Consider the following 144,179-nt stretch of genomic DNA (forward strand, 5'->3'; position numbering starts at 1 on the left):
GACTAGATCTACAAAATGTTGACATAAAGTAGGAGAAGAATTCTACATTCCCTGAGGCAAGACTTTGCACTGGTATCTTTGAGTAGGATGGGGATTGCTGTACACAGAGAATGTAAAAGCAATTTTTTCCTGTCTTGTGATGCCAAAGAAATGGTGAAAAAAAATCCTTGAGATCCACTATCATTAACTCATAGTATTGGGGAATCAAATTGGGATTAGGCAAGACACATTGCAAAGGGCCCATAGGTTGAATGCATTTGTTAACATTCCGAAGGTCATGTAGCGAATGCCAGTTCCCAGATTTCTTTTTGATCGTGAAAATTGGAATATTCCATGGACTGGTGGAATACTCTACATGTCCTTGATCTAATTGCTCCTTAACTAAGGCCTCCACTACACTGAGCTTTTCTTTAGACAATGGCCATTGATCAACCCAGACAGGTGGCCCAGGGAGCCACATTAATGGCAAGGTTGTGTCAGATTGTGTAGAGGTGTGCATTATAAATTTGTCTGCAATTTTTCATCAACTGTTTTCAAGAGATCCATACCCCAGATGGAAAAGGGGATAGGCAAAATGTAAGGAGTAATTGTGATTTGCCTAGGAGATTCACCTAAACTTTCTAGAACAATGGTCTGAAGGCTTTTCTGGGCTTGCTCATAGCCTCTAACTCCCCAAATGTTGTGTACTGGCTGGGTGGGATAGCTTTCTGGCCAGTCTTTCTTTGCAATAACACTAACGTCAGCTCCTGTATCAATCAGTCCATTTAGGACCAGTGATCCCATTTTAAGAGGGAGTCGGGGCTATGAGTACTCAATGATAGTTAAAGCAGCAACTCATGTAGAACCAAAACCTCCAGTACGAGGGTTTGTAGAAGGACCAATATGTGTTAATGGAAGCAGCAACAATTGAGCAATTGATTCACCTGCAGGAAGGACCTATGGTATATTAGACCAGGTTTGAATAATTAGAGGTCCTTCAAAATTCCCATCAATGATGCCTGGTATAACAAATAAACCCTGTGCATAGATGCTAGAGCGGGGAATAATGGGACCTACAGAGTCCTTAGGTATTGGTCCATGGTGTGCTGTTTTGACTTTGTAGACAGCAAGAGGGAATTGATAGTCAACCTCTTCAGCTGTGATCAAATCATGACTAGTACTTTTAATAGTAGCAGGTCAGATTTCTTGAACTGGGATACTATTTACTGAGTTCTCCTCATTTGACCTGGGGATGTGGGATCACCCGACTTGGAGTTTCCCAGCATTGGAACAGACCAGCAATGTTTGGCCCAGTGATAACCTTTCTGACACCATGGGCACTTCCTAAAAGGGTGTTTGTTATTTTGGGGTGTTGATTTACATTCCCAACTGAAGTGCCCTTCCTTGCCAGAGGAAAAACATTTATGTCCTCTGGCAGGGTTCAGGGAGGCAACCATGGATGTGGTGAGAAGCTGCACTTTGTGAGTTTCTGTTCCAATGTTTTGGCGCAATCTTAGCATGGCAACAATAACAGTATTTGGCTTATTGTAAATAGCCTGAAGGGCTGTTTTACAATCCACGTTAGCATTTTCAAAGGCCAATTGCTTCATTAAAATATCAGCAGCGTCCACATTTTCCACGTGGTGTTCAATCACTCTCTGCAATTTGTTAATGAAAGACATAGTCCTCTGTAGGACCCTGACACAAATTGGCAAAGGACCCCAAAGGGGTACCTTTGTCTGGGATTTTTATCCAGGCTGCCCTAACAATTTCAGCCACTTGTGCCAATCCCCTGTTAGGGATGGTAATTTGCTGTGGTGTGGTGGCAAAAAGTCCTTCTCCAAGTAACATATCTGCAGACACAGCAATATTGCTTTGTAAATTATCCATAGCCACAATTGTAGCAGTATCTCTCCATTCCTGCCAAAAAAGTAAAAATTGCACAGAGGAGACCATAGCTTTAACCATAGCTTTAACCAAAATTTTCCAATCAGCCGGAATGAGATTCCCACTTTCTCATAAGCCATCAATTAGCCCGAGAGTGAAAGCTCTATGGAAGCCATTTTCAACAACACCTTTTTTTCAACTCTTTAAACATAGCAAGTGGGAGGCTTTTATGAACCCAATGTCCTTGGTTGTTACGAACCACAGGACAAACAGACATAAGGGGGAGGGTATCAGCAAGATCATCTGGGCTGCCTTGAACCAGAACAGTAGATAGCATTTGCTGCACTGCTGAGTGAGGAGGGGCAGGGGGGAAGAGAGAGGGGGAGGAGAGAGAGGAAGGGGAGGAGAAAGGGAAGACAGAGAAGAAGGGACTATAGCAAAAGCAGCAGAGGCTACATAGGAAGGGAGATTGCTTCTCTTTTCATGGAGATTTGGTGGCCTAGAGGGTGGCAAAATCTGAGGGGCTGTTGGAGGATGAGTTAATGATTGACTTAACAGAGAGTTTGCAATCTTTGAAATCGCATCCCAACAAAGATGCCATGTGTGAAGAATTTTTACTGATGCCACAAGGTTTTTGTGAATATTTTACCCCAATCTGAAAGCTTATAGGTCCCTTTTTCTGGATACCATGAACAATAAGTACTTATTTCTTTCAATGAATCCTCTACTGGCCAGAAATGCCAAGATTACCTTCTCTGTGAAGCAGATAGATCAAATCTTGTTTATGTTGTTTTTGAAGCAATGTAAGGGAGCTTCTCATTGTGTTTCTTTTTTAACTAAATACTCACCGAGATCCTATCTAACTGAAACAGATAACAACTAATGGCCTTGGGCAGGAGCTTCCCACAAGTTACAAGATGAGGGATACCTGGCTCAGTAATACTACAAGTGAGAAGGATTTTGGAATTGTTGTAGATCACAAGCGGAATATGAGCCAACAGTGTGATGCAGTTGCAAAAAAGCCAAATGCTATTTTAGGCTGCATTAACAGAAGTATAGTTTCCAAATCCTGAGCAAGGTGCTCGTTCCCCTCTATTCAGCACTGGTTAGGCCTCGCCTTGATTATTGTGTCCAGTTCTGGATACCACACTTCAAGAAGGATGCTGACAAATCAAAACAAGTTCAGAGGATGGCAACAAGGATGATCAGGGGACTGGAAACCAAGCCCTATGATTAAAAAAAAGAATGAAATAACTGGGCATGTTTAGCCTTGAGAAAACAAGACGGAGGGCAGATATAGCACTTTTCAAATACCTGAAAGGCTGTCATACAGAGGAGAGGCAGGATCTTTTCTTGATCATCCCAGAGTGCAGGACATGCAACAATGGCCTCAAATTAAAGGAAGCCAGATTTTGGTTGAATATCATGGGAAAACGTCCTAACTGTTAAAGCCATACAGCAATGGAATCAATTACCTCAAGAAGTAGTGAGTGTTCCAACAGTGGAAGCATTCAAGAGAAATTTAGACAACCATCTGGCAGATATCCTTTGATTTGTATTACAGTGGTGCCTCGCATAGCGAGGTTAATTGGTTCCAAAAAAAACATCGCTATGGGAAAACATCGTTAAGTGAAACGTGTTTTCCCATAGAGATGCATTGAAAACTGGATAATCCGTTCCAATAGGAACGGATTATCCGGTTTTCTCCCCCACTATCGGGCGCAGCCCTTTGGGAGAAGCCTCGGGGGAGGGGGGGAAGACGGCATCGGCTCCTGCCTTCTCCCCCACCACCTGGCTTCTCCCAAAGGGCTGCCCCGACTGTGCTTGCAGCAGCGGAAGAGGTGCCCGGTGGAGGAGAAGGCAGGAGCCGATCTGGCATTTCTCCTCCACCGGGCACCTCCTCCGCTGCTGCAAGCAACTTCGGGGCAGCCCTTTGGGAGGAGCCGGGCTGTGGAGAAGAAAGGGAGAAGCCCATCCGATCTCCCCTCCCAACCATCGGGAGCAGCGGGAGAAGCTGCCCGGTGTGGAGGGGGGCAGATCGGATGGGCTTCTGCCATTCTTCGGAGCAGCCCGGCTTCTCCCAATGGACTGCCCCGAAGTTGCTTGCAGCAGCGGAAGAGGTGCCCGGTGGAGGAGAAATGACGGATCGGCTCCTGCCTTCTCCTCCACCGGGCACCTCTTCCGCTGCTGCAAGCACAGTCGGCCATGCCTCCCACCCTTCTCAAGCCGCAGGAGGTGGGTGGTGGGTGGGAGGCATAGCCGGACTCCTTGGCAGGCACCGGATCGGTCCCCTTCCCCGCGGCCGGCTTCCCCGGCCATTGTCGGACTCTCAGGAGTCCGACCATGCATGGGGTAGCCTGCCGCGGGTCGGATCCAAGCCGCAGGGAGAGGGTGGGGGGTTCCGGATGGATCCCACCACCCTCCCCCCGCGGCCTGAGGAGGGTGGGAGCCATGGCCGGACCCCCGCAGCCTGAGGAGGGTGGGAGGCATGGCCGGACTCTTTGGCAGCCACCGCGGCTCGGATCGGATCCGAGCTGCGGTGCCTGCCGAGGAGTCCGGCCATGCCTCCCACCCTTCTCAAGCCGCAGGAGGTGGGGGGGTGGGAGGCATGGCCGGACTCCTCAGCAGGCACCGCGGCTCGGATCGGATCCGAGCCGTGGTGCCTGCCGAGGAGTCCGGCCATGCCTCCCACCCTTCTCAAGCCGCAGGAGGTGGGGGGGTGGGAGGCATGGCCGGACTCCTCGGCAGGCACCGCGGCTCAGATCCGAGCCGAGCCGCAGTGCCTGCCGAGGAGTCCGGCCATGCCTCCCACCCTTCTCAAGCCGCAGGAGGTGGGGGGTGGGAGACATGGCCGGACTCTTCGGCAGCCGCCGCGGCTCGGATCCGAGCTGTGGTGGCTGCCCAAGAGTCCGGCCATGCCTCCCACCCTCCTCAGGCCACGGGGGGAGGGTGGTGGGATCCATCCGGATCCCCCCACCCTCTCCCCGTGGCTTGGATCCGACCCGCGGCAGGCTACCCCATGCATGGTCGGACTCCTGAGAGTCCGACCATGGCCGGGGAAGCCGTCCGCGGGGAAGGGGAATCCCAGCGGTGGCCTCGGAAGGACCCTTCGGAAGGGTCCTTCTGAGGCCACCGCAGGCATTTTCCCCCAGCTGAGCTGCGGGAGCACTCCTTCGGAGGCTCCCGCTGCTCAGCTGGGGGAAAATGGTGCCTATGGGGAAAACATCGCAAAGCGATTTTTCCCCATAGGCAACATCGTTATACGATCGCAAAAGCGATGGCAAAAATGCCATCGCTATGCGAATTCATCATTAAACGGGGCACTCGTTGTACGAGGCACCACTGTACTTCACTGAGCAAGGGGTTGAACGTGATGGCCTTATAGACCCCTTCCAACTTCATTATTCTATGGTTTTCAAATGCTTCTTCTTCTTTTCTTTTCTTATGCTTTTGTGCTGGTCCTTTTGTTTAACACAAAAAGAAAGTCTCTTTCAGGTTGTTTCATTTCAGGTTTCCCATTTATGTTTTCTCACAATCTAAAAGCAGTACAGAACATTAATAAAAAGAAAGAAAAGGGAAAGAAAAAAATCATAATCAGTTCTATGCAGGCACTAGTTTATAAAGAAAGAAATCATATGGCAGTGCCTATCCCTCAGTGCTTACCACTGCCAGAGGCCATACAAATATGCTCCTCCAGCCAAGGTATCTCCCTACAGTCTTATGCATACAGCAAAAAATCCCTTACCTATCAACCAATTTTAAAAATGCAAAGCATTTGCACTCAAAACTTGGAAAGGAGAAAACAGTATGAATTCAATGGCAATGCCACCCACCTCACCCAACAGACCATCTGGCCTAGGCAGTAAAATAGGGACAAGGAAGCAGCCAGCTAACTAGTCACTGCCTATTTGTCTGGAACATACCAGAGTAAACAAGAACAACATAAAACAGTCCCAGGACCCACCGAAATATACACCATTGGTAGAATAAATATATAGTAAATTGAGAATATAATTTTTTAAAAAATCAAACAGGGAAATCACCCATCCACAAACAAGTGGGGGGGGGACAGCAAAATAGCAAACATACAGAGCCCACATTTCCAAAAACCAAGAAAAGCAGGCCAATAAAAGCAAAACATGTGAGCAAATCTCTGCCAACCAAAGCTACTAGAATATGGAGAAAGATCTCTCTCCCCAGTACTATATGCCTTCTCTTGTCTTCTGTTTCGATCCAGCAGGTAGCAGCAAGCTGGCCAGGCAGGCAGCAGCAAAAATAATCCAAAGCAATGGGGGGCGGGGAGGCGAGAACTGCCCAAAAATGAATATTTGTTTTCCAGTTTACAACTTAACACCTGTCAAATGAAATGTCTTCATGACAAGAAATTATGAAAGCAGTCATGTAGTTAACAGTTTCTCCTGAGTTCCACCCTGCACTATACATTGTAAAGGTGAAGATGTAGGTGGTGAGAAATACAGAGAGAAGAATGAGAGAGAAAGGGAGGTATAGGTAGAATTACATCACCTACTCTATTTTTAAATGAGGGTGGATGCTATTCTCTACAACATGAGTCTCTGAACATATATAGGCTAAGATCATGTGAGATTTCTACCACCCTGAGGTTAGCTATAAGTTGATTGAGCTATTCCGGAACACAGGTTTTTTTGGGACTACAGAGCTCAGATGAGGAAGATGCCTTTTTAAAAATGAAACCTAACATCATGAGAGAGACTTGTGTTCATTCTCCTGGATGTTTTAATTGGCTTTCCATCAAGTAATGTAATTCATTTTTAAAAATATATATTTCTAGAACTTGTACTGCTACCTTGAAATCATTTACAAGAACCTTTCTACTTGTCTGACCAGAGAAAAGGGATTCAGATATTATAGGAATGTAGAACAGGGCAATATCCCAAATATAGAATCCCAAGTCAGCACCAAAGAAGTGAGATTAGCACCTTTCCTAATGACATTTAGTTGTATGCCAAAAATATTCTTATTCTATATATCTAGTACTTGATTTTCAATTGACAGTTTAATTCTGCTAGTTTGGATTTTAAGAATTCAGTTTTAATTTGTGATGATAACCAGCCACACACATCATAATCCCTCCCATTAAGTAATATAATTAATAATTAATAATTAATTAATTATAAATTAATAATTATATTGAAAGTATCTTCACCCCACCTTTCTCCTTAAAAAGGATCCAAAGCAGCTTACATAATTAAAAGACAATTTTTAAGCGAAAAACAGTAAGTACACAAATATTTACAAAGAGTCAAATAACAGTGCAACACAGTAAAGAAAAACAACACCTAAAATACATTCAAAATGGTGAGGCACAACAATCTGTTTAGCAATTCCACTCAAGCAGCCCATCACTGAGGAAATTCTGTCTGAAGAGAAAGGTTTTTCCTTGCTTTCAGAAGGAGAGCAAAGATGGGGCCAGCCTGGCCTCCTGTGGGAGAGAATTCCAGAATCTGAGAGCAGTGACAGGGAAGGGTGTCTCCCATGTGCCCTCCAAACACACCTATAAAGGTAGTGGGATAAGAGAAAGGCCTCTCCTTATGGTCTTAAGACCCAAGCAGGCTCATAAAGGGAAATGTGGTCCTTGAGATAGCTTGGCCCCAAGCCATTTCTGAAGTCCATGTATAAACACTTCTGAAAGTGTTCAGAGCACTTTTATCATAAAAGATTTAAATGTTATATACAAATATATATACATATAAAATATTATAAAACATATAATATTCTGCTTTATAATATTTTATATGTATATATGCTTTATATTATATGCTTTATATACAGTGGTGCCTCGCTAGACAGTTACCCCGCATGACAGTTTTTTCGCTAGACATTGGCTTTTTGAGATCGCTATAGCGATTCGCAAAACAGTGGTTCCTATGGGGGAATTTCGCTGGACAATGTTTGGTTCCTGCTTCGCAAACTGATTTTTGCTAGACGACAACTTTGACAGCTCCCTCCACACTCACAAAACAGGTGTTTTTGGGACACAAGCTTCACAAGACAGCGATTTAAACAGCTGATCAGCAGTTCGCAAAGTGGCTTTCCTATGGCCGATTTAGACAATGACGATTCCTCCCCATTGGAACACATTAAACAGGTTTCAATGTGTATATACACACACACACACACACACACACACACACACACACACACACAGTGGTGCCTCGCATAGCGAGGTTAATCCATTCCGGATTAACCTTCGCTATGTGAAAACTTCGTTAAACGGTAAGCAAAAAGCCATTGGAATGCATTAAACTTAGTTTAATGCGTTCCAATGGCTTCCGTACTCACCGTTCAGCGAAGTTCCACCATACCGCCGCCATTTTCGCGCCCTCGGTAAGCGGGGTGCGAAACTGGCAGCCATTTTGGAACCGCCGATCAGCTGGGAGGCGGGCTCTTGCAAGGAGGGAGCCACCTCCCTCCTATGCAAGAGCCCGCTGCCCAGCTGGGTAGAAACGCCCGCCGGCTCTTGCGAAGGAGGGAGGTGGAGGTCCCTGCTCTCCTTCGCAAGAGCCTTTCTACCCAGCTGGGAGGCGGGCTCTTGCAAGGAGGGAGCCACCTCCCTCCTATGCAAGAGCCCACTGCCCAGCTGGGTAGAAATGCCCGCCGGCTCTTGCGAAGGAGGGAGGTGGAGGTCCCTGCTCTCCTTCGCAAGAGCCTTTCTACCCAGCTGGGAGGCAGGTTCTTACAAGGAGGGAGCCACCTCCCTCCTATGCAAGAGCCCGCTGCCCAGCTGGGTAGAAACGCTGGCCGGCTCTTGCGAAGGAGGGAGGTGGAGGTCCCTGCTCTCCTTCGCAAGAGCCTTTCTACCCAGCTGGGAGGCGGGCTCTTGCAAGGAGGGAGCCACCTCCCTCCTCTGCAAGAGCCCACTGCCCAGCTGAAACGCCGGCAGGCTCTTGCGAAGGAGGGAGGTGGAGGTCCCTGCTCTCCTTCGCAAGAGCCTTTCTACCCAGCTGGGAGGCGGGCTCTTGCAAGGAGGGAGCCACCTCCCTCCTATGCAAGAGCCCGCTGCCCAGCTGGGTAGAAACGCCGGCCAGCTCTTGCGACGGAGAGCAGGGACCTCCACCTCCCTCTTTCGCAAGAGCCAGCCAGCGTTTCTACCCATCCTGGGCTTGGATCCGCCCCGTGCTCGGCTGAGCGTGGGGTGGATCCAAGCAGCGGTGGCGGCGGCAGGGGGGGTGTCCGGACCCCCTACCCTGCCCCAGCCGCCGGGAGCCGACCCGCGCCGCCTATCCCAGTCATGCTAGCATGACTGGGATAGGCAGCGCGGGGCGGATCCAAGTGGCGGCGGTGGCAGCGTGGGGGGGTGTCTGGACCCCCCTACCCTGCCCCCGCCGCCACTGAGAGCCTTCCAAGCTCTCAAAGGGGTTCTCTCCAATGTCGGAGGGGGGCCCTTTGAGAGCTGGGAAGGCAAAATATCGGCAGTCGGGCGGCGGCTTCGGGGTCCTTCCGAGGCCGCCGCCCACTGCTGACATTTTCCCCCAGCTGAGTGGCGGGAGCGGTCCTTCAGAGGCTCCCGCCGGTCAGATGGGGGAAAATGGTTGCCTATGGGGAAAAATCGCAAAGCGATATTTCCCCATAGGCAACACCGTAATGCGATCGCAAAAGCGATCGCAAAATCCGCATCGGTATGCGGATTAATCGTTAAACGGTGCACTCGTTAAGTGAGGCACCACTGTATATCTGTACATATACCACTGTACATACATACATACATACTTGTGTGTGTGTGTGTGTGTGTGTGTGTGTACAGTGGTGCCTCGCTTAACGAGCGCCCCGCTGAGCGATTAAATTGCTTAACAAGGGGCTCTGAGCCATCGCTGGAGTATATTTTTCTCTCATAGTGAAACATCGCTAAACGGAATTTAAAAAGCCATAGAAACACATTGAACTTGATATATATATATGAGAGAAAGGCCTTCCTTATGGTCTTAAGACCCAAGCAGGCTCATAAAGGGAAATGTGGTTCTTGAGATAGCTTGGCCCCAAGCCATTTATATGTAGTTTCCTGTAAAAGGCAGAAGAAACAGCAAGCTACACAGGATGGATAACAATGCATCCACGGAAGAAATGCCAAGTTGCATGGGATGGTTTCAATACCTGTGCAGAATGCCATCTTTTCTGTGCAGGGTTCTTCAAAAGGGCATTAAGTTGTGTAGAATGTGGCAGAACAATGAGCATTGGAAATGGGAAAGGGCAGTGAGACAAGACTGGGGTCTTGGTTTCACAAGAAGTCAAGAAACCTTGCTGATGTAGGCAGAAGTCATGTCAGAGATTCTAGGCATGGTGAGACACAGCTGTGACAACCCCAGACCTACTGGGATATACCACAGTTTCACTAAGCTGCCACCAACCATTCCCTGTAAGGAGTCACACAGACCAGGAATGGATTTTTAACAAATAAAGGAATAAGGTTTATTTAAATCACACACAGGGAAAAATAAAATGATCAAGTGAATAAGATACAGTAACGTGGCTTAGTCTCAATCATACATACACTAGTTTGGTTCACACAGAACACCTTTAAATAAAGCACAGACCCTGAACCTATCAGTTCTGGCTAACCATACAGACACCTGAACCCATCAGGTTGGTACTGACTGACACACAGTAGTACCCTGTCTGACACACAGACTTCCACCCCAGCTTCTTCTCTCAGCTCTCCTTCAGCTCTCCCTCAGCTTCTCCTACTTCTCCACACAAGATCCCCATATATATACAGTACAGCCCCTCCTCCTGATGTCCCGCCTTCCACTTCCCATAGGATGGAACTTTCCCTCCAAACCCATGACAGACAGGTAACATCAGTGCTGTATGTAACACCTCCCCTCTTTATAAGTTGTTTTGTAGGGGGAAAGCTAAAAGTGCTTTTCTCCAAAAAACAACCTGGATCCAAAACATACAAAACCAGTTATACATTAACATACAATACCATACTTACTTATACTTACACTAGGATAACCATATCAATTAGGCATTTAAATATTTACCATTTACAATACATCAAGTTACCTTTATTCATACAAACAGGCATATTTAATAACCAGATACATTTAACATTTGGTCACCAAAATATATACATAGTCCATGTTTCTTTCGCCGTCTTCATTCTTCAGGTCTTCTTGACAAGGCGTCAGCAACACAGTTCACTGACCCTCTGACCACCTTCACTTCAAAGTCATAGTCTTGTAGGTTTAAAGCCCACCTCATAAGTTTGCTATTGTGGGATTTCATTGTCTTTAACCATTGCAGTGAATGGTCAGTGCACAGAATAAAATGTCTTCCCCAGATGTAAGGCTTGGCCTTCTGGATCGCGTAGACTATGGCCAGGCACTCCTTTTCCACGGTTGCCAAATGTCTCTCACCTTTCTGGAGTTTCCTACTCAGGTAGGACACTGGATGCTGGTCACCATTCTCATCCTCCTGGCAAAGAACTGCTCCTACCCCGCTGTTAGACGCATCGGTGTAGATGATGAACTCCCGGTCGAAGTCTGGAGCACGCAGCACTGGATAATTGATGAGCGCCTCCTTCAACCTCCGGAACGCCTCCTCACAGTCGCTGGCCCACGGGATGCGGTCATCAGTCTTCTTCCGCGTCAGATCGGTCAGCGGAGTCGCTATCTCACTAAACCTCGGGATGAACTTTCTGTAGTAGCCCACCAACCCAAGAAATGATTTGACTTTTTTCTTGGTGTTGGGCCTGGGCCAATCACGAACGGCTTCTATCTTGGCCTCTAGGGGTTTGATCACTCCTCCCCCTACTATGTGACCCAAGTATTTTATTTCTGGGCTACCCAGCTGCAGTTTGTTCTCTTTGCAGGGCCTAGGCCAAAGCACTTCCTCCCCTGGGTTAAAGTGCCTCTCCCTGGCTTCCTGGTCATCCCAAGCTTTCTTTCTGACCTTTTGAGCTTGCAGGGTCTCTGCTGCTAGCTCTAGGTTTCTCTTTAGGTCATTCCTTAAAGAGTCTATATATGTCACAACATCTTGTGGGTCATCCTGGGTGATCTGCTCCCAATTTTGTTTGATCAAATCAAGGGGCCCTTTCACCCTTCTCCCAAACAAAAGTTCAAACGGACTGAACCCGGTACTGGCTTGTGGCACTGATCGATAAGCAAACAAAAGGGATTGCAGCTTCTGGTCCCAATTGTTTGGATTCTCTGCCAAGTAAGCCCTAATCATGCGCATTAGAGTCCCATTGAACTTCTCAGTTAACCCATTACTTTCAGGGTGATAGGCAGTGGTTTCCTTGTGTTTAATTCCACAGATTTGCCATAACCGTTTCATGAGCTTTGATGTAAACGATGTGCCCAAATCTGTGATTATTTCTGAGGCAAATCCCATCCTGGACATATACCCCACCAAGGCATCTGCCACCATGTTAGTTTCAATGTTAGACAAGGGAATGGCTTCAGGGTACCTCGTGGCATGGTCCACAATGGTGAGAATGAACCTGTTCCCCCTCTTTGTGGCCTTGGGCAAAGGTCCCACAATATCCACCCCTATGCATTTGAACGGAGTGTCAATCACAGGCAAAGGGCACAACTTTGCTTTGGTCCTGTCACGGTTATTCCCCTGCCTCTGACACACATCACATTGTTTACAGAACTCCTTGATCTGCTTCCCTATTTCAGGCCAGTAAAAATTCTGTGTAATTCTCTGTTGTGTTTTGTTCACCCCTAAGTGCGCAGCAAACATGTCAGAGTGCCCCCTTTTTAAGATCATGGGGCGATACTTTTCAGGTACCACCAGCTGACTTCTCAACTCTCCCCCTTTTGAGATATTCCTCAGGGTCTCTCTATATAAAATTCCCATTTTCTCTCGAAATCTCACTGGGGTTTCAGGTGTTAGCTGGGCGTCTGTCACCTGTTCAAAACACTTTTGGAGAGTGGCGTCTGCCTTTTGCTCTTGGCCAAATCTGCTGTCTGTGGTTAAAGTTTCCACCACAGCTTCGGAACTCCCCTCTGCTTCCGTCTCGGGCTCTCCAATACCCCCCTGAACTGTCCCCGTGTTAGCTTGTGAGCGGGTAATCACTAGCACCCGTTTCACCTGTTCAGCCAGGTCATTTCCCACGAGCAGTGCTGCTGGCAGAGTCGATGAAATCGCTAGCCGCCAAACTCCCCTCCAGCCTTGAAAGTTCACCGGTACCTCAGCTACTGGCAGCGAGATCACCTGTCCCTCAATCCCTGCCACCTTCATGCTCTCATTTGGGATTATATACTCCCTAGGAATAATATCTGGATGGCACAGGGTCACCTGGGAACAAGTATCCCTCAGCCCCCTATACTGATGGTCAAGTATTCCTACGTCCACCCCTGCGGTTTCAAACAACTGTGAATCTGTTCTCACTAGTAAGCAGCGCTTGACCTCCACAAGAGGACCATTTTCCTCAGCCTGATCAGCAGATGTAACTGTTCCAGATTGAGTAGCCATGGCAACAGGCTCCCTCAGTGACAAGGAGCTTTGCTCTTTCTGTACACAGAACACAGCTTTTGGCTTGGTTCCACTCAAATCATGAGGCATATTTCCTTTCAGCTGCTTTAATTTCTCACACTCTGAGATTAGATGGCCCTTTCCTTGACAGAAATAACATTTTCTGCTGTATTTTGAGTCTTTCTCATCTTGTTTTGGTTTTCCCTCCAAAATCTGAGGTCTTGGTTTCGTGTCTGAGGGCTTCCCTTCACCATGGGCTCCTCCCACTTGCTGGTTTCTCCCTGGTCCCTGAGAGTACTTGCTGTAGGTTTCTTTGGGTTTACCTACAGATTTCCCCTCACCTAAGGGCTTTCTTATTTGGGAAATAAAATCTGCGATTTCGGCCGCCTCTGCCACAGATTTCGGTTTCCTTTCCCTCACCTGGAACTTCAGTTCCCCATGCAGGAATGAATAAAACTGTTCCAGCGCTATCAGGTCTTTGAGCTGCTGGAAGGTCTCTGTCCCCTCCTGAGACAGCCATTTCTCTAGCAGCCTCACCAGTTGGGCCCCCACTTGGGTAAAAGTCTGCTCTGGTTTCTTGGTGAGTGACCTGAATCTTTGCCTCAGCTGTTCCGCATTTATCCCATGTCTGGCAAACACCAGTTTTTTAAACTCTGCAAAATCTTTCATCAGTTCCTCTGGCATCTCTGCATAGACTTCTGCCAGGCTGCCACTGATTAAAGATCGCATGATGGTCATCTTCTCAGTTTCCCTCACTGAGAAGTCCACAAACGCTCTTTCCACTAAGGAAAAGAATACCTCAGGGCAATCTCCCTTGTGGTATACAGGGAATTTCTTCAGGTCAGTTTTAGACAATTGGCCTCCCTCAGAATCCCTATTGTTATTATTATTCTGGTTCATCAGTTCCAATTTTCTTAACTCAAACGCCATTTTCTCTCTCTCCAATTCCAATTCAAATTGTCTTTGCCTTTCCCTTTCCTCCCTTCTTTCTTCTCTTTCCAACTGCCTCATCCTCAGTTCATGCTGTTGGGCTATGAGCATTTTCCTGAGTTCTGGGTTCTGTTCTCCCGTGCTCTCATCCTGCACTGAGCCAAATTCATCCTCAGAACCTTGGTCTACCTGTGGGTCTTTCACTTCACCCATTTCTGCCATCTGGCTTCGAGTCAAGGGCATAATCCCCCCCCCAGAACAGGCTGCTTTCAAAAGTCAAGCCTCAAAATAAAGCAACCACTTTTTTTTTCTCTTTTGCCTCAGAACCAGCCTTCTATAGATTGCTGCTGTTCTTTCAGCACTAACTTGCAACTGTTGCCAGCCAGAGTCTACCCCCCTCTGCTAGGCCTCTCAGCAGACAAGCTAGATCACTGCTGCTTCCCTCAGCTTTGCCTCAGCTTTTTTCCCGCCAAAACAGGTTGCCTCAGAGCTCCCTAATCTAGTCCCACCAATCTGAGGTCACACGTTCTTCCACTAGCTTACCTCCCCGTGAGGTAAGCCTAGAAGATTACCTACGCGCTCTCAGATTGTCCCTGACTAGACCCCCCTCGCTCTGGGCACACTTGCCAAGGCTTTGCTGGACCACTGGACAACTGGACCAGTCGTATCCCACACGCTGGACACCAATCAATGTGACAACCCCAGACCTACTGAGATATACCACAGTTTCACTAAGCTGCCACCAACCATTCCCTGTAAGGAGTCACACAGACCAGGAATGGATTTTTAACAAATAAAGGAATAAGGTTTATTTAAATCACACACAGGGAAAAATAAAATGATCAAGTGAATAAGATACAGTAACGTGGCTTAGTCTCAATCATACATACACTAGTTTGGTTCACACAGAACACCTTTAAATAAAGCACAGACCCTGAACCTATCAGTTCTGGCTAACCATACAGACACCTGAACCCATCAGGTTGGTACTGACTGACACACAGTAGTACCCTGTCTGACACACAGACTTCCACCCCAGCTTCTTCTCTCAGCTCTCCTTCAGCTCTCCCTCAGCTTCTCCTACTTCTCCACACAAGATCCCCATATATATACAGTACAGCCCCTCCTCCTGATGTCCCGCCTTCCACTTCCCATAGGATGGAACTTTCCCTCCAAACCCATGACAGACAGGTAACATCAGTGCTGTATGTAACAACAGCAAGTTACCAAGAAAGAGAAATTTTGCAAGTATCTATCATATCATTATCCTCAGGTAAGCTCACATTCGTTAGGGTGAGAACAAGATGGGGAGGAAAATAATCTGAAGCACCAGAGTGGAGGAAAAGGAAAGCAATTTTTTTTTTAAAAAAAAAAGTCACATTCTTGGTGTTATTTAGCTCTACATTTTCAACCAGGGGTTGCCAGACTTTCTGCCCACAGGGCCCCTTGAAAGAGCTAGATATGACTGAGGCCTAATTGTCCCAAAATGATAATACCAAAGCAGTGCCAATCACAAATTTGTTGCAGATGGAAGCTAATGTTGGCTTCATAGGCTGGCAATTAGTCATACAATGTTACAGAATACTGATAATTTATCTCTCTTTGGAAGTCGCTAAATCATTTGCCATAGCAATTCCCTTTTACCAATTTTCCTCAAAGTATAGCAGATGCTGGTTCTGGAAGTATGACTATACAAACATTTCCTCTGTGTGTGTGTGTGTGTGTGTGTGTGTGTGTGTGTGTGTGTGTGTGTGCACGCGTGTGCGCGTGTGCGTGTGCGTGTGCGTGTGCGTGTGCATCTTCAAATACTACTATAATGGATTCTGCTTCAAAACCAACAAACTGCTGGATTTTTCTCAAAATTCAGGAACATTACTAGCTTGTTTCAATAATAGTAACAGGAATCAAAATATTCTAAAATTCTCTGGTCTGCCTCTGAGGTAAAATGCTTCCACCTCTCCATTCTCTACCATCCTCCCTGATAACCAGGCACAGCTACTCTCATCCTATAAACAGTTTATGAAGTCCATGTGATAATATGGCCCACAAAATGGCATTTTCAATAAAAATTACAAACATTTTGTTAGATTGCTAGAGTACTTCCTTTACTAGATCTTCTATCTCATCTAAAATAGCAAACTGTTTCCTGCTGCTTAAATAGAAAAACCAGCCAACAATTCCAACCCTGTTAGTCTTTGGAAAGACCTAAACAATAACAGTTAAATCACTGAAAGTCACTTTGAACTTTAAATTTCTAGCCTTTCTTCTTCCAAATGGCACAGGACATCCTCAGGCCAATCTATTCTACACTGTTAAGATTCACGTTTGTTGAGAAGTCCTGAGTGCCAGCTATAGAACTACTCCTGCCTATTTCTGCCTACAGTATTGGAACACAAATTCTTCAGAGCACCCAGAAATGCCCTGATATTGCTGCACCCTGTATCATGCCCACATTTCCAGCAGGAAAAGGATGTTAAGATTTACATAGCAAAGGGCAGCCTGAATGTTGACAACATCAACATCAGCAAGATGGTCTATAGGATACCTTCTGGTCCTCGTTCCTGCTTTGAAGACTTGAATAACTTGATAACTCTGCCCAAGCTCCCCAAATTTGGCACAAAGCAAGGGCAGATCACTTGGTACCTATGTGCCTGATTTGGTTCTGATCTGAAGTCCAGTTTTAAAGTCACATATTTTGTGGTGGTGGGGCCTGCTCCCATTGTTAGAATTGCCTCGTAGAATGTTGATTTGCTCTGGTGCAGAATAACATAGGTAGAGCAGCTACAATAAATCTACTCTCCCTCCACAAAGGGCCCTCAGTGATGCTGTAATTCAATTAGCAAGCTTTCAATCAGTGACTTCACCTATGAACTGACAGAAAATCCATATTTCCACCTATTCAAAAGGCTTCCCCCAAACTCCTGTTTGTCATGTCTGTAACTTTCTGTGTAAGATCAGAGTTAAATGTAGTAAAATATGCTATTGAATGTAAAAAAGATGCTTAGATTGTGGGGAGGTGTGGCATAATGCCAGGGCAGAATATGTTGTGGCTGCAGGTAGGAAGAGAACAATAAGACGTCTGTCACGAGTGGGTGGGATGGGTGCTCATGTTCCATTCTTGCATTGTTTGTGTGTTGCCATTTGAAAATCTTTGGCTGCTCATCATGTTAACTGCAGGATACAAAACAAATTGTAAAGGGAATGTTTAAAGTCAAGAAGCATCAAAGTATTCAATGCTATACTACTGTCCAGTCCACTGACAAGGCTCTTCAGCAGCGTGGGGCGCCATTGTCTCCTTCCCTGGATAGTGTGAGACCTTGCAATCTCACAAGTGACCTGAGAAGGGAGGGGGAAGGAGTAATATATTTAAAGAAGCTTCCCACCTACCTTGGGCCTCTTCTTTTTGGATGACCTACCTGCCCGCCCTGAATACTAGTGTGAGTTTTACTGGTTGCCTTTTGGGGCTGGATAAGAATTTTTGACCCACACCCTGATTGGTCTTGGAGGTGGGGATTTTTTGCCTATCCCACACTGGTCAGGGTGTGTTGTCATATTTAGAGGAGGTCAAATTTGGTTACACTAGTGGGTAGTGTGGATAAAAAAGGTTTTGATGAGTCCCCCTCTCAACCACAGGTAATGTATAGCTCATCTGATCTCCCAGCACTGCAGTTACAGTACTTGGGGGAGAGGATCTGCTGGGGCCATTCCTGGACCAGTAGTCAACAAGAACAAGGGGGGGGGTTGAGGTCCGGGGTGGTCAAATTTTGGCCAGCCAGGTTCTTGCTGTTTTCATGACTGCGACAGCTTGGGGCTTAGGACTCGCCCATAATTTGGTAGGGGACCATTCAGACTCCTCTGCAGAACCTGATTCTGCACTATGGAAGGACCCCCCTTTTTTCATTCAGGATAACTATGAATATTCAATAAAGTGTGACCCATGTTTATTCCATAACAGTTGTCTTTCATCTTTATTCCAGGGTAAGGGAATAATGAGGCTTTGAGAAGGAAATAGAAAAGACAATGATATTACTTTACAGTCACCTGAGAAGAGCATTCTTGGATGTAGAGCTAGTGGACCTGAGGTAGAAAGGAGAAGAATCTGGGTGAGATTGTGGTTTTAACTAGAAGAGGCTACAAATCCTGTCTCTTGTCCCCAGTTGTGAATTCCCCTTTAAGATGGTGGACAGTACAAACAACAATGGGGAAGGAAAACAGGGTGTTACACCTTATTGCTTCTAGCCTAGACTGGTCTTTGGACCTTAAAGGAAACCTGACTATTACAAAGAGAAGTTTGATGGTCTTATTTCGGCCCCTGAACTCTCTCTTGCCAAAAATCTGACACCACGAGTGTTAATGCAATCTTGTGATAAGAGTTATCTGTTGCAGGAGTTGAAGAAGCTACCCTCATTGTTGACTCCAAGAAGAGGGAAGGTAACTAAAGAAGAATCTCCAGTTCAAATACCAGGTGGAGATGTTTTAGTAATTGAAACCTGGCTTCTCTAAATAAGGGATGTACAGCATATTCAATCCTTCTTAAATGAAGCTAACAAACTTTTAATTATCCTGGTGGGCATCTGCAAAAGGCCATGGCTAAAATCTGATATAGAGGGCATGAACAGCAGAACTTGTGCAAACCTAGCTGCTACTACTTTTATGATATGTAAAAAAGCATGTGAAAGAAGGTTACTAAAAGGCGGATCATGAATAAAAAGAAGCAAAAATGTTAAAAATCCCAATACAGCTTGATATAAAAAGATGCAGTTTGAGAAACTCTTTAAATTGCTGGATAATAGCTCAGCACAGAAAAGCATTAATCATATTGAGAACCCAACTGTAAATAAGGAAGCAAACTCAGAAGAATATGTTCACCTCTATGTCAATGCAAAGGGATTTCTCACCCAAATTCCTGTACCAACATCAGTTGAGGTATGGGAATGTGTTATTTTGAACTCACAGGCTTATGTCTCAGAGAAACCTAGACGCTTACAGGACAGAATCGTGATAGATTATGGCTGGAAATTAGTCTTGAATGGACAAAAGCTAGTTTTGGTAACTTTTCATAGACCAATAAAAAAATAAATTGCACTTGCTAAATCTTTTACAAATTGCTTTTTCAAGAGCTCTTACCTTAGCTGATGATATCAGTGTTTTTTTTTCCCAACAGTCTCTGTGCTCAGGCAGTGGTCACATTCACAAAAAGGTGTTCAGCTGAATGGGTGTATGAAGTTAAAGATGCACCGACTAAGATGGCATATCTGTGGTAAGAGTTTTTGAGAACTGGGCTCCTCTACCACTTGGGAGTTTGCGTTCCAGATTATGTTAAAAGTCCTCAAGTGATAGAAAACCATTTGTTGTTGTTTAGTCATTTAGTCGTGTCCGACTCTTCATGACCCCATGGACCAGAGCACGCCAGGCCTTCCTGTCTTTAGAAAACCATAGCACTAATTTAATTTATCTGGATATTACTGACATTACTGGAGGGAAATCTCCATCAGGAAAAAAAACCAAAGTGCTATGGAGTTGGTAGAGAAGAATCCATTGCAGCCAATGGAGAGGGCAACAGAACCCATAGAACCTTTGGAACTGGAAGAGAAGAACCTCTTAGACTCTATTCTCTCCCTTATGAAGCACAACATTACATAACAAACTTGAGCTTCTAAGGGACCATTCAATAAAAATGAGGGAAGAGTTGGAGTGAGATGGCTTTGTAAGTTATTTATTAAAAGCTAATCCTAAATCTAGAGGAGCTTGCTCTAAGGGAGACCTTGGGATCCCGGTTTCTACTAAGCTTTGAGCTAGCCATGTCAGCTTAATTGCATTATTGCAATCTCTCTGGTGACCTCTTGTAACTTCTATGTAATTGCTTAACATGTTTTGTTCTCTGAATTTTCTTTGTTGATATATGTTTGCAAACACTTTGCTCCAAGATCATAACTATTAATAGTATCTGGGTTACTACTAATAACCATATAGAATATCTTGAATCTTTATATCCTAAGGCAGTATTCATTACTGCAGGAGATTTTTAGACATGCTTAGGTGCTAATTATGAAAGCTTATATAACCACTTTTGTCAGGTATTCGATTCAGATGATTATATATTGGGAGAAAGTTGCCAAACTTTCAAAGATAAAATATGTAATTATGCAGGGTATTGCTTTACATGGGAAGGAGAAATCTCTTAATATTAAAGGGTACTGTGAATGGGGATTCATTTGGAAAATACATTTAGTGGCAGTGTGATCACCTATATAGCAAACTCGCATGTTACATATGAATATGTTGCTCAGTTTGAAATTGGTAACGATAAATAAAATAATGATTTGCCCCTGACACTGATGCTAACACACCCAAATATAGCAATCCTCCATTAGAATTATAATATTACCCCAACAAAGATTTAGAAGTGACTAGCAGCAAGGAATTAAATGGTCACCAGTAGCGGATTTTGTGCTGACTCAACTCAACTACTGAGGACTGAGAAATATATGAATGCCCGAAATGCCATTCTCGCTGTCTAAAAATGAAGGCAACCAAAGTTGCCTCTGGAAAAGCTTCAGAAACATCTGGTTGGTTTGATAGTGAATGTAAGCAGGCCAAAAATCAAATGAGGGAAATGTATTATAAATACAGGGAAATTCATTTTCAGTCCTTGTTAGGTGAGTATGTTGCCAGTAGACAAGCATATAAATTATTAATTAAAGAGAAAAAGTAAATAGCGTGACCAATTTTGATAAAAGCCTCCAGTGACAGAGATACTGGTCTTTTCTGGCATGCAATAACAGGTTTAATGAATATTGGCTGACTGGTTCAAAAGTGAATTAAGGTCCCAATGAACGGATGGAGCACTATGAGGCATTATTCTCTATATTCCTCAGGATACTCAAACAACAATAGCAATGGGAAATACCCTTAACTGGTCACCAGTTTCAGCAAATGCAGTTGAAAGTCTTATTCACCAACTGAAAAGCAACAAAGCACCACAAACGGACCTTTTGCCCCCAGAACTTATAAAATCCAACATTACCTGGTGGGCCCCCTTGCTCGCAGTTTTACAGTCATGTCCCACTTAACGATTACCCCGTATAACGACTAATCCACTTCACAACAATGTTTTTGTGATCGCAAAATGATGTTTTAATGGGTTTTTTTCGCTTTGCGACGATCGGTTCCCCGCTTCGGGAACTGATTCTTCGCATTACGACAATCAAAACAGTTGATCATTGGGTTTTCAAAATGGCCACCAGCTGCTCAAAATGGCTCCCCACTGTTTTTAGGAGGCATTTTTCACACTACAGGCACCTGAAAATGGCCACCATATGGAGGATCTTCACTGGACAAGCAGGTATTCAGCCCATTGGAATGCATTGAACGGTTTTCAATGCATTTCAATGGGCTTTTTTATTTCGCTTTATGACGTTTTCACTCTACAGCGATTTAGCTGGAACGAATTAATGTTGTGAAGTGAGGCACCACTGTATTTTTATTCATTGATCAAACAGGATTACTACTCCAGAGTTGAGGCACATCTCTAAAAGTTCCCATATACTAAAAAGGAGATAAAACTGATCCTGCCAATTATCAGCCAATCAGCTTACTGTGTGTAATAAATATCTAAATATCTCTGAAATAAATACATTGATTGGATCAAGGATGAAAATATTATGGCAGTAGAGCAAGCAGGATTTCGTTAGGAGTTATCCACTCTAGATCATTGCTTTTTATTAGCCCACCTTACTGATAAATATATAAAAAAAGAAATGTAAAAAAGAAAAGAGGCATGGTGTACGTAGCATGTATGGATCTTAAGGCAGCATTTTATTCCATATGTTGGGCACAACTATTCGAAAATATCACTCAAAACTATGGATAAAAGATTTCTCTTTCTAATTAAATGTCTTTATAATAATACCTGGTTGAGGTTATATTGTACTAACGATAGGCACCTTACAGATCCCATGTCATCCACAAAAGGTTGTGTTTTAACTCCAATTCTATTCAATTTTTATGCGAATGATATTTTTGAGCATTTGTCATCCACAGTGTTTCATGCTCTTAAACTGGCAACTAAATCCATTTCAGCCCTACTATATGCAGATGATGCAGTACTGCTATCGTCATGCACATAAATTATTGTCATGCCTTCAGTGTTCCTCAAGGGTCCCTTCAAAGGAATTCCATTGCAAAATAGCATATGCATATGTGGTGATGGTGTTGAAACACTTGTCCATGTAATGCCGTTTGACACTCTCTATAGGTAAAAGGTTCCCCTTGACATTTAGTCCAGTCATGTCTGACTCTAGGGGGCGGTGCTCATCCCTGTTTCCAAGCCACAGAGCCAGCGTTTGTCCAAAGATGGTTTCTGTGATCACGTGGACAGCGCAACTAGACATGGAATGCTGTTACCTTCCCACCTATTTATCTACCTGCATTTACATGCTTTTGAACTGCTAGGTTGGCAGGAGCTAGGACGAGCGATGGGCGGTCACTCCATCATGTGGATTTTATCTTACGACTGCTAGTCTTCCAACCTTGCAGCACAGAGGCTTCTGCAGTTTAACCCGCAGTACCACCAAGTCCCTGATGGGTGTGCAAAGAGCTAATTTGCCCCTTGTCAGTTAAAAAGCCAGGTTGTTCATTTGATTTTGATGTATCTTTTAAACAGGTAATGGTACAGTCCGCTAAATGTTAACAGTAGCAATTAAAATTAGGTCAAATCTGATTTTAAAATAGTAACCTTTTATATATTTACTTGCTTAATTTGGCATAAGTATATATATCTGATGTATATGAGTTTACCATCTTTATTTTAATATTTTACATCTTTGTACATTTTATATTCATCATGCTCAGGCATACAGGTAATGCAAATGAAATGCTAACTGTTTAAAGTCTATATCTGATTATATAAGCAAGGGATTATATAGTGGATGATGTCCAGTTTGTGCAACTGCACCGTGTAAACAATGATAAAGTCATCACCAGGCAACAGAAATCTTAAATTTAATTACATTTAAAACTTCTTATCTGCCTGCTCAGGTTCCAAGCTTTCCTAAAGATCACTTTTGCTCTAGCCTTTGATTGCTTTGGAATGGGTGGGAGGAGCCTTTAAGATTGGAAAATTCCCATCAGATAGCAATCAGCAGTCCTGATCTGGTAATAAAATCACCATCAGCAATATATTTTATTTTATTTTTGCCCTGCCCCTCTAGTGGCCAGTCCACTAGATGGGCAGGGTGACTTTCAATTAAAGATGGGCACAAACCACTGATTTGGCAATCTGTGATGGTTTGTTTATTGCCCAAACAGGCTTTTTGATGTTTCTAAGCCCTGCCTCCTCTGGTGGGTGTCCACTCAGAAGCAGCTCTCCAGCTTCCCTACGGGTAACTGCTTCTGAGTGTTTTGAGTATAAACAAATCAACACAAATCATCTCTACTTACATTAAAAGCACCCACAGCACAAATAAAGGTTCAACAATTTTTTAAAAAAATTCAACAGAGGAGATAAAGCAGATTTATTAAAGTTCAATGGAAGGAATGTATACTCACATTTCAGAGAATTACATTTACTGGACTGTAGGACCTAACTGCTTGATAGGATATGATGTAGTTTCCCTATAACAACTGTGCCTTATATACCTCTTGCATCACTCACGAGGCCTACAGTTAGGCATCCTTCAGTCTCGAAAGACTATGGTACCGTGCTCTGTATGGAGGACTTGGAACAGTGTCTAGTGTGGCTGAGGAGGCCGATTCGAGAGTGACAGTCTCTTCCACACTGAAGACAAATACAATCTGTCCCCTGTCCAGCTCCCTGGTTTTGCTGCTTTTGTGACTTCCTCTTTGCCTCAGCCTGCTGGGCAAGGGTCTCTTCAAATTGGGAGAGGCCATGATGCAATGCCTGCCTCCAGGCTGAACGCTCAGATGTCATATATGATAAATTCTACATCACACGTGACAGTCTTTTTTCTGAAGCATCTAAATGACTACAAAGCAGGGAATATATATTTTGATCCACTTTGATCCACAGTTTTTCAAAGTGGGTCTGGGCTGTTTTTTTTTTGTGTGTGTGGATGAAATTGCTGCATGCTCTCTGAATGACAAGCAGGCAGTTGCAGGAGTCAGCAGGGGCAGAGTCAGAGAAAACTGTCAAATGTTTGCATGGAACTCCAACAGTGGAAGCTGCCTTTGATTTGAGGAGGGGTCAACTGGCAATGTTCACTGGGAGCATGCCTTTGCTTTGCCTTCCTGTTCCCCAACTGAGCTGACATATCACTTACCTCAGAAGAAGAAAAAACAATTGCTTGGAATCAACAGGTACTCAGTTGAGGGGAACTGACAGCCCCCCATGAGCACCTCAGGCTGTCACACAAAGCAGGAGAAAAGGAATGCCAGTGGATTGGAGCAAATGTAAATCAGCCCTGCTAGCTCAACAAAAAAAGACTATTCCCTTGTAACAAGAGATGATTCCCCACCAGGTTTACCTGCCTTGTAGTGTAGTTGCTAAATTTTGATTCAACTTCCTCTGCACCAAATCTGATGCTAACTGCAGAGTAAATGTCCAGTACACTACCCAAATTCAGAAGCAGAATAATTCCACCCATTAATGCTGACATGGATAGTGACTTTATCTGTCACTTCTTCCCATCCAGATGCAGATACCTGTGCAGCCATACCTTAATGATATGCATCTTGCATCTTCAGGCTATATTAGTATTTATTAATTTTATCTATATTATTTCTCTATTGCCTTTTTCCCAATGAGAAGACCCAAGGCTTCTCACAAATTCCTAAAAGACAAATCCATTTAAAACTTAGTAAATTATCCAATATTGTTATTTTCTGTATAAAAACCTAACACTTTATCTTTCACATATCTAGATTTTAATTGGGTTTCTGACCCCTAATCTAGAGTGATACCTTCTTCTAATAACTCATTTTTTCCTTTTAAGTTGACACCTTTGTGTAAAACATCTGCGTATCTAGAGCTTCTTCTTTTTTTTCATTAGTCTTGGATTTGAAAATGCTTCTAAGGGTGCCACCCAGATTGGTATCTTTCAATAATTTTATTTTTGACTTGATGACCAAATCCATATTAAAGCTTTCCTTATTAAATGATGGTTGAATTACTTAAACTGTTTTGCTTTTTGGTACCACAGAAATGCATGCCAACCCAAGCACAGGTCATGGGGTTATTAGATAAGAAAGAAAAATTATGCCTGTACAGTATCTTACTAGATCAAACAATGCAAGATGAGATTGTCAAAGACTGTATGATTAAATGGGCCCAAAACATTGGTCATAATATAAAATTAGATGCCTGGAGGCAAATATGGAATATTAAAATGACAAAATCAACAAGTCTTAAAGAAAATAATACAAGATGTTTTACAGGTGGTATTTAATACCAGAAAAATTATCAAAATGTATAAAAATATACCTAATAAGTGCTGGCAATGCACTTTTTAATTTTTATCATATGTGGTGGATGTGTAGGGAGGCAAAAATTATTGGAAGTTGGTACATAAGATATTACAGAAGATTCTATTAATTAAAATTCCATTGATACCAAAACTCTTTTTTTAACTAAACATTGTACTAGGCTCAGTCGATAAAGGGAAGATATATTTAATACTCCATATTGTGACAGTGGTGAACATTTGATATGCCAAATACTGGAAGACATCAAGGACGCCAATGAAGGGCGACTTTTTGGAAACAAATCCTGGAAATCACAGAGATGGATACTTTAACAGACACACTAAAAGATAGGACAAGTGAGACAAATAAGAAGAAATGGGAGCCAATCTACATCTGGATCAAAGAGAACAATTAGAGCAAATATTGTATAGTGAGAAGATAATAGTAATGAAGTACAGGTATGAAATTCCTAACACACCCTGTAATTTTTTTACCCTTCCCCAAAACCTTCTTCCCTTTCCTTAATCCTATGCCATTGTTTTTATTTGATAATAATAGTAAAAAAAAAATATCAGAAAAAATAAAATATTGTAATTATTATATTAAAAAGCAATTAAACATATATTACTATTAGTAATTAGTTAAAATGTTTTAAAACACCTTAAGGAAAGATTTAAACATGCATAAATAATATTCAGCACCTGACATTAAAACTTCTCACTGCCCAATTGACTGTTAAAAGGGGGCCTAAAAATGCAGTCTTCACCTGCTGTTAGAAGCACAAGAAGGGAAGGAGAGGGAATTCTGCAAGCTGGGAGCAGCCATGGAGGATAACCTCTCTTATGTCTACACTAAACATTCTTGAGAGGAAGTGGGACGAAGAGAAGGGCTTCTACTAGAAATCTCAACAGATTTATATGGGGAGACATGGTCCCTCAGATAGTCTGGCATGCAATGGAAGGTAAGTGGCCCAGCTGCTTTGGGGGTAGGAAAAGTGTATGCACAGCATCTGTGCTGCTGCACTGATGAATTTCATCAGGGAAGACCGAATTAATTTGGTACCATCTCTAATGATGACAATGGGCCTACTCTGTTTGCCACTTACTAGTGAATTCAGCCATTCTGTGATATAATGACATTACTAAACATTAGTAAATAAAATCATGATACCACCAGCCATGTTTCTCAACATTATGATATCACTTCAGGAAAATAGGGGGAGTCAAGTGTAAGAACAATCTTGCAAAAAAGCAAATATTTTTGTGTAGTATTTTAAAATACTCACCAATTAAGCTCATACTCCATTGCTGAAGTATGAAAAAATGATGGGTGGTTTCTGAAATTTAAGCACAACAAATAATTAAGAACGCCACTTAATTGTATACACATACCTGGTTATACGTCTCTCTAAACACAGTGCTACTTACTTCTAAAAGAAGTAAGTGTGCAATTAAACTTAAAGCAAAGGCCACTGTTTCTCATATAGTATATTCAGATATAATTTTCTCCACTGAGCTGTATTTAATTTAACCAATTTCTTCTTGTTGGAGCCATTTTTATTAGATTCTCACTTAATTGTTTTTGTCAACAATGTAGTGAGACGCTCTGTGCTAACTGCTGGGCATTCACAGAAGACTAACAATTACCATCAACAGTTTTTTTAAATTCCGTCTCCTGATGCAGACAAGATCAATGGCTGGGAATCTGCTCTGATTGTAAAAAATGAGAAAAACAAATGAGTAAAGTATGAGGGATTACATTTTTTGTTTTCCATATTTATAAAATGAACTTCCCCTCATAAAAATATAGCCATTGTACAGATCATGTCTGATGTGGAGCGGTACCAGCCACTTCAGAATGGCATTACCTAAAGGGGCAGAAAGCACATCCCTCCCCTTGTTTCCACCATGGGGGGGGGGAACTCTTTCAATTATTTCTTTCCTAGATATCCTATCTGTCTAATGCATGTGTCATCTTACATGAACTCATGGCACGAAGACAGCAAATGTAACTTAAGAAACTGTCATGCTTCTTTCTGAAGTGAACATCCTGAATTGCAAAACCAGCATCTCTCTTGCAACAGACTTAGAATTTAAGCAGATGTTAAATTACTTGAATCATAGTCCTACTCCCTGGCATATTGGACATGGAAGAATGACTACGATACATCTCTGCCCAATTTTTGCCTCCCAACCACAGGGAAAAAATGCTGTACTAAGGGCTTCCCCAGGATCACAGGGATCCTCCATACCCCCATTTTTTTTTAAAAAAAGCTTTATTAAACATTGGCCACTAGCAGATATAAGGAGGCTTTGCCAGGGGAAAAACAAAAACAAACCACCTTTTTTTAGTCACTCCTATTTTTTCTGGGCTGCTGGCAAATTTGTAAAATGGGCTTGTTCCCCACTGAGATCACCCACTATTTGAATGGACAGCACCAAGTATCCTGTAACTTGGCGGGCTACTCCACAGGGGCTTACATCCCTTTGGCACACTATTTCACTTGTAACGATTTCATTTTCTCCCTGTGCAGCACAGAGTACTTGTGAAGAGGAAGGCATGACTGGTAGCACCTGGCGGAACCTTAGACTGAAGAAGCAAATTATTAAGAAGTTTCCTAGGGTTTAAACACATACAAATAACACTCGTGTACAGGTAATGTTTTCTATCCTGAGAAAAAGGCTGGTTAGCCCCTCTCTCTCCTTTATTTATTTATTTATTTATTTATTTATTTATTTATTTATTTATTTATTTATTTATTTAATTTCTATCCCGCCTATCTGATCGTATTAGACCACTCTAGGCGGCTTACAATAAAAACAACAATGTAATTTTAAGACATTACAGCTAAAACGTAAATAAAGATAAAGAACAGAGTAAGAAAAGGATTGTCAAGGGTTTTCTGTTGGGAAGGCCTGCCTATACATCAGTGTTTTTAGTTGTTTCTTAAAAATGCCCAGCGAGGGAGCCGCACGAATCTCAGGGGGCAAGTTGTTCCAAAGGCGAGGAGCCGCCGCCGAGAAGGCCCGATTTCTGGTCTTTTCCTTTCGGGCCTCTCTCGGTGTTAGGTTCCTCAGCCTTACCTCCTGGCTCGCACGAGTGACACGGGTAGATCTTGGTGGGAGAAGGCGTTCCGCCAAGTATAGAGGTCCTAAACCGTTTAGGGCTTTATAAGTAAGCGTTAACACTTCGAAATCGATGCGGAATCGGATGGGCAGCCAATGCAATGCGGCCAGAGTGGGTGAGAGATGTTGGTATCTTCTCAACCCACTGAGTAGTCTGGCCGCCACATTCTGCACCACCTGTAGTTTCCGCAGCAGTCTCAAAGGTAGCCCCACGTAGAGCGCATTACAATGGTCTAATCTCGAGACTACAAGCGCATGCACCAGAGTGGTGAGAGACCCCACATCAAGGTAGGGCCGCAGCTGGGCTATCCGCCTGAGATGGAAGAAAGCGGAACGGACCATGGACGCCACCTGGGTCTCCATGGTGAGCGCCGGGTCCAGATGGATCCCCAAGCTGCGGACCCCATCCCTGGCGGGCAGAGTCACCCCCCCCCCAAAATGAGGGAGTTTCCCATATCCCCAGATGTGGGGGCGCCCACCCTCAGTACCTCCGTCTTATCCGGGTTCAGCCTCAGCCCGTTCTCCTGCATCCATTCCTGTACAGCCTCCAGGCAACGCCGAAGGGACAGAACGGCATCTCCTGCAGTTGGAAAAAAGGAGATGTAGAACTGTGTGTCATCCGCATATTGATGGCACTGTGCTCCACATCTCCTGATGACCCCTCCCAGCGGCCTCATATAGATGTTGAACAGCATTGGGGAGATGATCGACCCCTGTGGGACCCCGCAATTGAGGCTCCACGGGGCCAAGACATTCTCCCCAAGCTGTACTCTCTGGGGACGGTCCTCCAAGAAGGAACGGAGCCAAGCAAAAGCCCGGCCACCTATCCCCAACTCAGCGAGCCTCCCCAGGAGGATACCGTGGTCAATGGTATAAAAGGCCGCTGAGATATCGAGGAGGACCAACAGGGACACTTTGCCCCTGTCGGCCTCCCTCAATAGGTCATCACACAGGGCGACCAATGCCGTTTCTGTCCCATGGCGCGGCCTGAAGCCCAACTGGAATGGATCCAGGGCATCTGTTTCATCCAGGAACGCCTGAAGCTGATCGGCCACCACCCTCTCGACTACCTTGCTTAAGAAAGAAACATTGGCGACGGGCCTATAATTGCCAATTTCGTCCGCCGCCAAACTGGGTTTCTTTCTTATGGGCCTAATGAGTGTTTCCATCTAATTCCAAGCAAGTTGTCTTACAGCTTGGCTAGACAGCTCAATTGGAGCAAGCTAGAGCAAGGGTCACTTAAGGTCACAGAGAGATCTGGTATGCCATTTGGTGGGATCCTTGAAACTGCTTTACATACCTGGCCTGATTAAGACTAGAGATGGGAATTTGCATGGCACTACAGGTGGCACTGAGTTCCAGCTCCCTCCCCCCAGGCCTCCTGGTCCACTTACTGGGCTCCACAAGCTGCTGGGGTCCTTTTCTGGCAGTGTTGCTCCAATCCAAGCAGGAGCCCAGACAGCCTTTCCCTGCCTCCTCAGGCAGCCAGCCACTCTGGCAAGAAGGCAGAATGGGGAATCTCCCTGCACAGCCCACGAGTGCCCCCTATAAATATAACATGTGGCAGGTCCCACGGCATGAAAAAAAAATATAATGCAGACATTATATGCATGAAAATACACTTAATTGTATAGCATGTGGCAAAAAAGAAACACATATTGTATGCAAAATCATATGTACAATCAAATTACCAGCTTCCAGCCAAATCTTGTGCTTTTGTACTTTAATTAATATACACAGATGTTTCCAGAATCTGTAAACTGAAAAGCTGAAACAAGATCTGAAAATCCCTTTGAGGGCATTTTCACCAGTAGCTGTTGTTTGGCTGGCACATATAATGCAGAGGCCATATGTCTAAAAGATGAGCCATTCTTTTTATCCTTATCCACACCCTACCTCCAAAAATGCAGAAATAAAAATAAAAGGGGAAAATCCACACCTTTTGTTTCCTCCCTCTGCCCATCCAAGGAAGAGCAGAGGAAGCTGAACATGGTGGAAAGGAACCAAAATGGAGTGACCCTGCATGGACCTAAAAAGAGTACCTGCTGGCAGAGACCCAGAAAGGTGAGGGTAGGAATGTTCTGGGGACAGATTGGTGTCCGGTTGCTGGGGAAGAAGTGAACCAACCCATGTAGTCACACACACACACACACACACACACACACACACACACACACACACATATTCTAAACCAGTGCCGGGTGTCAGTAATGGGCTGGATGAGGGGGAAGAAGTGAACCAACCCATGTAGTCTCTCTCTCACACACACACACACACACACACACACACACACACACACACACACACACACACACACACACACACACACACACACACACACACACACACACACACACACACACACACACACACACACACATATATATATTCTAAACCAGTGCCGGGTGTCAGTAATGGGCTGGATGAGGGCAAACAAGCTGAAAGTTAATCCATACAAGACAGAGGCACTCCTGATCAATTGAAAGGCAAGTGAGAACGTGGGGATTCAACTCTGCTGAATGGGATTATTCTGTCCCTAAAAACCCCAGTGCACACCTTGGGTGTACTCTTGAATTAATTCTCAAGCTTGGATGCTCAAGCTTTGGTGGTGGCTAGGAATGCATTTCCACAGTTAGAACTGGTATTCTGCTGCCCCTGTTCCTTTAGGTGTATGATTTGGCTACAGTGGCATGTGCCTTAGTCACATCCTGCTTGGACTAATGTAACATGCTCTCTGTGCAGCTGCCTTTGAAGATGGTTCAGAAACTTCAGCAGGTTCAAAAATGAAACACCAGGACTATTGACTGGGGATAGTTACCAGGAAGATATGGCCCTCTCCTGTTACAATACCTGTGTTGGCTTCAGCAGGAGAAAGATGGCGTAGAAATGAAACAACACCTCTCTAAGCTCACTAATGTGTGGGGATCAAAGTACACACTTTTCTTGCACTCTGCATGCAAAGAGATCAAAGAATCCAAATGGCTGCTCTAGCCACCAGTCATTACTTAATTCCAGAAGCCCTCAGACACTTCACCAAGTATCAGTGGTGCTAAGCTTGAAAGCAGAGAAGGCCCCAAGCTGCAGCTGAAGTGGGCACCTTCTTACTGGAGGAAGAGTGAAGTGGAAACAGAAGGGTGTATCTGATGATATTGAACACTTCTAAGTAGGAGATGAGTTGTTCACCTCTTTCTTCCATGCTTGCTCTGTGTGTGTGTGTGTGCAGGCATATGTGTGTTCTTTTTTCAAGGAGAAAAGACTAGTTTTCTACAGCTATGTTTTGCAGAAATTACTGAAACCTTGTCATACTTTCAGCTGGAGTTAAAAAATTTCACAAGTCTTGTCAAAATATTTTGCATCATTGAGACAGCCTAATTAAGTAATGTGATGGCACTGTGGGCTAAACCGCAGAAGCCTGTGCTGCAGGGTCAGAAGACCAGCAGTCGTAAGATCGAATCCACGTGACGGAGTGAGCTCCCATCGCTTGTCCCAGCTCCCGCCAACCTAGCGGTTCGAAAGCATGCAAATGCAAGTAGATCAATAGGGACCACCTCGGTGGGAAGGTAACAGCGTTCTGTGTCTAAGTCGCACTGGCCATGTGACCATGGAAGATTGTCTTCGGACAAAACACTGGCTATATGGCTTAGAAACGGGGATGAGCACCGCCCCCTAGAGTCAAACATGACTGGACAAAAATTGTCAAGGGGAACCTTTACCTTTACCTTTAATTAAGTGAGAATGAAGAATTCAATGAGTATTCTTCACATTTCTGCCTCAGATACTGCTATCATGTTATGGACTGGCCATCAAATCCTTCACATGGTGAGTACCCTATGGTTATACTAAGCTTGGATCATCTACCCAGCAGAAATCTCCCTCTTGTGTAGAGAGCTACACACATTCATGAAGAATAAACATGTTATAAATTATAGCTATGATTACTATATGCTACTATGATGAATGGGCCAAACTTTCACCTTCTATTTGCAAAGTGGAATGGCCTCATATGTATGACTTCCTTATACTAACTAACTAGCTGTCATTTTTTTCCTTATTCTAACCAGATGTCTAGACCGGTATATTACCTGAAGAAGGGTCAGTAAATTACAAGCATAATATCCTCAACTAGCATGCATATTTCATAGGAAGCAGCATAGATTCCTCAGTCACACAAAGATGAAGGCTAAAATGCTTTGATCAGAATCCTATTGGGGGTTTACATGTGTGTAAGTGAAACGGTGTAAGGCACAGCAACAAAATGCCTCTAATTAACAAAGTACTGGTTATATACATGGTCACACCCCCAGCATGCTACTGGGAATATAAGTGGCATTTAAGTTACTTTACACTAGATTGTAAATTGCAAACTGTCATGCCTCACCTTGCTGAGTCAGTTTCAGAAAAGGCAAAACACTTCACATAGCTGGGGTGGCTGATGTGGAAGGGGAAATTAGTGCTCCAACTCTCAGTGTTATTCCAGAAGCTTCTAGAAGCAGCACAATTGAGAGGGAATGCTCAGAAGGGGCAGCAGGTGTGAGGCCGATTTGTCCCAAGGAGAGATGCAGCTTGAAAAGATTAGACCAACGGTACAGCCAGCATTTCAACACTTTCCTAGTGGTCTTTGGAAATAGCTGGACACCAGGGAGCGGCCATCTGGGAGTTGTAATTCTGTATGTGTTGGCAGCAGAGCTTTTGTGGAGACAACATGGACATTCACCTCTTGCCTTCTTTTTGTGCTGCCTGTCCAAACTGGCAGAATCATTGATGAATTGATCATTGATTACTTTGCTTCTGCCTACTCCCTGTCATGAAAGTGACTGATCTGTTTGGGCTGAACTACCGGCTCAACCCTTAGAGATTACTGACTTTCTGATTTGTGAATAAGGACTGGCTTAAGAGGATGCAACTGGCTGGGTAGTTCACTGCATTTGGTATCTGGCTGCAGAGTCAGAGGTTGGGAGTTCCATTCTATACTGTGCTTGAGGCCTCTTTAAATTACCACAGGATGATAAGAGCATTGCACTTATTTATTTGGATGACCCTAAAAGAATGTATTCATCTTCTTGGGTCTTTTAAAAAATGGTTTTGTGCACTTAAAAACCTGGAACACAGAAACTGACAATACTGCACAATTGCAAAATTGCATTGTCCTCCCAACCCCGAAATAAAACGCGAGACAGTGATAGGGATTAAATACGGGCCACACTTTATTAATATACACTCATATTCAAAATTTGCCATTCAGAAGGTGGGGCCTGCCGTAGTGCGGAAACAGTTAAATGACATGAGTAACTAAATACTCCTAGATCAATGAAAGGACGAGTCCCCGGCCCCAGGCTCCAGTGATCTTAAGGATAGCAGGACCCTGGACGGCTGCTAACGAACACCCCAAAACCTTTATTCAAGGGTTGTTAGTCTGGAGGTGGCCCAGCGCATCATCCCACCAACAGGCACTGTAATCGCACAATCCACAGTGCCAGGTGGTCAGATGTACTGTTGGCTTACTTGAAATTACAGTGGGACTCCCCATAAATACCTGTTTTTTCCACACTACCCTCCAGTGTGACCAAAGTTTATTCCACCAGCTTCTCACAACCCTCTTCTAGTGTGGGATAGGCAAAAACTCCCCCATCCACAGGCCAATCAGGATGAAGGCCAAAATTCCTATCCGGCCCCGTACTGGCAACCAGCATAACTCACACTAGAAATAGGGAGGGTGGGTGGGTGCCTGAAAAGAAGAGGGTGTTCCAGAGAGGAAAGCCTCTTTAAATACCCTGGCTTTCCCCTCCCACCTAGGCATCATGTGAGACTAATCCATCTTGCAATATCCCAGGTGGAAGCCAAGGCCAGCTTCTCTGTTCGAGGTCCAGGGACCCTCCAGCAGCTGGATCATTGTGCTTCTGAATGTCATGTAAGGAAACGGCATTAAAAGGTCTGCCTTGAACTTGAAAAACAGTTCACTGTCTCTAAATATGGAATCTGGTAACATGCTTGTGTCTTCCTTTTACTTTTGTGTGTGTGTTTGTATGTTTGCAAGTGTTTGCAAGCACTACCTCAAGAAGTTCATTATGTATCTAATGGAACCAAATCGAACTTGAGAAATCCTAACAATAACAAGAATGTATTCCCAACAACACATGGAGGGCCTCCAGGCCGAGAATTACCAGAGCAGAGATCCTCACAGCCTCTAAGGCGTTTTTTAGACATGCGATATCCATATTCATATCCGGGGGGGGGGGATGACAGGTCCCCCCACTCAGCTGTTGAACGGTTCGCTGTGTGGATAGGTGGGGAAGGGCCGGTCGGGCTACTACCACGATTGGTACAATGAGAACAATGTCAGCCCAATGTCAGCCGGCTACCAATTACTGGACCTGCCAATACTGGACCTGCCATTGGAGGTGGGTGGGTGCTGAACTTCCCAGGCACCTATGGTGCTGGTATACATATTCATATCCTTATGGATATGAATATGAGTATCCCATGTCTTGTGTTTTTATAAACAATGGCTACTTCCCCCTCACTTCCCTCCAGTCTTCCCTGATGTTGGATGGAGTAACCTTAAGGACAGGGACAGGCCAACCAGCTGCTCTGCCAACACCCTACTTTCCCCTGCCCATAACTATGTGGATGTAACTCATTATGCCCTTTGCTTGGGGTGGCAGGCTATCAATATTCTCCTGAATGTTAAGGTGACTAAAAAAGTGAACAACCAACCACAAAGTGCAATACAGTGGAAGAGAGAAGGAAAAAAGAAAAGGAGTTAATAAATAAGTGAACTATAAAAATGGTAAGATAGAATAATTTTTTATATATTTTGCAAAGACAAGGAATAGCAAGATTTCCCTATTTACTCCAGGAAAGGGCATTTCCACCCCCAGTGCTAATGATTCAGTCTTTTACAGGAACTGTACATTTGTGCATATTGCACAAAACTGTGATGCCTGAAGGTTTGTTTCATGGACTTCTAAAAATCTGAAGCAACAAATAGGTTCTTTTAATGGGCAGGTAGTGGTTCCATGCTTTCTGTGTATGCTTCGCTTCTTAACAGGAAAGGACACCAGTTTTACATAGACTGTGCAAGAAATATTTTGTAAAAACTGCAAAAAAAAAACCAAAAACCTTGACATGGAAACAAAACCATTTCTTGTTTCACTCATTCTGGAGGTGAGGAATTTTCTGTGGCTTGGAAATTCTGCTTCTATGTGTCTCATCATGTTGATACACCCTAAGCAGATAAGAATGAAGAATTTAGTGAGCATCGTTTCTATCCCTAAACCTGAAATACAAACTCTTACAAAATTTTCTCCCTCTTGGGAGTAAATATCAAGTAACACAACATTAAGAAAAAAAACTCTCTAAAATGTACTTTTCAACTTGATATTTGAGGTGGTGCTCACCTCACTCACACTATTGATAGATGATGCCTTGGTTTCTCACCACAAGCTACATCATCTTATAGTCTAAAATGTGTGGCTTTAAAAGCTCTGCACTTTAGATACATTTTTTTAATTTTTCCCAAAAAGGTATTACATTAGAATTCATATATAATACCTTACAATGCTATCATACCAAACATTAGAACATCCAGCTTTAATGCATTAATTCCCTTGTGTAATTTTTTACCCAATAAGATAAAGACTCAGTTAAAATCAAGACAGACTACCATACTGGTTGCTTTCAGATCTCTGACCCAGAGCTCTTAAAAGCCAACTCTGTGACAACCTTAATGCTTAAAACCCTCTGCAGTTGAGGAAAAAAAGTCAGCAACTTGAGATCATCACAAACCGCTGAACCAGAGGTTCATGCCAGTTTGTTTTTTGGCTGAACAGATGTTCCATGCTTTCCAACCTCACTACCTCTTGCAGGTGTCCACTCAGAGGCAGTATCCAGAGGAGGCACTGCAGGGAAGCTGGGGTCACTGCCTCTGAGTACAAACCACCAGTTCAGTGGTTCATGTCCATCTCTACCCACATCCCTTCATATCTTTAGACTAGGGCTTCTTCCTTGAAAGTAAGACAATGCTTCTCAAATTTGAAGTTGAGGCATTTTCTACAAAACAATGAGAAGAATACTTTTTATGTGTGTGCAAAGCAAGCAAAATCACACAGAACTACACTTTACCACACATAACACTTTAATGCAAATAATGCAACTTACTCATTATCTAAAGGGCTAATGATTAGCTTGGTTAACCTCCTGTCTGCAGATCATTGTATTCTATAAAGTTGTCTTGCTCATATATATTTTTTTCTAGTGGAATGACAATATTCTCTACAGTAACCCTGCCTTCCATTCTGCGAAGAAATTTCTGAATAATACTGTCTCGTCCACTCAGTGTCCCTTGTTCGTTCTCCCCAAACTCTCAGGTCCACCCTCTGGATGTGTTTCCTCTTTTTACGCTGCCACCAGTGGATCTAATCCACACTATACCAAATATATGTAACTCAGACGCGTGCTGCCAATACAACTGGTTTATTGATCTCTTCGTTGGTAAATCATAGATGTTCGTTTATTACTGTTTAAGATCTCTCATTAAAGTACTGGGGTCTGATTACACGTTTGCTTGCATATACTTATCTTATTCACAATAACCACTTCAACAATACTCTTTGACTATCTGTTTATTCACTATTCCTTCTAACTCTTTCCTATTCTCTTTAAACCCCATCTTTCCAAGCTGTGTCTTAACTCTCTCAATTCAATCTTCTCCCTCTCCCCATTCCTCTCTAGCTGTCTAACCATCACTCTAACTCTGCCCCTCCTGTCCTATCATAGGCTCCTGCACCTGACCTCCATATGATGGACAGGAGTGACATAGTGATGTGGGCATTCCACCATATATGCATATCTTAACTATTAGACTTGCAGATTAGGGCCATATTTACTCTCCAGTGACCAGTCACAGAACAAAACACACTAAATGCAGGATGTATTAAATGAGGAAGATCATGTCCTATGACAAACAGATACATACAAGAGAGCCGTTCTGAAAAAGTTGGGGGGGGGAAGGTGGGGGAAGAGAGCAATAACTGTCATCTTGTTATACACAGAGATATTTTCTAATATCATAAATGTCAGACTTGTGTTCCAGTCCACATGTCTTTCTACATCAGCAGGCTGCATTTATATAGTACATCTCTGTGTATGGACATTCTGTATTTCCCTGAATGACAAAGTGGGTGCTAGTGAGTTGTGGGAGAAGAATGCCTTGGAATTAGAGTACATTTAAATGGAAGTATGAGATCAATGAGTCTGTGAAAATATGAACAAACGTATCATACAGCTGAACCAATAACCCAGTTTTGCCTCTGAGTTTTCTAAATCTAGCATACTTCAAAGCTCTGTTCACTGATGCCTTTTGTACATTTTTTCATACCTCAAAAATCAGCTCTCCATTATTTTCCTTTCAGCCACAGGTGTGCCTCCTAGCCTACAGACACAGTCTGGTGAAGTGGAACCTCTTACTCTGGGGCCGCTGCAGTTTATCTCATTTATCTCTGCCCTGAGCCATACATTTATTTTCCTTTCTGGAGAATGAAGCAGCAAATCTTTGTTACCCGATGGACTCCAACTGGCATGACCTCCAGAACATTTCGCTGTTTATTTCCTTCCTGCTTCAGAAATCCTGCCAGAAATGCAACTGTGGTTGGAAGCATTGTAGACTGTGACCTCTCAGCCTGACTTTCAACATCCAGAGCACAGCAGTGTTAGAGTTATCTGATGTCAAATACCTCTTTAGTAACAATAAAAACAATCGAAGTTTTTCCAAGACTGGCAGACATTAAAGTTGTAACCTGCACTCATTTGTCAAAGTTGGTCTGGAAGTGGGGCAGCAGGATTAGCCTGTTCTATGCTGTGTGAGTTGCAACCCGTTTGAAGCTTCTGAAACCTTTTGTATTTAGAATTCAGCAGCATGGCATATCATGGGAAAGGGAAAATTCAGAGACCAGAATGTCTGAATATGCAAATAGTCACTAATCAAAGGAGGAATATATATTTTATACAGATGCTCAAAGAGGTTCACATGCCTTGTTTTAGCATTCCTTAGAGCAATGTTTTCCGAGCTGGAGGTCATAACCCCCAAGGGGGCCACAAAACATTTTCTGGGGTACATGGATCACTTTATATGTGTTGCAATTTCTTCCTTGACCTTTCTGAGAGGAATGTCAAAGTTAGTGTTTATGTGAGAAAAGCAGGCCCTTTAAGGGAGAAAGAAGCCTCTACTTTCTGGGAAGGAATGACTTTAACTCATTAAAAATTCATTTTGATGCAAATATGGTGGGGAGAGTTGCAGGTTACTTGGCTATTATAAATGAGCTTCCAATCATCTAACACATTGGTCAGGAGGCTATGTCTCTCTTGGCCTTTTGGGGCTCTAGCCTTTATCCCCCCATCAGAAACAACGAGTTACAAATTATCATTTACTTGCAATAGATTCCTTTCTCAAATAACAAAAGCATAATTGACAAACATTATGTTTACTTAATGGGTGAGTTAACTTTCAGCATCTCTGTTACTGTCACAGGTGTGTGGCTAAATGATGGAGGAGCAATATTATCCACCATTGAAGTGCTGAATCGAGTTGCGCTTCATGCTGCTTTCTCATGCTCAGTTCTGGGTGCTGTGTTGCCAGAGGAGTGGAGAGCAGAAGAAGACGTTCCCTACCACAGAACAGTGACTTCAAGCATTCAAATTTTTTTAAAAGAAACAACTAAAATTAACTAGCTATTAGAGGAATCTCTGAGCAATAGTTATGACTAACTACTTTTTAGAAATAATTTTCCAAGATAAATTATCTGCCTTTGCCTCAATCAAAATGGCTAATGGTCAAGGATGATGGAAAATGTGTTCCAACAATATATATCACAACTACACTGGCACGATGTCCTGAGGGAAGCAGCCATAATCCCTTACTGGAGAGATAAGATACTGTCCAGGAGCCAGAATTATTCTGTGGAAAGGAGATGCAACAGTCCAAGTATTAAGGACATCAAAAAATAAATCTGAATTTCATTGGTGTGTGTCTTGTGATAATTTCATAATGAAGACTTATGGCTGTACATCTCCCAAAGGAGGGCCCCACAACTAGATATTGGCATGAGTATTTGTAGATACACTGTGATTTAAACATGATTTGAAAGTCTATATGCTTGGAACGTATAAACATTCAAACATCAGCTCAGGGAGCATGTCATGTGTTGTCAAGTCAGTTCTGATTCTTGTAGACCCTCCTCAATGAGCTTCCTGAACTCCTGTTTATGGGATTCGCCTGCATTCTGTTGTTGGCTGCTCTTATGACAGCTAATGCTTGAAGTAGTATTTGTGCATGTGAATGCTACAAATGTTGCTGTCACCATCTTACAATGATTGATGCAGGATTTTATTTAATAAGGCATGTACTCCATTATAATGAAATCAGATTTCACAGGATGGTAGCCTTAAGAGTTCAGACCTAACTCTAGAAAGACAAGAACATTAAAGGAGTAACTTGGACCCTCCAAAGAGGGCAAATCAAGACTAACATATTTTTGACAGTCCTAGTGAGCACCAGTCTTGCAAGTGTTGTTTGCTTAGAGGTACTTGAGGAATTTAGTCTCCTTGAATTCCAGGACAAACTAATTTGATGCACATTTTCTGGATGAATATAGAGAGTGAAATGTTACCTTCTGTCAGATTTTGGGCCACACTGCACTTTGCAACATACGGTATTTTTTGCTCCATAACACACAGTTTTCCCCCCAAAAGGGGGGGAAGTATGTGCATCTTATGGAGCGAATATTGTAAAAAAGGGTTCAAAACCTCTTCAGCCACCACCACCCAGAAGCCTCCCACCGCCGTGCTGAGAGGCCTCTGAACTGGCACCAGAGGCTGCTCGCCATGGCAGCCGCATTGGATCTCACCACTCTGCCATCTGCGCTGCTGGCTTTCCAGGATCTGCCTCCTGGTGCCCACCTGGAAAGCCAGCAGGGCCAACAGGCCTATGGCAACAAATCTAAATGGCAGAGGGCAGTGAAAACAGCCAAGGACCAAAGGGGAAAGAGATCAAAGTGAGTCTATAAAGACCAGAGGAAAGCACAAACGCAGTCCCCCACTACCACAAATTATGCAGTTGAGTTTCCCACATTTGGGGATCACAGGGATCAGCACACCCAAAGTGCAATGGATGAGCCTCACCCTGGAAAAACCACCTTCATGATCATGGTATCTCCCCTGCCGGGTAAGTATGAGTTGGAGCAGCCCCTGCACCTCCTGCCCTCTTCTGTGCCCTGCCCCCCCAAGGCATGGTGATCTCCCTGCCTGCACCTCCTGCTCAGAATAGGGCTACACAGTCCTGGTCCCGCCAGAGGCCAAGAGAGCTCCTCTGTGTCTTGGGGTGCCCCGTGGGACCCCCATCAGGGGCCAGGTGTCCCTCCCACAATCCACATGATCAGGAGCCAGGGGACTGCTTTGAGTCCTTTTGCTCTCTTCCTTTGCTGCTTGGGAGAGAAAGAGGGGGAATGCCATCCAAGACTGAGACCCACTGCATTTCCAAAGGCAGTGCAGGCAAGGGGATCACTTTTCCCCACGCTGCTTTTGCAAAGGCGGTCTTGGTGGCTTGGATCCGGCATTCCCCCTCTTTCTCTCCCCAGCAGCATGGGAAGAGAGCTATTTGGTTCAGAATATTTTTTTCTATTTTCCTCCCCTAAAAATTATGTACATCTTATAGTCAGGTGCGTCTTATGGAGCGAAAAATACAGTACTTCACACTACCAACCTCCCCTACAAAAAACCCAATACATAACATGTGTTGATGTGCATTTTTAAAAGAGAAAGTATGCTAACAAATGTACATTTAAGAGAAGGAATGTTAATGTTATGTAATAGGCAAAGGCCTAAATCTAATGTGACACTCATAGTAATACCTTGGGGTTTGGCCACTTTCTTTTGCAGCTTTATTAAAAACATGTGCCTACAAAGAAAGTTTTTGGACTACTTGGGGCAGGGGGCTGTAGCAGACAGAAGAGACTAACTCTCCTGAATTCTGCTTTTTATAGGGGCCAATGGCCACCACTGATCAGCCCAATATTAAGCAAAGATCCCAACAATTTGCAATCACAAACATGTTTTAAACAAAGATACCACATTATTTGTTTGTTTCTTATATGCTGCCCTTCTCCCAACAAGAGGACGCAAGGCTGCTCACAGTGTTAAAAAGACAGAATTGAAAACACAATTATAAATTAAAAACAATAATACTATAATAGCAATTAAAATTCATTGAATTATTATAAAAATTAAAACTTTAAAATGTCAAGTAAAAAAGACATTCATAGACAAGACTATAATTGTTAAAAGCCTGTTTGCATTAATAGATACATGTTGACTTATGATGCCATGTATGATATTCAAAGAAAAAGAGGCAATTCTCTCATAAGTAGCGATCACCTTTTTATTCAGCCAGATAAGATGAATTTGTCCATTCAGTGAGCCTCATAATTAGAAGAACAGTGAGTCTCATAACTAGGAAGAAGCAGGAGCGTCACATTAGCAGTGAGTTGAAGAACTGAAAATGAATGATGAACTCTGAAGCAGAGGGACTGGCAAACTGCTCTGTTTCTGACTCTGCATCCATGAATTAATTCTATCTCATTTCCACAATATTATGTGACACATTTTTTAATTACACACAAATATTTGCATTTAAACATGGATTAAAAATGTGTAATGACATTTTCTCTCAATCTACATATTCTCATTTATTTCTACCCAAAGTATATATTTTAAAATGCACTTCAGTTCTGTTTTTGAACTCAGAATTATGTCAGAATCAGTGGACACTTAATTTTTGGTCCACATATTAGTCCAACAGGTGGAGATCATATTGGTTAATACTGGAATTCACAACAATGCCTCAGACATCTCTGTTTGTATTGAAATGGAAACCAATTAACATGCACTTTCATCCCTGTGTACCCCCCCCAAAAAAAACACAGAAAAGATACCAAGCAATAATTCTGTGTTCTTCTGAATGGATCCCACAGAAATGGATGGAAGTAGCTGAAAACTGCTGTTACTTGGTAAGCCCTTGTCTTCTTGTTGCTGTGCAGGACTGAAAAATATTGCATTTTCCCCAAACAGGCTGTCTCAGTACGTCAACACACCCTTTTTGGTCAAGTTTGAGAACATTTGCAAACATTTATTACATCCTTACTATGTGGTGATTTCAGAGGACATACAGGTGAATGATATGTGTGAATCAATACTTGTGAATCAACTGATGGTCTGCAGGCAATATTTCAGTCTACAAATCTACAAAGGCTAGCATTGCCTCAAGATACAAGTAAACACAATTCAAGTTTCAGTCAATTTAATTCTGAATGTTTGCTCTTAACTTCCCTCAATTGGGAAATAAGATCAGGTAAGCATGTTTGCATATTCAGAGTGGGCTACATTTAAAATCCTTCTGAATATCTAATACTATATAATGGGACTTACACCTGCGGAAGGCCAATGCTGTGACAGGTAGGGTGAAATTTTCAGCAATTAAAAAGTTTTTTTTACTTATTTCTGGTGACATTTCCAACTCCCAAGTAATTTATTTCATTGTGTGGAAGCAGTGGGAGTCACAGTACAGGAAAAAGAGGTCTTTAATTAACAAAAAAAAATCACTGCTGCTAGACAATGCTACCAACAGGAGGAATATTTCAGTAATTAGAAACTTCTTCTTTCTGTTTGTGGGTCCTGTAGCTCCTATGTGATGATTACTTAGATACTGGAAAAGCCACAAAACAGAAATAGAAAGTTTTTAATTACTGAAAATTGCCCTCTGCCTATGACATCAGACTGTCATAGGTGTAAGGCATAGAACAGGGTTTCAACCATCAGAATGTTTTCTTGGAGGAGGAAAGTACTTTGCTGAACATAAATTTTATTGACTTAAACTGAAATTTTAGCTCGTCCTTATTGATACTGTGTGGCTGCATCAACAGGTCTATCTAAATAAAAGTGCTGGAGTAAGTTTCTATTACTATTGATGCTTGGTTGGTTTGCACATGCATAGCTATCACATGAAGAAAACAAGGTCCAGCATGTGTCCAGAGGAGCTAGAATACCTTTATTATCCATGTTCCCTCACTTTTCATACTTTGAAATGCCCTATTCAGCTGCATGACACTGAATGTTGAATAATGACAGGATAAGAGGAGAGACACTGTACAAGCATGCATGAACTATCTGAAGAAATGAAGGGCGCTGGGAGCCAAACCAAATGAGATACTACTTTTGTATTTGCATTTTGCATAAAGGATGGCCAGTAAGGGACTTCAATGGAAAGAAAGAAAGAAAGAAAGAAAGAAAGAAAGAAAGAAAGAAAGAAAGAAAGAAAGAAAGAAAGAAAGAACCTATCCAGGTTCAGTTATTCATCCTCCTCACCTGTTGTGCATCTAGAAATTAACAATCCCACTTCCAATAGTTGCAAGTAGCAGCTTTTAAATGTCCATGATAAGTAGGAAGATATATTTTGACACAATGTCTATTTTTCCCCTTCAGTTAGCAATCTAGATGCCAATGGTCATGGATGCAATTGTACCCTCTCTTGTGAGATGATACAGTAGAACCTCAGTATCCATGTGGGATCAGTTTCAATCCCTTCCCTTGCAGATGCCGGAAATTGTGGATAAGTGAACCCTAGATATAGGATTGTTTCTGGTTCCCTCTAGTGTCCAGTTCTGGCAATATGTCTTGGAAACACACATTTCTAGTTCTTTATTTAATATTTTCAGGCAGTGGATAGGTGAAATTGTGAGTACTGATCCTGCAGATAGAGTGGCCCTACTGTATAGAAGAGTCTCCCAGAAGCGTGTACACAGTCTAGAGGAACTTGGCCTTCCAAAATTAATGCCTCAAAGGAATGCAATTTCTTTCTGGAAGGTCTAGGGACCATTCTTGGACCTGCCATAGAACACCTCACATATTGCTGAAAGTCCACAGAAATGGACAGCAATTCCATGTGAAGGAAGAATTTTGCTTGCCTTAACTGTGCTGTAGTGTACCAATTTTGTGGCATTGCACCAATGCCACAAAAAAACTATATCATGTTTAAAAATAGAAAAAGAACTGTATAAAATGTCCCTCACCTATCCAGGTTTCTGTCAAATCTCGGTATTTTGGAAACCACAGAAAACTGTCTTGATGGTCACATGTGGTGCTGGGTCTACAAAATTCTGATTTAGATCATTTGAAAAGAATTCAGAACAAAACCTTTGACTGTACACCTTAACCTTATTGGCTTAATGGCACAACTGGTCCTTGTGTGCAACAAGAGAGCCATTATTATAAGCCTTGATGAGGAAACTGTGTTTTGTAACCCATAATAAATATCCTTTGTCTGTATTTGGCGATCCTTGTTCAGGAGAATCTCATTCTGAGCCCTTTCTCTACCTGTTGAGGACCCTTGATTCCATGTTGCATTTTTCCTTGGTATGTCTCCTTGGTATGTCTATCCAAATGCCTAAATCTCTATGAAAGAATTAAAAATAGTAATAAAATTGAAATATGCAAGGTATAAGATGAATGGAATTTGTCTTACCATAATATTAAGATTAAGCAATTACTACATCATCTTGGCCTATCTAGGGTTTAACTTAGAGTTGTCACAGCTGCATCTTTATCCCTATATAAAAGAGACTAGAATTACAGCTTTTCCCAAGGTCAGGATAGTCTGTCTTGGCAAGCGATAGACATGAAAGTGATTTATTGTTCAGCTCCATAGATCTATGCATTTTTTATTTTTCTATAATATAAACACGTAAGAGGTGCTTGGAGGAGGGATCCAAATGAATTATAAATGGAGATAAAGCCTAATTTGATTCCAAAAAGACAGGGTTGTCTCATATAACATTTCCACTAATGCGGATTACATTTTAAACTGAGCAGGCTGTTTTCTGTTTGACTGTATGCTGCACAGAATAAGTTCCAAAGTGAGGGAGAGAAATAAAAAGGCTTCAGGAGTGGGCATACGAATTAAATTAAAACAAGTGAATACACCAAAAGACTGTAAGACTGATCTGCTATCTAGCTGAGGGTCAAAGTAGATATGGATTAAATGTGACTTTGCTTTCACATGTAGGTATTTGTTTTTTGTTTGTTTTTAAAAGTAAATGACATCTGTAGTGTGGGGGAGGAGTGAGAGAAGAGGCTGGCAGTGATTTGGTTCACACAGCTGGACCCTTTCACCTCCTGCAGTGGTCCTGAGGAATATTTCCACTTTGACACTTAGATTTACTTGATATCAAATGAGAGCCATTGGATCAGATTGGAGTCTATGATACAGGGGTGGATGATATCTGACTGCTAAGCTATCTGGTGGTCCCTGGACAGAAGCTCATGGATCCAGGATCCTCACGACAATTTTTGTTTTGTTAAAAAATGAATTGATATTCTTGTAATTTTCTTCGAAAAGAAAGGACCTGTGGGCAGACAGAGTTTTTTGTTTGTGCAGCCAGAAGACCATATTCAATCTGTTCCTGTTTTTCAACAAAATACACACACACACACACACACACCTTTATCGTGAGTTTCTTTATTTAAAGTATTTTTACTCCATCTTTTTCAGAAAAAAGGACACAAGGTAGCTTACATAATTAAAAATACAATATTTAAAAGCTGAAAGCATTAAGTATACAGATATATAAAAAGAATTAAACTAAGGGAAAGCCTGCCTCAAGATAAAGGTATTTGTCTGCTTGGGCATGAACATAAACACACAACCAGCAGCAGCACTCATCCCTCTCCACCAAGTTTCTCTCCCAAGATACTTTTTTTTTTAACACTTTCCCCAGGGCAAGCAGGCTTCCCGTTTACTTATTTATTTTACAGTTTAAGAAGCATTTGTACTGGCAGGTGCAATAGAACTGCAATTAGTAGCTGGCTGGACAGCTCAGTGGTTTAAGTATATGGCTGTGGAGTCAAAGGTTAGGCGTTCTGTTCCTCCTGAGAATATATAACCAGACTATGTAAGCCTTGGGCAAGCTGCACAGTCCCAGGATGACCCAGAGTGGGATGGTAAATATCTTGATATTGTTCCCAAAGCCCAATGACTACGGGGACCACTGCAGTGTGTTTCTTCCAGATTTGAGATCTGATTGCCAGGTCCCTGTACTTTGTCAGATTTTCCACTTCTTTATTTCCAACTCAGGCATCCTCTGAAATTGCAACATCAATGATCCAGAACTTTCTTTGTTCTGTTACTGTTATGTCTGGTGTGTTATGCTCAAGGTGTCTATCAGTTTGGATCCAGACATCCCACAAGATCTTGACTTCCTCATTTTCTGATGCCTTCTCTACTTGATGTTCCCATGGGTTTTTGAAGGCTGGCAAGTTATATTTTTTGCATAATGACCAGTGCACTGATTTTGCCATTCTATCATGTCTAACTTTGTAATCTGTTTGTGCAATCTTCGGATATTCACAGATGAGGTGTGACACAGTTTCATCTTTTTCTTGGCACAGTTGACATTTAGCATTAATTCCTTGGATCTTAGCTTTCATCATGATGGTTTGGAGTGCTTGTTCTTATGCAGCAAAAATCATGCCTTAAATTTATTTCTTAAAAGTCCCCAGTTTTAGCCATGTCCATGATGATGATGATGATGATGATGCTTTTACTCTTCCACCTGTGTGGCCAATAATATCAAAGAGAACTGAATCTCCTGGTACAACTGCACAGCAATAGAAAATGTTAATTCACATTTCCTTCATTTTGTACTCACACTCTGACTTGCCTGGAAAAATTAGAAGCTAACTGAGGATTAGACAATTACTGTATTACTAATAATGATGAGGAGCTGATACCTGCCTCTGCATTCTGCATTAGAATGTTCAAATTTCAGAAGCATCATCAACTGATTAAAATAAGCCTGATACAACTCAGGACTTCATGTTCTCCACAATGATCATGGGTCTGACTCAAATGTCTCCACTCATGCTGCAGGGCACACTTTTGTCCTGCTTTTTTGTACTAGGGTAGATGTTGGTGATCTGCTGTGGAGGACTCTCTGTAGTTCTACTGTCATGGTCAGATTATCTTATATGTTGGTTTTTAGACCCACTGGAACTCGGAGCTTCTTGAAGAGTGGAGGGGGCATGATTAAGATGGCCCACCCTCAGAAAGCTGATGGCTCCAAATAGTTTTCTGATGGCTCTTGTGGAGTCTCCTGTTGCCTTGGCAGGCTGTTAAAGCCTTGATTGACCTCTAGAAAGGGGAAATTGCAAGGACTCTTGACACAATCACTCCTAGGCATCCCCTCCAATGAAACAGACTCAAATGACACAGCCCACCCCCACCAGCTTACTGTGGAGCTGGTGGTGATGAAATGAATGGGATAGAGAGTACGATGATGGCAGAAAACTCAAGAGTGAATCTGGCTGAACATGGGTTAGAGCCCATTGGAAGGCCTATTCCATGGCAGTAGCAGTGGTGAAGAAGTCATTCTTCTCTGTTACCATTGCTTCTGCAGAGCTCTTTCAAGTGGTCAAGACTATTACAGGCTGGCCCCCAGGAAGATACTGCAGGCCAGACTGCTGTTCACTGCAGGAAAACATGCACAACACTTTGCAGGTAAAACTGTTTAGATTCTTCTGACTTAGATGTTGTATAATACAGGCCCTGTGGATGTAAATATCACCCCTGGTTGTCCCGTGCTAATGGATATCTTTTAGGTTTTGGAGTCTAACGATGTGGACAGGACCCTTGGAGATGTGAAGGCTACCACTTGTCTTCTGGACCCTTGCCCTTCCAGGCTTATAAAAGCTGCCAGAGAGGGTCTGGCCAAGTGTGTGCAAGGGATGGTTAATGCTTACTTACGGCAGGGTAGGATCCCAGCATGCCTAAAAGAGGCAGTAGTAAAACCATTATTGGAAAAAAAAACCCCTCCTTGGACACTGGATAATTACTGTTCAGTTTCTAATATCCCATTTTCGGGCAAGGCGCTGGAGTGGGCTGTAGCCTCTCAGCTCCAGGGGTTCCTGGATGAGATGGATTGTCTAGATCGATTTCAGTCTGGCTGTAGGCCTGTTTATGGGACACAGATTGCTTTGGTCACCTTGGTGAATGACCTACATTATGAACTGGATAGGTGGAGCATGTCCCTGTTGGTTCTGCTGGACTTCTCAGCAGCTTTTGATACAATCAACTATGGTATCCTTCTGGGGCATCTCTTTGGGATGGGACTTGTAGGAACTGTTTTACAGTGGTTTTAGTCCTTCCTGGAGGGAAGAACCCAGGGGGTGGTGCTGGGTGTCACGCACCCATTCCCTTGTTTGTTTCTCCACACAACCCAGGTTCACTTTCGGGTGTGACATTTATTTTTCAATCCTTTTCAGCTGCCACCAGAGGAGATATTCCTCACTATATCAAATAGGACTCTTCAAACAGGATTATTCAATTAAACAATGTTTATTAAAGTGTTCACAAGTAAATCATATAAAGTAAATCATGGATGGTCTTATTTTATTCATGCAATCAACTGTGCTTTTATAACATTTATATTTGCTTAGACAGAATCCTGTTACTTCAAGTATTTATTCATTTCACATCTTATTCTCTAGCTCTCTATTCTTCTCTAATACCAGACTGGTCCTAACTGCCAAAACTGCATCTCTCTAACTGAAGTCCCTAACTCATCCCTACTTCTTCCCTAACTGCTACCTAACTTCAAACTGTCATCCATTCTCTTAAATATCCCTAGTCCCACCTTTTCTGTACAGCCATTGGCTCCTAAATCAGTGTTCCATTGTGATGGACAGGAGTGATTACTGACCTGTCCGTCACATACCTCCCCCCTTGGAAAAGTTTGTATCATGGGGGTAAACTCTACAGTGATTTACTCTCATGTACAATGTATAAGAGAATTATTTTTTTTTCAATATACAAACCTTCTTTAAACATAGAACATTTATGCCTTTTATACTTTTACATTTTCTCTATTACCTCTTTTAAACTTATTAATCTTTTTTCCATTTTACTTTTCATTACATGTACAGTATCACCATTTTTATTACTTATATCATTACACATTTAACATTTCTTATACTATATAACTTACATTTTGAATTTTTTTTCCATTTCTTTTACATTTTCCATACAATTATAACATTTTAATTTTGACCAGTTTGCATTCTATTACATTTACATTTTCATATATTTATTACTTGTCATCAATTTTAACACTACGTTGCATGTTACATTACTACATTGCAAAACATAACCAGAACCTTTGATTACAGTTTCACTTCTAATATTTATTATTATAAGTTTTTTTTCTCTTCGGTCTTCTTGTGCAGCTTCTCATTGCTTTTTGTTATTCATTGGGTCTTCGAGACCATGCATATGCAATCTTATTTTGAGTCTCTCTTTTTCTTTGGGTCTCATCAACAAAGTTTTTTAGTTTTAGTGTCCCTTTTGCAATTTTGTTGGTTTTAGGTTTCACGGTTCGCAATGTCCCATAAAGTTTTTTTCTTTGCAATGTCCAGTCAATCAACAATCTTTCCTTCCAGTTGCCAATTAAATGTCTCTCACCTGCTTGGTCTTTCTTGTTATCTGCCTTGCTGCGCATGGCTCCTGGTTCGAATCCTGCCATAGCGATGATGTTGAAGACACTCTGGACCTCTCACGACATGAAGATGTCTCTTGACACGACCTCTCTGGATATGATGATGTCTCTGGACACGACCTCTCTGGATACGATGACCTCTCTGGATACTACATCGACCTCTCTTTACTGTAGTCTGCAGCTTTTCCAGGGCCTTTTTACATCTGCTCAACCCCTGGATCTTCTTGTCTTTTCTTATAACTTTTATAATTTTTAAAGGAGAGGCTACACATTTGGCATTTCTTTCCCCACTCTGGGTATAGCTGCTATCCTTATCATAGCTTTCTCTCTAGCTTCTTTTCTTTTTTCTATGACTAGAGTAAATTTACTTAGTACTCCTTGCATTTCCATTTTGTCTACTTGATTAATTTTAGATGCACCTTTAACTTTATCTAGTTCTATTTCTTTATTCTTAAATTTCTTAGATAGGGTTTCTTGTTGTTCAGTTTTAGCTATGGGTGCAGACACAGAATTATCAGCCTTTTCAGTTAGCTGTATCTTTTCCTTAGATACTACTTCTGCTGACTTCAATTTACTTCCCTCTAAAGTTTTCAGTTTTCAGTTTCACCGTCTCAGGGTAGCATGATGTTTCCTGATCCTCATGTAAGTTTTCCTCTTTTTCAGGAGTCATCACTAAGGAGTTTTCTTTAGTTACAAGATCTTTGTCTGCATAGATTTTCTCAGGACTTTCAGAGTATAATAGAGTGACACTGGGGAACTATTATTTCATACCCTGGTCACTGACTGTGGTGTCCCTGTTTTATCCGCTATGCTATTCAACATCTATGTGAAACTACTGGGAGAGGTTGTCCAGAGTTTTGAGGTTCAGTGTCACTAGTATGCCAATGACACCCAACTCTCTCTCTCTCCTTTCCATCTAAATCCGAAGAAGCTGTTTTGGTTCTAGATCAGAGTCTGGTGATAGTAATGGACTGGATGAGAGCATAAAACTGAAATTTAATCCTGACAACACAAGAGGTGCTCTTGTTCAGTCAAAAATCAGATCAAGGAATAGGGATGCTGCCTGTACTGGATGGGGTTACTCTCCCTCTGAAAACACAGGTCTGCAGCTTGGGGGTGCTCCTGGATTCATCTCCGAGCCTGGATGCCTAGGTTTTGGCAGTGGTCAGGACTGTACAGTTAAAACTAGTGTGGCAGCTGCACCAGTTCCTTGACAGGTCTGATCTGACCATGGTGATACATGCCCTAGTTACTTCTCGGCTGGATTACTGTAACATGTTCTGTGTTGGCCTGCCTTTGGAAAGTGTTCAGAAACGTGAGATGCAGGGCTTGTCGTGGTGCAGCCAGCAGTTCCAGGGGAAAGCTCCCGAAAAAAGCTGGAACCACCCAGTTTGGGGTCCCATTAGAAATAAGGGGATTGAAGGAGAGACCAGGAGAGGTTTCTCTGAAGCATTTGGTGAGCAACAGATGGGAGAGAGCAGGCAGCAACCTAGTATTTTTTCCATCTGTAAAATTCACTCGAGCACAGATCGGATGCGGGAGCCATCTTGGCACTGAGCTGTGAGTACCCCTCCCAGAGGAGAATTATGGCATGGAAAATATATAGAAACAAAGTAAGTTGAAGCTTTTGATTTATGAACAGCCCCATTAAGCTGAAAAAGAAAGCAGAGTGACAATATTTGGCCAAAAGAAGGAAAGGAGCGGTGAGCTTTTCCTTACCTGCCTGCTTCTTCAAAAATGAAACTGACTCTTAAACAGCAGGCTGGCTCAAGGCTGAAAGAGAGACAGTGACGGAAAAGATTTTTGGTCCTGAAAAAATCCCAGAGGGAAATACCGATGGACAGGATTTATGAGACTGAAACTCTGTGAATGCAGTTCAGCTTAGATCTCTCTACCTAGACTGTGTGGGACTCTGAAAATAGTTTATCTAGTTTTTGGAGAAGGAGGAATGAGTTTCTTTTTTTAGAAGCATGAGAACAGACTGAGAAACAAATAAAACATTGAGACGTGACCGACTGGACTGAGGAGCTAGGAAAACCAGGACTGGAGTTTTTCTTTATGGATTCTTTGGACCAATGGAAAGAGTATAAGTCAGATTATAAAGAGATCTATTGGAGAGACTGAAACCTTGTGATTGCAGTGTAGTTTGGACTTTTTTTTTTGGCTTGACTGTGTGGGACTCCAACAATAGAAATTTGTTGGCTTTTTGCAGAAAAAAAGGATATTTTTGCCACGGTTGTATTTTAAATTGCTGGGCTAAAAGTTGATTTATATATGATAACATCTGTGTATGGATGGGAGGAAGAACCTAGGGGAAGTTAATGATTGTGGGTTTGGTTTGTGAAGGGTATAGTATTATTTATATAAACCCTACTCACTGGAATGATCGAAATGGCTCAAAATTTGGGAATAATGGCACAAAAAACAGACAATGGATGGCAGATTAACATGCAGAAGATAATAACAGCAGGATTTCAGCAAATAAATGAACATTTTAATCAGATAAAAAATCAGATGAAAGAGAGGTCATCAGATGCTAAACATCAGTTAAGTGAAACTGTATTAACTCCAGAACAGCACTTATTAAGTAAGATACCAGGTAACATAGATGGGGTAAAGAGTTATCCAGTGATTTATTCAGTTACTACAGTCAGCAAATGTGATACTGAAAATTGGATTGTTGTTTTGGATTCATTCTCCTCTTTCAAAAATTGGAAGAAAGCAGAATCACTGAAACAAGAGGAGCCTATTGAGAAAGTATGGGATGAGACAGAAATGGATATTTTTTTCAGATGTGATGAATAACTGTCCAATTCAAAAGGAAATTGAACGATGGGATTTATTATACAATGGCTATGGTTCTCAGATAGTGTTGGAGTACCATAGATTTAAACTAAAATAAAGCTGTAAGTGGATAGCTGGAGGGCAACCAAATTACAAAAAAGCTGAAAGTCGATTTGTTATTGTAATGACTAGATTGGATGATTGTATATTTTGTGTTCTTCTATCCCCCTAACCCTTTCCTTTTCCTTCCACTCCCTTTTACCTTTTGTATCCCCTACCCTATTCTTAGATAAATTTTAAAAAACTGTTTAAAAAAATAGAGAAAGTGTTCAGAAACGTGAGTGTGCCCAAAATGCCACAGTGAGATTGTTAACTGCTGCTGGTCACAGGGGACACAGAACTCCCCTGATACAGCAGTTCCACTGGCTGCCAATCTGTTTCCGGGCTCAATTCAAAGTGCTGGTTTCAACCTGTAAAGCCCTAAATGGCTTGGATCCAAGCTATTTAAAGGACCACATCTCCCTCTATGAGTCTGAGAGTTAAGATCATCAAGAGAGGCCTTTCCCTTGGTCCCACCATGTTCATAGTTGCGTTGCGTGGGGTCATGAAAGATGGCCTTCTCTGTCACTGTTCCCCAACTCTAGAACCCCCTCCCATGGGAAGCTAGGTTGGCCTCATCATTGCTGTCCTTCCGTAAGTGGGCAAAGACTTTTGTTTTTAGGCAGGCTTTTCCTTAGTGACTGGCAGCCTGCAAAGCTTTGTTTTTAAATGGTTTATTGTGCTCTGTTGTTTTTAAATGTGTTTTTAGCATTGATTTTATTGACCATTTTAAATATAATATTTGTTTAATTTTTTAAAAAATATTTCTGTACTCACTGTGTTTAGCTTTTAAATATTGTCTTTTAATTGTTACAAACCATCTTGGGTCCTTTCAAAAAGAAAGGTGGGGTATAAATATTTTAAATAAACAGTGGCAGTTTTCTAATGCATTACAGTCTCTTCCGTTGAATGCAATTATTATTTCTAAAAAACAAACGTGTGCATTCCCTCACATATATGCCTTCACACACACACAAACATCAGAGGAAATGGGTTATGAAATTGACATAATACGTACATTTAACATAAGTTGGATTGTTTTCTGTACACGCAAATGTATATAAAATATTTTGGAATCTGATTACATTAGCATCATGTACTCATCTGGAGTGTTTCACCTACATTTAATTTATCAACTGTTTCTTTATATGATATTAATTTTGTACTCCTATAAGCAATAAAACTAAGTGGCAACATGAAAAGTCTCCATAAGTATTGCAGTAATTTCTCTCCTCCATCCCTTCTCTCAGCAGATCTGATTACATTATATAAACATTGCACTGATTCCCCCCTCTTCTCCCCCCTTCTAAGAGTATTTGATTATATTATAGTATTGAAAGCTAAATGTATTACTTAGCACTACATCATTTAAACACTGTGGCATCAGCATTTTGTTGGACGATAACTTGTTATAGAGCCAAGCCAAAGATCATATCTGAAAGAGGGAGGTGATTAAATATGTTAATATGGGACTAACAAAATAATCAAACTCCACCCTCCATAACATCCTGAACATACCAAATCATGATGGATTACAGAAACTAAGCAGAATTAGGTCTAGTTATTAGTCAGATCGGAAAACAGCAGGTAACACCAGGAATGTACTGGCAGGGCTAGAAAAGCATACTGGTTGAAATCCTACAGAGGCTCAGTCAATGATAGCACTGTCCAAGATGGAACTGTGAACTGAGGCTACAACTACACCGTCCCTTTTGGAGCAGAATGGTATGGTCTAAATAGGGTCACCTGAGTTTGGAGGGAGAAGCTATTGGTCATATGGTGCAATCCTCACATGCAAATGGCATAAAGACCTCAAGCAACCTTATTTAGTCAAGCTCCCTGGTAAAAGCAAAGTGTGCTGCTTATATACCGCCCCATAGTGCTACAAGCACTCTCTGGGCGGTTTACTATTTAATTATGCAGGCTACACATTGCCTTCCCAGCAAGCTGGGTACTCATTTTACCAACCTCGGAAGGATAGAAGGCTGAGTCTACCTTGAGCCAGCTACCTGGGATCGAACCCCAGGTCGTGAGCACAGTTTTGGCTGCAGTACAGCAGTTTAACCACTGCGCCACGAGGCTCAGTAGTCAATTTCCGGTATTGTGAAGGAGCTTAATAAATGAGCCACTTCCGGATATTAGCAAATTGAACACTTGTCCTGCTCCTCTGGGGAGAGGAAGGGAAAGTGAAATAACTACTACTACTACTGCTGCTGCTGCTGCTGCTGCTGCTGCTGCTGCTGCTGCTACTACTACTACTACTACTACTACTACTACTACTACTACTATTAGCCTTCTGCTAGGCCATCACTGATGCATTAAATCACTGAGATTAAATTATATATATAGCACAAATCAAGAAACTACTGGCACCTGCAGTTTTAATCAGCACTTCAACCAAATGGAAATAAATATTTTAAAAATTATTTAATCTAGTGCATTAAATATGGTTTAGCAGAGGCAACATGATGGTGATGATGATTATGAATTAGAAGAATTGTATTGAAAACCACAGAAACTAATGAATATGCATCGTGCACTACATCCAAATAGTAATATGTACAGATTATATTTACCATGAAAAATTGGAGGCTGTGGATTACTCTCAATTCAGCAGAGGGTAGAGGAGGAAAAAAGAAGCTTAAATGATTATATAAGTACAAGTAGATAAACATTACTTAAGGCAGTGAAAATGGAGAATATTTTGCAAACAAAAGAAACAAAGGCTCAATATAAGAAAAAACAATTTGAAAATAAATTAAACAGTTGGAAAAATAAACCACTACAGGGACAACACCTGAGAAATATTGATGGAAACTATGGAAACTATTGATGGAAACTAACAATTCAACATGAGCATGGCTAAAACTGGGGGCCCTTAAGAAAGAAACTGAAGACTTGATTTTTGATGCATAAGAACAAGCACTCCAAACCAATATGATGAAAGCTAAGATCCGAGGAATTAGTGCTAACAGCAAATGTCAACTGTGCCAAGAAAAAGATGAAACTGTGTCACACCTCATCTGTGAAAGTCCAAAGACTGCACAAACAGATTACAGAGTTAGACATGATAAGAGTGGCAAAATTAAGGCACTGGTCATTATGCAAAAAATATAAGTTGCCAACCTTCGAAAACCCATGGGAACAACTTATATTGTTCATGGCTTATCATTTAAAAAATGGAAGAAGAAACTCATGTTGATAACAGGTGGCTGTGTAGCTGTACCCAGTTATTCACATTAAAAACATAATGTCCCTTTCTTCTAGCAATCATAATATGTTGCTCTTCACCACTGTATTCTTTTTTTAAAAAAATAAAAACACAACACTCCTGTGAGGTAGGTCATGATGAATGTGAAGTGATCCAGCATATATCAGTGGCCACCCTAGTTGGACGATTCTTGGAGTTGTGACAAAAAATTACCTTTCTGAGATTTAATATCTGAAGCTACATTATATTGAGCTAGAACCCTGCTGCATCAGGCTGAATACTGTCTTCACTAATTACCAAGGGGTTTCTAAGGTCCCAAAAGAACATCTCTCACTATCCTGCTGCTTGAGTTTGTTTTAACTGGAAAGGTAGACGGCTGCAGCTAGATACTTATTAAAGTGAGACCTTAGCTTTGAAAAGTGGGTCCCTTCTTTTCATTCATCATCCTTCTCCCTATGCTGCTTTATAAAACCCATAAGAATAAATTGTGAAGCTAATCAGGGTCAGATCCTATTAGTACCGTATTTTTCCATGTATAAAAATACACTTTTTTCTAAAATAATTAGAGGAAAAATTGAGGGTTGTTTTATACATGGAAGTAAGGAGGGGGAGGGATTAAAGCTCTTTGGTCCCTGCTTTCCCCCTCCACTTTTTGCAAAGAATGTGGAGGGGGAAAGCAGGTTTTTGCAAAGAAAGTAGTCAGGGAAAGCACTTTCCTTGCAAGAAAGTGGAGGGGGGAAATTATTCCCTTCTTTTCCCCTCCACTTTCTTGAGAGGAAAGTGCTTTTCCCCTCCATTTTCTTTCTTTATTTAAAAAAAGCTGCTTTCCCCCTCCACTTTCTTTGCAAAAAGCTGCTTTCCCCCTCCACTTTTGGTTAGTTCTATGCTCCTATATTAATATATATATATTTATCTCACAAAGATTTTCTCATTTCAATCCCCCTAAATTCTCTTCCTGATTCCTGATTCTATTAATCTCCTGCCACTGTGTGAGATGATCAGAGAGCATATATCTTTCCTGCCCACCCCCATCATCAACATCTTTCAGCAGAATTGTTTCAGGGTGAACTTTGGGAACCCAGCCTTGACTGCTGCCCTACTTTCAAGAAAAATAAACCAGGTGATACAGCTCAGTGAACTGTGCTTCACTGGAAGACACTGGCTAGACCCATCAAATTAGATCATTACAGCCCTCCTCCCCAATGCTGCTGGAGTTCCTGAGTGGACACTGCTCGTTAGAGGACACTGTATATTCATTTATCACCAGGCTCACTGGAAAGGATCACATCCAGCCTGTGAGAGGAAACCATGTATCCACACTTTCTCTGTGAATGAAAAACCACTTGGTAGAAAACGGCTTTATTGCTGCTTTGCACTCAAGAGTTTATTTATAACAATAGCACTGCTCATTCTTTTGAAGACTAAATTAGCCCCTGCAGATGTTGATATTAAACAACAGCTATTCAGGATAATAAATCAAACATTGAGTAACAACTCTTGATTGCTAGGTAGGTGCAATGTATTTTTGTAGCTGTAAATTATATTAATTGATCTGTAGGCCAGAAGCTTAATTCAGGCAGATTTCTCCCCCCCCCCCCCTTGATTCAATGAAGACATTTTGGAGCAACTACAATCAGATGGGCTTGTGTATTCACCAGGGTGAGTGCAAACAGTGGAGAAGAGAGGGTGATAATTCCCACCAATTTAGGCTGTCACAACCCAGTGAGGTACCTCAGCGAGGCATTTTCAAGCCCTGTGAGATTTCTCCTGTACAAACAGAAGTGAGACAAGGCTTATATTCTAGACCCCTCGCAAGGACTCCATAATTCCCCATAGGGATTGGCTGGCTCAAAGAAGCTTTTAAATGGGACATTATACCTTGTTGCTTTGAATCTAGGTGTTAATTTGGTTTACCATTTTGAGTGTGTTATTTGTTTGATTTTTTAAAAAAATATTTGTATACGTGCTGTTTTAGCTTTTAAATGTTGTCTTTCAATGATATAAATTTGTACAAGCCCTCTTTGCGCAAATCCAGTGTCCTTTCCCAGTCAGAAGCAAAACATGCACATGCATGCCTGCACGCGCGCATGCACACACACACACACACATACACACACACAGAGAGAGAGAGAGAGAGAGAGAGAGAGGAGAGAGAGAGTCATTCACTTAGACACACATGGAGGAAACACAGAAAGACTGGATAATTTGTTTTGTTAAAGACACAACTCCTTCAGTGTTGCCAATTTTTAAAAGTCTATTGAATGGTACAGGAGTCATCTACATTTTGCACAATGGCTGAACTTCTGTTTACATAAATTACAGGATATAAGGCATCACCAGCAGTGGAGATTTTTATAGGCAGTACTCTTTTCCAATTTGTCTCTAGAAGATCCTATAGCTCTTTTGAAATACCCTTCATTGCCAGGAAGCCATGGGAGCCATGGAACAGGAAAGGTGTAACTTTAATTCTTCAAAAATTGGCACCATCCTGGTGGCTACAATTTTGGGTAATTAAACACTTCTCCCTTCCATTCCATAACTTCCAGGGCTTCTCAACAATGAAGGGAATTCCATGGGAGTTTTGGGCCCTCAAGAGAGAAGTTGGAAATGTTTAATTTTTGAAACATTGCCACTGATGATGATGCCATCAACTGTACATAGGATAAGTTATGCAGTAAGATTTCAGCCATTTTGTGTTAAAACATACTCTGCCTCTAGTGTTCAGGGCTCCTCATCAGTCCCGATATGCCTCGCAGAAAGATGCCTTATTATTGCATTTCACAGGACCTCAAAGAATCTTGGAGGGCTCATAAGGAACAGTGGTTTGATACTTATGGGTCTTCCAGTTAAGTAAAGGCATATTTCAGCCCCCAAAATTCCTCACCTCTGGGGCAGAGAAATAAGCATGTCTCCTGCTGTACTGCAGCCACAACTGTGCTCACAACCTGGGCTTCAATCCCAGATAACCAGCTGAAAATTCACTCAGCCTTCCATCCTTCCAAGGCTGGTAAAATGCCTATTCAGCTCACCGAGGGGTGGGGGAACAATGTGTAGCCTGCACAATTTAGGTAAAAACCAGCCAGAGAGTCCTTTCAATGCTATGGAGCAGTATATAAGTAGCACACGTTGCTTTTTTACAACAATGTGCATTGATTAGAAAGGAGAAAAAGAGAGAGAGAGTGAGTGAGGAATACTATGGTGTGATCACTCCAAGATTCTTTGAGGTCCTGTAATTTCTCAATGCACATATGTACATTCTGTTACATCAGCAACATAGAAGATGGGGAGACAGAGGGAGTCTGAAAACTACAGCAAAAGGTTGTTCTGCATTTATGTACCTCTGTGTGCACAAATGCCACAATTTAGTTTTTAAACTTTTAATCCTTAACAGTAAACTGTTTCGCAGGGTGCTTTACAGAGCAGAAAGAGAACACAGAAGTCAGTGGTGTCTCCCCCCCCCCACACACACACACACACATCTACACTTTCACTCAGCAATGGATAGAGTTTGCTGTCATTCTCTGACTTTGGTGTCTAGCTGTTCTGCCTGTTGAGCAATGATAGGCAGAGGGCATTAAAGGGAGCTAATTTTCTTTCATTTTAAATATTTGGACTGAGGGGCCAGGAATGACTAGAGAGACAGCACTAAGATGCCATGTTTATTGCCTATAGCATTTTTACAGCCAGGTGTCTCCATATCCTTAGTTAGCTAAAAGCTGCTGCTCTAATAGCTGTTACAGGCGGCTGTACATGTTAATCAGGTCTCTTAAATGATCACAGCAGGAAAGCATGAAATTCAAAAATGTGGGAGCTTGATGCATAGCAATGGTACATGTCTGTCTTTGGGGAGAAGGCAGGTGCATGATGTTCTCACAAGCTAAACAGACTTTGACAGATCTTCTGAATTGCTTCTAGGCAGCCTTTGAGCCCAGTGTGCCTTCTTTCACTGCAAAAGTCATGTTTCCATTACATTGGTGTGAATTAGCCACCTTGACTGTAAACCACCAGAGTGGCAATGACTGCAGAAAAATGAAGGCCATTGTAGTTTTTGTTTGTATCCAGACTATGCACCCTTATTTTAAAAGGTGACTGAAAGAATATGAAACAGCACAATATCAGCACTGCTATTCTAAAATGAGAATGGGGATGATGAGGATGTGAGACAAGTGAAGATATGGTGAATAAGGGAGGGGAGAAAGGTTCAGCTTGTTAAATAAAACTTTTAGAATTATTGCATGAGTCAGAGTGTACCACACAGAACTAGAGAAGTACCTTGATAATAGTCTGATTTAGTATCCTTGCCTAATAGCTATTCCCATTTGTCATCATTTCAGTTCTTTTGTGATTTATTAGATTATTGTCTGCAGTATTTGTGTACACACATAGTCTATATTTTCAGATACCATTTGTGATATATCTTATGCTTCTGTTATGTGGAGTTAGTCAGAGTAGTGTCCAGCACTAACTGGCATGGTACACAAGTGCAGTAAATAAATAAGTTATACATAATTTATGGTTATGTTTTAAATAAAATATATTTTAAATTTTATTTTAAATCCAGAAGATGGTAAGTTACTTTTAGGAAGCAATTAGTTGCCATTTCAGTTCTATGTTCTCCCTTAAAACCTCTTAGTTTTACTCATATCATTAAATGTAACTCTTTATTTTCAGTATTTAAAGATACCTAGAACAGAGCCAGCCTATGTGGCCTTGGGCAAGCTGCACAGTCCCAAGATGTCCCCAGAAGAAGGGAATGGTAAGCCACCTTTGAGTACTCTCTACCTGGGAAAAGGGTCACCATAAATCAGATGAGTCTCTCCAACCTTTCCCAGTTAGAGGTATATGTCTACTGATTGATTGAGAATAGTTTTAGTTATTGTTTTTTGAGAATTGTTTTATTTATTGCTTTTTCAAAATCAGAAATGTTGAATGTTGTTTATTGTTTCAGTATAATTGTAATGTAACTTATCTATGGCTTAGTTATTATGAAAAGAAATCCATTATAAGTAGAGATGGGCATGAACCACTGGTTGTCGGTTTGGTGTGGTTCATTCGCTGGCCAAACAGCTGATCTGCATCTGTTGTGTGAAGAAGAAAAATTGTTAGTTTCTTTTCATAGAATTTGCTAAAGTACACAAATCATATAGTCAGAATAGCAGAACTTGTTTAAAATGTTTTAATACAGGAGAAATTGAAACTGGCGGGTTTTTGCTCCTGTTTCCTCCTCATACAAAGTACATTATGAAGAGGAAGAGGAAGAGGAAGAGGAAGAGGAAGAGGAAGAAGAAGAAGAAGAAGAAGAAGAAGAAGAAGAAGAAGAAGAAGAAGAAGAAGAAGAAGAAGAAGAAGAAGAAGAAGAAGAAGAAGAAGAAGAAGAAGAAGAAGAAGAAACAGTTCAGTAAATGTTTGGTACTGCCTAGTCACTTCAGACATAGAACTACCTTCATAGGATTTTTGAGGTATGCATGAAATTCAAGGAATCATAAACTCCTTGAATTTCATGCATACCTCAAAAATCCTCCAGTGAGCTTTTACAGATGATTGCTTGATTCCAAGCAATGATTGGAACCCAGGACTCCTGAGTCCTAATCTGGCATTTTATCCACTGCAGGCTCACTGGCTCCTATTTAATGTATATTTTATATTATGTGCTGTCAGTTCAGAACCAACTTACAATGACTCTAATGGGGCTTTCAAGGTAAATAAAACATTTAAGGAATGGTTTTAAAAGTTCCACTCCTCCAGTGAGTTTCCATGGCTGAGTAAGTATATGAACCTAGGCCTCCAGAATCCCGGTTCATTGGTCTGGGTCGTGGCGCAGTGGTTAAAACGCTGTACTGCAGCTAAAACTGTGCTCACGACCTGGGGTTCAAATCCCAGGTAGCCGGCTCAAGGTTGACTCAGCCTTCCATCCTTCCGAGGTCGGTAAAATGAGTACCCAGCTTGCTGGGGGGGGGGGGCAATGTGTAGCCTGTATAATTTTAAAAAAAATTGTAAACCGCCCGGAGAGTGCTTGTAGCACTATGGGGCGGTATATAAGTCCAATAAATAAATAAATAAATAAATATGTATAGTTTATATACAGCACCCTGTATTTTCCATATATTGAAAAATTACATATCCCGAGGCTCATGGCCACAGGTCCTTTGATGAGTTTTGCTACATCTCAAGGCAAGACCATTGCATTTAGAAAATCTGAATAACTCTATAGCGATTAGTTCTAATGTTAGCATAAGTGACAGGGAATTTTTCTGCTCTTTTCTGTTGATTTAAATGGGTACTTTTTCTCAGAAACAAGTTATATTAAGCACAAATATGCTCAGGATTGCAACCAGACAGAGCAAACATATACATGGTTACTCAGAAGGAAGTCCAAATGAGTTCAGTGCAGTTTCCCACAAACAGGATTACAGGAGTCTACATCTAAACACCGATTACCATATTTCCCCATGTATAAGATGATACTTTTATCTAAAACCTTTAGACTAAAAATTGAGAGTCATCTTTTACATGGCAGTAAGCTGAGAAGAGAGAGAACTGCGCGATTGCAAAACTGCCCATACATTGCTTCTGCAAACAGGCTTCCTTCACAAGGCTTAGCTGCCTCCAATCACAAGGCTTAGTTTCCTACAGTCAGGAGACTTAGCTTCCTCCAGTCATGAGCCTTATGTAACTGACATCAGCTGATGCTGAACAAACCAATTGGAACACACCTTGTTGGAGGTGTAGCCTGTAGGCACTGCTCAGATGCAACAGGGACAATGCTGGTATGTAAATGTTACCTAATTACTAAATAAAATGTATTCTGTTTTATGTTTCAAATATTGATTTCTTAATTTGGGGTTAGAAAAGTGGGGGGAGCATCTTATACATGGGGACATTGTATACATGGAAAAATCCAGCAGCTGTAACTGAGGGCACACTAGAAAATTATGTCTATAAGGCAGTGTTTTGCTTTCCCAGACAGAACTGCATTTTCAACTTTTCCTGACTTTAAAAAATCCTTAATTAAATAATGTAGAAAGGTTGAATTTCAGGTGTTCTGCTCATCTTCGAACTGATGAAAAAGGGTGTACCAGTTGACAAGTATTTGGACTTAAAAGAGAATACATCTTTGATGTCAAGTGTGTCTAAAGGATTCACAAGGAAGACTTATATGAAAATGGCCTCACCACCACTCAATCTATTCCCAACCGTTACGTGCCGGTCTGTGCGCCTCAGTACCATTATAGAAATCTGTCAAGCATTCAAAACCAATTACACACAGGATGTCAAGAGCTGTCATACCAGATGTCCCCTCAAGTCCGCAGAGGCTATTATTGCCCATTTCCATTTTTAAAAAAGAAATTACATTCTGCTCCCTTTTTGTGTTTCTAAGGGTTGGTTTGGTGTACAGTGCTAATTTCCCATCCATTCCTAGATTCATAGGACCAATTCTTTGAAAAGGCAATCCCAGGGACAAAACTAGAAACGTATGTTTTCTGATTACCAATACTCTTCAACAGAAAGAATTCATGTTTTCCGCTGAAGCACAGTGGGTTAAATGTGGGCTGAGAACTCCACTTCTTGCTCAGTTGATAGATAACCTTGGGCCTAACCATACCTTGGAAAGCTACTTAAAAAGTAATTAATTACTGTTCTACTTCTAAGAACCAAAAATATTTAGCTGCTGCTGCAGTTCTAAGAAGAAAAATGTTTTTTTAAAAAATAAAGTGTTTTTTTAAGTAACACTTCTCCATTTCTGAAATATAGCTACAATTGTTTCTTTTTAGTTACAAAAAATTAAAATTAAAATGATGCTATGAACTCTTGGTCTATGGTGCAAAAATATACTTTCCTCCCATCTACTTCATTGTCTCCTCAGAAACAGGGATGTCATTCTTGATCAAATTCAGATCAGAGATTTCTCAAGAGGGGACTGAGAAATGCTCACAATGCAGCCTCAACATGTGGACACAAGATACGAGGAGAATATTGCGAGCATTATAATGTGAACCATATGCTGTTCTTTATATATATTTAGTAAGGCCACACTCCAGTAATTGTAAAAATAACTAGGAGGTAATTATCACACTGGGGAAAAAAGTTGTTGTTAATAGTTAAGTCATGTTAAAACTTTGTTTTTCAGGAAAAATGGAATTAATTCTAAGCTCTGTCCCTATTACAGGAGTCTGAAGACAAAATGGTACGTTTCATGTGATATATCTGTGAAAATTCTCAGTCATCCAGGTGAGGTTATCTGGAAATTGTGTCATGGGTTTCATGTGATACTTGTATACTCCTTTTCCAACAACAAAACTATGCACTGCACAAAAATAACAAGGGATCAAAAAGATAACACATAGATTTATCTCATTCAGTATGTCCACAGCACCATAATACAAAACCCAACAGCAAACCAGTAGTACAAGGAAAAAGGAAAGAAGCATTTTAAAAAACAGTGAATATGTAATACAATACTTTGGAAGGAACTTCTTAGAAAAATCCATTGTCTCAATATAAAGCTTGTCAATGAAATGTATTGCCTGTGGGCAAAAAAGTCAGCAACATAATACAAATTATCTGAATGCAAAAATATAAAATGTAAAGCACCTGCATATGCAGAAGAGCAAGCCTTTTAGTGCAAACCTGACACTGTTCACAACTCCACTAGGCTCAATGTTGCTTAATTCCAGACAAATGAGCATAGGATTGTATTCAAAGATATTCACTGAAATTAGCCTAAATTGTCCATTCCACAAGCAATCCTCCTCTAATAACTCTTCCTGAACCTCTGTTGAGGAGGTTACACAACTAATAAAGGTTCAGAAGCTCCATCTTTTTCTTTTTGTCACCAGCCAAGCCGCTGTTGTTGTAAGAGAACCACAAGCAAATGTGCAACTTCTCTCACAAAATACTGATAATACAATCAATATGTCTTATCAGTGCTGCCCTGATCTCTTGAGAGAAATGGAAAGCTGTAGTCCAAATTCAAATCAGACTACTTTGGACATTGTCAAAAGTGAGACAAGGCTTGGACAAGGCAGAGACAATTTAACCACCTCTGGCAATTAGAAGCAGAGAGAAACACGATACAACACATGGCTTCATTTTCTTGAGGCAGACAAAAGAGATGGGGAAAGTCCTGAACTCAGAAGACTTATAAGGGGAGGGTGAAGGACCCTCTTTCGGATTGATGGACTGACCAAAGGGAAATCTTCTGGAAGAGGATGCTTTAACAGTACTTATATTTGTTACAATTTGTAGTTACAGTGAACTCTCGACTTACAGAGGGCTCCACTTACAGACTTTTTGAGTTACAGACTTCTCTGGCCGCAAAATGTAGGTTTGACTTGCAGAAGGAGAATCGACCTACAGACCAGAAAAAAAACCCAAAAATGGAACAAAAATGGCCGGTTACAGATTAATTGGTTTTCAATGCATTGTAGGTCAATGGAGACTCGACCTACAGACTTTTTGACCTGCAGCCACCGTTCCAATATGGATTAATTCCATAAGTCAAGGGTCCACTGTACTTTGTTATCTGCTTTAGCAAGGTGGAGGAGCAAAAGGAATCTGGACTCTGACTCTTCTGTCTGAAGCAGTGGGCCCCTTTTGGGGTACCTCTCCCCATGGAGGCATGTACACTGTCTTAGTTCCATCCTATGGAATCCTGAGATTTTCAGTTTGGTGAGAGGGATAGGCCTGGATTGAACTGACAGTCTCAACTTGAGTGGATTCATCACATGTCTACATATGTATTGACTCACCATTGAGCAACTCATTTAATGAGTCTACTGTAGCTGGGTTTAGGTCACAGAATTCTCTACTAGAAAGCATAAGTGTACTCAACAGAAGTATCACTTCAGAGTTCTCTACGAGAGAATTCTAAGTGCTTCACCAAAACATAAAACCCAGGGTTCAGTAGGATGGGGCTTTATACCTAAAGTAGTATCAAAGGACTGTCACTGGATAGTGCAGACCAGACACATTCTGTTTCAGCAGGATTGAGAGAAATGCTGGACAAAGTAACCACCGTTAATGACACCTCAACTCCAAGGTCTTCTGAAAAGGAAGATAGCAAGCAAAGGAGAAGGAAAGTAAATGGAAATCAGCGGAGAAGATTGTACATCCGTTTGTCACCTGGTTCCATGGAGTAGTTTACATCCAATCTATTCCAGAAACAAGCAAACATCCAAATATTGTCAGTGAATGAAAACCTCATAGCTAAAAAAAAACTTTATTGCTGCATCACACTATGGATAAAGTTATATCAATAGCACCACTCATTCTTTTGAAATGTAAATTATCACCTTCAGATGTTTACATTATATATTCATGGAAAGGAAGGTGTGTAGATTCATGACTGGCAGCTCTAAATTTCCAACTAAAGTGTAACTTTGATAGGATTTTTTTTAATTTTTTACTTCCAATCCAGGACTTTTAGGAAGGATTTAGAAGGAGTTTATCAGCTGCTACCCATGGGATGGGTGGCTGAAGGTTGGGGTGAGAGAAGCCTTAAAGGTTATCTCCCCATTCATCACAGTGCCTTAAGCTCAGTGTACCCATCCTTCTGAAATGTTACCAACTACTTGTCTATGTATAAATCTAGAGAGCATACTTGTGTTCAAACTAACTGCTCCTAAAAACAATTTTGAAAGTGCTCCACTTTCCTTTAAACTTTTAAAGATTCCCCTATTACAGGTCTTTCCTGCAAAAACTATCTGTCCAAGGTTCAGAAGCTTCATCCCTTGAGAATAGGGATGTCACAGGTACTTGCAGGTATCTTGTTACAATGATGTGACAAGTACTTACAGGTACCTTGTTCTTGTTTTTCCAAGTCTTGCTGTGTCAAGACTCTTCTCCAAGACTTCCTGGAAAACAGACCTCAACCTCCTTTTCTCTTTTATTAGGTGATCTTTTTTTTTTCATCCTGCCTGTTGTCCTCCTCAGCAAATTACCACATTGCCCACCCAGCCCAGAAATAATGAGACAAGACACAGGTGTTGGGTTTATTAACTATTTAAAGTCATCCCCCAAAATGCAAGGGGGGCTACCATAGTGCGATATTCTTTAATGTCCAGATAATCATCGATCTCCAGACATTTCTTGAATCATGCAGTCCGCTGTACAGCATGCCACACAACATTCTAACCACAACAAATCCCAATCAATAACCAAATACAAAGCTTCAACTATTAAGAAAATGAAGAAGAAACTTAAGCTGAACAGCTGATGAGTGTTCCTGATGGAATGAAGTGAATGGGAACTGTGCTTGGTGAAAACGAAAGCACTCCATCTCACATCAACATGAACTCCTTGCTGGAAAGGCAGCAAAAGAGGCTGCCTTAAAGGGACCCAGCCTTATTAAAAGGCTCAGTCCCTCCACCCCCTAGAGGCTGCATCACCTGCGATGCTTGTGTCCATGCAGACCAGCAAAGCCTTCCCGAAATGGCAACCCAGCGCCATTTTGGAGAGGTCATTCTGTGTAGATTCATTCCCTTTCCAGTGAATTCTATGCAGGAAAGATGCTATTTTATACAAGAATTATAATAGCCCTGCACAGCTTCTCATTTCCCCCCTCTTCCCACCAAGCCCCCATAAAGTATCTGAGACATCCCATGAGATTTCCCTTGAGGTTTCTTCAGAAGAAAACCTTGCACAGAAAAATCTCACACCATGGAGAAAGTGTGATGCCACTCTCTACCCCAAGTTTTTCTGTGAAAGCAAGAGGCTACAAGAGTCACATCTCTACTCAAGAAGCAGCTGTGCTGGGAGATTTCATCCAAATCCACACAGAAAGTTACAGCTTTTTTTCTGTTTCCACATTTACAGCAGTGGGAAGAGATTTGGATTTGCTCTTCTTTAGATCCAATGTGAAGTAGGGCATTGTCCAATTAACCTAGTCAACCTTCCCAGTTTGGAGAGTCCAAATATGTTCTTATCATTGAAGCATATGCCTAGTAAAATGTAACAGCTAAACAACAAAGTTTATAACAAACCAAAGGTATAGTAAACAAGCCAAATTCACTTATGCATGAATACATCATATGTTCCTTCCACAAAGCTTTGCATTCTACATTTTAATCAATACAGTATCAGTTTGCTATCACCTGAAGATCCCATGTTGATGGTTTTGATGTGATGTCATCAAGAAGCACCATGAACTATTGCCCAAAATGAACTGCTTCTCAGGAGTTGTCTACATGGCTCTTTTGGAGAAGGCTGGTGCAGGCTAAATAGGGTCACTTAGTGTTGGGGAGAGGTCTGGTATGCCATTTAGTATGATCTTCAAATCCAAATGGCATACTTGATTTCAAGTGAATCACTTTGGTCCAGCTCCTTCCGCTGGAAATTTCCCATATTGTGAAGTGGATTAAGAAGACAGTCGCTTCAGGACATTGGCAAATTAAACACTTCCTCTGCTCCATGGAGGAGCAGAGAAAGTGAAGTTCTTTTTAGTCTGTATTAGGGAAGCACAGATGCACTACATCACTTGTAAAAAATAAAAAAAATAGAAAACTTCCTCCTTGAAATGGAAAGAGACAGGAGGGGGCAACAAGAAGGATTCCCCCCTTTTCTTTTGATTTGTCTTTAAGGCCAAGTCAAGAACAGCAAAATCCACCACTGAGTACCTGCTAGTGGTGTATTTGATTGTGGGCAGGTTTTTGATCGGACCTCTAAAACAAGTCAAAAGAAAAGGGTTGAAATCCTCCTTGTTCTTATCATTGTGTCTTCTCCCACTTCTAGGAGGAAGTTTTCTATTTAAAAATAATTTATAAGTGTTGTAGGGCATCTGTACTGCCTTAATAATGTAATAAGTCCACCTCTTCTGTCCCTCCATAGAGCAGAGGAAGTATTTAATTTGCCAATATCTTGAAGTGACGGTCCTCTAAACCATGTCACAATATGAGAAATTCCCAATGGAAGGAACCTTAAGAGCTTCAAGCTTGCTTTCTTTTTTCACCCAAAGATACTGGAAACCAATAAAAATTGAGTGATCCTACCCAGGCCAAAAAAGGAGAAGTGCCAGACAGGGGCCCAGAAAGGTATGGGTAGGAACACTTGGGGGACTGGTTGGTTTGCTCCAGTGATTATGTTATATGATCTCCAGAAAAAGATGTGAACTAACATGTCACTGCAGCAGACCAAACAGGGGGCTCCTTCCAGTGAGCACTCAGGGTTGATTTCCTTTAGAATGGATAGGTTTGTTCACCTTGCAGTCCAGGGGACTCTCAAGAGCCTCCTCCAGCACCACAATTCAAAGGAATCAATTCTTCGGTGGTCAGCTTTCTTTATGGTCCAGCTCTCACTTCCATACATCACGACAGGAAAAACCATAGCTTTGACTATTCGGACTTTTGTTGGCAAGGTGATGTCTCTGCTTTTTGAGATGCTGTCAAGGTTTGTCATCGCTTTCCTCCCAAGAAGCAGGAATCTTTTAATTTCGTAGCTCCTGTCTCCATCTGCAGTGATCATGGAGCCCAAGAAAGTAAAATCTGTCACTGCCTCCATATCTTCCCCTTCTATTTCCCAGGAGGTGATGGGACCAGTGGCCATGATCTTAGTTTCAGGCCATTTTTTTCACTCTCCTCTTTCACTCTCATTACAAGGTTCTTTAATTCCTCCTCACTTTCTGCCATCAGAGTGGTATCATCTGCATATCGGAGGTTGTTGATATTTTTTCTGGCAATCCTAATTCCGGTTTGGGATTCTTCCAGTCCAGCCTTCCGCATGATGTATTCTGCATATAAGTTAAATAAGCCGGGGGACAATATACAGCCTTGTCATACTCCTTTCCCAATTTTGAACCAATCAGTTGTTCCATATCCAGTTCTAACTCTTGCTTCCTGTCCCACATATAGGTTTCTCAGGAGGTAGATAAGGTGGTCAGGCACTCCCATTTCTTTAAGAACTTGCCATAGTTTGCTGTGGTCCACACAGTCAAAGGCTTTTGCATAGTCAATGAAGCAGAAGTAGATGTTTTTCTGGAACTCTCTGGCTTTCTCCATAATGTAGTGCATGTTAGCAATTTGGTCTCTAGTTCCTCTGCCCCTTCGGAATCCAGCTTGTACTTCTGGGAGTTCTCTGTCCACATACTGCTGAAGCCTACCTTGTAGGATTTTGAGCATAACCTTGCTAGCATGTGAAATGAGTGCAATTGTACAGTAGTTGGAGCATTCTTTGGCACTGCGCTTCTTTGGGACTGGGATGTAGCCTGATCTTTTCCAATTCTCTGGCCACTGCTGAGTTTTCCAAACTTGCTGGAATGTTGATTGGAACACCTTAACAGCATCATCTTTTAAGATTTTAAATCATTCCACTGGAATGCCATCACCTCCACTGGCCTTGTTGTTAGCCAGGCTTTCTAAGGCCCACTTGACTTCCCTCTCCAGGATGTCTGGCTCAAGGTTAGCAACTACATTGTCTGGGTTGTCCGGCATATCCAAATTTTCTGATTTAATTCCTCTGTGTATTCTTGCCACCTCTTCTTGATATCTTCTGCTTCTGTTAGGTCCCTCCCATTTTTGTCCTTTATCTTGTCCATCTTTGCACAAAATGTTCCTCTAATATCTCCAATTTTCCTGAACAGATCTCTGGTTTTTCCTTTTCTGTTATTTTCCTCTATTTCTTTGCATTGTTCATTTAAGAAGGCCCTCTTGTCTCTTCTTGCTATTCTTTGGAAGTCTGCATTCAATTTTCTGTAACTTTCCCTATCTCCCTTGCATTTTGTTTCCCTTCTCCTCTCTGCTATTTCTAAGGCCTCGTTGGACAGCCACTTTGCTTTCTTGCATTTCCTTTTCTTTGGGATGGTTTTTGTTGCTGCCTCCTGGACAATGTTACGAGCCTCTATCCAAAGTTCTTCAGGCACTCTGTCCACCAACTCTAGTTCCTTAAATGTGTTCTTTACTTCCACTGTGTATTCATAAGGGATTTGGTTTAGATTATACCTGAGTAGCCCAGTGGTTTTTCCTACTCTCTTCAGTTTAAGCTTGAATTTTTCTATGAGAAGCTGATGATCAGAGCCGCAGTCAGCTCCAGGTCTTGTTTTTGCTGACTGTATAGAGCTTCTCCATCTTTGGCTGCAGAGAATATAATCAATCTGATTTTGATATTGCCCATCTGGTGATTTTACACTCCTTTACAGGTCGTCTAATCACAACATGTGTCACCAAAACTACAGCTGACTTGCAGATTGGTAAATATAAGAAAAGGTCTAGCATAAGTGAAATGCTTTATACACCCATTAATTTCCCTGGGAAACCATTACACATTTAACCTTAAGGTCATAAAAGGTAAAAGTAAACATTCCCCTTGACATTTCAGTTGTTTCCGACTCTAGGGCATGGTGCTCATCCCCGTCCCCAAGCCCTAGAGCCAGCGTTTGTCCGAAGACAGTTTCCATGGTCACGAGGCCATCGGGACTAGACATGGAACGCCGTTACCTTCCCACCATGGTGGTACCTATTTATCTACTCGCATTTACATGCTTTCGAACTGCTAGATTGGCAGGAGCTGGGACAAGCAATGGGAGCTCACAGATCTTACAACAAGGTCTTTTCGCCTTGCAGCACAGAGGCTTCTGTGGTTTAACCCTCAGCGCCACCATGTCCCTCTACACATTTAACCTTAAGGTCATACTGGAGGTTATTCTAAAAGCAACCATCATGGATTCAGTTTCTTCTATCCTTCTGTAAAACTGAGTCATATAATCATGAGGCAGCAGCTCTACTCAATCATTCTGAAATGGAATAAAGGATGAACAAGCATGTGTACATGCATTTTCATCACTCTCTTCACATGTACAGACAATTTCTAAGGGGATGAGCCATCCTTATGCATGTTCTAAATGACACAGAGAGCCTCTGTTCAGACAGCTTTACACAAGGGGAATAGAAACAACAGTGACACAGTGAGAGCTAGCATGCTCCCCTTCCCTACATGTTCATTTAACCTCCATTCCATGACTGACTATGGCTTTATGTTGCATCTTTAGTTCCATAACGTGGAACACCAGTGTATTTTGGGAGCCAATATAGGGTAGTGGTGAGAGATTTTGTATGGAACCTGAAGATTCAGACTCTAGTCTGCACTGAGCTCACTGGCTGAAATCCTGTTGCTCAGCATAAAAAAAAATGCACAAGACTCAGGCTGTTCCTAGCTGGCAAATAAAAGTCCCTGCTATAAATCTTCAGGGTATGCAGACACCCCCCCCCATGTCAGCATGTATCCCCAATAATGACATTAGGGACTTTTTAATTCACTGGCTACGAATAAACTGAAAGTTACGAATTTTCTTATGTTAAGCAACAGGACTTTGATGGGCTTTTTGAATTTTTTGTACTATAAATACCATAGTTCTCCATTTAGGGAGTGCTGCCTACCTTACAGGCACCTTAGAAACATCTCAATGTGATGCCCCAAGAAAAAGGCCTAAATTAAAAGGCTTCGAGGCTTAGCTAGGTCAAGCTTCATCCACACTTTCTTCTCATAAAGAAAACTCTTCCTGTTCCTGTCCCAACCGGGTTTCCTTTTTTTGTTTGTTTAAAACTCAATATGAAATAGTATGTTGTTTAAATATTCTATTTCAATAGTTCTTCCATCAGCTGCTATTTACATATCCTATGGTGTTGGCTTTAGCTCCTTGGCTTGTGCTTTAATGGCTGATTTCATCGTCGTATACAACTTTTTGCTTTTGTTTCGGAGTGATACAAGATGTGCTTGTGCCTTTGCTGGAAGTCATAACAGTCTTTTTTTAAAATGATATGACTCCATGGAGCCATGCGGTGGAATAAAAATCCCCCCATCACAAATATATTAATTAAAGCGTGTATCATGCCTTGAATATACTGTAGTGTATTTACTTTCTGATGATAGTTTTATTACCTCAAGCTATCAGCCCTATAAAATATGGCCATCTTTATGTTTGCCTGTAGGTTTGTATTTCTTCTGGAAAATCAGGCTATGAGACTTCAGCTTAATGGACAAGAGAAGTGAATTTAACCACTCACATTTTATCATACCTGCATGGCCACTGGAGACACTATGAAAAGAATAGAATATGGTCTGTAGTCATTTCTAATCTACATGTCTGTTTTGCTATTTGTGTTCTCTGTCACCAACAATCTATGAAGGATGCAATATGAGAATTAAAGAGCCTCCAACTTTAATTTCTCAATGTGTAATATAATCTAATTGTGCACGAGCCAAGTGGATTTGTGTGCAACCCAGAACCAAAGTGAGGACTTTTTACATAGTAGCAAAAAATCCAAAAACACAAATCCACCCAACCCAGATGAAGTGCAGGAACTTCGAGAAATCAAAGCAGGACTCTTCAGTTTACTGGAATCTGCTGCTAGGGATGACATTGCTTCCCTTATATGGGTATAACTTACACAAGAGAGTTTTGATCTGTAACTACAGAACTGTAAGAAATAAAATGGTCAGAGGTAGAATTAGGAAAGAGGACATGGTTAAAAACATGGAAAATCAATAGCTTTATAAAACAAACAAATAAATCTAGACCTTGGAAGTAACAGAAACTGTTTTAGTCAAAACTGGTTTTAACATTAAGTAATGAGCTCTGTCTAAATAGAGTGTACTTGAAAAAGGGTATTTCTTTTGATCAGGGAAAGAGATATAGCTTTGAGCATTAGCCCCGGTGTGCTCTCCTATTCTGCAGAATAAAAACCTTTGAAAAAGTCCCACTTGGTTTCGGATATTCTGATCCTGATTCGCCACTCTTGGGGTGTAATTGGCTACACAAATCAGTTTTTGCAACAGTTTCAAAAATTGTGTCCCACCCAAGAAACAAACGAATAAACAAAACCCAGTAATAATTCCCAGTATATTTTGTTCCATTTCCACCCCAGGTTGCAGCTTTAAAATATGCGTGCGTGCGTGCGTGCGTGCGTGCGTGCGTGCGTGTGTGGGTGGGTGGGTGGGTGGGTGTGTGAACAGAGAGACAAACCATATTTGAATGGTATTTGAATATTAAATTAATAATTCTCCCAGATACAAATCTAGATTGTGAAGATTTCTTACTTCATATTTAAACTGGCATGCTCTTTCAAAGCAACCACAATTAAACTATGATTGCCTACAGTTTCATTGTACAGGCTAGTGAAGGAAGAATCCGGTAAGCCCCAAGGTAGAAAATCTTCAAGCTGCATAGTACTATCACAGTGCTATCATTATAACATTGTGGATTCCCTACGTTCCTCTGTAAAAGTAGTATGTGTGACCATCCATTAGAAAAGAAAGTTGAAAAGTACGGTGTCAGTATATTTGAAATTTTGATGTGTCTGTAGGAGGTTTTTATGCTTAGCCTGCCCCTTCTTAAGGGGTTCATCCTTGCAAGTTAAAAAAGGATGAGAAATGTTGTTTGCTTAAAGAGATTGTCCTTTCAGTGACCCCATCAGTGTTGGGAAATGTCACCTTCTATCAAAATCACGATTGCAACACAAAGCAGATATTCCGGTCCACAGAGAAATTAGAATTGATATAAGCATCTCTGTAAAGTGTGTAACCGTCTGCAAATCACTCCTTTAACAAAATTGGTCTTTTGACTAAAACAGTATTTCTATAGATAATGGTATAAATTGATAATTGGTTCATATACTTACTGGGCAGGAGATGAAAGGTGCAACACAGTCAGTGGTCGGGGACTGAGAGAATTGTGACCAAACATCTGGAAGGCATAGATTCATCATTCATGATCTATATATTCAGATGTTTACTGAATTGTTCCCAAGCAAACTCTTCTGTAGCTTTTGGGGTTCTGAACTAACCTCAAGTGGGAATCATCCATTAGAAACCCTCAGTTCTTTCAGTTCTGATTTCTAGACTTTATTTAGTGCAATTTCCCTAGTTTTCCAGCTTCTTCCATTAAATTTCTTATGGGTCATCAAAGCATAGCTGTGCAAACCTACACTGGCTATATCATTTGGGACGAGGTGTGAGCCATCATGTGACTGTAGCTGGGATGAGGAACCTCTGGATTTTGACACACTGCTAGACTCTGGCTGCTCAGTTCCAGTTAGATAGAGATAATGGGAACAATGGTCAAAAAACATTTGAAGAACCAAAGTTTCCCGTTTCTTTGGGAAGCCATAAAGAGGCAAAGGAGTGCCACTGTAGTTAAAGGAGGCCACAAAAAAGATCCCAAAATGATGCTGCTATAAAAATGATGCCCATTGAGTGAATTGTTTTGCCCCTTACTGGAGTCCTCATAAAGCTTATTTCTTCAGGAGTTACTGGAAACCAGTGTCCTGGAGAAGTTGGGCTATCAGTCTGAAGTGGAAGGAAGCTATTCAGCAGCATCAAAAAGAGCTGCCTATCATTCCCAGAGTGGTGATTCTCAATGAGGCAGAAAAGAATTGCCAGAGGTAAAAGGCAATGACACAGACCTTTTCAAAGCTAGCCAGAAGACTTGCAGGATACAATCTGAGCCCTTTGTGTGAATTCTCTTTCCTCAGGACCATGTATATTCATACACTTTTTTTCTTTGAAACTGGCAATGGGAATCTGAGACTCGGTAGCTGGTTGCTCCAAAGTGCTGATAACCATGGTTAAGAAGTTGATGCCTATACCTAAAAGTCATGGAACATGGAGTTGGCAACATGCTCAAATTCATCCAGGCAGAGATGACTTGAATGTGATGCCATCAAGATATCACAATGTCGACAAAACTTTGAGATTGAGCACAATGTTTTTCTATATAGTTCCTTCAGCTTTCAGTCATCAAAGAACATCAAGTAATTAAGTGCAAGAACATCAAATGATGAAAATGTAACATATAAATGAACATGACCACTAATTGCATTGAAAACCATTGTGTTTATTTACTGATTCCATTAATACTGTACCTGTCTTCCTTCAGTGAGCTCAAGGTAGCATAGATGGTTCGGTTCTTCTCCACTTTATCAGTACAATAACCTTGTGAACTATTTCATGAGAATGTAATCCTGCTGGTCCTTCTAGATCTTTCTGCAGCTTTTTATACTACCATATCAACCATGGTATCCTTCTGAGACAGCTACTGAGTTTGAGGCCCAAGGGCTCCTTTTTTAGTGGTTCTAGCTTTTCCCCAAGGGCCTATTTCTGATGGGGAAGTTTTGTCCATTTCTTGTTATGGAGCGCCATAGGGATTGGTCTTCTCCCTAATGCTTTTTAATATCTATATGAAGCTGCTGGGAGGAATCATATGGAGATCCGCAGTTTGTTGTTATAAATATGCAGATGACAAACAGCTCTATCTCTCCTTCTGTTCATCGCTAAGTGATGCCATGAGTGTCCTTTAGTGTGGCTTGGCGTCAATAATGGACTAGATGAAGGCCAATAAACTGAAATTGAATCCAGATAAGATGGAGATTCTACTTTGGGAAGATCATTGGACCGATTAAAGCAGTTTCCCCCGACCTTTTTGAAGTCATGACCCCCTTTTATAATAGCAAAGTAACCTGCAACTCCCCTGCCATATGTGCATAAAAACGTATTTATAATCTCCTGAACTGCAAAGAGAACAAACCTATCCATTTTGAAGGAAATCAGCCCTTAGTGCTCACTGGAAGGACAGATCCTGAAGCTGAGGCTCTAATACTTTGTCCATCTCATGAGAAGAGAAGACTCCCTGGAAAAGAAAGTGTGAAGGCAAGAGGAGAAGGGGATGACAGAGGACGAGATGGTTGGACAGAGTCACCAAAGCTACCAACATGAATTTGACCCAACTCCGGAAGGCAGTGGAAGACAGGAGGGCCTGGAGTGCTCTGATCCATGGGGTCACGAAGAGTCAGACATGACTTAACGACAAAACAACAACAACAACAACAACAAAGAAAACACATTAAAAATATTATTTTCAGAATGTAATTCTATCCAAACATATGAAAAATAGTGTAATAATATATAATCATGGTGGGGGTTATAAATCTGTCTTACCAGATAACATTTGAGAAGGAAAAAAATGTCAATGCACTTCGAGTTTAATTTATATTTTGAATGTGGCAACAATACCACACCTGGAAGAGCAGGAGACTCAGGTAGAGTAAAAAGCATTTCTGCCATGGTGGCAACAATTTTTCAATTTTGCTGCCATCTTTGGCATCAGAGTTCCTGGTGTGCCTGTTGCCTTTGCAAAAGAAACAAATTGATAACATGATACTTTGCAGGTCTTTGGCACAGTGTCAGGAGGAGGAAATGTGTTTTGAAAGACTTACAAAGTATTGTGAAGAGCAGGGTTTAAAAAATGTTCCTTTCTTTACAATTAAAATCAGGAAATGTATCTGCTCCAGCTCTTTCACCTGCAAAGAAGGAGGGAAGGCTGTGTCCTTTGAGCTGTCTCCTTCTGAGCAATGTACTCATGTTGTTTTTGCTAGCAGCAGCAGTTACTGGCCAATATAATTTTAAAAGAAATACAATTTTTAAAAAAGGTACACGTGCAATTGCCATGAAGTGGCCACAGAGCCAAGAAACCCAACCCCTTTTCAAAGGAAATAAATTGACAGCATTTCATCATAGGTTAAAATGATGAAATGATAAAGAATGAAGTGATTCATCATTGCTACAAAATAAAATGAGCCTCCTGGTAAGGAGGAAATAAACCGGAAATAAACCATTAGCTGAGGCAATGAGTTACTCTTGACCATGCATTGTGTGCTCGGAAATTTATGAAAGAATCTCAAAAATGGCCATATCAGTATAACTGGGGTTCTTTTGCCAGGTTTGATCAAGCCCTAATAGAAAGCTGCCTTCTACTAGTGTGAATAGTATCCTGACATGTTCAAATTGGGTTTAATTTGTACATTTTTATTTGAAGGTTGGTTTAACTAGCAGCAGGGCTTATTGTATTTTCTTGTATTTTTTTTTATTTATTACATTGTGTTTATAGTGTATGGTTTTATTGTATATTGTGAACTGCCCAGAGAGTGCTATAGAAATGAAAATGAATGAGTGACTGAATGAATGAATTCAAGTCAATGTGAACATTTTCAGTGTGTGGTGGTGCTGTGGGCATGGACAGGCATGAGTAAAGCAACTTGTATTTAAGACATAAGACATAAGACATAAGAAATTTATTTGTCATTGCGCTCACAAGTGGGTGCAACGAAATGAGGTGCTCTTCCCCAAGGTAAAACTGGACAACACTACAAAAAAAAGTTAAAATATACACAACTTGCACCATCCAAATATAGATACCCCGTTTTCTCTCAGCAATTAAAATTCCACCAAAAACCTATGGCCCCGCATTTAAACTCAATACTGCACTTGGGTAAAAACTGTTGTTGAATCTGCTTGTCCTTGCTTTCAATACCCTGAATCTCCTTCAGGGAGATTATGGCTCAGATATAACTTGACCTGTCCACAGAGGATTCCTGAATACATGTAGGGGGGTTCAACATGTTCAGGCATACATGTGAACACTCTCTTTGTGCTCTAATGAAAGTTGTGGGTCAAAAACAAAGCTTGCGAGTGATATATGCTAACATCCCATAACATACACTTGACAAAGGCTAGAGAATAAATAATAACTTCTATCTGTAACAGGAATTCAAAATTTAACAAACTTCTTTTTGGTTTGGCTCCTTAATATTTAATCTTTTCAAGAGCTCTAGTGATACATGGAGAGCCAAGCTATTAGACCAGAAATGCAAGTTTTTTCATTCTCTACTACCATCTCGAGTGGAGTGGTAGGCTGGGGACAGAATTGTGATGGTGAGAGCATTCTTCTGAGACCATTCACCATTTGTATCCGTGTTCAATAAGCTGTAATATTATTCCCTAGATAATGGGATTTAGTTGCTTAGCAACAGGTTCTACATGTGTGGCCAAGAGAATCCTCTCCTAATTTAGATATAGGTTAAAAATAATGATATTAGCAAATATGAATAGTTATCAATGCTATTATTCAAGACCAAATGGGAGAGAAGAATTTGTGTTTTTTGTCCCCCATATGAATGATTACCCATGTTGTTGTGCATAAGAAATTGGGGTGTTTAAACATTTTGAATGAGACAGCACCTGGTAGTACACCAGTTCTGAATAAGGACAATACAAACACAATGAAAAACTGCCTGGAAAAATGATGTGAAGGTTCTGCCCCTCCCTCCACCAGGATGGGAAATAAGAGTTCTGTGCTGAAAAGATATGACATATTCTATGTAAAATAGAGGAACAATATGTAAACAATTTAGATTTTAATTTTATTTTGTAGATGGTAAACCTGGGAGTAGAAACTGATGTTGTTGCTTTTAGTGGATCATATGCAAGATGCTCTGGGGGTCTTTTTGGCAGAGAAGGGATGCAAATGTTTTAAATAAATAATTTAAAAAATATTTCAAATAAATAAATTAAAATGTGCCTTAATGGTGCAGACAATGTTCGTATTGCAGCATGCAAAGTCTTCTTGTATGCTGTGTACATGAGTATCAAACCCTGAGCGGAGTAGGGGAACTGCATTAGGCTGTAAATTTAGGGTATAGCAAAAAGGTAGCAAATTGTTTGCCATTTGGTTGTTGTGGGTTTTTTGGGCTCTTTGGCCGTGTTCTGAAGGTTGTTCTTCCTAACGTTTCGCCAGTCTCTGTGGCCGGCATCTTCAGAGGACAGCACTCTGTGCTCTGATGTAGTTTGTTTGGGAGTGGAGTATTTATGGCTGTGAGATAGGCTTTTGTCCTTTTCTGGAGATTGGTGATTAGTGTGTCTTGTTGTGGGTGTATTGTTGTGATAAGGAGCCGAGATTATCTGTCACTGTGATTGATGGGTGTCATTAGCTGGTCTTTTGTGTGTAGTGATCCCCGGTCCTTGTGGCTGTTTGTGTCTTTTTGCTGCCAGATTGGAGGGAGAGGTTTTTCTGTCTTCTGTGTCAGAATCGCCTGACTGGCTTTGGGCACTATGTAATTGGACCACGGTGGTAAGAGCACCCTTTACTGTGCTGCTTCGGGCAATGGAATTATTCAGCTGGCCCTGTTGGATGTGGGACCTCAGACAAGCCCTGCCAGCTGTTGCTGGCTGCAGTCAGTGGCTTTTTCCTTTAAATATGCAAGTTTTCATGAGAAGCTTCAGGTTAAATCATGCACCCTGTGAGACATGGAAAACACTGAATTGTTTGGGATAAGGCCTTGAGGGTTGGTCAAATTCCAGCTAGGAATTTGTAGATAGATGCAGGAAAGATGAAAACTGTGTGTGAAAGAGTGAGTGAGTAAATAGACAGCGAGCAAAGAAAGAGGAAGCATAATTAGTATTGATGTGATTTTAATATAACATTCTAGTTATGGCATTTCATGAGACCATAATTATTTCTATTGATTATTATATGATGTGTTTTATCTTTGTAGGTAACTTAGTAAGGCTTTATTTTAAAAGGAAGAGCTATATTGTTATTACTATTGCAATAATAATGTCTTTCTTTCCTTTTTCTTCCTCTTCCAGGACCATGTGGAATTTGGCCAAAATCTTCAGATCTAAGTGGTGCTTTCTTCTTGACTGTAAGAATTTCACAGGCTAAAATCCTGTGTAAATCTAATGAGATTTACCATAGTAAATCTCACTAGATTGGGCCCATTGAATCCATAGGGATTTGGTGAGTCAAGGTAAAGGTAAAGGTTCCCCTTGACGATTTTTGTCCAGTCGTGTTCGACTCTAGGGGGCGGTGCTCATCCCCGTTCCCAAGCCATAGAGCCAGCGTTTTTGTCCGAAGACAATCTTCCGTGGTCACATGGCCAGTGCGACTTAGACACGGAACGCTGTTACCTTCCCACCGAGGTGGTTCCTATTTATCTACTTGCATTTGCAACCGCTAGGTTGGTGGGAGCTGGGACAAGCGACGGGAGCTCACTCCGTCACGTGGATTTGATCTTACGACTGCTTGGTCTTCTGACCCTGCAGCACAGGCTTCTGCGGTTTAGCCCGCAGCGCCACCACGTCCCTGGTGAGTCAACTCCTCTATAAATTCCACTGATTCAAATGGGCCTACTTTAACTGCAACTTATTAAAATAAGTCACTGTTAAAGTAGGCCCATCTGAATCAATGGAATTTATGGAGGCATAGATTCACCAAATCTCTATTAATTCAGTGGTTCTACTCTAGTGCAATTTACTATGGTAAGCAACTGCATTTTGGCCATTTCATCCATTTCATTGTGCCAAAGCTTTGTCTCATGTCATGTGAGGGGCAACCTCATGCCCCATAACTCTCTGACTTTGTGTGAATCTTTTTTTTTAGTTGCTTATTTTGTTTTGCACAAAAATCCTACTTCTTTTTCCCTCAGATAACCACTGCCTGTCCTTGGAGAAGTGAGTGGCATGTCAATAGAAACTTCCTAGCAGTTGCAACAATGGCAAGGGCTGACTTGGGCTGAGTTGCACTGCCCTACATCTGTCCACTCACCAGTTATTACAGTCACAATGTAATATGGCTAATACCCTTGAACCTAACGAAAAGCCTAATATGGTAGGATTAGCATATATTTAATATCTGAAATATTTAATCTTTTTACACACAACTTCTTTGCTAGTATTATTTAAAACAACCAGTTTTATGCTGACTTATTTTGGTAAAAACCTGTGAAAAGAATTAACCTCCAAAACTAGAAGGCAGATGTTATAACAGAAGATATGCATCCAGTAATAATTCCTTTTTAATGAAGGGGAAGGAAGAAAGACAGACAGACAGACAGACAGACAGACAGACAGACAGACAGACAGACAGACAGACAGACAGACAGACAGACAGGTTGCATGAGCAACCCCCCTGAAGGTTTCAAAGGAAAAAGGAGCTGCAGATGGATTATATATTTGTGTGTGTGGAGGAGAACCTGATCAGGGCAACTACTTCAAAATTACCTACTAAGACTTATTGTTGGTCCCATAGGTAAAAAACATACACATTTGGCTAGTTAAAATCCTGTTGGCACAACACCACATGCACAAGGCTGATGAAGCCATCAGACTTGTGCCTGCAGAGATGCACCAACAGGATTTCAGCCTGGATATCATAATGCTCCCTACACCTACATGTGAAAAATGAATAAGGGATCTAACTTCGGAAAAGGGAGCAAGTACAAATGATTAACTCCTCCTTCCCTCTGTTTGGTTGCCCTCATCTGATTCCAGAGGGGAGGGAAAGCAGGGTCAAGTGGGCATAACTGCAGGAGACCAGATGCACAGATCTTGGGATGTCATGTCTGACTCAGCTCAGAGTTCTGCAGTGTTGCTTCTATGGCATCCAATTATCTGAGAAGATTGAAGGAATGCAAATAACAGTAATAATATTAATCTAGGCTATATAAATTTGATATGGTAATTTAATATGGCGCATGATGAATTTAGGAAAAATGTGATTGATTTTAAACCTCTTTTCCCTCCAGTTACATATAGTTTTCTTTCCTTGTCAAGTGCAATTTTGGAGCTATTTGTTTGTAAACAGAACTGCACATGGGAAGCAAAATACTGGAAGGGAGCAGGATTGTCTTTTGCTATTGATTTTAATGCTTTCTGCAAAAATTCCTAGCAATTTTTCTATACTGTTAAATGTCAGGTTAAGTATCATATATCAAAGTACATTTTTCACATACATTTAGACTGTGATCTGCTTGTTATCTAGTGAATAGCATTCTATCTGAAAATGGTTTTTCTCTCTCCGAGGCAGTGTTCTCACATCCCTCCCCTGTAAAACTAGACAAAGAAAAGAAGCTTAGCATTGGTGAAGATAAAGCCACTTAGGCTTATTGATTTTTTTTTTCAAAACTAGGATAACTTAGTTCATTCAAGATTACATAAATGAAATTTATAGAATGGAGTATGGCAAGGAGGGAATGGAGATAGGTAAACTGGGAGGAAAGAGAGAGAGAAAAAAAAACTCTTGTACAATTAATGACCTTCAAGCCACAGCTTTTTGCTTCAAGGGTTTGAGCAAATTTTTGTTCTCGCTGCCTGCCTTGGGCTGCAAATACTATGTTGAGGGGTGGGAGATTGAACATGTGATAGGCCACAATACATGGCTGGAGGACTGAACCACACTTGAGGGTCACAAGTTGTACAGGATTATCATAGGTCCAGGTCATTAGGGGCCCAGTCGGCAATCTCCATATACAACTCTGGCAAACAGACTTAAAACGCAAGTGATTGCCATGGGCCATAGTAAACACCAGAAGCTTAGCACCAGGTTTACATCCTGAGTACATTCTGGGTCTTCTAGAGTTGCTTATTTCTGGGGGGGGGGGAACCATTGGTGTTGCAATCCCCTCTGAAGTCCCTATCACCCCAGGCCTTCACAAGGTTCTCACTATTCTTTCTTCTTCGCTGCCACCAGATATTAATGCTTTAATTTCAATTAAGTACAGCAGTGCCCCACATAGTGATGTTAATCCGTTCCAGGAAAAACGTCGCTATCCGGAAACGTCGCTATGCAGGGGGAAAACCCCATAGGAATGCATTAAACTCCATTTAATGTGTTCCTATGGGGACAAAACTCACCGCTAAGCAGGAATCCTCAATCCGGCCGCCATTTTCACTGCCTCGGTAAGAGAGGAATCAACGCAAAAACGCTGTGGGCGGCCATTTTCTTCTTCTGTTCCAAAACATCGCAATGCAATGTTTACCCTATTCAGAACATTGCAATGCGATCGGTTTTTCGATCGCAAAAAACGTGTTGCTATGTGGATTCGTTGTTAAATGGTGCGCTCGTTAAGCGAGGCACCACTGTATTGAGATGCATATACTGTCAGAACATAAGTCTTTTATTTAATCAGGGAAGTTAATAATCAATAGATACTCCTGGGGTAGATTACAGGTTGTGAATCACTCATATTTGAATCAGTTAGGATATTACCTCAAGCTCTTGTAACCCTCTGCTTCAGTCTACCCTCTTACAGTTCTATAATTCACTCTTCTCTCACTTTTAAGCCACACACAGTCTCTCTCCCTCAGACTCCATCCACCAACCTTTTTATTCTGCTCCCTTCCCCCGGATTCTGCCTTCTGTTCACTGGCTCCTGTGTCAATGTTCTGCGGTGATGGGCAGGTGAGGTCAGAGCTGTTCGTTACACATTGGCTTCAACAATTGGGAACAAAAGTGTCAGTTGTTCCTTTGAAGGCCTATGGGTTAGGTTACAATTTAGCTGGGATATACTGAACCTGTGAAGGTACTTCATACTGCATCAGGCCATTGTTCTGGTTTTCTGCTTCAGGTGGTAGCAACTCTGCAAGATGTTAGAGGGGTTTTTTATTCAAGCCACATCAATTTGTCTCATCAAACATTTAGTAGCCATAATTCTATTATTTACGTATACTGTCTTTAAGTCAAAACAGCACAAATCACAGAAGTGAACTGCTGTTAGTCAAGGTCAAGATTTGCATTCCTCATCATGCTCCAGTCACATGACTCAAATACAAGCCTCAACTCTTTAACAGCCAGCCAGGTAAGAAAGAGATTTGGAATACAGAAACTGACACTTCAACCCTTGGTAAGGTTTAACTATGTAAGAAAGGACTAAAAAAGCCTGAGGAACAAATGAATTTACAGGGGTTTAAGCAGGCCTAGTCTCTGAGTTTCCACTGGCAGGGGAAAATATACCAGCAGGGCACTAATGGCTCTTTAGGAAGTGAAAATAAAAGCAGACAACACATTTCCGGTAACATGGTTCCAGCCACTGGACGGACGTTTTAACATCCTGGAATGGCACAGCTGGTCTTTGCCTTCCTTTCCGGAGGATGAGAGACTGCCCAGGTCACATGCCTTGAGGGATGGGCGAGTGCAGCTATTAAAGGAAGTGCTCGCCCTCTCTGCGCCCTCTTTCCTGTTTGGGACTCGGGAGGAAGAGTAGCTGAGTGGACGAGTTGGAGTGCGGGCGAAAGGAGTGGTGTTTCACAGAGACTTTGGCTTGTCTGGTCTGAGGGGAGGGCAGCGTGTTGCTCCCTCCTCGGGCTGTTCTGTTTTTTGTTGTTGTAAAATTAAGTCCATAGTTTCTTTAGAGCGGACTAAATTCCCTTTTGGGTTTCTTGTTGAGTTGCAGGCTAAGCGGAGCAGGAAGTAGCGGGGCGGGCTCACCCCGCCACTGCAAGCTCACAATTTTGGCAATTTCATTGGGTCATGTTCAACTTCCTTTGGGTATTAGGGGATTTCTTTTTGTCTTGGGTTTGGTGGCTGTTCCGTGGGTGGATAGTCTGATGGACCCCATTTTGTCAGTCATCCTTTTCCCGCCCCTTTGTTTTACTCTTGCTCACCACTTTGTGTTTGCCTGTGGGAAAGACCTTAGTTCACCCTCAGCCACAGCAGCAATAATGGGGTTCATTGTCATAAATAATTAATCACAGGTTATAGTCTTTGCAATTAATAGTTTATTGGATGTAATTAAATTGTTGTGTGTGCAATTTTTAATATATTATGAATTAATACTAGTGTAAGCCGGGAATAAATCTCCATCTAATTGTCTCATTTAATTAACGGGGGAGGGGGGGCTAGGTTCGATTTATTAAAAATCTCTTTCCTGATCGGACCACATAGGAAAAGAGTGGCTGTGCCAAAGGAGCTTCTACCTGACGCGATTGGAGGCAGCAGCGTGCATCAGCTGTGGATAGGAGGGCAGCTGTCGCTCCCTCCCTGGGTTAAAATTTCTGTTTTCGTTTCAATTGATTTGTATTGTGTTTAAAGTTAATTATTGCCTAATTCAAATTGTTTACGGCTTGGGATTTAAAGATGGGAAGGGGCGGGTCAGCTTTGCCCCACCGCAGCATGGCCTAGCGTTAACCTTATTGTTTTAATTAATTTGGCTGGAGTTTTATCTTTCAAGCATCCTGATTTTCTGTTTAAAAGTTAACTAAATGATATGCCTACACTACTAGATAGCTTGCAGGTGCCATTTTGTTTTTTTGTACTTTCGCACCTTTTCCTCCCATCTGCCATTTTGTTTTTCAGTTTTCTCGTGAGCAGAGGCTTAGTCATCTTAAGTTATACCCCCCCCCAAAAAAAAAGAGAAAAGAAAAGAAAAAGAATTGGGTGCATATATTTACAAATAATTCATTATAATTAAAATCAGTAGTTGTGGGTCTTGCATAAGGTTAAGTTTAGGCTATAATCTATTGTTAAATTAATATTATTTAGAATAATTGGAATTTTGTGCTTTGGTTTTGGGAATGCTCTAGATTAAAATTAGAAGAGATTGGGAAATAAATCACAGATATTTAACTTATTAATTTGATGGTGGGGTTAGCTAAATACTACTACTACTACTACTACTACTACTACTACTACTACTACTAATAATAATAATAATAATAATAATAATAATAATAATAATAATAATAAATTTTATAAAGGGGAGATTTATATAATACTACTACTAATAATAGTGAATTTAATTCAGATGATAATTTAAATACATTATTATTTACAGAATTTTCATACAGTTCATTAAGCTTTGTTAATTGATTTTCAGCAGTTACTAAATATAAATTATCAGTGAAGACCTTAATATTAGGACAAGTTTAGGTTTGATAGGATGCCACTTCGGTGTCAAGTCATAATGGTTGGTTAAATTTGGTATGAGGGTCATTTACTGGGCAGTTTAAAGTGCTAGCTAATTTAAACAGGTGAGTTTTTTACATGCTTTAATTTGGTAATAATGGCCTCAAAGAAGGGGCATGGGGCAAGCAAAGGAAAAATCTGATTAAAAAAAGACCTGTGCCACAGGTTTCACCATAACAGTCATCCTCTGATGAGGAATCCTGGCTGATTTTGAAGGATCTGCAAGAAAAGATCTCGGCCCTTGAGACTCAGAGATTATCTAAGCAAACACCATTGCAACACGAGGCCTCTCCTCGCCGATCAGTTAGGGACACCAAGGGCTGTTGTAAGGCCAGTTCAAAAGCTTTGGCACAAGATCTTATAGACCGGTTTGTTGCTTTTAAAATCTATACAGGTGCCTTTGAGTTCAGCTCAACTGAGAGGCCTTCAGATGCAATTAGGGTGCTGAGCGGAAGGTTGGACGCAGCAGGAGCGCTGGAAGGGAAGGCTGGGGCACAGGCTGAACTCGACATCACAGAGGAGCCCAGTATTAGTACACCTCGGGGCACTGATGCCACCAACACTTCAGTGGCTTCAACAGGTAAGTCAGCTTCTTCACAGAACACCCATTCACTGTATCCCGCTTGATCGTGGGCTGGCAGTCCTTATTATTCTAATAATGCACCCATACCTTACAGTGTGCCACCCATGGGGTGGCCCAGTATGGTTATAAGACCTGGTCCAACTGGATCCCTGGCTTTACTACTTACGCTGGAGTCTTAGTTAAGGCTCAGCTTTGGAAGACCTCCTCACTGTTACAATATTTTGATATTATATATAGAGCATATACAGATTTTGCAGGGCAAGATTGGCTTCTATATGACCAAGCCTTTCTAATGAAGAGTGCCATTCAAACCAATCTGCGTTGGGATGAACCACAGCCAGGGTTATGGTTACAACATATGACGCCAGCAAGGCCTAACATAGGTGATAGGTTTGATAGTGGCTATTTGAATAAGAAAGTGGCTAGCAATCTTAATTCCCACCCAGGAGTGGGGCAGGTGGTTCAACCCCATCTGCCTTGCTATGAGTATAATTCCAAAGGTTTATGTTCAAGAATACCATGCAGGTTTAAGCGTGAATGTATCACTTATGGAGGCAAACACCTGAATTCCACCTTTTTTTTAAAAGTGGGTCCACGACGCCAAAACAAAGGAGCTGGAAGTGGTGAAAAGCCCAATGGGAACCAGTGGTGCCCCTGGTAAGGGGAATCACACCAATTAAAATTGATGTTTTACAGGCTTGGCTGCTAACTTACCCATGGGAAAGAGTTGCAGAGTATTTATACCATGGTTTTCAATATGGCTTTAGAATCCCGGCTTTATCTGTTTGCAATATATTGTGAGCCGCCCTGAGTAGACTCCTGTCTAGAAGGGCATGATAAACAAAATCCAATAATAAATGAATAAAAAATAAATAAATTTAGGAGATGGTAAATTCATGTGCAGGGTGGTAGCACCAGGTCGTGCCTTTTTAAGGTGGCTCTGTGCTGCCATGTCAGGCCTAAAACGGCCGATGCACAAGACTGGAGTAACTAGGGGCATGAAGGAGGATCTTTTGGTTTGGAAACAATTCCTAGAGAGGTTCAATTGGGTCTCTTTTTGGAAGTCAGAAATCCGCTTAAGAGCAGATTTCCAAGTGAATTCCGATGCCGCAGGGGCATTTGGATTCGGAATTTATTTTCGTGGAGGATGGTGTGCCAGTACATGGTCCACGGAATGGCATCATGAGGGCATCACGAGAGACTTAACATTTTTTGAATTTTTTCCTATCGTAGGAGCCCTCTGGCTCTGGGCTGAAGAATGGTCTTAAGCAGTGGTCTGTTTTTGGTGTGACAGCCAAGTGGTTGTCTACATCATCAACAACCTTACATCATATTCAGACAGGGTAATGGATTTGGTTAGGGCTTTTGCTTTACGGGCATTGCAATTTAATGTGATGGTGCATGCCTGATGCTTTCACACCGACAGGTCGAGCGACACAGGGAGTTAGCCCCAGAAGCCGTGGAGCTGCCAGAAGTTCTTCCAGCGGAAGTCTGGCAGATTGGCATGAAGAAGCATCAAGAGCGATAGGCCTCACACTGGCCTCAAGGACAAGGTGTTACTTAGCTGTGAGTTTCAAGAATTTAGTAGGACGGTGGAACTGGAACAGGTTTGGCCAGCCCCAGTGGAACAACTCCAATAATTTATAGTATTTCTGCATAGGAAAAGATTAGTGCCAGGCACCATACAGGGTAAACTGTTGGCTTTGGTTTTTTATGGTAAAATTAATGGATATCAAGATTTTTCCTGTGACTTTAGGATAAAGAAAATGTTAGAAGGATAGTCCAAGTAGAGGGGACTGGTGCCTGATGCCAGGACACCCATATCTCCAGCTCTTCTTGTACGCTTATGCGAGCAATGGGTAACATTATGTAGGGACCAATACGAGGTGGCATTATTTAAGGTGGCTGCCTTAGTAGCCTTTTTTGGAGCCCTTAGGATTAGTGAGTTAGTGGTGATGGGGAGGGCAGACACCTCTCGAATTGCCTTACTACAGAGAGATGTTATGGTTCAGGATAGTCAATTGAGATCAGACAGGTAAAGGTAAACAATTGGTCTTGGGGCAATGCAGCATCGGGAGCATTTGCCCTGTAAAGGTCACTCAAACCTTCATGGAATGTAGGGGGCAAGACTCAGGGTATTTTTTCCAGCATGCTGATGGGGCAACACTGACCAATTATCAGTTCTGGAAGCCTACAGACATGGCGTTGGATAGGATAGGAGTGAAGGATATGAGATTTGGCACACATTCCTTTAGAATAGGAGCAGCATTGACGGCAGCAGCCCTAGGTTGTAACACAGACCAAATTAAGCAGTGGGGGCATTGGTCGTCAACTAGCTATCAAAGGTACATTAGACCTCTACCTAATGTGTACGTAGGGTTGTTTCAGGTGTCACAAGTTCCAAAGGTCAAAGGCACGTGATTATCATCGGCCACAATTTTGTTTATTGAGCAGCACGTTATGCTGCTTCTTCCCCATGGGGGAATTATTTGGGGCTTGGTGCCCACACATATATTACCTAGAGAGACGTGTGTGGCATGCAATGGATACAGCTTGGCAGGATGATGGCTTTCGACCAAGCTACACCTGATGTTTTGGTAATTCACCTGGGAGGTAATGATCTACCTAGATCGCCTGGTAAGGCATGGATCCTGGACATCCTGAGGTTGAACTTAAGAGGTTGAATGACAGGTATCCCGCGATGCAGATTATGTGGTCCACAATTATCCTGTGGTTAGCCTAGCAAGGTGCCCTGAATGAGGACAATGTTAACAAGGACCGGCGGGTCATTAACAGAGAAGTGTGTAGAGGTGTCTGCAGTGGCGGCCTCGAATCGGTGATTAATCACCTAGGATCCAATTGAGCAATACTGCATATCTTCGTAATGATGGTGTCCAACTGTCTGATGCAAGTTTGGACATATTTCTAGAAGACATCAAAGGGGGGCTGCTTTCTGAGCTCGGAGTGCTCTGTGGCAGGCATGGGACTTAGCCAGGCTAGTCCCTATGCTGTGGTGGGTAGTGCAGAAAAACAGGTAGTCTCAGTGTAAGCCAACAGCACATCTGACCTCCCGGCTCTGCGGATCGTGCAATAACAGGGCCAGTGGTGGGAAGATGCACTGGGCCACTTCTGGACCAACAGTCATTAGTTAAAGATGTCTTGAGGTCTGGGGTGTTTATTAGCGGCTGGCCGGGTTCCTGCTGCCTTTAAGACTGCTGGAACCTGGGGTCGGGGGCTTGCCCATTGACCGATCAAGGAGTATTTAGATACCCTGCCTTTACCTGTTTCCGCACTACAGCAGGCCCCTCCTTTGACGATGTTGGCAATATACAATTTGATCTAATTTAATAAACTGTGGCCCGTATTTAATCCATATCATTGTCTCGAGTCTTTATTCCGGGACTGGGTGGGCAATGACAATTAATAAGCTGTTCATTGCTTAAAAACACATAGTGGGAATTTTAGAATCTGATACACTGAATTTTCACAACCTGTTGTGAAATAAGAATTAAACACAGACACCACTGAACCTAATTGTTTAGAAAATAAGACTTCAGTTCTATAATATGTCTCTTTATATGTCTACCCATAAAGGTGATAATTGATTAAAACAAATTGTTTAATGATTCAAGGTTATCAGCACCAGCTGGCAGTCTGGCACATTATTCCACCAGCAATGTAATTACTATTATTCATAATAAAAAATACTGAGGGTGGGTAAATTTTCATTCACATTGTGAGCTCCTCATTTTCAGTGGGAGAGCATTTCATTCCTCTCTCTGACTTTTCCCTACTCTTGCCTAGTCTCTGTTGTTGCCTTCTGTTTATGGATGCACACATTTCTTTATTATTTATTTTATTTATTTAAAATATTTTTACTCTGCCTTTCTCCAAGGATCCAAGGCAGCTTACAGTGTTTAAAAAAAAGGACCAGTATAAGAGCTAAAAACAATATTTTATAGTACTGAGAAGAATGAAACAAACACCACATTAAAAACTCACAGATAAAAGTGGTACTAAAAACACATTAACAAACAACATCTCCATTGTTACAGAGAGAATATCACAAATACATGTCGCCAACATACTCACTTCCTTGCACCCTGATCTTTTTCCTGGTTGGTGAACGGATGCTGGAAAGACCAGCCACATAGTGTTCTCTTAAACAGGGCAGAGAAATGAGGGCGAGATAAAATCTCTACATCATTTTAGTGGACTAGATGATGATCAATATAAAGTAGTATACATTTAGAAGATGTTTCCCACTGTGGATAAAGTAACGGATTAGGACTAGGGTTCGAATCCCTGCTCAGCCATGAAAACTCACTGGGGAAGTGGAACTGGTAAAACCACTCCTCATATCTAACTTACCTTGAACATCCTATTAGGGTTGTTATCAGTCAGTTCCAACTTGACAGCACGGAACACACACAAACACATTTACAAAGTGCACCTCACACAGTGATCTCAAAAGACTATATAAAGATGGTTTAATACAGGGTGACATGCACATTTTTACAGATGGTGTGCCAAAGGCAAAGAAAGTGGAGTGAAAAGTTCCGACAAACGTTTCCTAGCAGTCCTGGGTAGGAAGGAGCATTATGTTTCAGCTCCCTTCGTTTCAACTGTATCCTCTTGATAAATTTAGCAGAATCATAAAAGTTATTTAATCTGTTTTTGAGAAGGTGATTTTAGCACTTAGTGCAACCACTTCTGTGACATGGACACATGGTGCAACACCAGTTTCTAGCACCAGGTGCTCTTCATTTGCATATAATGTTAATAAGATAACGAAAGGAGCTTGAAAAGGATCTAACATGGGATAATCATGTGTACAGTATTAAATCTGCAACTCAAGTCAAAATACACTGGTAGAATACATTACTCTCTACTCCCAATGACCAGGGGTGTGTGTGAGAAGGACCTGTCAGGCAACTTCAGGCAAAATTGAAGGAAGGAAATTTCAGAAAGACTTGTTAGATGTAAGTAGAGGGCACATTTCTAAAAGCTAAGGCATTAATCAGTGTAATATCAAATCATTTTCTTAGCTTACCACTTGTTAGCTCTATGAACACAAATACCGCACTCATAAGTTTGAGAAAGTAGACAGGATTGTCTTAAAGATGTTATAAAGAAAAGTTTGTAGACTTCATTCAAGAAATATCAATCAACATATGTTGAGCCAAGAAAGGATATACTGTAAAGTCCTTTGTGTGAAATAGAACCAGACATAGCATCCTAGACAAGGAAAATTGTCTAGGATGTTCAATCAAGAGGGTAAGACAGAGCTAGGTAATTTAATGTATTTGCTCTATAGTAGCCATTTTCAACTTTTTTTTTTGTCGCGGACATAAACACAATATGAAAGAAATACAGGTCAAATAAGGATTGTATAAATCACATAATGAACCTTAAAAGGTGTTGTGTGAAGAATTATTTCCAATCTGTGGCCCTGTTCAAAAGTGCCAGGGCCCCCAGGGGGGCATATGGTTCCCTATTGATAATGGCTGCTCTACAGTGTAGCCATGTTGCACCAAAACACCTCATAAGGTAACTTTATATATCCTTTGGGCAAGTGTGGGGTATTTTTCCTAATTTATAATGTGGCTGAATCATAAAGAAAGAGAGGGAAAGAGATAGAGAGAGGTAGATGGAATACAACATTCAATACAGTATCTCTTTCTATTCATGAATTTTTTTATTTAAAAATTCCTTTCTTAGCATATTCAGCTATATTTAAGCGGCCACAAAAGATGTACAGGTAGAGAATATGTGAATTCAAGACACATTCTTTAGCTTGCCTTCATAAAGGACAGCAAAGTAAAAAATGCTTCTCTTCCCATTCCTCTCTCTGTAAGCCTTACATTTGAGTGGGATGTATTTTATTTTATGTTTTATGTTTTTATAATGCTGCTAGCACCATGGCCATTCAGTGGATAAGAAGGATAGAGGAATGGCATATTTCTCAGCACACTTCCTTCTGTTCATACACTAGCAACAACACATAGGGTGAGATCAGATGATAAAAATAGGAGATTGTTAGAAATGGATGGTGATTTCTCCATGGCTTTATACCTCAGTAATCAGACTTCAGATGAAGCTGGTGTTTTCCACCTGATGATCCATTGCAAACAAAGCAAGCTGCTTTGTAACAAAAGTCTTTTAGCACCTAAAGAATTCCCAATTCTAACTGCATTGTATTGTTTTCTTCTAGAATGGTGTGATTAGCTCAGTTGGGGCCAAGGGTGGTTTTTCAGATTTGCCAGCAGCCTGAGCACCCTAGTCTCAAGAGAGAGTGGCTAAGGAGAAGGAGCTTTTCTTTCTTTCTTTCTTCCTTTCTTCCTTTCTTCCTTCCTTTCTTTCTTTCTTTCTTTCTTTCTTTCTTTCTTTCTTTCTTCCTTTCTTTCTTCCTTCCTTCCTTCCTTCCTTCCTTCCTTCCTTCCTTCCTTCCTTCCTTCCTTCCTTCCTTCCTTGTTCATGTATCCGAATACAGAAAAGATGACTTATCTTTTTTGTTTCCATCAAGGTTGTTTTTTGAGCAGTTTGTATCTTTTGTATGCATTTTCTGGGTAAATCCTTTTTTGTGTGCATTTTTTTCAAATGCCAGATTTGTTTCCTTTTTTTAATGTACACATTTTTAAAAATAGGGTTCATTCTGCTTTGCTGTAAATTGTCTTGAATTCCATATTCAGTTCTAGGCGAGGCTAAAGAACTAGGTGATCTCAATTCATTATGGCAAATATTTCATTGGTAACCATATGAAATCAATGTGGCAAAAAGTAAGTGAAGGTTCGTATTTTCTCACTTCCTTTTTAAAAAAAAAACTAAACTTTTGCAATGAAATGTAACGTTCAGATCAGGATTGGACAGGGATTTCAGTACCTCACCATACTGAAGTATATCCAAGCCAGAATACTTTCATTCTTTTATTTAAAAGAGAGAGAAAATGAAAGAAGAGAAAAGAAGCTTAGAATAGTTATGGATAAAACCATTTCACCTCCCTCCTAGCACCCTTTGTAAAAGAGAAGTCATTCAGCCCAGCTGGGGTTTTGCATAGTGCAAATTAATAAAATGGAACAAACTAGGCCTGCATAAATCAAGCTTTCAGATTAAAGGATTTTATAGAATGAATACTCTATTTTTTTAAAAAAATGCATAAAAATAAAAGTGTGGGAAAGCTTTTGGCATCATGAACGCTACACTTGGGTTTGGAGCAACTGAAAGAAATGAAAAAAACACTTTGCTGATTAAAAGTTTGAGGATTAATCTATTTGATGTAGTTGTCATATTTTTCACAGCTCTAGTAGAGAGATTTAGTTCCTACAAAAGCCTTTGTCCTGCCCATAATAGATCAAAAGGAAGGAGGTGGGGGAGCGAACTGGGTGCTTTGTTTTTCCTCAGCTCTGCAGTACTGTTTGTTCAACGGAACTAGAAGTCAGTCAGGCCCCAAAGCGTGCAGCATTTAGCACAAAGTTTAGTTCAATTAAATGTATGAAGTTTATGCCAGTATAAACTCTTAGTCAATACATGGAAGCACACACATTTCTGCTGTGCTGCCACAGGACCCTTCAGAGTATTTGTGCAACAGTTAGAAGTTTATTGGCATGAAAAGTCACCATGTCAGATTTCGGTTGCTAAAGGAAGAACAGAGCTATAACTTGGGTGAGACGACTAGGGCTTTGACTGGGGATTCCAAAGTTTGGAGGGCACAAAAAGTTGCTACTGGAAGGGCCTGAAGAAGCCTGCCCTGATTACTCCTCTAGCCAGTTCTCCTGCAACAGAAAAGGAGAAGAAACAAGCACAGAGCCAAAAAAGCTTTTGCACATTCAGATCCAGAATTCCCCCCCCCCAAGTTTTGGAGAGATGTGGCCATATGGGTAGGGGAAAGAAAGTTCCAAAATTTCCACCAATGTAATGCTGGATTCAGCTCCTTGTTCACCTGCCAATTTATAGAGGCACAACTGAGAAACAGTGGGAAATGTTAGAATGAGGCTAATAGATTTATTAGTAAGATAAGGGTTATAGCTATGTTAAAATATGTGTTTTGAACTCTTTGTGTGATCCCTTTGTACATGTTGTAGTAATGAAGATGAGGAGGGTGAGAATAATAATAATAATAATAATAATAATAATAATAATAATAATAATAATAATAATAATAATAATAATAATAAGAAGAAGAAGAAGAAGAAGAAGAAGAAGAAGAAGAAGAAGAAGAAGAAGAAGAAGAAGAAGAAGAAGAAGAAGAAGAAGAAATTGCCAATAATTGAATACAAATGATGTGTCTGGGTCTGGATCTATCTTTTAAAACATAACCTTCTTGTGCCACAAGCAGCAGCAAGAATGATTCTCAAGATTTTTATTGTTTTTTTCCCCTCATCTTCTTTGCTCTGTTTCTCCCCCATCCCATTTGAACGAGCTTCAGTGTAGCTGTGGCATGGCACCAGGAGCCAACCTAGAGCAGTGCTGGAACACAGCATTGAGCTTTGCTGCCTTGATCGGCTGCAATGCATTGCTCAACTGACAGGCAGTGAAGCTGGGCTGCTGTGTCCCGGAGCGTGGCAAAGCTGGGTCATTGCAGCAGCCCAGCTTCACCCACCATCAGCTGGGTAGCTGAAACAAAAGGGAATTCTAACAGTGATTTATAATCACATGACTATCATGTGATTATAGATTGAACTATATAATAAGGAGGCGTACGGTATTGCGTGGTATATCATTAATAAACCCAGGCACTTTGAAACTTGCTTTGAATTCTCCTCTACCTGGAATCTTGCTGTTGCCTCTTTGGTGAAATGGAATGGCATTGCAGACTGAAATAGTGAAGGCGGCAAGTCATGAATCAGTAATAAAAGCCAGGCTTCCCTCCTTGGAAGCTTTCTGAAACCATCTCTGGCAACAGAGGATCTAGGTTGTGCTTCCCTTTACCACCAGAGGCAAGAATTTGCCTAAAGCACTGTGGGATGTTAGTCGCCTGCCTGTTAACTAACAAGAAGACATCAGTGGATTTCCAGTCCTGCATCCAGACAATATTATCTTATTAAAAGATATTACCTGGGAATTAATGAAAAATCCATTTTATCCGACTCTGATGGATTAGGATTAAAATAAATGAATTAGTCACAGTACAGATAATTACTTCCATTGCAGCCATTACTAGACATCGGGTATTTCTTAGCCAATCTCATGCAGAATATGCATTTCTCAAACGTTCCTTATCAAACAAATGGTCTTTCTCCAGATAAATAACAGTCACTAGAGAAAGAAAAAGAGGACTAAAAGACGAGAGGCCTCCTTTAAACCTGAGAACATGAATTACAAAATTGCACAGAAACTAAGCATTACAATCTAGATCAGGCAAAGTCCACCAATTTCCAGCATAGTAAAATGCTAAATACATCTTTTACAGTCCTGGCACAACATTTTCAAAATAACAGCTTTGATTCAATTTCCCCCCCCATGTTGGATAACCTTTAATATGAATGTTTGTTTTTACAAAAAGGAGAAATGCATGCATGGTTGATTGGGTGAATGTCTGTAATCCTATTTACATGACACTGCACATGTATATGGTGGAGTCAAGATTGCACTTATTCCATCTCCATCTGTCTGTTCAGTGTAAAGTGTGATTGGAGACATGCCTATGAATGTACTTATAGGCTCCAAATTACTTGAACAGGCATAGACTCAGAGGTTGAGGAACTAGTAGTGCCTACAGAGGAGGTATCAGGCTTGAGTTCCACCATTCTGTTAGAAATCCACAAAAGTCATAGATTTACAGGCCTAAAGTCCTGGAGCCTAGATTGACACCATCGGTTTCTGAACCTAGGTATGTCACTGGACTCATCTCCATGAGTTCTACAGTCTTTATTGGTCCCTGTGCCACATCCAGCATGATTTAGGAAATGATGTAGGAAAGCTACAAGACAGGTCTGTCTGTTTTGCAGGGAGCAGAGAATCAGAGAGGGAGCTTCAGAACTAAAGCATAGCAGTCCGACAAGAAACAGGAGATACTATGTTTTCTGATACATGTTTGGGGAAGAATATTTCAAAACACACAAATCTAAATTGAAAAATGTCAATCATGAAGCCATACCTGTTTTGAGTACCATAAAAAATGTTAGCTTAGGTAACAATAGTTCAGGTTTTGTAGATTAAAATTTGCATTTTGACCGAACAGTAAAATACAAACTCCTCTTTGTATTTCCTTTCTATTTAGGAATGATGATTGCTGCAAGTCTTGAAATTTTAAATATGTAGAATTCAAACTTGTATTTTTTTATCATGCCAAATAATAGCTATAGCCAGCCATCTGCATTCTTGTGGATCTCTATTGCACCTGGAAAGAACTTGCTATTCTCCAGTACTAAAACCCCTTTCTCCTCTGACACCTGCAAAGATTTGAGCCCAAATATTTCCCCCTGCAATGCCAACATTCTGACAGCCATTTTGGGCTGGATTGTTCTACTCAATTGTATATATACCCTGTTTCCCCAAAAATAAGACCTACACCTCATTTAGAGGTTCTTTAAGTCCTCCTCACTTTCTGCCATCAGAGTTGTATCATCTGCATATCTGAAGTTGTTGATATTTCTTCCGGCAATCTTAATTCCGGCTTGGGATTCATCCAGTCCAGCCTTTCGCATGATGTGTTCTGCATATAAGTTAAATAAGCAGGGAGACAATATACAGCATTGTCATGCTCCTTTCCCAGTTATTCCATATCCAGTTCTGACTCTTGCGTCCTGTCCCATGTATAGATTTCTCAGGAGATAGATAAGGTGGTCAGGCACTCCCATTTCTTTAAGGACCTGCCATAGTTTGCTGTGGTCCACACAGTCAAAAGCTATTGCATAATCAATAAAGCAGAAGTAGATGTTTTTCTGGAACACTCTGGCTTTCTCCATAATCCAGTGCATGTTAGCAATTTAGTTTTTTGTTACTCTGCCCCTTTGAAATCCAGCTTGTAATTCTGGGAGTTCTCAGTCCACATACTGCTGAAGCCCACCTTGGAGGATTTTGAGCATAATCTTGCTAGCTTGTGAAACGAGTGCAATTCTACGATAATTGGAACATTCTTTGTCACTGCCCTTCTTTGGGACTGGGATGTAGACTGATCTTTTCCAGTCTTCTGACCACTGTTGAGTTTTCCAAACTTGCTGGCATATTGAATGTAGCACCTTAACAGCATCATCTTTTAAGATTTTAAATAGTTCAACTGGAATGCCATCACCTCCACTGGCCTTGTTGTTAGCCAGGCTTTCTAAGGCCCACTTGACTTCACTCTCCAGGATGTCTAGCTCAAGCTCAGCAACCACATTTTCTGGGTTGTCCGGTACATCCAGGTCTTTCTGATATAATTCCTCTCTGTATTCCTGCCACCTCTTTTTGATGTCTTCTGTTTCTGTTAGGTCCCTCCCATTTTTGTACTTTATCATGTCCATCTTTGAACAACATGTTCCTTTAATATCTCCAATTTTCTTGAACAGATCTCTGGTTTTTCCCCTTTCTATTATTTTCCTCTATAATATCTTTGTACTGTTCATTTAAGAAGGCCCTCTTTTCTCTCCTTGCAATTCTTTGGAAGTCAGCATTCATTTTTCTGTAGCTTTTCCTATCTCCCTTGCATTTTGTTTCCCTTCTCTTCTCTGCTATTTATAAGGCCTCGTTGGACAGCCACTTTGCTTTCTCCCTTTTCTATGGGATGGTTTTTGTTGCTTCCTCCTGTACAATGTTATGAGCCTTCACCCATAGTTCTTCAGGCATGCTGCCCACCAAATCTAGTTCCTTAAATATGTTCTTCATTACCACTGTGTATTCATAAGGGATTTGATTTAGATTATACCTGACTAGCTATAAGAAGCTATAAGAAGCTGATGATCAGAGCCACAATCAGCTCCAGGTCTTGTTTTTGCTAACTGTATAAAGCTTCTCCATCTTTGGCTACAGAGAACATAATAAATCTGATTTCAATATTGCCCATCTGGTGATCTCCATGTGTAGAGTCACCCCTTGTGTTGGGAAAGAGTGTTTGTGATGATCAACTTGTTCTTTTGACAAAACCCTACTTACCTTGCTTCATTTTGAATTCCAAGGCCAAACTTACCTGTTGTTCCTTTTATCTCTTGACTCACTACTTTAGCATTCCAGTCCCCTATAATGAGAAGAACATCTTTCTCTGGTGTTAGTTCTGTAAGGTGTAAGTCTTCATAGAATTGGTCAATTTCAGCCTCTTCAGCATTGGTGGTTGGTGCATAAACTTGAATTACTGTGATGTTGAAAGGTCTGTCTTGGATTCGTATTGAAATCATTCTATCATTTTTGAGATTGTATCCCAGTACAGCTTTTCCCACTCTTTTGTTGACTATGAGGGCTACTCCATTTCTTCTATGGGATTCTTGCCCACAATAGTAGATATGGTAATCGTTTGAATTGAATTCACGCATTCTCATCTATTTTAGTTCACTGACACCCAGGATGTCAATGTTTATTCTTGCCATCTCCTGTTTGACCACATCCAGCTTAAAGAGGTTCGTAGATCTTACATTCCAGGTTCCTATGCAGTATTTTTCTTTGCAGCATCAGACTTTCCTTTCACTTCCAAACACGCCTGCAGCTGAGCATCCTTTTGGCTTTGGCCCAACCATTTCATTAGCTCTGGAGCTACTTGTACTTGTCCTCCACTCTTCCTCAGTAGCATGTTGGACGCCTTCCGACCTGAGGGGCTCATCCTCCAGCATCATATCTTTTAGCCTTTTGTTTCTGTTCATGGAGTTTTCTTGGCAAAGATACTGGAGTGGCTTGCCAGTTCCTGTTCCAGGTGGATCGTGTTTAGTTAGAACTCTCCACTATGACCTGTCTGTCTTGGGTGTCCCTGCACGGCATAGTCCATAGCTTCTCTGAATTACTCAAGCCCTTTCGCCACAACAAGGCAGCAGTCCATGAAGGGATGAACTCCAATAGTAAGCCACAACTAGAGGATACCCATTGAATCAATGGTATTTACAGAGCAGTTGATCCACCTAATCCCCACTGATTCAATGACCTTACTCCAGTTGCAACTTACTACTGGCTTTCAGTATTAGTCTTCTAATTTTTTAAAAAAAGCTCAGTATTCCCAGCCACAAGAAAGATGTCATCTCAAAACATGTTGGCTCAAGTGTAATAAACATTTAAGCAACTGAAATAAACCCAAGTAGGGTTATAATGCAGTAAAGAATAAAATGGTTTCACTCTGTTTCCTTGGGCAAGCTGTTTGTCCTGCAAATTCTGGCCCACACCATTCTTTTCTTCACTTATCCCCTCTATGTGGTGGAGCAAGAAAATCCCTCAAAGCATTTAATAAGGATGAAGCTATATCGATACATAAAAAGGAGACAGCATTAACCTTTTAAGCCCAAATGCAGTTTAATTGAACTGCATGCTGATTATAATAAAAGCCAAAAACTCCCTAAGAGTCAAGTTCCAGTTGCTTTTCACTTACGGAAAGTCAGAAGCAATATCACAGTCAAGCACCCACTGCTTTTCACACAGCTTTGGGGCTTTTAAACACTGGTTTTAGTAATTGTTTCCTTCCTCACTTGCACACCCCATGCCATCAAAACCCAGATCCTGATTGCTGTGATGGTTTGATTCTTTTCATGAACTTTTCTACATACAAGATTTCAACCTTCCTCCGGTCATAATATTGAATTCCACTGCAAGAGATATATGCATTTTTGAAAAGCACAAAAGAGAAACATAGGAAATATTTGAATGTCATTAGTAATGCCCTTTTGAATTTCACATTTATATGTATGATATAAAGAATGAATATGTAGCTAGCAAATAAGGTACGTGTGGTTGTGTGAATGCATTTTAAATCATAGTTTGTCCAAAACCTCTCTCTTTTGTAGTTTTCAACAGTGGGGGGAAAAAAACTCCAACAACAACAACAACAACAACAACAACAACAATAAAAGTATTATGATGTGCTTTGCTTTCCACTACCAGTGGACCCAACCAGTACCTGAGGCTTTCTCTGGGTGGTTGTTGAAGTTGTATTACTCCTTGCTAGGATTCCTTTTCAGCTTGTTTCTTTTATCAGAATTTACCAACATTTATGCAATTCAGGTTTGGGAGAAAGTGAAGCTAACTAGTTAACCCACTTCCACTTCTTGGGAGGATTTTCACTCATTCATTCACAATGTTTGTCATTTATCCAAATTCACAGTTGTTCTTACTCATCCTCAGTGCACTCATGACACAGTGAAATCCAATTAGCTATATGGTCCCATGGTGTAAGTTTGTTTGCTTCTATGATCCTTGATTCTACGTGACTAGGAAAAGAGCAGCAGCCAAAATATGTTCTTTGCTCCAGGAGGTGGGTGCCTCAAACAAATCTATGAAATAGATTACCTCTGAGGGCATATTAGCGCCTTCTGAAAGAATGAGGCACACCCATTTAAGAATCAGTCATAATTAGAGAAGGTCTGCCATGTTATTTATATGCACATAAATAAATATTTCCTAAACTTCATTTAAAATTTGAGACTTGTTCCCAGATTTCAAACTTTGAAAATTGCCCTTCCCACTCTGACACTTTTATTGGAATATAGAGATGTCCCTAGGACATGTCTTCTACAAACTTTGAGAAGGAGAGATAGAGGGGCTATGGAGTTATGAATGCTTCAGAACTGTATTTGTGGCTCTAACACTCTATTTGTTTTCTGCCAGGTTTGTTCAAAGGCAGGGGTCTCAAACTCAATTTACCTGGAGGCCGCTGGAGGCAGAGTCTGGGTAAGGCTGGGTGGCATCAGATTTTCCACCAAGCAGAGCAAGAGCCCCAGGAAGCCGCCCAGGAGTTTCCTTAGCTCAGCTGGGGCTCCGAGGAGGAGGAGGAGGGGCACGCGAGCCCTCGTTGCCGGCCACAACCCCCTCCGTCTCCTTCTTCATTACCACCATCACCAGCAACAGCAGGACGAAGAAACAGAGAACGGAGGGAGCACTGGCGACCACCTAGCCAGGGGGAGGAGGGCACAACATAAAATTTTTTTTAAACCCTCACAGAAAACACCTTGCCAAAGGAAAAAAGCCCCCACTGGTACCCGCAAAATTAAACAGAATAGAGTGGAGCCTCCCCACAGGTGCGTGTGGGCATGCACACAAACACACACACACAAGGAGGTCCGGCAACCTTCTTCTGAGGGCCCCCCTCAAAAAAAGGCACATTCAGTAGCTACCCCCACCATGACAGAGGAGCAAACTTCATGAGGTGAGCCCAGGCAGCCTCCAGAGCCAAGGTGTCTGAAGCAGGACGAGGAGGAGGAGAAGGAAGCACCACTGGCGCTGAGGCGGCCGCTGGCCAGTCTGGTGCTGGGGGTGCCGAGAGATAAAAAAGATAGCCAGAGAGCTGCTTCTCTGGAAGAGGTGGCGGCAGCTGTCCTTGGAGGCTTGGAGGCGCTCTTCAAGTATGGGCCGGGAGCAAGCTCCTCTCTCAGGCATTGCTCAGTGGCAGCTCAGGCATTCGGGGAAAAGGGCCAGCAGCATACCTTGCTCGCCAGCTTTCCCCTAAGACAGCACTTCTTGCACCCTCCATCCGGAACTGCAGTCTGCCAGCCAGCAGACTGGCCGGCTGGCTGGCAGGCTGCAGTTCTGGATGGAGGGTGCAAAAGGTACTGTCTTGGGGGAGAGCTGGTGAGCGAGGCTAGGCTTTTTTTTTTTACTCTTGACAGCAGAGGACGTGTGGGTGCTTCAGGGGGGGCAGGCAAGGTGGGGGCTACAAACTATCATCCAGTGGGCCACAAATATCCAGCGGGCCACAAATGGCCAGCGGGCCGCGTGTTTGAGACTCCTGTTCAAAAGCCACGGAATATGAAACTATTCAAGAGAAAAGTGGATGTGAGCATTTTACATGGAAAGGAAAGGACAACTGCAGTTATCCCTTTTAACTGATTGGAAACTAGAGCTGTCAGTCATAGAACTACATCCCCAATTACCTCTCCCCTTCCTCTCTGTTTGCCCTTTTCCATTTATGGGGATCTTTGAGGAATGTTCATAAGTTCATTGAATGATCAGAGAAAGAAGTTTAGTTTCGCTTAGTTTCAAAACCCTTAGAAGGCTCTCAGATACTTACAAATCCTTAGAGCCAGTTTGTTTCATCTCAGTAAAGGAGCCTTTGGTCTGAGTCACCTTAGATTTTTTTAAAAAGTTTTTGGCAGCTCTCTGATACTTTCAAGGCAGGGCAATCTATCTCAGTGTCATGTCTAGCCTAAGATAAATGTACACTTTTCATATTTGATATAGATGAACTATGAGTGTACACACACCTTTCTTCTGTAAGTGATTTCGGAGAAAAGGCTTCTTTCCCATTCCTTGGCACTTTCTGAAGGTTCCAGTAGTATTCGCCATATATCTAAGCAATCAATACAATGTCACTTTCTTCATTCTCATCAGTATGTATTGCAGGAGACTAATAAACCTGTACTTTGCTGTGGAACTAAGTCTGAAGTTGCCTTGGTAGTAGGGGTGGTGGCACATCAGGGAGGGAGAGTGCACACAGAAGTCATGTAAATGGATTTTCACAGTGGAGCAAATTAAACAAGGAGCTTTGAAAAGTGTCCTGCTGTAAGCCTAGGATGGAATAAAAGCCTTGTATGTTTACTTCTGGACCCCACATTTCTCTTGGAAAGTGTACCCCAGTGGGTTACTGTAGCTGAAAGGCAGCAGTAACCTTTGCAGGAAGCTTTATGTGCCTATTTAGTCTACCGTTCAATAAAAATACCCATTAGTAGTTGCATTTGCCACCTCACACAGTGTATGTGCCCTTTATGAGGCACAGAAGAGCTCCTGATAGAAGACTATACAGCTCCGCCACATGAAGCATTTTGGCTCTCCATAATTAATATTCTTGCCCATTTCTTTTGCGAAAGAGAAACGGGTGGTTTCATCAAACACATCATTATCCCCTTACCCCGGACACAAGACAACTGTTATGGAATAAACATGGCCCACACTTTATTGAATATTCATATTTATCCTCAAAGGAAAAAAAAATGGGGGGAGGGGTCCTGCTGTAGTATGGAATCAGTTAATAAAATGTTGGGGCATCGAACCAGCAAACAAATATTTTTTAAAACATTGCTGCATTTGAAGTGCAAAATCTTGTTCAGATTTACTTTAGTCGTATAATTGCTACAGCCTACTGGTTTTTTTTTTTCTACCTCCTAGCGGGCTTTGCTCCTGATGAAATGTGGCAGACTTATTTTTCAGCTGAAAATTCTGAAGCAGTATTTGTGAGACCAGAATGGCATGAGATGTCTGCATGGTTTAGATGGACATATTTCTTCACCTCTAAGGTATCCCGTATGTATTTTTCTCCCAAAACTGCATATCCACGGTGGGAAGGTTCAAATCTCTACACACTCCTCTCATAACAAGTGGGCTTGGGAAAAAAGCCTGCTGAAGCTTGCTAGGAAGGTTTTTTTTTTTTTTAAAGCTGAATTCTAACACAAGAAATCTGGGTGGGTCACCAATCAGAAACTAAGAGTCAACACTTTCTCCCTCTCTGAAACCTGTCTGAAATCACCAGCTACAATTTTAGCCAAGGAAGGGGGAGTGGTGGTTTCCAAAATTTATTCCCAGGCAAGCAGCTGAGATTACAGCAGGACAGAAGGGCTATCATCCCTCCCCATCTGCAACCCCCCATTACTTCCCCCTAAGCCACGATTAGGCTTGAAAATGCTTTCCGTTAGCTAAAATTGATGTGTTTTTAAAGTAGGCATGCTGTAATTAACGGAATATCTTTGCCATTTACAGTAGTTCAGTAGCTTGGAGTTCCTGGCTGCAAGAGCAGGAGGGGGTCAGTGTTTATATTCCCCACTGTGTGAATCTAGGAAAATAGCCAGCTTGTACAGGTGTGGGCTAGCTGCACAATCCCAGAGTGCCACCAGAAAGAGGAATGGATTATACCTTCTTGAGCACTTTCTACTTACAAAACCCTGGGACAGGTTGCCATTAGTCCAAAGAGACTAGCCGGACTAGACCGAGCCAATATACTTTTTAAATTGCTAATTAATGTTTGGAGCAAGCATGGTGTAGTAGATAGAAAGTCAGACTAAGAGTTGGGAGACTTGGATTCAAATCTTTGCTCAGCCATGCAAACTCAGTAGAGGATAGCCATGTAAACCACATTGTGAATTTTGCATGTACTGCAAAAATCTTATTAGGGTTGCCATGAGTTGGAAGCAACCGGATGAAATATAACACAAAGAGTGGTCTTAGGAATTAGGACTCAGGAGTTTGATTGTAAGCTGAAAGGAACTGGACTGGACTGTGAATTTGGGGAAGTCCTGTGGATTCAGCAAGTTTACTTTATTCGGAGGCTACCATATCCATTCTAGCCCATGATCATTCAGCTCACAAGTACTGTATGTGACTGAAGATGGCTGGTGCTTTTCATGGACTGAAAAAGAGAAAAACTCATCCTCTGGCATGAGATCCAAACATCTGTTCTGGACAATTAAATGCCAATTTTATTTCAGAGTAAAGGAAAAGTGAGCCCATACTCCTTCGCACGTCCTGCTCACTAGCTGAACCAAACAGAATAGGGACTCAACACTTCTGTGTGTATCAAAGCTCATATCACATCCTGGTTTGGGGCAGTTTTATCTTAAGAGTCATGCCCTTGAGAAGGCTTTCTTTCAAGAACTATTTCAAAGCACGCTAACCACTGAAGCTCCAATCTGCTTCTCACTCTGCTAAAAAATGTCTTCATTTAGCAAGGGAAAAGGTTCAGCACATTGTTTTATAGTGCCTTATGAAGATGCCACAACCTTCTCATTTATATAGCCCTGGTACAGAACAGCCAGTTTAAGGATTCCCAAGAGAAAAATTTCTCAGTTGCTTAATTCTTCTCTCTGGAATTGTGCTCATTGCTTGTGCTTTTCTCCTTGTCCTCCCTCTTTTTTATCCTCAAGTTTACATCAATGTTTAGACTTGAAATGAATAAATGAGCCTTGATACTTTCTCCTGATCATCACTGAGTTGTTGCTTTTTGTGGCTTTGTCCTTGGGGCCCTTGCTTATTTTGCCCCCACAAAGGCTCACGTCGTTTCCACTTCTCGCTGCCACCACTTTGTGATGTACACCCTGTGTCCTTTGTTTATTTTCCCTTAAACACAAGTCCACCCTTTGGATGCTTGTCCTCACTTCACGTTGCCACCAGGTATTATTCCCTCAATACCAATACTCAATGATGGCTTACATCATTAAAAGCACATTAAAAGCTAAAAATAGTAAAGTATTCAAATATCAGAGAAGAATTCATAACATTATACTAAAACTGTTAGGTAAGAGGATTCCAAAAACAGATGTAGAAGCAACAAAATATAATCTATTCCATTTATCGTGTTTTAGACAGTCACTAAAGAAAGCCTGGCTGAAGGGAAAGTTCTTTGTCTGCTTTGATCCTCCAAATATTTTTTGCCTGCAGTTCTCATGTCCCACCTGCCATGGCCAATGATAAGAGATGCTGGAAGATGCACCCTAAAGTGAGGGCCATAAGTCACCCATCTATGCCATGTAGCCTCATTTCCATCCTTTTTCTCTCTGTGTCCATTTGTCTTTCCCTCCCACTTGCAATTCTTCCGTTCCATGTACTAGATATGGCTGACTCACCATAATGCCTTTGCACTCCCCATGCCTTTTATTCCCATTATTCAGAAACGGTTAAATCCTTTCTCCTTATAATCTGTTGTGGCAAAAGCTAGGAGATATGAAGAGACCTGCATTGTGCATTATGACCCTGAAACATTGTTAGTGCTAAGTTAGGCTTGAATTCCAGCCAAATCTGGAACACTGGGGATTGCCCTGTTAACCTGCAGGTAATGGGATCAATAAACGAGCTTGCAAGTGAGTTGAATCATCTTTCTTGATGATTCCAAACTGTCTGTCTTTGTTGTAGGGGTAGGATGAACAAATGTGTTGTTAGTAGCTTGAAGATGTTCACTCACTATCTCAATAAATTAACCAGAACAGATCTTTTATGAGGTTTTTCATGGGTCACTCAACAAATCTTTTGAACTTAATTGTAGGACAGGGTGAAAGAGAAAGCTATATTTTGAACCTCTGACACTTTAGAACCCCAAATGGTTTCACACACACACACACACACACACACACACAGAGAGAGAGAGAGAGAGAGAGAGAGAGAGAGAGAGACTACAGTCTGTGAGAAAAAGCTTGTTTTAACAGGGTTTTGGTTTTAATGTGAAAGAAATTGCAGGATCCTGTTATGATATAGGATTGTTGGTGTTTATTTCAGGTTCTCCCTTAAATTATCCATTTCACATATCTTAAGACTGACTGAGAGGCTATAGCTCTGTTCAAGAGCTTTCCACATGGAGAAAGCAATGGAAGAGAGGAGAGATGCTAGACCCTCCTTTGCTTGCATGTTGCAGAGAAACACAGAAGTCACATTTAGATAGGCCTAAAGTGTGTCTTCCTTCAGCAATTCACATTTGTGGGATATGAGGCACATGCATAGACACAAACCTGTGCATAGGTCTCCCCTCTCTCTTTTTTTAATTAAAATGGCTTTAAAAAAGTATACAGCTGATAAAACATACAAACTCACTTTGGTCAATGGAGAAAAGTGTACAATGCTTGTACTATGAAATGTAGGTAAATATAATATAATATAATATAATATAATATAATATAATATAATATAATATAATATAATATAATATAATATAATATAATATAATTTATTGTCATTGTAAGTATATACACAGTATACCCATACAACGAAATTCACAGACACCCAGAGACGAGACACATGCACACACATAACATTCCCCAAACACTCCCCACCCACTAGAAATCCCCCACTAAAAATACAAACATCTACACCTCAGGCCAAGTAACACAGTCCAACTAATTATTCACTACTGGTGGTCTTTAAGCTCATTATTAATTGCAATTATAGCTCTAGGATAAAAACTATTTAGAAAACGTGTGGTCCGAGTCTTAATTGTTCTATATCTTCTGCCAGACGGTAACAGTTCAAAAAAGTTATAAGCAGGATGGGAAGAGTCTCTCAGGATGCTGTGTGACTTCCTCAGACAGCGGGATGTGAAGATGTCATCCAGGGTTGGTAGCTGGAGCCCGATGATATTCTGGGCAATTTTAATGGTTCTCTGTAGAGCTTTTTTGTCCGCTACAGAGCTACTCCCAAACCATGCCAGAATGCCATAGGTTAGGACACTCTCAATGGGGCTACGATAGTAGGACAGAAGTAAATGCTGTGATAAATTTAACTTCCCGAGCATTCTCCGGAAATACAGCCAAATATCCAAATGAGTACCTTACAGGAAATGTATACAAGAAATGTGTGTAGATTTCCATGTGGGAAGGAAAAACAGACACATACAAACAAAGGGCAGCAATGTAAGTGAGATTCTGAGATTCATAGCTAAACCAAGGCCACGAGCTGTGTGCATTCCTTGATAATCTTCCCTGTCCACCTACAGAGAAGGAGGTATAAAATGCATCATCGTAAGAGACCATATTATTGCTTAAACTCATAATATTTCTTGAAAAAAATCATATTCTATCCTCATATTGGCAGTAATGACTCCTAATTAACATTTAAACCCTCTTCTAGCTTTCATAAATGTCTGGAAATAACCCACAATATAGTGTTGCTATTGAAAAGATTTAGAGTTTTACACAATTAGCATGTTCTATTTTGTAGCTGATTTCCTTAAATATTTCTGAAACAATTACATTTGTATCTAAATTATTTCATATAAGCCTAATTGATGGAGATTTCTTTAAAAAAAATTGGCAAGACACTTTGATTCTGGTCCTTTTAATTCAGTTCTTTGTTCTGATGTTTGCTTGCTTGTTCTGCTGGATACACAGTAAAGACCAACAATCAGAAAGATGAGCAAAATATGAATACTTAATAACCACACAATTGAAATAATGTAAATCACTGAAATTGTAGAAATCATGAAATCTTTCAAATGCCACAGATTTGGAAAAAGAACAATTGAAACTAAATTATGCTGCCTTCCTCCTTTTTCCCCCTCTTAAGTTCATACTCACATTTTGGTTTGGATATTTTCATAGAACTGCATTTTTAGATATGCTTACTTCAGTAGTGTAGTGAAGACAGTGCTCATAGGGAACTATTTGATTACATCAACTATTTATGTTATCCACAACTTCCTCCACTTTCCATGTCTGAATTTTACTATTTCTAGGAATAGCTGGGACAGTGAGGGAGATGGATTTGCCAAGCAACTTCATGTTAGAGTGAGCTTTCTGTTTTGTAAAGTGACATATTTTGTTTTGTTTGGTCATGAATGGGCAAGGAAGACCCAACTACTTCACAAAGAGTCTCTCCAGGTGGAAGAGAGCTGGTATGAATGTACAAATCAACTGTCTGCATTATTGGATTTCCTTCCTTCCTTCCTTCCTTCCTTCCTTCCTTCCTTCCTTCCTTCCTTCCTTCCTTCCTTCCTTCCTTTTGTTTGTCTTTAAAGATTAATAATTGCTTCCAGTTCAAAGTTTATTCTGCCACGACTGTTTGGCTCTGGCAACTCTTGAACAAGAGAGAGTGATGGTTCTCATATGGGATGAAGAGCTTCCCACTGAAGGTTCAAAGTTCCAGAGCTCCACCAGTTGCTATTGTGGATCCAGAGTTTGGGAGTTCAATGCCCTACTATGCCTCCTCTGAGTAGAGCCGACCTGTGTGGCCTTGGGCAAGCTGCACTGTCCCAGGGCACCCTCCTCAGAAAGGAATGGTAAACCACTTCTCAGAACTCTCTACCTGGAAAACCCTGTAAAGGGTCTCCATAAGTCAGCATTGATTTGACAGCACATGATTATTATATTATTATGCAACAAGGCAATCATTGCTTGTGCAATTGAAGCAGTTTATATCATTTGCACAATTTATGCCATTAGCATAAAATTGTGCTCATAAATGTTAGAACTCTCTTTGAGACTTCAGGAAAGTATCTTGATGAGAGGAAAAATACAGGAAGCAAAAATAAGCTATTTCTCATTCCGGTCCACAAGACAAGGCAGGATTTACACCCGTAGTTTTAAACAAATTTCCTTGCAGGCAGAAAACCATGCGTTTGTCTAAGAGTTCCACATTGGCTTTCTACTGAAATGTAAAGCTTATATGTAGATATTTTTTGCCATTGATTAACCTATCAGCAACCATCCTCCTGCAATCTGAAGTGCCACCGTCTAGTACTATCCACTTGTAACACTACATTTGCCCTTGATGATACAATGCAGCTGAAAATCGCACTGGCTTTTTGAGCAGTCTCTTCACACAGCTGGCTCATGTTCACTTTGTGATCCTCTAAGACGGCTAGATTGTTTTCATATGTATTAGAAGAAGTTAGGGTTCCATACTCCTATAATGTTTGCACCTTTTGCTGGGGGGTGCACATTCTATCTATTTTGGTTGAATTCTGTATTGTTGATTTTATCTCAGTGCTCCAATATATCAAGGTCGGTTTAAATCCTAAAGCTATCTTCCATAGTTTAGCTCAGTGGTTCTTAACCTTTGTTACTCAGATGCTTTTGAACTGCAACTCCCAGAAACTCCAGTCAGCACAGCTGGTGGTGAAGGCTTCTGGGAGTTGCAGTCCAAAACTCCTGAGTAACCCAAGGTTAAGAACCAGTGGTTTAGCTAAACTTCTCAGCTTGCTGTAAACTGCAAATTTCATAAATGCCATTTCTACAGCCTCATTCAATTGAATTGCACATATTGCATGTCAATTATACATTCATATTGGACTGCATACTGCCTTTAAAGCTTATTCAGTCTCACCATCATATGACTTTGTGGTGCAGAGGATCTCTGTGGGATCAAGGAGACACAGTGTGAATCATTTCAGAGTTTACAGAACTATAATGTCTGTTTCTTTTCCTCAGTGTTAGTCACAGTTAAATATTGCATTAAATCATTACATGGTTTTGTATATAAAAGAGAATTTGACATAATCACCATCAAATATATTAATATTCTAATTTTTCAACTTCTTTAGCATGTACATGATGCTACATTTGTAAATTAATTATGCAGTGCTGCTTCTTTTGTCTGTTAAGCACCTTTACAAATAATGAGCAGAGGGAGAAAAACAAGAAAAAACCCACATTATCCAAAAAATTCATTTCACCACACTATTCTTTGATCTGCTTAATATGTGCTGCACATTCATTAACTCTTCATTATATTTTCATGATTATATTCTCTCTCTTGCTGAAGCAAAGCCAGCTTCCTTGAGGCAAATGGCAATCGAAGAACGTCAATTTCTATAAACATAATCAATCTTATGCATGAAATTTTAATAGCAAGAGGGGAAAAATTCTGAAGCAACATAAATTTCAGGGTCCTTACTTGTCGCTAACCAGCACCATGCTAATTCACAACACAGAATAATTACAGGCTCCTGATGGACAGTGTAGTTCATAGGTTTCATGTTACATTACATTACACTGGATTACCATGAAATATTGCTCATTTCACAATAACATTTGTGGGATGAACTTGGCGTTTTAGTTGTGTTGATATTATGCAACAGATGCAACAAATAAAAGCAATAGGGCTGAGTCAAAATGATTCTCCCCCCCCCCAATTTAATTTAGATGTCTAAATGTCTTCTTTTCTGAAGGATCTTTTATTTGCCACTTTATTAAATCATCATTTCTTTGGCCTTTCTCATTTCATTTCATTTGCCCTCTTCTTTCTGGTTGTTTTCAGATATATAATCATGTAGCTATATTTGATTGGTTCTGGAATATAGTGATGTCATTCCATTTGCTGTGTGATTCTCATTGATGTTATTATGCCAATAGACATTGCCACCAAAGCAACATTATGAACACTGAACATATCACATCTATTCAGATCACCTCATCAGATCTATTTTTCTCCATAAGACTGGATCATTTTATTTGCTACAATATCCCTGATATCCTGGTACAAGAAGAGGGGAAATCCACTGAAAGAGGAGTAATGAGGTGGTTGGGAGGAATGAGCAACTTATATTTAAAAGTATATCCGTTCTCCCAGAGATCATTTTGTTAAATAAACTAGAAGAAAAGCAATTTAATAAGTGTTTGTAGTTCCAGTTAAGGGATGTGGTGGCGCTGCGGGCTAAACCGCAGAAGCCTGTGCTGCAGGGTCAGAAGACCAAGCAGTCGTAAGATCAAATCCACGTGACGGAGTGAGCTCCCATCGCTTGTCCCAGCTCCCGCCAACCTAGCGGTTCGAAAGCATGCAAATGCAAGTAGATAAATAGAGACCACCTTGGTGGGAAGGTAATAGCGTTCCGTGTCTAAGTCGCACTGGCCATGTGACCACAGAAGATTGTCTTCGGACAAACACTGGCTCTATGGCTTGGAAACGGGGATGAGCACCGCCCCCTAGAGTCGAACACGACTGGACAAAAATTGTCAAGGGGAACCTTTACCTTTAGTTCCAGTTAACAGTCAAAAATGGACCTAATCTTGGCCATACTTGCCCATCAAGACAAAAATGATGGAACAGGCTTAGGGTGCAATCATGCAGGCTATATTGGAACAGGCTGGTATGGGCCAAGTAGGGTTGCTTGGGGTTGGGTGAAAGTGCAATATGTGTTTTGTTGTGATCCTTGCAACTGAATGGCTCGTTGCAATGATCCTATTTGTTCCAGCTCCTTCCAGTTGAAATTTCTGACATAGTGAAGTGCCTTAATAAGCGAGCCACTTCAAGATATCAACAAATTGATCACTTCCTCTGCTCCTTGGCAGAGGGGCAGAGGAAGTGAAAGAAATTTACTGCAATATAAATTCCTTTGCCTTGTCTTAAAAGTCTGGTCAAAAAATCTGCCTGTGTTTGAATCCATAGACTTGAACCTGGAGATAAAATGCCTCTCATTTTTTAGGTGTTACAAACTAGGTGACAGCAAAGAGATAGCTGGTAAATACAACCCCTGAGTTAGGAATTTAGATACTAAGATTTCTGAGGAGTGAAAATATTTTGAGCAAGCTAAATTTTTTACTATTGCAGAAGCTATAAAACTAGTGCCAAAATCCTACTGGCAATTTACAAATCTAAAAGTGAAAATATGTAAGTCACAGCTGGAAATTGTGCCTAGTTCACAAGGTGATAAATGCATTCCTAATCACCTGCCCAGTCACTTGACAGACATACAACCAGGAACATTACTGCCTGTCTTGTTAACTAGCAGCAATTTATGACTGCCACGTATGCAATTTCACTTATGCAGATAGAAATTACGGATAAGATTTTGGCCTGCAGCTTTTACTCCTGATGGAAGGAGACACACTAATCAACAAGAACTCAGTACAGCAACAATTTTATGTAATTTCAACCAGTTCATTGTATCAGCTCTGACAACAACTGAACAACAACTATGTCAGTTAACATTAAGGAACTGAAGTCCGTAGGACAAATGTGCATGTGAAACTAAGCAAAAGTCAATTGTAGATAGCAACCACTACACACCTCTTTTGGAACAAAAATTCAGAGCTCTGGATCGGATAGGCAAAACATGTGAAAAATCAATCTTGTGTGTAACACAAAGCTAAATGCACAAAACACGGCTATCATTTAATGAAGTCAGAGAGAGCTAGAGAAGAGGATAGTTTGGGGGTTTGAGGCAGAGAGGGAGTGTTGAAGGAGTGATTAGTCAGAGTGTGACCTGTATTAATTTATATAGAAGAGATTAAAGTAAAATATTGAAGCTTTGTGGAACTTTAAGAATGCGCTTAAGAATTATTCCTGAAACCACGTGTAATCAATAAACCTTTTTCTGTTAAAAAGTCAGTACTGGATGGACCTTAGTCTTTCATAAGAAATATAAGTTGATAAAGAGATCAGCTGGTGGCAGCGTGTCAAGAGGCGAGTTGTGATACCTTCATGAGCTCTGGGTTTGGTGAAATAAGCCAGGGCCACGGGGTAAATGTCAGAATTGGTTTCTTTGCAAGCAGATCCATGTGGGCTTTTGCTGGGAGCATAGACTAAGGGTGCAAGTGGTTACCAATTTTAATTGCTGTCTTACCCATCAAGACCAAACAGATGGATCAGATTTAGGGTGCGATCCCATGGACTGGTGAAATCTGGCCTTCACCCTGCTGAGCATGGTCATCAAACCCCTCAGCTGGACCCAATTCCCTAATAGCCCATCCTGGGCCCCTCGGACACAAAGGGCCAGAAGATAATGGCAGGCAATGGCTATTATCCGGCTGCTTTTGATTTGGTCTCTTTGAGCTATATCTGTTGCCCTTCATTTCATTCATCTCCCCCTCCCCCCCCACACACACACCCCTCCAGTTTAACACTGTTTCCTCAGCCTCTGGTAGTTCCATTTAGCATGGACAGCAAAACCATTTTCAAACGTAATTCATGATGGTGGTTATCACTTATAAGAGGTAGTTTTTATAGGTTCTTCAGGGCTTTTGGATGCATGTCAGACAGGATCGGGAAAGACACAACTTGAGAATCTGAAAGAGCGGATGCCTCTTGTGTGTAATATGTGGAACTGTGCACAAAGAAAAACAAAAACAAAAGAGGCACCCTCCATAAAAAAAAACCCAAAATGAAGTAGTAAAACCAAAAGGTTTTGCTATGCACGTCCCTAAGCAATCTCTCGGCTGTTCTCCGCTTTTCTCCAATGCCAGTGCAGATCAGTAGCTTTTGCTAACTGGTGTGTATATTAGCACTGGCAGATATGAAGTTTGCCAGTATTCCATCAGCAGCCAGACTACATGGCCTTACCGTGGAAGCCCCAAGCAACCTGCAAGCAGCTTCACAGCTACAGAGCAGAGATCCAACTGCAACGCAGAATGGATCCATCGGGGAAGTATTATGTTGTAGACAAGAAGACTGCAAACGATGCCTGACAGTGTTTCTGAGGTAATCTTTATTATAACAGCAGGTGAGAATTTGCTCCCTTGAAGTATTCAGATAAAATTATGTTCTGTGTACAACAATTAATAAGCATTAGCAATTCCCAACATTGTTTTATCTAATTATAAGGATTTTGAAGATAATAGAACAAAATGTAGATTTTTGCAATCCATACTGTTCATCTCATTAGTGCTTAATCTGTTCTCAATCCTCTGATTTAATTGCAAATGTTTGGTTCAGTGAAACTAATATCTTTCTTGGCATTGTGGTTCAGTTAAAATCAACACAGCTCTGTGAATGGTATAGATTACCAATAAAGGTTTATCCTTTTATAATTACTCTAAAGCCCACTGCAACCAAACAAGAAGCACTATTATGTTGGCTAAATGAGATGACAAAGTATTTTTGAAAGGCTGCATATCATGATGAACCAATACCATTGGTTTTCCTCTACTGTACTCTTAACATTTTGCATTTATAGTACAGTGACAGATCACTTACCCTGCCAAAGATACTGCTGTAGTGTCAAAAGCTGGACATCTCATGACAAAGGTCTCCTTTTGAAAGCCTTCACAGGCTAGCTAAGCAGAAATTGAATGAATATGTTGAAAATGGAAAGTTTGTGCTCAGAAGCTCATTTCTTAAGTTTTTTATTTGGCATTGATAAACATTATTACAAGTATTGTATGTACCCCCAACATAATTTTCACCTGACTACCCTGAACAAATAAAATCATAGAATTAACCCAACCAACCAAATAATCTGCTGCCAAAGTTCATCTAATCGGTTGAGCAACATTGGAAACAACGAAGTGCTTACAAGGTAAAATTGATTTCTTGGAATAATCTTTCCAAAAGACTTTAACTGCTTTAACTAGAAGACTCTATTACAATATCAGACCATTTCAATTACCAGCTTTAAAAGCAACATATCTGAGACAGCTGAAGTGAGAACGTAAAGATCTACTTATTTCTTTTTTGCAGGTGAAAAGAAACCATATGTTTCCCCCCTACTGGGCAATTTTAGGATAACTTTTGCGCAATTTTTGCAGACTGGTGCATTTCTGCAAAATATGTGCAGCTTTTTTTATCCAAAAAACATTGGTCCAAAGCCTTTGTCATAATTATGCAAATGGCATAACCTCTGTGGGCAAACTGCTATAGTTAAGAAATAACCATAAATATTCTTAGTTGCACATAGCATGCAACAGGTAATGTCTACAGTGACTGGTTTACTAAAGACAATTAGCCACCTGAAGTTATAGCATTTGTGTAATGCCAGTGTAATAAGGCAAGAGGATATGGGCCATTGCATTACGTATTAAAAACAATGGGCAGAAACCTTTTCAATTTTAAACACATGTGCAACAGGCCATGGTGTGTTCTTGTGAAGAAGCTGCAAAAAATAGTGTGTTCTTGGAATATATGTAAAAATAAGTATCTACATCTCTCTCTCTCTCTCTCTCTCTCAATCTCTCTCAGAAGATGCTATATGATTGCACTGTGCTGGAAACACAATTCTATATCACTTGATGCAATCTCCTTTAAAGCAGCCCTTCCATGTTCAGGAAATCTGGTCCTGGTCATTCCAGCCTAGCCCAAATAACAAGTAGCCCTGCCACTGGATCAAGGGAAATGTCAGGCAGATTTGGGGTTTCCTGCATGTTCAGAAAATAGTTCAGCACAGATCTTGTCATAGATGATCCAAAGAATTAGCTATAGTGCCATCTGATTGCATCCTGAGTGTGTTTGAACTGCTTGAGCCACTGCTGAGCTGGACTTCAGCAGCATGGCTCGCCTTTGCCTCCCTCCCTGGATAATGCGAGACTCCTAGTCTCATGAGAGTGACATAGGGGGAGAGGGGGGGAATGTTAGGTTATTTAAGGGATGTTTCTGCTCTCCCTGCCCTCTTCCTTTCCTGGCACCCTCCTACCTGCCCTTTGTTCTAGTGTGAGTGTATCTGGTCGTCTATGGGGCTAGATAGGAAATTTTTTTTAGATAATTAATTTTATTTTATACAAAAAATACACCAGAAAAAACCACATACATAACAACAAAAATACAGAAAAAAATACAAGTAATAGTGCTTATTATAAACTAAATTCTAATGTGCACCCCATACCCACGGGACTCTATTTAATAATATTTTATTACAGATTACCTCTCCAAAATTGTATTGAGTATTCTTTAGAGGCTTTCCCCCTTCCTTTCACTAACACAAATTCCACAAATTTACCCCAAATATCATAGAAATTGTTAGAACTTATTTCCCCTCTTTTTATTTTAAGTTCCATAGTCAATTTACTAGATAGGAATTTTTGTCCCATATCCTGATTGGCATTTCGATGTGGGGATTTTTTTTTTTTTTTGCCTATCCCGCACTGGAACAGATGCCCTGGCATGTTTAGAGGTGGAAAATTGGTCACACTCGTGGGTAGTGCGGATAGAACAGGTTTTGTTGGTGAGTCCCATTGCAAAATCAGATAAGCTATAGCGCATCTGACCTCCCTGCGCTGTGGATCATGAGATTACAGTGCTGGGGGAGGAACATGCTCTGGGGCTACACCCAGACCAAAAGTCAACAAGGAGAAGCTGGCTTGCGGCCCCGGGGGTGGTCAAATTGGGGCTGGCTGGGTTATCACCGTCTTTAAGAGTGCGAGAACTTGGGGCCAGGGACTCACCCATTTGTTGGTTAAGGGGTCCTTTGAGATCTCTGTGCTTAAACCTGATTCCACACTATGGCAACAAGGGATGGCAACATTGTTTATGTTTAATTAAGTGTAGCCCACGAATAACCCATACTTCTTGTCTCGTGTCCTTATTCCAGGGTTGGGAGGGCAATACAAAGAAGGAAGTAAAGAGATGTATGGCTACATGATAAATAACTAGAAAGCTCGTGACACCAAACCTTTCTCTCTCTGTGTGTGTAAGTGTAATAAACTGCTGGATAGCTCAGTGGCTTAGGTATCTAGCTGTGTAGCTAGAAGTCTGGAGTTTGGTTCCCCATTGTGCAATCTTGACAGGGTCTGGACTTGATTCTTTGGGTCCCTTCCAGCTCTGAAGTTCTAAGTATTATCAATATTAGATTATTTTTTTTCAGTGTCAGAGATAGACATTACAGGACATTATACCTGCTGCTAGTCCCTGCTGTGGCATGTGTTTTATGTAGTGTCACTAGAGTAACTAAGGCTGTGTGATGCACCAAAATTATTCTTACCTCTTTTAAAAGGGCAGCATAAAATCACCCCTTACCAGTGACAGTGCTAAAATGGCATGTGAAAAGGTAAAGTAGCTGCTTGACTTGTTTGGTGACAGAGACAATCCAAGAGAAGGAGACCCTGTTGACAGGTTAAATGACAAGATGCTGGTAAATCTGCTGGCCTTTTTCCTGTCATGTGGGAGTGAAAGATCTCTACATGATCAACCAATGCCCTTCAGAGCCCTGTCTCTTTGTATTAAGACATCCATTCTTTGTTGAGGAGGAGAAAATTGGCAGGTGATTGTTACATTCTTAAGATGAGAAAGTTACCAAAATACTTGCCTCACTGAGCATTTGCATTATTTTGTGGTATCTTTTTATTCATCTGTCTTCTGCTGCATCTCAGCAACATTCGCCTGCTTCTCTTAACAATCCTTTTCTTAATTTGCTGTTTAATTCCAGTGTCTGCAGTAAATGGTACAATTTTTGTTTATCAGTACCAATGACATACAAATGCTAAAAGCAGCATCACAGCTTCATTGACAAAAAAAAATTGTATGAACACCAGCATTCCAATATAAACCTGTTATCAGGAATGCAAATAAAACTGAAGATTCTGAAAACAAGACATTTGTTAGTAGGAAGAACATCATTAAATCGAGGTGGTTTTCAGTACTTGCAAGAAGTAGTTTCTGATCAACCTTTGGCACATTCTTTCAATCCAGAAATCATGCTGCCTTCAAGTTAAATCATTGAAGCCGGTATACATTACACACTGTAATGTAGATAAACTAACACTAAAACGTTGCAAGGGAAAAGTGCTACATTTCTAGCATTTCCTTCCATTCCAAAGCAAAAAATAAGTGTTTCAGACAGCAGCTCCATATTTCCTAGAATTACACCTTTATGCCATTTAATAGTCCTGCAAAAGAAAAAGGGCGTCAGTGTAGTCAGTGGTGAAATGAATTTCAAGCTAGCAAATTCTAATCATGTTTTCACAGCACAGAAGGAAGTGAGACATAACACCACAAATAAAAGAAACCTTTTAGCTAAAAACAAGGAGAGAAAAATACGAATCCTGATATTTTGGAGTCAACAATATTACAGAACATGTTAACACTCTGAGATAACAGCCTGGTAGTAATGTAAAAACAAATCACATGGTGATTATCAAAAGAATTTTTTCAAATGTATATTCCTAAAATACAGTCACAATAGCCTAGAAAAAGCTCGCATACTCAGTATTCACCAGAAAAGAGTGTTACCAGTAAAGGTTTTACTCCAGTTGAATGCTGATCTTCCATGAGTGGAACATACGGGCCAAACCTGATGGTAGAAATCCTGTTGCACATCTCTCCGTACACAACAGGATGATGTCATAAGCAAATTGCTGGTGATTCAAGGTACATCAGCACTGATTAAAGACAATTTCAGGGTTCAAGCTCCTTGTACATGATATGATGAAGTCATGTGCAACCTGAAAATCCCAAAGGAAGCCGCTAATAAGCAGTGGTTTGCTGCTGCTGTTTTCATCATCACTATTGCACATGCACAGCTGTGCCACAGGATTTTGGTCACGGAGTCATTCTGGAAGTCAATAAGACTGAGCCCTTAGAATTTCCTTCCATATTTGAAGAAGCCAAAACTGATTCATTGCTTCTGTGGTATCATGCACTTCTGAATAAAGTGATCATATTTCTTCTTCATTTAAAAAAAATGTGTTCGTTTATTTATTTATATTTATTTATTTACGACAGCTGTGAAATGCTAAAAGTCTCTAGAACTGGTCTCCTATTCTTTTACTAAACTAAAATGATCTTACTCACACAGTCAGGCCTTGAGCTAAGGAAGATGGAGGCCTCGCCATTCCAAACAGCCCTATGGCCTCTCCCATCTCTAACAGGGTTGGACGATGTCACCAGGCTGCACTTGCCCAGGCTTGATGTACATTTATTTCTGGATGTTTTTAAACCTACTGAGTCATTATGAAAATAGATACGCTTGTCATGGGTAGAGAGGAGCATGGCAGCCCTGTCCCTCTATGCTTCTAGTTTTATCACTGTCCTACTCATGGTGAGTGACGAGTCTGAAGAGAAAAGCCTGCATTATTCATGAAGGTTTTTCATGTAAATTGGGATCCTGGAAAATCAGTGTTCTCACTCACAGATGGAGGAGACCCTCATCCTTAGACTCATCTTTCACATGTAGAACAGCAAAATGAAGATCATCCCAGTTGAGGCTCCTCTAGAAGAGGTAGGACCTTCTTCATGGTGGCTTTAATTTTATGGAACCAGCTTCTGGAGGAGCTCTGTCTAGCCCCCTCCCTGTTGAAATTTAGGAAGACATTGCTTTTCAGGGATAATTTCCACGCCAACCCTAGCTGACTACACACTTCCCCCGTTCCTCCCCTCTTCTTCCACCGTCCCCCTTTTCCTCTGTCCACTTTGAGCTTATATGATTAGTCAGTGCCATTTGTTTTTATGTTTATGTTGCTTTTAATGTTTTTATCTTTATTTTTGTTTTCTCTTATATGTGTTATTACTGCCCAGAGTAGTGTCTCAGCACTAATGGGAGTGGGATTTAAAAAATGAATGAATGAAGGTCTGGAACTAGCACATTCTTTTATACCCATAGTAATCGTATCTATTTTAATAATGACTGAACAGGGCTTCTGTCAATTGGGCATAATGGATTTACAAATATTGCACTTTACTTACTTTTTATTTTACTTTCACTCCACCACAACATAAATTTGTGACGATCTCCACTGGTAGACCTGGACTGGATTATACAATTGTGCAAAGACACTGACTTGGATCCTGTTGCCAGAAGTATAAAACTGATGATGATCTCAGCCGTGCCAGGTTTTTTGCAAATTAAACATTTCAGATCCATCCTCCTGAAAGTCCTTAGGCTCTTTGGAGATCCCATTCATTGTGGGGCAGCCATGGTGTGTGTGTGTAAGGATTTCTTTAATATCTGAAAAATGCCACTGCTTGTGTGATTTTACCGGCAACAATAATTAGAGACTTGCCTTGTACAGCAGCTCCCAATATTGCCCCCATAATGGAGGGGATCTAGAAGGAGCCTCAGAAAATTTTAAGGACCCTCTCCTAAAAAAAGATGTCATGACTGATGATGTGATCATGGGGTTCAGCCATTACATATGGGGTAGTCTCCTCTTTTGTGCAGTCATTGACACAAATCATTGCACAACCTTTATTGGTTATTACTTTTGCATTAAAGCTGAAAATGTCTAACTTCTAGCAAAATGGGCTTCACACTGAAACAATGACATATTTACTGTAGATTCTGTTTAGATTTTTTTATATATATAATTATTTCATTTTCCATTTGGTAGGGGAAAATCATAGGGAAGGGGATCTGGAACAGGGTACTGGGGTAAATTAAAAATACAGAATGTGATAGAGAACAATACATCCTTCCGAGGTCGGTAAAATGAGTACCCAGCTTGCTGGGGGGGCAATGTGTAGCCTGTATAATTAAAATTGTAAACCACCCGGAGAGTGCTTGTAGCACTACAGGGCCGTATATAAGTCCAATAAATAAATAAATAAATAAATAAATAAATAAATATATCATTATTACTTTTGCCGTTATGTTTTCTTACTAAGCTTATGCCGCACTTATCTTGCCATTTTTTTCTAAGCCTTTTTATCCAGTTTTTTTTTTTTATGGGTGGTTTAATCAGAATGTTTTTCCTGAAGTATCCGTTGAACTGTACTGTGCAAAACCAACTGTAATACAAATTATGATTTTGTAGAGTGAAGAGGTTGAATTCTTCTCCCATTGTTAACAGAGCAATAAGCCCTTGTGTCTAGTGGGCAGGTCTCTTAAATGGCAGGCTTTTTTCCTTTCAGACACCTGGGCTCCAACTAGAGGAGACCAAGAATTAGCATGTGATTTGAATCTCCTCTCTGAAACAATCTGTTTGTCATTGCACACACTTTCACTCAGCTCTCCATCTTGCATGTCAGTGAATGTTGCTTTGTGATTCGTCATCTGAAGGTAAACTAGATCTCCATTTGTAAGTACGAGTGTACTGCTCCTAGGAAATCTCATTGTGGGGAGGGAAAGTGGGTTATCAGCTTCTGACTATGATCTGAACATTTTTTTCCAAATTGTTCACTGGCCTGTCCTTTTTCTTTCTGTATTTCTATTCTGGCCCTGAAATTGGAAGGGCCCTTCTGTCATAACAACAAAGAAACAACATAGACTGTCACAAAACAATAGCAAAAAATTCCATCCATTTGAGTTAAGTTTAAAGCTGCAATATTAAGCTATCTTACATGGGAGTAAGTTCTACTGAATGCAATAGAGCATACTACTGAGGGAACACTGGGCTTCATGATGGCAGTGCTTGTTTGAATGGTGAAGGTTTCAAGGTTCCCTTCTTATCCCTTTCATTGTAGGGGAGTTTTTGGGGTAAAATCATTCTGGCAATTGGAGAATTCTCCAGGCTGTGGACATTTTTGAAAATTAAAGAATTAAAGTGTTATAAATAATGCTATCTCTTGCAAAAAGATAGGTGTTCAGGGACTTAGAAACATTATGGAGAAGAGCATACTAATTCTGCTCTGCTTCTTCTGTAGACAAATGAATCTGAACTGGAAGAGTTTCACTGTGAGGGTAGGAGGTCTCCACAGGAGAAGGAGAGGGGGTGATGTCAGAGAGGGTGGAGCTTGAGTGGTTCCCTTCTCCTTATTTGTGTATTCAGCATGATTTTCATGCCTCAGTAAGGTTGGAATGGTGCCAGCTGCCCTTTCTTCTCTTAGAAATTCACAGTAATAACCCTCTTGGGGGAAAATGTCACCTCATAACACTACCTGTTGCTTTGAGAACAAGCTTTCAACAATTTGAGAGGGCCTCAAAACAAGACGGTAACAGGTGCCTTCCACACAAGGATCTTGCAGTAGAAGCTCTTTGAAACAGACTTGTGGCATGAAGGATCCAGGAGAAGCAACTGTCACGTCATCTCTTTTCCACCACAGCAGTAGCAGAACTGTATGGAGCGTAAGTCTGAATCTCACCCTGTAAATACAAAGCCATGAGACTTTTACTAGACTTCAATGTAACAGAATGTGTTTTTTTTTAAAAAAAAGTTGAGGAATCTGTCAAAAATGATCTCTATATTTGCCTTGAAAATACATTTTTTCTTTAAAAAAAAAAGAAATAAAACTTTGTCTATATTTAACCAGTTCCTTGGGGGAATTGCCATATGTATTAGTCTGTTGCACTAAACCAACGGAGTGTTTTGAGGGACTTTCAACACCAACACATGCCATTTGGCACAAGGTGACCTGAACTGTAGCCCAGTTTTCTAGCGGTCCTCTGAAGAAGTGGATGGTAGTCCATGAAGCTCATGCCAAATAAACCTGTTAGTTTTGGGAGCATAGCAGAGCTCTACTCCTCCTCCTCCTCTTTCTTCTCCTCCTTCTTGTTCTCCTTCTCCTCCTCCTCTTGTTTTGAAAACTTCATGTATCCCTTTTATTGTGTAGCATTTCTTGAGCTTGAAAACAGCTCTGGCAGCCCTTCTGTGTTCTTTGGAAAGTTCATTTTTTATTCCCTTAAAGGTTTCTTGGCTCCCCCTCTCCCTGTAAACAAACTGAAAATCTGAAAACAGTTGATCATATCAGGGTTTCATGGTGGGCAACAACACTTCTTACATTCCCCCCCCCCCAGCATGCCAACAGAGAATCAGGTACTGCAGGTGGGAAGCTTCCCACTGTGGTCACAGCAGAACAGAACAAGAAAGATAATATAGGATTCACAAGAGGAGAGTAACTGTTTTGTTTTTACTAGAAGGGAATAAATGTAAACCTAGAGAACTGTCAATTGGTAAACGGAAAGAGCATAATCAGCACAGCTGGATTTTGCAGGTGGTCAAAAACACATTCTTTGCTCTGGGATTCAGCACTTCCAGTTGGCTGTGGGGCCAGAAATTCATGCTAACATCACTAATATCACTGTTCTGATCCACAGCAGCAGCAACTGACTCTGGAGTAGTGTCTTCATGTTGTTTCCATGGACTGCTGCCTTGTCATAGCGAAGGGGCTTGAGTAACTCAGAGAAGCTATGGGCTGTGCTGTGCAGGGACACCCAAGACAGACAGGTCATAGTGGAGAGTTTCAACTAAACACAATCCACCTGGAGTAGGAATTGGCAAGCCACTCCAGTATCTTTGCCAAAAATACCCCATGAACAGAAACAAAAGGATAAAAGATATGATGCTGGAAGATGGGCCCCTCAGGTCAGAAGGCGTCCAACATGTTACTGAGTAAGAGCAGAGGACAAGTACAAGTAGCTCCAGAGCTAATGAAGTGGTTGGGCCAAAGCTGAAAGGACGTTCAGTTGTGGACATGCCTGGAAGTGAAAGGAAAGTTCAATGCTGCAAAGAAAAATACTGTGTAGGAACCTGGAATGTAAGATCTATGAAGGGGCAGAGGAACTAGAGACCAAATTGCTAACATGCGCTGCGTTATGGAGAAAGCCAGAGAGTTCCAGAAAAACATCTACTTCTGCTTCATTGACTATGGAATAGCCTTTGACTGTCTGGACCACAGCAAACTATGGCAGGTCCTTAAAGAAATGGGAGTGCGTGACCACCTTATCTATACCCTGAGAAATCTATACATGGGACAGGAAGCAAGAGTTAGAACTGGATATGGAACAACTGATTGGTTCAAAATTGGGAAAGGAGTATGACAAGGTTTTATATTGTCCCCCTGCTTATTCAACTTATACGCAGAATACATCATGCAAAAGGCTGGACTTTAGGAATCCCAAGCCAGAATTAAGATTGCCAGAAGAAATATCAACAACCTCTGTAATGCAGATGATACCATTCTGATGGCAAAAATTGAGGAAGAATTAATGAACCTCGTAATGAGGGTGAAAGAGTAGAGTGCAAAAAACGGTCTGAAGCTCAACTTCAAAAATACTAAGATCATGGCTACTGGTCCCATCACTTCCTGGGAAATAGAAAGGGAAGATATGGAGGCAGTGACAGATTTTACTTTTTTGGGCTCCATGATCACTGCCGATGGTGACAGCAGCCATGAAATTAAAAGATGCCTGCTTCTTGGGAGGAAAGCGATGACAAACCTAGACAGCATCTTAAAAAGCAGAGACATCACATTGCCAACAAAAGTCCGAATAGTCAAAGCTATGGTTTTTCCAGTAGTGTTGTATGGAAGTGAGAGCTGGACCATAAAGAAAGCTGACCACCAAAGAATTGATGCTTTTGAATTGTGGTGCTGGAGGAGACTCTTGAGAGTCCCCTGGACTGCAAAGATAACAAACATATCAATTCTGAAGGAAATCAACCCTGAGTGCTCACTGGAAGGACAGATTCTGAAGCTGAGGCTCCAATACTTTGGCCATCTGATGAGAAGAGAAGATTCCCTGGAAAAGACCCTGATGTTAGGAAAGTGTGAAGGCAAGAGGAGAAGGGGACGACAGAGGATGAGATGGCTGGACAGTGTCTGTGAAGCAACCAACATGAATTTGACCCAACTCTGGGAGGCAGTGGAAGACAGGAAGGCTTGTCGTGATCTGGTCCATGGGGTCACAAAGAGTCGGACATGACTAAATGACTAAACAACAACAGATCCCTACCAGACAGTGGAGGCTAGTGACTATGATTTGGTGGGTATGGGCAATGAATCACCTCTAGTTTCACAGGATCTATACTGTGTACTGAATCTATTTGGCTAAAGGATTCTGATTCTTGAATAGGTCCTGTGAAGTTCAGGTGAAAACCTGGAATGAATTCACTGACTTCAGGAAATTGGACTTAATAACTTCTAACAGGAGATAGTGCTAGTGGTTCACAACCTTGGATTCCCAGATGTTCTTGGACTAAAAATCCCAGAAGACTTTACCACTTGCTGTGTAGGCCAGGATTTCTGGGAGTTGTAGTCCAAGAACATCTAGAGACCCAAGGTTGGGAACCATTGGCCTAGATACAGTAAAACAAACAGAAATAAGTACAATGGCTCTCTAAAAGCAGTGGTTGGTTGGACAGAATCTGAAAAGACTGACAGCATTATATGGTGAAGAGATAATAATTCTAAGCAGAGAGAATAAAGAGGTAGATTGCCTACCACTGCAAATGACCTGTCTTGGGGATCTGCTGCTAGCAAGAAAATGATAAGAAATAAATAGAGAAAGTTGGATGCGATGGGGTCCTTCCTTAACCTAGGGGGTGTCCCCAGGCCCTGACTTACAGGCAGTAAAATAGTTGCTTTTTCTGCAAAAAGTGTATTCAATAACATAGGTGGTTGTTCCTCCACCACTTTAAATGGAACATCTGCATTCAACAAGGTTGCATTTTGAAACCATTATTCCTACTGTGTCCCTATTGTGAGACTCTACCATACCTCTCTTTGTTGGTAGGAGTTCTCAGGGGTTGGCTGCCGCAGCAAAAGTGGCAAGTCCAGTCCCCTTCTACTTATTCCCCCTTCTTCAATTATTCCTCCTGTCTCACTCCATACATGCAGGACTGTTTCTTATTCTTTTCTTCCAACCTTAATCATTCTCTGTACCTTCCCCCTTCAGGGTTTGCTATCTTTCCTTCTCTCCTCAGACATTCCTGTTCTCTCAACTTCCATCCGCACTAATAGGATGGCTTTCAGGGAACCTTTATATTTCTGCACTTCTCCGCCTCTTCACCAAATAGCTGAAACTTAACTAGCTCCTTCATCCAGGGATCTTCCATCCCTACCCATTCCCATCCTTCTGGCAATTAATCTTTTCTTACTCCCTCTTTGTCTCCTTCTTTCCTTTTATATCTTCCTCTCCCCCCCCCCCATTTTATTAAGATTCCATAGGCAATGAGCGATAACTTTATAGATCACTAATAAAAAAATTAAAACCATACAATATGCAAACTTTTGTAGGTAAATTCCACTTAAAGTATTAAAAATCCAAAACTTTTTGGCAAGATGGATTTTGCCAGGCAATCTTTCTTAGATGTAAGTGGCCTTTATATTTCAATGGAAATATGAGGATACCATGAAAGAGCCCGTCCCCCATACACCAACAAGAAGGCACATGGACTCTCAACATCAGCAGAGGAAGATTGCAACCACTAGTTAATATTGTTTTTACTTTAATATGACCCCGACCAGATAGATGCAGTGAGTTTACTAAATTATACATCATTGCCAGATGGAGGGTATGGGTTTTCTGCATCATACACACACCTGGCCCAAGCAAAAACATGTCTATTTCAAAGAAGGGCCAAATGGTGAGAGGTGAGTGTGCACATATGGTCTGTGCCCCTTTGTTTTAAGATCTGGGGTGCGAAATCGAATCCACGGCAGCCTGAGCAGCAATTTCAAACAACATTACCACTAGATAATTGCTGATATTCGTCCCTTCATATCCATGGGTTCCAGAGACCCCAACAAATATGAAGGGATTAATATTTGCCCATTTTTGTCCCCATATGAAGAGAGGGAAGGCTAGCCTTTCCTCTCTTTCTATGGCTTTCCCATTCTGCCTACTGGCCCACCAATCAACTAATTGGTAAGCCAATAGGCAGCCATTCACCCCCACAGCCAGCCACTCACCCCCACAGTCCATCCCCCACCCCTTCCTCTCCCTACTTTAGCTGCTGTCCCCCCCACACACACACACACACCATTAAGGCAGGCAAAATCCATCTTGCCAAGAAGTTCTGAACTTTACATCTGTGTGCCTGGCAAAATCCATCTTGCCATGGACTATCAGTATTTTCCCTTGAAGAAGTAGAATGTACCCATGAAACTCATGTGTTGTATGTTTTTTTAAAAAATAGTGGTCTATAAAGGTATCACCTATCAGCTATCACTTCCTCTTGCATCTGTTTCAGTCAAATATTCAAAGAAGGAAAGGGAACCAAATGACTAAAATACGACATTTTTAAAAATGGAGGATGAATGCAAAGATCCAAGACAGAGAAACAGAGGTAGACAGGCAGTACAATCAAAATCAGGGGGTAGCATTACCTTACATACCCACAAGGCATGACAGAACGAGAGAGCAAGAGAGAGCTCTTCTCACTGGGTTCCAACCATTCCAGGCCATTTTATAGATTTAAAATTCCCATTTATCCCTCCCGGACATTATAATGGACTACTGCTACCATCTCTCATGATGCTATGGGATAAAAAATTTACTGGGTGATTTGACAAGCAAAGGATGAAAGATAACATGAAAGAGGGAAAATTAAATAAAAAACATGAAATTTTGGTGTATGCCTGTTCTGTAAACAAACATCATCCATGTTTTAGAGGCTCTCTTTCAGGAATCGATAAGGGTATGAAAACTAAAAAGAAAGTATTTTTTTCATGTTTTAAGTCTTTTATTAAATCCTCAGTGGCATCCCTAGTGATATTTCTGCTGCTCCCCACTTCAACTGGTATTTTTACACACAATTTTCTTGTCATCCACACCTATGGGAGCAAGTTAATCCAAACAAATTCCCAGTCTGACACAGGCCAGGTGTCAGTCTGGAGCTACCACTGGGGAAGTAAAGAATTGTTGGCATGCAGATTCACAGTCTCTCCCAGCAAACCTTTTTATTTACCCTAGGTATGACATTTTTCACCTTGCTCTGACATCAGAGCTCAGATGTGAGAGATATAAGGACACATGGAAACATTTGTGGAGACTGAGGAGTAAAGACAGGCACAAACCACTGGTTTGGCAGTTCATGGACAGCCAAACAGGTGTTCCATGGTTTGGCACCCACTCCCTCTGGCAGGTACCCATTTGGAAGCAGTGCCCCTGGCTTCCTTGCCCCACCTCCTCCAGGTGATGTCTCTGAGTGGGCACCTGTTGGGCTCTCCGCCAAACCAGCACAAACAGCTGGACCAATGATTTGTGTCCCTGAGGTTTCATCACCTCCTCTAAAGGGGAACTTCTTTCTCTGCCCTGAATGGAGAGATTAAAAACCAAATGGATAAACAACCCTAGAACCATAGGGTTGCTGAGTGAATACTGTTATGTAGAGGGAAGCTCATTATTCCCAGTGGAAATATAACTCTGCTCAGACATCTGTTGCTTTATCACCCATCTGAGATAAGAACCACACACAAGTGAATGCAGATCTTTCCCGCCTTACTTTATTGATCTTTGTGAAGCTAGTCTATCTGTGAACTTCATTATATTTACCCATTATGCTTCCCAATGTATGAAAACTGAGGGCTTTTCAACACAGTGCGCCTATAAAAGTAGCATGTGGTTTGACCCAGTCACTGTTTTATTTCCTACATTTAGGCAGAGTCTGCTGGGTCACAATACAAGTTGGACTCAAACAAATATTGCTTTTAAAAATTTTATGGGCCTAATTTATAGCACAGGGCAGGCACTGACTTGATCTCATAGCAAAGAAATTTTATGTTTCCATTCCAGCAGTACTGCCTAACACAATAATATCAGGCCTGCAAATCTTAAATATAAGTTAAGCTAACATGATCCATTGCCTTATAAAGCAAGAGCACCCTGTGGAGTCGTACTGAATATGCCAAGTGATTTTTCAAAATTTAATCATCCTAAATGTCAGATAAAGGTGTTTTTGCTGTCATTCTTTAAAACCAGGAGGGAAAAAAAATCCAGAACCTTCCTACAAGTCATTTAGCAGAACTGGTCTAAAGTAGCTATAGAAAAATATACAACTGTGCTGAATGTTTACTTGCGTCCGTTTTGCAGAATGAAAAGGTGCTTTGTGAAACTCAACAATGTTTTCTGAAGCACCCCACCCCCTGTCCTGTAACAACATTAGCCATATTTGCTAATTCACAGCCACTGTTCCTCTTATTGTCTCTGTAACATTGCTCCACCTACCCGTCTCGGTGTGGATTCTTTCCCCTTAACAGAATAAATGCAGTTATTCCAGAATTATATAGTGAACGTGATCATTCTATGATGCTATAGTGCTAATGAGGTTGGCTATGCCTATAAGCTATGGGCAAACTAAGGTGATACAACAGTGCTGGCAAAGATCCCTGGACTGGTCACATGGTTGAGTATAGCTGATTGAGAATATGATGCAAATTATGCCTTTTGGAATAGTATTTCCTGAAGATTTCAAATGATTTCATAGCGAAAATGATTTCACAAAAGACCACACAAAGGGGATGGCTTTCCATAATACCAAAAATGTTCATGAAAAGTAGTCCCATATCTGATTTATTCCAAATGCAGAGAAAATCAAGTGTTCTTGAGTTGCCCAGAATGGAGGAGTCAATCAATCTCTCTCTCTCTCTCTCTCTCTCTCTCTCTCTCTCTCTCTCTCTCTCTCTCTAAGATTTTCATCCCCAAAGAGAGGCAAATGCTGGTCATTCTGATCTTATTTCCTCTCCTGCTTTAAAATGCTTTACAATAGTAAAGGCATCAAGGAAGTGACATGAGAAGCCATAGTGGGAATCTCAAACTGTGCAGAGATAATCATGATAATGAGATTTCTGGAATAAATCTCCAGTATAGCCAAGTCCTATGTAATTAAGGCAAGCAAATGAAAGTAAGCCCCAAAGAGCATATGTGGATGATGTGCCATCAAGTTGCTTCCTGTTTATGATGACCCTTATAGATTTCTCAAGGTATGTGAGATGTTCAGGAACTGGTTTACCACTGCTACCACCCAGTGAATTTTCAAGTCCATGTGTGAATTTGAACCTAGCTGCTCTGCATCCTAGCCTGACTTTCCATCTACCACTCTGACTTGTCCCAAAGAGCACTATGATACCTAATTAGTAGTAAATATGTATGTTTGTGCCTAACATATAACCCCCCAAGAAGTTTTTCACATCAAACACTTTTCAATAGGATGGGGGCAGTGCAAGGCAACATTGGATCTTGTAGCAGAATATTTGATTATATATGTTAAACAAAAACAAAATAATTTTTTTAAAAAATAAAGACAACAAAGAAGTTTAAGACTAACTGCTTATATCTTATTGTGTGTTTTCATGGACAAGTCCACTTCTTAAGACTAACATGGTTACCTCTTCTAAAACTGCAACTTGATTATTTATATAGATGAACAATGGTTTCTCATTTTCAAGCCTTTACTCTAACATCAATTAAAAGGCTTTCCATGTGTTCAGCCATTAGGATGCTGGGACTTCTGATCTGCAGTAACTTGGCTCTAAATTTGTATTTGTGGCACATCTTACTTTTTGGCTTAAGGGGGTGTGAGGGTTCAAATTTTACCTCCTCTGGTTTCAACAGAGTCACTGGAGACACTCACTTTGGAAAATCATAACTATGTTTTATTGGAACATGTAACAGCAAGTCCGTATGCTCAAACTCAAACTCAAACTTGTCTCTCATTGCCAACGCGTCTCATGAGGGCATCCAAACGTATTTATTGAAGGGGTTACAGTTTGAGTCATTCCAGGGTCCCTTCGCAAATGGGTTACTGCTTTCCATCTGAGCAGTTCCTGCCTCAGGGTTTAATAATGGGGTGGTCTCTTCATCTCACCCCTCCGACTTATAAAGGTCTTCCTTTCCTTGAAGAGGGTATCCCCTCCTCTGGGCTTCTTCCAGATGCCATAAACAATGTTCCTTTCCCTCCCTTTCTACCACCTCCTTCTTTTCCCTGAGCCACCTGTGCCACTCTCTGGCTTTCAACTCACCCCAGTAGGAAGGACGCTATGGCAGCCCCCTTCTCTGTCTGTAATCAGCTTCCTCCCTAGGAACCCGCACTTTCTCCCATTTTCCTGTTCATGGGTCCTCTACCCATATCATTTCCCAACCTCCCAGTATTACGTCCACCTCCCCTTTTATATCTCCCATTCCTGCCTCTATGACAGACCTCCCTCTTTCTTCCCTTCCCGCCAACTCACTCCCTGTCTGAGTGGCTACTGTCATCTTTGACAGTTCCTGCTCTAATTCCCAGGTGTCAACTCCCCACTGTAGAATCTCGAAGGATTGTGTAGGCCGGTCTGTCTGCACCTCTTGTTACTTTTTGAGGGAGGACAACACTCCAGCAAGAGCTTCTACCCTCTCACCTCACGTCCCACGGGGGTCATAAATGACCTGGAGACAGGGAGAAGCAGTGAGCTGGCCACGTTTGCAGATGACACAAAACTTTTCCAAGTAGTGAAGACCATAAGGGATTGTGAAGAGCTCTAGAAGAATCTCTCCAAACTGGGAGAATGTGCGGCAAAGTGGCAAATGCATTTCAATATAAGAAAATGCAAAGGAATGCACATTGGGGCAAAAAATTAAAAACTTTAGTTATCAGCTAATGGGGTCTGAGCTGTCTGTGACAGATCAGGAAAGAGATCTTGGTGTGCTGGTGGACAGCTCAATGAAACTGTCACCCCAGTGTGCAGTGGCAGTGAATAAGGCCAGTTCCATGCTAGGTATCTTTAAAAAGGAGACTGAAAATAAAACAGCCAACATTATAATGTCATTGTACAAAATGCTGGTAAGGCTGCATCTGGAGTATTGCGTACAGTTCTGGTTGCCATGCCTCAAAAAAGACATAGAGGAACTTGAAAAGGTTCAGAAGAGAGCAACTAAAATGATGATTGGGCTGGGGCACCTCCCTTATGAGGAAAGGCTGCAGCATTTGGGGCTCTTTAGTCTAAAGAAAAGGTGCCGGAGGGGGGACATGACTGAGACATATAAAATTATTCAGGGGATGGATAAAGTGGATAGAGGGAAGTTATTTTCCCTCTTACACAGTACTAGAACCAGGGGACATCCATTCAAATTGAGTGTTGGGAAAGTGAAAACAGACAAAAGAAAATATTTCTTTACCCACCATGTTGTTAGTCTGTGGAACTCCTTTCCACAGGATGTGGTGATGGCATCTGGCCTAGATGCCTTTATAAGGGGACTAGACAGATTCCTGGAGGAAAAAGTCCATCGTAGGTTACAAGCCATGATGGGGATGTATAATTTCCAGGCTTAAAAGGAAGGTACCTCAAAATGCCAGATGCATGGGAGTGGTATCAGGAGACAGCTATCTACCCTGTTTCCTCGAAAATAAGACCTAACCTGAAATAAGCCCTAGTATGATTTTTCAGGATGCTCATAATATAAGCCCTACCCCCAATATATGCCCCAGTTAAGTGAAAACCCACCCTCTACCATTGTGCAGCATTATGTAGCAACCAGAAGATGACATGACTGTAAAATAAAACACCCCCTGAAAATAACCCCTAATGCATTTTGGAGCAAAAATTAATATAAGACTCTGTCTTATTTTCAGGGAAACATGGTAGTTGTCTCGTGTGTTCCCAGAGGCATCTGGTGGGGCCACTGTGAGATACAGGAAACTGGACTAGATGAGCCGCTGGCCTGATCCAGCATGGCTCTTCTTATGTTCTTGTGACAGTAGACAAATTGGCTTCAAAAGAAACACCATTTTGCATCCAGTAACCCTTGGTGGATCTTGGGGTTTGGATACAATTAAGTAGATTTCACAAGTCTGAAGTCTGACCACAGCTCATATAAGAAGATTGTTATTTAAATGCCAGTATAAATCTAAGTTCACATCTAGGTAAGTATATTGAAAGTTACCCTTCCTTTGCCTTCAGGGGAAAAGATCCTATTTGGGAGTGCTTCTGTCTGCATTATTTATCCTCTTTAAAACAAATATATAGGATTTTCTTTGGAACACAGGACAGTTGAGAAAAATTAAAGATTATAAAGGTGGGGAACTGGCTTTGGTGGACAGTATAAAAAGCATGTATCATGCCTATTTCCTCTAGAGTGAAAATAATGTATGATTTATGCTGTACATTTAATTAGTCACAATTAGTATTTGCTTTGCTTTTGCTTCACCTTGCTTTTCCTTGCCTTGCTCCTTTCTTTGAAGAGTAAGGTTTCTGTGCTACAAAGTCATTGGCTGGATACATTATTGTAGTCTTCACCCTTTGTTAGGTAATATAAGATATGTAATATTCATGAGTCATATGCTAATGTGGTTGAGAGGTGGGGCCTCAAGAGATGTTAAAAGGCAGATCCGGAGAGGAGTTCGTCAGTCAGAGAAGTCTGTGTTAGGAATCTGAAAGAAGGATAGTTTGGGGTCTGAGGAGTGACTAGTCTGAGGAGTGATTAGTAACCTGTGATATTTAATATATAAGCTTTATTTATTTATTTATTTATTTATTTATTTATTTATTTATTTATTTATTTATTTATTTATTTATTTATACCCCGCCTATCTAGTCATTTCGACCACTCTAGGCAGGTTACAACATAAAGGATAACAAGTTCAAGAAAAATTTAAATGATTCTGCAAGATGGGAAAAATACAAAATAAATCAAATAAAGAGAAAAAGAATAAAAAAGGAAAGAGGACAGGAATTAACTGGAAGGGAAGGCCTGCCTATACATCCACATTTTAGTTGGTTCTTAAAAGTACACAGCGAGGGTGCAGTGCGAATCTCCAGAGGTAGGTTATTCTAGAGGCGAGGAGCCACCGCCGAGAAGGCCCGGTTTCTAGTTCTTTCCTTCTGGGCCTCCCTCGGCATCAGGCTCCTCAGCCTCACCTCCTGGCTTGCGCGGGTGACATGGGTAGAACTAGTTGGGAGTAAGCGTTCCGCCAAGTATCGAGGTCCTAAACCATTTAGGGCTTTATATCTAAGCATTAACATTTTGAAGTCAATACGGAAACGGGTGGGCAGCCAGTGCAGCATGGCCAGAGTAGGAGAGATATGTTGGTATTTTCTCACTCCAGTAAGGAGTCTGGCAGCCGCATTCTGCACCACTTGAAGTTTCTGCATCAGCTTCAAAGGAAGCCCCATGTAGAGCGTGTTACAGTAGTCTAATCTAGAAATTATGAGTGCATGTACTAAGGTAGTGAGCACCCCCGTGTCTAGGTAAGGTCACAGCCGGGCAATCCACCAAAGGTGGAAAAAGGCGGTGTGGACTACCGATGCCACCTGCATTTCCATGGTGAGCATCAGGTCCAGGTGTACCCCCAGGCTGCGGACCTCACTCTTCACGGCTAGGGCCACCCCCCCAAACATGAGGGAGTTTCCCAAGCCACCATCCACAGGGCCACCCACCCTCAGAACTTCCGTCTTGTCCGGGTTCAGCCTCAGCCCGTTCTCCTGCATCCATTGCTGTACCGCCCCCAGGCAGCGCTGGAGGGACAGGATGGCATCACCTGCAGTTGGTGAAAAGGAAATATAGAGCTGGGTGTCATCAGCATATTGATGACATGATGCTCCACACCCCCTGATGACTCCACCCAGCGGCCTCATATAGATGTTAAACAACATTGGGGAGATGATCAACCCCTGTGGAACCCCACAATTGAGATTCCACGGGGCCGAAATACTCTCCCCAAGCTGCACTCTCTAGGGGCGGTCCTCCAAGAAAGAACGGAACCAGGCCAGAGCCAAGCCACCGGTAACCAACTCAGAGAGCCTCCCCAGGAGGATACCATGATCGACGTTATCAAAGGCCACTGAGATGTCGAGGAGGACCAACAAAGAAATTTTACCGCTGTCGGCCTCCCTCAACAAGTTATTGTACAGGGTGACCAATGCCATCTCTGTACCATGGCATGGCCTGAAGCCCGACTGAAAAGGATCCAGGGCATCTGTTTCATCCAGATGTGCCTGAAGCTGGTCAGCCACCACCCCCTCGACCACTTTGCTCATGAAAGAAATATTGGCAATGGGCCTATAATTGCCAATTTCATCCACCACCAAATTAGGTGTCTTTCTTATGGGCCTAATGAGTGACTCCTTGAGGGCAGAGGGAAAACTGCCCTCAAGGAAAGACCCATTTATTATTACAGTGGCCCATTCTGTTGTTATCGGCCTGGCTGCTTTGATTAGCCAGGCCAGGCAAGGGTCCAAGGAGGAAGTGGTGGCTCGACAGCAGTCAAGCACTCTGGCCACAGAATCAGGCGTGACAGGCTGAAAGGAGTCAAGGGTTACCGGGCAAGACGGAGTGCTGGACAACTCTGCTCGACTCACTGTGTTCAAAAAAGGAGAGAAGTCCCGTCAGATGGCTTCCACTTTAGATTTTTAAAAGGCTGCAAACTGGTCAGGTGAAAAACTAGGGGGAGACCTATCATCCGGACCAGTTCTGGATAGGTCGCGCACTATACGGAATAACTCCACCTGCTGGTTGGACGCTTTGCTTATCCGGTTAGCGAAGTAAGATCGACAAGCAGCCTTTACCTTAGACAGGTAAAGGTTAGTTGCGACCCTGACAGCTATCCTATTATAATCCGTCGGGTTCTTTCTCCACCTATGCTCTAGCCTTTTCCTATGTCGCTTCAGCGCTCGAAGCTCCTGGTTGAACCAGGACGCTGGATGAGCTCTACGACGGAGTGGGCGTTTAGGTGCGAACGTGTCTATAGACCTGGTTGCAAAGGTGGACCAGCTATCAACCAGAGCATTGACAGAAGCACTAGCCAGGTCTGCCGTGACCCCTCCCATGACGTACTGGAATCCAGCCGGATCCAGTAGCCTTCGAGGGCGGACCATCAAAATAGGTTCCTTGCTCCCTGCGAGGAGGGAGAGCCACTGTGAGGTTACATTTTATTAGGTGGTGATCTGACCATGACAAGGGGACTGACATGAGGTCCATCACCACAAGATCACACTCACTCCAACTGGAGGAAAAGACCAGGTCCAGTGTGTGACCGCCCACGTGGGTGGGGCCATTGACATGTTGGGACATGTTCAAGGAAGCCATGGTTTCCAAGAACTCAAGAGCTGACCCAGATGGCTCTGCCCCCGCGTGCACGTTGAAATCACCCAAGACCAAAAGCCTCGGGGATCCCAATAGTACTACGGAGACAAAGTCAGTCAACTCCGGAAGGGAAGTGGCTGGATCGTGGGGAGCGCGGTAACCCAGCAAAATCCCAATACCATCCCTGGCCCCAACCGACACGTGGAATGCCTCTAGACCCGGCTTTACCATCGAGGAGCACCTAGTAACCTCCAAGCTGGATTTATAAACAATGGCTACTCCTTCCCCCCGCCCCTCCAGTCTACCCTGGTGCTGGACAGCATAACCGGGTGGTCAGACAAGAGCCGGGGAGGACCCCCCCTCCCCGCTGATCCATGTCTCGGTTATGCATGCCAGGTCTGCATTCTCCTCCAGGATAAGATTGTGAATTACCTGAGGCTTGTTGGCTATAGACCTGGCATTCAAAAGTACCAGAGTTAGAGTGGAGGGCAGGCTGGGCTGGCTACCTCGATACTGAGGTCACAGTCTCAGAATAACAGACAGCCTTCAAACATCTGTTCATTGTTCTTCTGACATGAGTAGGGACTGCGCCAATGCCATATCTCCCTCTGCCTGTGATCACCGGGATGTTAAAAGGCCCCTCGCTGGGCAAACAGGTCTTCCATTCCATATCAATAGAAAAGAAAAGAAAGTAAAGAACAGAACCCTAAATAATACCACAACTTAAAGAAAAGTGCAGGACAAATACAAATACAAAAATAAATACAATATTATACAGTATTATAATTAAAATCTCAATATAAGAGCCCCATATATAAAATTAAATTAAGAAACACCAAGAAGTTTTTATTTCTTTATTTTATTTATTTATTTTATTTTATTTATACCCCGCCTATCTGGTCAGTGAGGACCACTCTAGGCGGCTAACAACAGTAAAATGATACAATAACAATATAAATAAACAATTCTAATTAATAAAAACACTACAATATATTACGTTACCCCCACATATAGTCCAGGTCTGTCCTCCTCCACCTCTTAATCTTGTCCTTTTAAGTTTTACTGGTCTTGATGTTATTGGAGCTATTTTTAAAGTTGTTAAAGTTGATGTTATTAGTAGTAAAAACAGTGGAGTGAGGGTGTTATTCACGGGTTACATCACATAGGTCTTAAATTTGAGCATAGGGAACATCAGGAACAGTAAAGGTTCAGGCAGAAAGATATTCAGTTCCTGGCTTTTCTTTACCCTTCCTTAAGAAGGAAGTGTGGCGTCTCTGTAGATAGTCCAAGAGCAGCAGAGTGAGCAGACCAGTTCTAGGAGGAAGGCTGCCATTAGGGAACCCAAGATGGTAACCACCCAGCCGAGATCCACTATAGATAGCTCTCTCTCCTCCACAGCCACCCAGAAATTTTTCCCTGCCATCCTGCCACCAGAGCCTGGGATGGTCAGTTCCACCTCACCAACAGCCAAGACTTTTGGGGCTCCTGGACCTCAAATCCGTCTCAAATCGGGCAAGCTCGGGCAAGCTCATCAGGATGAAGGGGGGGGTGCGGGTCTGCAGCCTCCAGATCTCTCAAGTCCTCTCGCCTTCGGTGGCAGTCTCCGCTCTGGACTTGGGCTTGGTCACAAAAGAAAATATTGATGCTGGGTGACACTGAAAGAATATGCTTATGAATTATCCTAGAAACCATCTGTAATCAATAAACCTGTTTTATTAATAAGTCAGTACTGAATAGACCCTCATCTTCACTAAGTAAAATAGGTTGATAAAGAGATCAACTGGTGGCAGTGTGTGAAGAGAGGTTTTGGGTTACCTTCGTGAGCTCTGTGTTTGGGGAGACAAGCAGGGGCCATGAGGGTGAACGTCAGAATTATATGTTTCTAAACAATGTGAATGGGGCTCATTGACAAAGTCTAATGTAGGTTTAGATTTGTATGAAATGTAACTCCTTGCTCAGTGAAACTCAGAGGTCATTCATATATGGCCAATGAAATGTGTTCAAGAACTCACACTTGTTATGGCAAGATTGGCTTTCAGCATGACTGGAAGTGAGTGTAACATTGCAGCTCTCTAAGTTCTGTACTAAAACTCTGAACCCCTCTGTGAATCAAGCAATTCCCATTATTCTCAAGGAATTGCTGTTTAGTCAGATTTACTATTGACCATAACATCAGCTAACTACCAAGAATTACTTTTGCCAATCCCGTTTTGCTTCAGCTACACAAAAACTTCACTTAGGCAATGAGGAAAACATTTGAAATTCATCATGCCTGTTGCGCTATATATTTTAGACAATCTGTTTAAGAAAATATTATGTATAATGTGGGAGGCAGTTCAAAACAGGGATCTTCAAGAAGTGGTTGTTTTTGTTATCTAATTTGCTGATCGTGTATTTTAAGTGCTGATTCAACTATTCCTGAACTAGCACAACGTTTGGAAGAGAGAGATATTCTCCCAATGGTATCTGTTGCTTCTTGAGGAAGTCTGCCTGCACAGCATTAAAACTTGACTGTTCCCTACTTCAAGCTTTCCAATAAGCGAACCACTAAAAACATTGCATTGTTGGACATGGGCAATTAAATGATTTCTAGTTCATTAGTTTGCTTGTCTCTCTCCATCCAATCTTGGCAAACAGAACCAGTTTTCTCTGAGGGAGAATAATTTGACTACGTACCTCTGAACAATCATTTTACATCTTAAATCAGGACATGTAACAGTCTCCGAGCCTCGGCAGAGAATAAGTGCTCTAATACAATGCCACTGCTTTGACAGGCAAGCAGAGCCTGTATAGATAGAAACACAGAATAATGGAGTTGGACGAGGCCTATAAGGCCATTGAGTCCAATGCCCTGATCAATGCAAGAATCCAAATCAAAATATATCTGACAGATTATTGTCTGATTTTCTGTTGAAAGCCACCAGTATTGGATGCTTACCACCTCCCAAGATAATTGGTTCCATTGTCATACTACTCTAACAGTTATAACATTTTTCCTGATATTCAACCGAAATCTGGCATCCTGTAACTTGAGCCCCTTGTTATATGTCCTGCACTCTGAAATGATTGCGAACAGATTTTGTCCCTCCTCTGTATGACTACCTTTTATTTGAAAAGTGTGATCGCATTTTCCCTCAGTCTTCTTTTCTCAAGGCTAATCATGTTATTTCCTCAGTAGTTCTCACAGGGATTGGTTTCCAAGATATTAGCTATTCCACTAAATTCTGTGTCATCTGCAATTTTCATGAGCATTCTCTTCAACCCCTCATCCAAGTCATTAATAAAAACATTGAAGAGCACTGGGCCCAGGACTGAGGATAGTGATACTCCATTTGTTATTTCCTCCTAGTTTGAGAAGGAGCTACTGATAAGCACCCTCTAAGTACATTTCTATAACCAACTGTGCATCCGCTTGTTCTATCCAACTCACACCTAGTTAGCTTACTAATCAGAATATCATGGGACACTTTGTCAAAAGCTTTGCTGATGTCAAAATATATTACATCTACATCACTTCTGCCATCTAGCAATAGAAAATAAGGGGATAAGAGCAGGAAGGCACTTGCCAAAGCTGGTGCTGTTAGGGCATATCAAAGTAGAGTGGCCATCTAAGCATCATAACAAGACAGAGAAAGGCAACTTTGAAGGGGGGGTTTGCAAACGAATATATGATCTGCATTAGATTTGCACTTGTCACTTTGCATGAATAGCTGAAAATTTGGAAATAAATTTTGCATTTGAAACACAGATATATCACATCTTTCCACAACAGAAAAGATTGCATCCAGGTGAGTACTGTGCTAGCTCAATCTGCTAACCAGGTGCTAACTGTTAAGGAGTAACCTCAAGTTTTCTCTTCTCTTGTTTATGGTTCTCTGTCTTTCAGCAGGTATCCCGTGTGGTGACAGACTATGATTCAGCAGGCATAGGTTTGAATCTCTGCTCAGTCATGAAAGGTCACTGGGGGTGTGGAACAAGTAAAACCAGTTCTAAAATATCTCATTTACCTTGAAAGCCCAATTAGGTTGTTATAAATGTGTTCCAACTTGATCGCACACAGCAGCACAATATCTTTGAACTGGATACTGACTGGACAAAACAGAGTATGAGTGGGCAATGTTTCAGAGTCAGAGGGCCATGTTTCCTACTTCTCAACTCACCCTGGGCCATGTCCTGCTACTTTTTGTTAGAATGCATCTGCATTGGTAATGCAACTAGTTTTAAATCACAAGCCTTCCTGAAAAGGTACTGGGAGTACAACAATACTTAAAGACAAGGTGTGAACTCATTGCATGTTTTGTTTTCAAAATAAATACATTGCTTGTTCCCATCACACCATCTGATTTCAGCTGCATCAGGGTTGTCAAAACATGTGGGGATGCATGAATGTCATCAGCCACATATTCGTGTCACAGTTGTGGTCTGTCTCAGGACCAAATCACCATGACAGGTATGGAGTTTCAAAACTGCCCAGAACTGCTTTTTGGTAATGCTGCCACCAGATCCTTCTAAGAAAAAACCAAAAAGGCTTCCCAATCTGTAGAATGACTAAGTAGAAGGCCTAGGTATTAATACAATGCCCTCTAATTCACCTTTCAGACCAGGCTTGTAAGTTTTATAAAGTTTATTTAAAAAGAAGGTAAAACACGGAAAATAAGGGAACAAAGTAGATATTTCAAAAAGAGTCTAACAATTATAAAATTGTTATTAAAAGGTAGATACAGAGTATAACATATAAAACAGGATTCCCCAAACCTAATCATCTTAAGCTAACCTGGAAATAAGTCCAGAGTCATGAAAGGCCTAACTCACAAGTCACAGTCCCCCCCCCCCCCCCATTCTGGAGAACAGCCGGAATCAATCCTTTCTGTTCCTCAGAGAGAGACGTTGCACAAAGAGCCATGTTATGGGTATCCCTCTAATAACTTGTACTGCCCCTTTGAACTCAGCAGGGAGTGAGGAAAAGCAAAGGTAACAACAGCCATATATAGGATTATATGATTATATTCAATAAAGTGTTGGCCTGTGTTTAATCCATATTTCTGCTCTCGCATATTTATTCCGGGGTACTAGGGCAATGGTGTGTGTGTGTGTGTGTGTGTGTGTGTGTGTGTGTGTGTGTGTGTGTGTGTGTGTGTGTGTGTGTGTGTGTGTGTGTGTGTGTGTGTGTGTGAGAGAGAGAGAGAGAGAGAGAGAGAGAGAGAGAGAGAGAGAGAGAGAGAGAGAGATTTCAAGGGTTTTATTATTTAATTTGGGAAACATGAAAGGAGCCTGCCTAATAATTTATGAACATATTCAGGCAGCTCCCTAATGGCTGTTTCTTCCACTCCAGAAACACCATTGGATAGCTTCTGACATGAAGGACAATGACCATCCAACCTCTTCTTAATGTCTTAATCCCTTTCCTTTTTTCATCTGAAAAAAAAAGTAAAGGAATGCCAGGACCCTGATGGTCAGTGAGAGCAACAGGAATGATGACAGTGGAGCCTCCAGCGAAGCTCTTGTTCCAGAAGTCTTTCACCCCCACCTCTGTCAAGAATGCTACTGCCGGAATTTTGATTAGATTAATTAAGCAAGACTTCTAAAAATGGAAAGGAACATCTTAGCTTTATTTCTTCACTCATTGGTTGTCTGCCCTCAGGCTATCACAAGTAAATCACATGAAGTAAACATCTGTCACCAAAGTGTGAAGTTACTAGAAACAAAACAAACACATGGGGGGGGCACAATGGAGGAGAGCCTTCAAACAAAGGATATTTCCATCAGCTGTGGAGTAGAGTTTGTGGAAGGAGTCTGAGAATGCTTGGTGGGCAAGGAGGCAGAAATGGAGGAACCAGCTGGACCAACAGCATCCAGGGAGTCAAATGAGAGATATAACTAAATTCAGTTCTTCCAAAAACCTCTGGCTTATGAATGTGTAATATAGTGCTTATGTGACCATGATTCAAAAAGCCAGGAAATGGCCCAATAGTGTGGGCACAATGTTGTACCTATGATGCCAGCAAGAAAAACAATACCTAGATTTATGTAGCAAAGCCCCGAATGTTGACAACCGCAATTAATACCATTAAGTTTATTTGTACCTTTATTACTGAAAGATAGTGCAAAGCTTGGAAAGCTAAAATCCCAAACGAGGCGTTTTTGGCTTATTAAACAATGTTAGCTTTTCATGCTTAATCTGTCAGTTTGCAAATCTTGAGGACACGTTAGTAGTCTTATTGAGTTGCTGATTTTATAACTGTATCAGTGAAGCAAATTTCACAATAAATCATAAATTTAATTTTTGTGGCTGTTCTATGAATTGTTTAAACTGAGATTTAATTAAGTCTTTTGCCATTATTTTACTAAATTGTAGTCAATAGTTTTAATAAATAGGTTAACTATAAGTTTGAAACCCTTAATCTTAACTATTTTGATTATATTAGTCATATATTAGATATTTAAAGTTTTGTTTGATATACAGAAAGACAAACCCAATTTGTTATTACAGTGGTCCCTCGCTAGACAATTGACTCATGGGACAAAAAAACCCCAAGATGATTGGTTTTTGCAATCACTATGGTGCCTCGCAAGATGTTTTTTTCTATGACCGTGCTTCACAAGACTTTTTTTTTTGAGACAGATTCTTTGCAAGATTTCTTTTTAGACAGATGCTTCACAAGTCTTTTTTTTTTTTTTTTGAGGCCGATGCATAGGGAACCTCGCAAGACGATCTTTTCATAAGACGACAATTTTTGCGGAAGAAATTAAAATCATCTTGCAAGGCACCACTGTATTTATCGATTACTGAATGTCACTATGAATACT

General features: G+C 41.4%; 1 long non-coding RNA gene and 1 other non-coding gene across 2 annotated transcripts; both read right to left on the reverse strand.

The window, feature by feature from the left end:
* Positions 1-10,282: 10,282 nt before the first annotated feature.
* LOC144588656 (uncharacterized) lies at positions 10,283-117,792 on the reverse strand. The gene is made up of 2 exons (XR_013544306.1): positions 117,608-117,792; positions 10,283-10,719 (listed from the first exon to the last, which is right to left on the reverse strand). It is a non-coding gene; the product is annotated as an uncharacterized LOC144588656 (long non-coding RNA).
* Positions 40,866-41,027, reverse strand: LOC140707254 (U1 spliceosomal RNA). The gene has a single exon (XR_012087174.2). It is a non-coding gene; the product is annotated as a U1 spliceosomal RNA (small nuclear RNA).
* Positions 117,793-144,179: the final 26,387 nt, after the last annotated feature.

The sequence above is a fragment of the Pogona vitticeps genome, chromosome 4, assembly GCF_051106095.1.
Source record: "Pogona vitticeps strain Pit_001003342236 chromosome 4, PviZW2.1, whole genome shotgun sequence".
NCBI classification, from domain to species: Eukaryota; Metazoa; Chordata; class Lepidosauria; order Squamata; family Agamidae; genus Pogona; species Pogona vitticeps.